A 144,179-nucleotide genomic window follows, 5' to 3' on the forward strand; every position below is an offset into this window, starting at 1 on the left:
ATAGTATTTTGCATCTACAACCCGTATGCTTGAATCTGGTACAGATGGACAGATCTGGCGCCGATCCCTGCATACAGCTAAGGGTTAAGTTACAGTGTTCTCAGTGTGTTAATATAGTTACAGTCGTGTGCTGACTCGCACGTGGTGGCAAGCATTTGAATTGTATGTGTGTGGTGAATCCTTTGGAGCCAGAACACTCCTCTTGGCTAGTCAGTTCATAGATTGCGAATCCACATATGGGCATCTATGCACAAAGTGACAGTGACAGTGGCGTAGCAATAGGGGGTGCAGCGGTAGCGACCGCATCGGGGCCCTTGGGCCAGAGGGGCCCCGAAGGGCCCTCCCTCAACTACAGTATTAGCTCTCTATTGGTCCTGTGCTCATAATAATCACTTCTATAGATACTTTGAATAATGGTAATCATTAACAAACTGTTTCCCATCCCCTTCTTGCACCTCTGACTCTGTAGTTGCCATTGGCAGGTTTTGGTGCACCGTATCAATTGCTATGTATAGAGTGCTTGGGGACCCCATTGTAAAACTTGCATCGGGGCCCACAGCTCCTTAGCTACGCCACTGGACAGTGAGGCAGAGTTTCTGACACTGAGTGATTGACCCAATCAAGGATCGGCCCTTGCGGTTCTTGACAATTGCATCCTCATATGAGGCACTGTGTAACGCTATATATGAGGGGAGGTCCCTACTGGAAATAAAGGTACCCTCCTCATTAAAAATACTATTAAAGTTTATAAAAAATGTCAACGGATTTGTGATCCGCTGCCTGCAGCTATATCTCCCAGGATGCCATTATGGTATAACAATTAACTTCCTGAATTGGAAACCATTCCAGAACCCTCCTTTTGGTGTAAATATGGTATAAAATATATGAATCAGCTGTTCCATGATGGTTCTTTTAAGGACTTCTCTACTTTGAGACAGGAGTTTAAACTTCCACGGCCCTCCCTTTTTATGTATTTTCAACTTCGACATGCTATACATGATCAAATGGGTTTGAAAAATGTCTTTCTACTTCCTAATCTGTTAGAATCCCTATTAGTATAGAAAGACAAATTGAAACAAATTTCTAAATATTATGATTATCTGCTATCGCAACGACAGAAGAACAATTATTCCTCATATAGATCTAAATGGCACCTTTCTGATGATCCTATTTTTGACTGAGGGCTCGTTTCCACTATCGCGAATCCGCATGCGTCCAACGCATGCGGATTCGCACATGTAATGCAAGTCGATGGGCCTGTTTCCACTGTAGCGTTGTTGAGGTGCGTTTTTTTCAGCGGTAAAAAAATGCACAAAAGAGCCGCAGAATTCGCCTGCGAGTGGAATGCATGAGAATCACATGAAATGTATTTAATAGGGAAATCGCATGCGGATTCCCCATGCGTTTTTTGCCGCGAATTCGCATGCGAATTCGCATAGGTACGAATGTAAATTCACACAGGCAGTGACATGGTTAAAATCGCATATACCCTCACCTATGCGAATTCGCAAGCGAATTCGTGGCACAAAATGCATGGGGAATCGCATCCGCATGCGATTTCATCAGCGGTGGAATCCAGGCGAATCTGCACCGCAATAGTGGAAACGAGTCCTTAGAGTGGGGAGAATTTCAGGAAACCTATCATAAAACAGTGGTTGCCTCACGTGACAGGGTCATACAAGAGAAATAGTTGCACCAGACTTATCTGTCTCCTGTTCATTTAGCCAAGATGAGAAACATACATAATGGGTTATGCTCTAAATGGCTCTAAACTGATGCGAACTTTCTACACTGTGTATGGTTTTGCCCCAAGTACAACAATACTGGAGGTCAGTTATTCATTTACTGTCCTCCAAACTTGGTCTGCCAGTGGTGTGCTCATATACCAAGCCTGCATGTTAGGTGTTCTGAGAGATATAGCATGTGGAAAATATAAAAAAATATTTAAAATTGTATTATTCTATGCCAGGAAAATGCTTACATCATGACAGGGGCGTAACTTGAAATCACTGGGCCCCCTGCGAAACTTTGAAAGGGGCCCCCTCCCCCCCTGAACACCACCACCCGCTTTCTGCACAGGTAAACTGGCAACTAATGTTATTCAATTGGCTAGTGCACACTTGAATGTGTTTTCCCCATGCATGGCATGCATTTTCTGCATGCCATGTATGTCTGTATACAGACACACATGGCATGCAGAAAATGCATACAGAAAACTGACACACCAGTTTGTTCCCAGGCTCAGCTTATTCAGAACAGAACTGGCTCTGCAGACTCCACCAGCATCACTACAGTACAGAGCACTTGGGGAGCAGTGGCGGCACCAGGGGGGCACTTTGGGGTGCTAAAGCACCCCCTAAAATTTTCTAAGCACACCTAAAGCACTCCCCAGCGTGAACTGACTTTCAGTTCACCGGCAGCAGCAGCCCGCATCTCCGGCAGCGGCAGAGCAGGGCTACGGTAAAATGGCGAAGTCTGCTCTGGAGACTTCCGAGTCTGCACTGCAGGGCTTCGGGCGCCATTTTCCAGGAAGCCCTGCTTTCAGTGCGGGAGTTTCAGTTGCTGCCTGCAGATGGTAGTGGGAGTTGCGCACCCGGACGGAGGTCGGGACAGGAGGTGTTCTGTAGGTGAGTAAATGTTTTTTTTATTTATTAGCAGGTGTATTTTCTGCGCAAGTCTGCCACATGATTGAAGTGTTTTCTGGTCAGGTCTGCCACATGATTGAAGTTTTTTCTGGTCAAATCTGCCACATGATTGAAGTGTTTTCGGGTCCGGTCTGCCACATGATTGAAGTGTTTTCTGGTCAAATCTGCCACATGATTGAAGTGTTTTCTGGTCAGGTCTGCCACATGATTGAAGTGTTTTCTGGTCAGGTCTGCCACATGATTGAAGTGTTTTCTGGTCAGGTCTGCTACATGATTGAACGTATTTTCTGGTCAAATCTGCCGACATGATTGAACATATTTTCTGGTCCAATCTGCCAACATGATTGAATGTATTTTCTGGTCCAATCTGCCGACATGATTGAATGTATTTTCTGGTCAAATCTGCCAACATAATTGAACATATTTTCTGGTCAAATCTGCCACACGGTTGAACTTATTTTTTGGACAAATCTGCCACATGATTGAACATATTTTCTGGGCAAATCTGCTCACATTACATGTATTTTCTTGAGAAAACCTGCACAATTATGTAAATTTTCTGGGGAAAGGGTCACCAAAACTTGTGCCCACTGTTTTTGCTTGCACTTTTAAAGGGAACCCTGTCACGGAAGAGCCATGAGAACTGATATTTAGGGCTTAGCAGGCAGCCAAGCCTGGGGTCTCTGTCTTCTTCATAGCCGTTAGCAGAACTTTCTTTTCATGAGACAAGTTGGCTCTCTGATAAGACCTGTTTGTGTAATTAACTTGATGAAAGAGTTCCTTCCTGGGCCAGTGACACCAAGGTGTGAAAGCTTTCCAGCAGTAATGCTGGGAATACACGGTTCGTTTTTGCCTTCGTTTAAACCTTCGTTTCGATTGTGCCTTTTGTCCTTTTCGATCCCGAAATAATCGGTCATACGGTTAATATCACCACCCACGGTTTCGTTTTTTTTTTTCGATTCTGATGGTTTCGTTTTTCCAATGATCGAAGGCTGCAAAGAAACGAAACGAAAATCCCTTTTTACAGGGACGGACAGCATAAACGAATATATAATCGATCTGAACAGCCATCAAGCCTACCAATGGCTCGATTAGATGGATAAAGAGAGATAATATCAAACATGTTCGATCACTAGTCGTTCGTTTTTGGGGTCTATTAATCGAAACTATAATGAGATTATGACTATTTTCACATACGTTTTCAACACTCGATTCGTTTACCGAACGAATCGAAGGTTTAAACGAAGGCAAAAACGAACCGTGTATTCCCAGCATAAGCTTCAAATGGCAAAGTGTTGCTGCCTTTTGAATAGACAGGATAAACTCAGCAGGAGACCAGACTGCTCGACTTCCTTGGAAGCAGAGAGAAAATAAATGCTGTATATGATATTTAGCCTGTTTAAGGATTACCGTGCCCAGGACGGTTATGGGAGTTATATCATTTAATTCATATACTGGTAGGTGAACAGAGGAGCCAGTAGAATAAAAGTACATAACATTTTTAAAAAATTGCTGGGAGGAAGTGGTGGACTTGCCTCAGTTAAAGCAGACACCAAGGACTGTGATTAAATAATTAAATACACATTTATTGAAGATACCCCAAGGATGCAACGCATTTTGCGGGCACAGCCCACTTTTTCAGGCCTCTGTGAGGCGCTCTGCTTGCTATAACAGAATTGCTGTTGTTTATCCCCTGTTTATTGCCTGAAGAAGTGGGCTGCGCCCACGAAACGCGTTGCATCCTTGGGGTATCTTCAATAAATGTGTATTTAATTATTTAATCACAGTCCTTGGTGTCTGCTTTAACTGAGGCAAGTCCACCACTTCCTCCCAGCAATTTTTAAAAACATTTTTATGTACTTTTATTCTACTGGTGCCTCTGTTCACCTACCAGTATATTCAAGTCCACCCCAGGTGGAGGGGTGATCTACCCTTTTTCTCCTATCTACGGAGAGTGACTTCTTAAAGAGAACCCGAGGTGTGTTTAAAGAATGTTATCTGCATACAGAGGCTGGATCTGCCTATACAGCCCAGCCTCTGTTGCTATCCCAAACCCCACTAAGGTCCCCCTGCACTCTGCAATCCCTCATAAATCACAGCCGTGCTGTGAGGCGGTGTTTACATCTGTAGTGTCAGTCTCAGCTGCTCCCCCGCCTCCTGCATAGCTCCGGTCCCTGCCCCCGTCCCTTCCCTCCAATCAGCAGGGAGGGAAGGGATGCAGGCGGGGACTGGAGTTCTGCAGGAGGCGGGGAGAGCAGCAGACTGACACTATAGAGATAAACACAGCCAGCTCTGACAAGCTGTTTGTCAGCAGCGTGGCTGTGATTTATGAGGGATTGCAGAGTGCAGGGGGACCTTAGGGGGTTTGGGATAGCAACAGAGGCTGGGCTGTATAGGCAGATCCAGCCTCTGTATGCAGATAATATTCTTCAAACCCACCTCGGGTTCTCTTTAATCCTGAGTGAGGACAGGTCTAATCTCCTCACCTGCCTATTGAGTGGTTACCTGAGCGGTAACCCATGTTTGTGCGTATTACCATCTCACCGTCTCAATAATTCAATCTGTCTTGACATACTACACCATATTAGGCTCTCAATTTCTCTTCAATCATTTAATTCATGGTGCTTTGAGGGACATTTTGATACCCTTGGGGGGCCAGGGATAAGCCATGACAAACTATTAAACCTCTCAGGAACTAAACATAATATGGTAGCCACGTCTGATGTCATATTCTGAAGAATATGAATCTGTCATCCGCACAAATATGGCATTTCCTGTTTTTGAATTACAGCGTTTTATAAGTTTAAGCCGCAATCTCTCTCCAATGACTTGAACTGTGATTGGTTTGTCAACCAGAGGGACGGGCTTGGTTCCACCCTAAAACTAGCTTCCATAAAAGCAGGATGCATACAAGGAGGGACAGTCCTCCCTTGTGCACCATATATCATGTCCCCTGATGACGGCACAGAGCCGAAACCTGGTAGGGAAAGGAGAGATGGGCTATCTCGATTCAACCACCTACAGGTCCTTCTCAAAAAATTAGCATATTGTGATGAAGTTCATTATTTTCTGTAATATATTGATAAACATTAGACTTTCATATATTTTAGATTCATTACACATAACGGAAGTAGTTCAAGCCTTTTATTGTTTTAATATTGATGATTTTGGCATACAGCTCATGAAAACCCCAAATTCCTATCTCAAAAAATTAGCATATAATGAAAAGGTTCTCTAAACGAGCTATTAACCTAATCATCTGAATCAACTAATGAACTCTAAACACCTGCAAAAGATTCCTGAGGCTTTTAAAAACTCCCAGCCTGGTTCATTACTCAAAACCGCAATCATGGGTAAGACTGCCTGCTGTCCAGAAGGCCATCATTGAAACCCTTAAGCAAGAAGGTAAGACACAGAAATACATTTCTGAACAAATAGGCTGTTCCCAGAGTGCTGTATCAAGGCACCTCAGTGGGAAGTCTGTGGGAAGGAAAAAGTGTGGCAGAAAACGCTGCACAACAAGAAGAGGTGACCGGACCCTGAGGAAGATTGTGGAGAAGGACCGATTCCAGACCTTGGGGGACCTGCAGAAGCAGTGGACTGAGTCTGGAGTAGAAACATCCAAAGCCACCGTGTGCAGGAAATGGGCTACAGGTGCCGCATTCCCCAGGTCAAGCCACTTTTGAACACAGAGAAGCACCACTGGACTGTTGCTCAGTGGTCCAAAGTACTTTTTTCGGATAAAAGCAACTTTTGCATGTCATTTGGAAATTAAGGTGCCAGAGTCTGGAGGAAGACTGGGGAGAGGGAAATGCCAAAATGTGTGAAGTCCAGTGTCAAGTACCCACAGTCAGTGATGGTCTGGGGTGCCATGTCAGCTGCTGGTGTTGGTCCACTGTGTTTTATCAAGGGCAGGGTCAATGCAGCTAGCTATCAGGAGATTTTGGAGCACTTCATGCTTCCATCTGCTGAAAAGCTTTATGGAGATGAAGATTTTATTTTTCAGCACGACCTGACACCTGCTCACAGTGCCAAAACCACTGGTAAATGGTTTACTGACCATGGTATTACTGTGCTCAATTGGCCTGCCAACTCTACTGACCTGAACCCCATAGAGAATCTGTGGGATATTGTGAAGAGAAAGTTGAGAGACACAAGACCCAACACTCTGGATGAGCTTAAGGCTGCTATCGAAGCATCCTGGGCCTCCATAACACCTGAGCAGTGCTACAGGCTGATTGCCTCCATGCCACGCCACTTTGAAGCAGTCATTTCTGCAAAAGGATTCCCGACCAAGTATTGAGTGCATAACTGAACATAATTATTTGAAAGTTGACTTTTTTTGTTTTAAAAACACTTTTCTTTTATTGGTCGGATGAAATATGCTAATATTTTGAGATAGGAATTTTGGGTTTTCATGAGCTGTATGCCAAAATCATCAATATTAAAACAATAAAAGGCTTGAACTAATTCAGTTGTGTGTAATGAATCTAAAATATATGAAAGTTCAATGTTTATCAGTACATTACAGAAAATAATGAACTTTATCACAATATGCTAATTTTTTGAGAAGGGCCTGTATATGTGATAAGGTGCACTTGATATTATTCAGTGCAGAGACCTTATAGGCGAATTTATGCAGTACGGGTCCAGTTTGCATGGACCCACAATGTAAGTGTATTTGTTTTAATGTATGCAGATTGTTGAAATAAAAGTGTAACCCCCTGTGGCAGCAACTCTATTAAGCCTGGCCTATTGTTTGTCCTTTGGTGGTGGACACTATACACCCATTTGAGCACTGGGTGACTGCAGGCTGTAGCGGCAGGAGTGGGTGACACATCAGCGCTGAGGATTGCATATATAATTTGGATTACTGTAACTCACAAGCTCCTTTCTAGTCTGTCTGCTGCCAAAATTCCAGCGGTTTCTGCGCACCGATTGCGACCACAGATTGCATGGTCTGTGTACTGAAACCGATTGGAGTCCATTGTGCGGTCCGGCCACTAGAGGGCGTGTGACAAACCCAAGTTGAGAATAATATTGAGGCTGCCATATTTATCTCCTTTTAAGCAATACCAGTTGCCTGGCTGCCGTGCTGGTCCTCTGCCTCTAATTCTTTCAACCATAGACCCTGAACAAGCATGCAGCAGGTCGGGGGTTTCTGACAATATTGTCAGAACTGACAAGATTAGCTGCATGCTGGTTTCTGACGTAATTCAGTTCGCTACTGCAGCCAAATACAGTGGGTTGCAAAAGTATTGAAGTTTTCCACATTTTGTCACATTACTGCCACAAACATGCATCGATTTTATTGGAATTCCACGTGAAAGACCAATACAAAGTGGTGTACAGGTGAGAAGAAGTGGATCGAAAATCATACATGATTCCAAACATTTTTTACAAATTAACAACTGCAAAGTGGGGTGTGCGTAATTATTCAGCACCCTGAGTCAATACTTTTTATAACCTCATTTTGCTACAATTACAGCTGCCAGTCTTTTAGGGTATGTCTCTACCAGCTTTGCACATCTAGACTGAAATCCTTGCCCATTCTTCTTTGCAAAACAGCTCCAGCTCAGTCAGATTAGATGGACAGCGTTTGTGAATAGCAGTTTTCAGATCTTGCCACAGATTCTCGATTGGATTTAGATCTGGACTTTGACTAGGCCATTCTAACACATAGATATGTTTTGTTTTAAACCATTCCATTGTTGCTCTGGTTTTATGTTTAGGGTCATTGTCCTGCTGGAAGGTGAACCTCCGTCCCAGTCTCAAGTCTTTTGCAGTCTCCAAGAGGTTTTCTTCCAAGTTTGCCCTGTATTTGGCTCCATCCATCTTCCCATCAACTCTCACCAGCTTCCCTGTCCCTGCTGAAGAGATGCACCCCCCGAGCATGATGCTGCCACCACCATACTTGACAGTGGGGATGGTGTGTTCAGAGTGATGTGCAGTGTTAGTTTTCGCCACACATAGTGTTTTGCATTTTGGCCCAAAAGTTCCATTTTGGTCTCATCTGACCAGAGCACCTTCTTCGACATGGTTGCTGTGTCCCCCACATGGCTTGTGGCAAACTGCAAATGGGACTTCTTATGCTTTCTGTTAACAATGCCTTTCTTCTTGCCACTCTTCCATAAAGGCCAACTTTGTACAGTGCATGACTAATAGTTGTCCTATGGACAGAGTCTCCCACCTGAGCTGTAGATCTCTGCAGCTCGTCCAGAGTCACCATGGGCCTCTTGACTGCATTTCTGATCAGCGCTCTCCTTGTTCGGCCTGTGAGTTTAGGTGGATGGCCTTGTCTTGGTAGGTTTACAGTTGTGCCATTTCTAAATGATTTTTCTTCCATTTCTAAATGATCGCTTGAACAGTGCTCCGTGGGATGTTCAAGGCTTTGGAAATCTTTTTGTAGCCTAAGCCTGCTTTAAATTTCTCAATAACTTGATCCCTGACCTGTCTTGTGTGTTCTTTGGACTTCACGGTGTTGTTGCTCCCAATATTCTCTTAGACAACCTCTGAGGCCCTCACAGAGCAACTGTATTTGTACTGACATTAGATTACACACAGGTGCACTCTATTTAGTCATTATCACTCATCAGGCAATGTCTATAGGCAACTGACTGCACTCAGATCAAAGGGGGGCGAATAATTATGCACACACCACTTTGCAGTTATTTATTTGTAAAAAATGTTTGGAATCATGTATGATTTTCGTTCCACTTCTCACATGTGCACCACTTTGTATTGGTCTTTCATGTGGAATTCCAATAAAATTGATGCATGTTTGTGGCAGTAATGTGACAAAATATGGAGAACTTCAAGGGGGCCGAATACTTTTGCAACCCACTGTAGATCAGCAGGGCTGCCAGGCAACTAGTATTGTTTAAAAGGAAATAAATATGGCAGCCTCCATATCACTCTCACCTCGGGTTCACTGTAAATTAGTTAGCTCCGCCCTCATCCGGTCATGGGCACGCCCATTTTTTTTGCTGTGGCTGCATCCCTTGCAGAGGCTATTGTTACGCCCCTGCATCACAATGGAAGCAGCCTTCTCTTCCAACTACAAACAATTGGATTAATGTGGTCAATGGGGTGTATTTGGCTACCTGGTATCACGTAGTGCCGTTTATAAAATCAATAGGATTGAAACTTCTATGCAATATTGTTGAATATCTCTATCTCTGTATATGATGTACTGTTTTGTTGGTATCTCAGGAAGTGCTGGAGGACATGGCTTTATGTTTTTTGTTTTTTGATTATTCTTTATTTGATTTCTCTTCTGTTTTATAAAATTCAATTAAAAAATCTCTTTAAAAAAATAAATCAAAATGCTGTAGAGGGAAATCAGGATGCAAAAATAAAAATTTGGATACCTCCACCAAAGAGATGATAGTTGCCATGGCTAGCATGCATGATTCATGAAAAAAAGCTAATAACTGGCTGCAGACTGAGCTGGAAAGGCGTGCGTGCCAAGCTTCTGCAACAGAGGAATTGTGTTTATTTCAGCGGAACACCTTCTAGCGAATTAACCAAAGGGCCTCCTATTTTTTGGGCGAAGGTTGTTCGGTCTTCGAATGTATCGATGCTGTCCACTATAAACTCCTTATTGATTCCTGTAAATTATGAGATTTAGGAAATAGATTACAGAATGCTAAACACATTAGAAACAACAAATTCATAACATAAAAGCAAGAAAAAAAAGTTTCTGTGCTCCAGAGGCCCCAAACCATGAGTGTGCAGAGGAAATGCTAGACTGGGAAGAGTCCTTTAGGGCCTGAGCCCACTAACGCAGTTGTGCGCAGTTGTGTTCGCTTTTCAGCATCTGTAACATTGCTGTGTTGCTGCAAAGTAGACACAATTGCGCACAACTGCGTTAGTGGGCTCAGGCCCTTACAGTTTGGTTTACTAATGCTACCCCCCCTCCCCCCCCCCCCCCCCCCCCATACACCATAGTGAAGATGTTGCAGAAGATCATTGGAAGTCCAAGATCTGCATACTGCAGTGCTTGAGGTTTTGGTGTGTTTGGCCGAAACTCTGAAACTGTTCCCTGCACTATAGAGCTCAACAGTTAAACAATATTAAAGGACCACTATCGCGAAAAAAGTAGGCAGTTAACAGGGTCGGACTGGGACCCTGGGGGCCTACCAGAGAAATTTCAACCTGGGGCCCACACATCCCATTACTGCGGTGAAAAAAGGAACATGACCATGCATCGGAAGGTGGGCGTGGTCATGATGTATCATAGACAGGGCCAAATGTACATGAACTTAGCAGCATTGTAATTCAGAGACACTGCTGCCCAGCAAAACTTTGCATAGAGTCCCCCTTTAATATAATGTCCCAGTTGCCATACATATGACATGAATTAGATTGTGAGCTCCTCTGAGGACAGTCAGTGACACGACTATGTCAATTAATCTAAGTCAATAAATCTAAGAATCTAAGGCCTCCTTTCCACAGACTGCTGATAGGCAGTGAAATGCCTCTCAAACTCTCTCAACTGCTTACTGCTGCCTGGTAACTGCTTGTTGCTGCATGATAACTGCTTACTTCTGCCTGGTAACTGCTTGCTGAGCACACAGCTCAACAGTTCGTGGAAAGGAGGCCTCAGTCAATCTAAAATTAATTACCTGGTGGGTGGCCTAATATCAATTACCTGGAGGGTGGGTGGCCTAATATCAATTACCTGGAGGGTGGGTGGCCTAATATCAATTACCAGGTGGGTGGGCTAATATCAATTACCTGGAGGGTGGGCTAATATCAATTACCTGGTGGGTGGGCTAATATCAATTACCTGGAGGGTAGGCTAATATCAATTACCTGGAGGGTGGGCTAATATCAATTACCAGGGGGGTGGGCTAATATCAATAACCCGGTGGGTGGGCTAATATCAATTAACCCGGTGGGTGGGCTAATATCAATTACCCGGAGGGTGGGCTAATATCAAGTACCTGGAGGGTGGGCTAATGTCAATTACCCGGAGGGTGGGCTAATATCAAGTACCTGGAGCGTGGTCTAATGTCAATTACCCGGAGGGTGGGCTAATGTCAATTACCTGGAGGGTGGGTGGGCTAATGTCAATTACCTGGAGGATGGGTGGGCTAATATCAATTACCTGGAGGGTGGGTGGCCTAATGTCAATTACCTGGAGGGTGGGCTAATATCAATTACCTGGAGGGTGGGCTAATATCAATTACCTGGAGGGTGGGCTAATATCAATTACCTGGAGGGTGGGCTAATATCAATTACCTGGAGGGTGGGCTAATATCAATAACCCGGTGGGTGAGCTAATATCAATAACCCGGTGGGTGGGCTAATATCAATTACCTGGAGGGTGGGCTAATATCAATTACCTGGAGGGTGGGCTAATATCAATTACCTGGAGGGTGGGCTAATGTCAATAACCCGGTGGGTGGGCTAATATCAATTACCTGGAGGGTGGGCTCACACAAGCCTAAGTAAGGCAGGGTGGGTGATCTAATAAGTGAGCTTACACTTTGAAACGTCTTATGTACATAGGCAAAAGAGGTTAGTATGTTAGTATTAGGCAGAGTAAAGAGGGAAGGTTAGTGTCAAGGTGGCCATTAACGATACAATTCTCCAGATGATCGACCATCTGATTCGATCGGAATATCGATCGGAAACAATCATTCAAGATCACTAACAGAAATAATGATGCTAACCAATTTGATCAGATCAATGAAATTGATCCAGAAAATGAATCTATTCCATTAATCTGATCAAATTGCATAGAAGCTTTCATTCCGCTAGTGGGACTGAACGATCATCTCCAAAAGATATTGAGATTAGGTGATCGTCTGGAGAATTGTATCGCTAATGATCATTAGCATAGGAGAGAAAAATAAATGCAATGCAGGTAGGTAATCCACACAAATAGATGTGTTAAATGGATAGGACTTACTGCAATTCAGTGACAATAACTGCACAAAATAATCATAAATAAAAAGTGCAAATGCTATAATCATACACCAGGAATACAATAAACTGCATAACCTGAAAGTGCAAACAATACATTGTTGTAAACTAAAAGAAAATACAAAAAGAGGGATGAATAGTGTGAGAATTCTCCAGACAGGAAAGAGTGGAGATAGGGAGTTGTGTAAACTACAACAGAGAGAAGAGCTGACAGCTATTTCAGGCTCAGCTCAGTGCTGGGACAGGAGAGTGTGTGCACGGAGGGGAGGGGGGAAGGGTAGTGTCTACAGCACTGACAGGCAGGAGGTAGCCAGAGGGTGAGATAAAAGAATACCTGCTGGCAATGGCATTCCGTGGAGGAGGCAGATCAGCTGGAGTAAAGACATGTCTGTGCTGGCTGATTCAAGTTAGCCGCCCTGTTGCAGCTTTCTCCTCACTGCTGTGCACGTGGGGGGCAGGGCCTCTTCCAGTAACCAGAGTGACTCTCGTCTCTGGCTGTATTCCCATCTCTGTCTGCTGTAGAGCGGAGGGGTGGAGCCACGCCCACTTGCTGTGTTTTCTCTGTTCAGCCGGAACTATAAACTAATTGCCGGCTGGAGACAGAGAGCGCAGGGAGGCGGAAGGTTAAAATAGTCCCTTTGCCTGCCTGCTTCTCTGCAACAATCTTCTGGGGGGTGATTTTACTTATGGAAATGGCCCAGCCAGGGCTGCATTAAAGAAGATATAAACACATGTAGCCAGAAAAGGCGCCCCATCTATGGGCCCCATAGTTATCCCTACGCCACTGGCCCTGGGGCCCACTGGAGATGTGGAGGCGGGGCCCACCGACCAAAACATCGGCACTTCGCTGGGTCAGTACGACGCTGGCAGTTAAAATCTGACAGAACTGACAGGTTTTGGGCCAGTCCATCTCCTCATGGGGGATTCTCAGGGTTTTCTTTGTTTTCAACAGCATTTCCTGAACAGCAGTTGCAAAGTCTGACAACATAGTGTGCAAGTGAGTAGGAGCGCTGGCTGGTATTTTACTATTTTGGCAGTTAAACTGCTGTTCAGTAAATGCCGTTGAAAACAAAAAAAAACCTGGGAATCCCCTATGAGGAGATGGACTGGCCCAAAAACTGTCAGATTTGAACTGCCTACTTTTTCACAATAGTGGTCCTTTAAGAAGGTGATAGATTTACTTTTAGTAAAGTAAAATAACCTATAGTCATCAAAATACTGTTTAGAGTTTAGAGAAGGACTGGTTCCAAGAGATTACTGTACTCTACCCTTAGGGCTTGTTTTCATATAGCAGGTTTGCCTTTCAGGCGCAATTATGGAAAAGTGATTGCAGGGACAGCAGTGCATAGAGGTTTCCACTCGGCGGTTCACCGCTGAATTGTCGCACATGGTTTGCTGCATTTCAGGGCAATTCAGCCCGCAATCCCTATTGAGATCACAAGCTCCACCCCCTCCCCGCTGGGAGTGACACGCAGCGCAGAGCTACGGAGCCCTGCACTGCATGGAAACGAGCCCTTACTGTTTGCTTTATGGTGAAATATTGTAAACTGTTGTATCACAGTGCACAGTGTAAAGCAAGGGAATAAGATGTATGTACTTGTTCTCTACCACACTCTTTAATGTCAGCCAGTGCTGCTTAGTAGGGCTCAATTAATGGTGACTGAACATCCCATTGCTTGTATACAATGAACAGAGGCGCCAAAAATATAAGATTAGACTAAATGAGCTTAAAAACCAACTTAAATGGCAAAATTGAAGGAGGAAGTGGTGGTCTTACCTCCCTCAAGCAGACACGACAACGACTGCGATTCAGACAAAACACATTTATTAGGAACTCCAAAAAGAAATGCAGCGCAGAGGCGCTTAACTTGAATCCTTGTGCAGATTGTTTGATACTCCTCCCTATATTGCCTGATGAAGCGGGGTTGAACCTGCGAAACGCGTTGCATTTCTTTTTGGAGTTCCTAATAAATGTGTTTGACTGTCTGAATCGCAGTCGTTGTCGTGTCTGCTTGAGGGAGGTAAGACCACCACTTCCTCCTTCAATTTTGCCATTTAAGTTGGTTTTTAAGCTCATTTAGTCTAATCTTAATACTTTTGGCGCCTCTGTTCATTGTATACAATTTTGAGTCCAACCTTGGTGGAGGGTTGCTACCCTTTATCCTGTCTACAGAGAGCGACTTCTTAATCCTGAGTGGGGTCAGGACAATCTCCCCACCTGCCTTTGCAGTGGTTGCCTGCTGGTGACCCTGACTTGTGAGTATCTAGCAATACAAACTTATTGCCACCTTGTCCAGTACGAATTACACTATTGGGGCTCTTGGTGTTCCCTGTTTTTATCCCATTGCTTAATCTGCAATGATCACAACAAACCACCAGGCACTCCAAAGAAGATTTCAGGTTGACCCCACCCCCAACCCCACCAACAAACCGTTCCGATCCCAATTGCAAGTGTGGGCTGTATAACTCCCACATAAAAAGTATGGCCAGTATAGCACCCTGTCCCCAGTCCACTAACCTATACACGTGGTCAGCATAATCCCCCATTCTCAACAGTGTCTCATTCAGGTATCCCCTCCCCATCTACAGGTGGGAAGCTTGTCTCCATTTAGCCAAAGAAGTTAATAAAAGTTGAGATGCTGGAAGAACCAACCTATTAACAACGCTCTAAAGTAATCTTTGTAGCTGGCATAAGTCATCTTGTTTCTTAGCGACGCACTAGCAGGACACCTGGAAAATAAAGAGACAGTTATAAATTATAGGCTATTAATACAAATCTACACAGAACCATTGTTTAAATATAATACAAACTTAAATAAAAATAATGAGCTAAAAAAAAAAATATGCAACAAGCAATACAAACATCAGGGGTGGATTTCAAACATGTACCATTCTAATTCATGCACCTGCAGCAGCATGTGTAACTAAGATGTATTGTTCAGGTAGGCCTTTATACCATAGGCACAGTAAGACTGAAGAGTGAGTGTGTCTTTGGATTGTACAGTGAATGATCAGCATAACAGCTTGAGATCTGTAGACATTTGCTTATTTGCATTACACTGACTTCCAAAGGAACAGAAGGAATCAATCCTATCCCCTCTGCTGTTTGCAATCTACATGTTGCCACTCGGTACACTTATCCAACGACATGGCCTGACGTACCACTGCTACGCCGATGACACACAGCTATACCTGTCCTTCAAACCTGGTGGAACAGACCCTACCCCAAAAATAAACTCTTGCTTAGCTGAGCTTCAGGCATGGATGAATGATAACTGGTTGAAACTGAATGCTGACAAAACTGAGGTCCTGTTTGTCCAAAGCCAGTGCTCGCCATCAAAACAGCTCTATCCTAAAGCAACACCAATCAGGATTGGGAATTCAGACATAAACAGCTCCAACCTTGTGCGCAGCCTTGGCGTACTAATCGATGGGGAATTGAGTTTCAGAAACCAAATTTCATCTGTAGTTAAATCTTCCTTCTTTCATCTGAAGAACATTGCAAAGATTAAACATCTGATTCCCCCAGAGGATCTTCCAACCCTAGTCCACGCCTTCATCACATCACGGCTGGACTACTGCAATGCCCTTTATGCTGGCCTCCCCAAAAAAGACTTGCGTCGCCTGCAATTAGTGCAGAATGCTGCTGCCAGATTGCTAACAAACCAGCCTCGCCACTGTCACATTACACCGATCCTTCGCTCACTGCACTGGCTACCAGTACAATGGAGAATACTCTTCAAGATTGGACTGCTGACATTCAAATCCCTGCACAATCTGGGCCCTGGATACATGAAGGACTTGCTGAAGCTGCACCACACCTCTCACAACCTCAGATCAGCAAGTTCTATAAACTTGGTCACTCCCAGAGTGCACCTCAAAAAATCTGGAGACAGAGCCTTCTGTCATGCTGCCCCTACTCTTTGGAACTCCCTACCACACCCAGTAAAGACAGCACCATCCCTGGAGCTATTCAAATCCAGACTGAAAAGCCACCTGTTTAGCCTGGCATTTCCAGATTTATAAAATTCTTCCTCTGTACCACGATGGTCGGAGCCATGCTTATGCGCTTTGAGTCCCAAGGGAGAAAAGCGCTTTACAAATGTTATTTGTTGTTGTTGTTGTAGATAATCTAAGCATAGAAAGATAGTTATTAGAATTGCCTAGTCAGATTATGTGTTAATGTGTTAATATGTTTAGTTTTCTTTGTTTTCCTATAGCAACCGAGACTCCCGAAACAGTGGGGGAGGGCCCAGAGGCTAAAAGGGCCCACTACACTTCCCCTTCTGCATACTAGAGCAGCAGAGCATTATATTTGCCTACTCCAGTGCGGCATTGGGTCACCCCTGTGTGACACTGCAGTCCCGTCTAACTTACTCCAATTACCTTGGGGAATAGTCACATCCGGGGTGTAACTAGCAATCACCGGGCCCCCCTGCAAAAATTTGGATGTTGTTCCCCGCCCCGCTCAGGGCTGTTTTCGGGGGCAGGAGGGGTCGCAGCATGTGGGGAAAGCTTGACCACAGAGGTCCAGTCTCTGAGTGCCTCATGCTACTTGCTGTTTAAACAGGTAGTAGCGTGCGACACTTAGAGATCGGAACCTCCAGCGGGTGGATGGAGGTATGTGTTCCTGCCGCTGCCCGTTACCACTGATAATTGCAGGAGGGGAGCGCACTGAGAGGAGAGCCCGAGGTAAGGGAGGGGGGTGCATTGTCCCCATCCCCGCTGACGTACGGCCACGCTTTCTCCTCATGCTGCGACCCCTCCTGCCCCCCAAAATGGCCCTGAGCGGGCCCCCTCACGGGTGCAGGGGCTGTATCCCCTATTGTTATGCCCCTGGTCACATCCGATGACTTGAAAGACTGTGAACCACCTGATGTTAAAAAGAGCGGTTGTTGGCTCACAGATAATAATGTGACATGCACCTGCCAATCCCGTCTTACTAGGCCACAGTTGCCATACAGGTCTCATTCACTGGAGACTTCTGGTGGCGATTTCACTGTGAGCTTAGTAAATGTTTAAGATTGGTTGGTGGGCCCATACATGATACAACCTTGATTGAATGTACAATCAGTAAAATAAAATGATTTTTAAAATTTTGCACTGGAAATCGATGGTAATGCTGTCACCACTGTCTGGATTAAATGGGAGTGGACAGACTCCACCTAACTACTCCTAAAAGAAAGAAAACTTTGCAAACTAGCTAGCAAATCAACAATTTAAAATAAGACAATTTGGTAGTGTGTCTCTTCTGAGGCAAAGTTCTAAGCAACGATAAGATAAGCAGAAACAAGGGCAAGACTGCAACTATTCAATCATTAGTTTTATTATAAAACTATACACACAAATATAATTTATAACCGACAGGTAAATATACCTGTCAGAACAGACTGGGGTTATAGAAATGAGTAAGAGATGAAAAATGGAAAGACAATGCCTATAATACAGTTTAACCACTTCACCACTGAGGGGTTTTACCCCTTGAGCACCAGAGCGATTTTCACCTTTCAGCGCTCCTTCCATTAATTTGTCTATAACTTTATCATTACTTATCACAATGAAATGAACTATATCTTGTTTTTTTCGCCACCAATTAGGCTTTCTTTAGGTGGGACATTATGACAAGAATTATTTTATTCTAAATGTGTTTAATGGGAAAATAGGAAAAAATGTGGGAAAAAATGTATTATTTTTCAGTTTTCGGCCTTTATAGTTTTTAAATAATACATGCTACTGTAATTAAAACCCATGAAATTTATTTGCCCATTTGTCCCGGTTATAAAACCATTCAAATTATGTCCCTATCACAATGTTTGGTGCCAATATTTTATTTGGAAATAAAGGTGCATTTTTTTCAGTTTTGCGTCCATCCCCAATTACAAGCCCATAGTTTATAAAGTAACAGTGTTATACCCTCTTGACATAAATATTTAAAAAGTTCAGTCCCTAAGGTAACTATTTATGTATTTCTTTTAATTGTATTTTTTTTTAATTGCAAAAAAAATAATAATTGCGGAGTGTGTTAGGTAATGAGTTAATTTTTAATGTATAGCTAATGTATTTGTATATGAAAAATGCTTTAGGGTGTAGTTTTACTATTTGGCCATAAGATGGCCACAGTGAGTTTTTGTTTATGCGACCTGCAAGCGTACAGGAAGTACGCTTGCAGGAAGTTCAGGGAGGCTGGGCAACTTTTTTTTCACAATGATCGCACTGCTTTTTGTAGAACCAGTTGATCATTGCGGGGGGGCTCAGATCAACGAACGGGAAAGGTTTTTCCCGTTCATCGATCTTCAGGCAAGCGGGCGGCGGCGTGCACAAGCGCGGGGTGCGTGAGGACGAGCGAGCGGGAGTGCGGACAGCGGCGGGAGTGGCGGGAGCGGCGTCAGGTACGGATTTCTCCGTCCTTTGGTGGCAACAGGGTGGAAAAAGGAACAGAGAAATCCGTACGGCTGGGGCTAAAGTGTTTAATGTATAGGTTATTGGAAGTCCATGTGGCAATTGAAAGTCCATGCGGCAATCTAAAGTCTTTGTCTGGAAAAAGTCCAAGATGGCCACTTGCCAGAGTCCACCTGGCCTGTCGGATGGTACTTGACAACAGATGATAAAACAAGGACACTGCACTCCTGTGTTCCCCATGGTTATACCCCTCTCTCAACAAGGAGGAGTGAGGGCGGGGATCACACACCTGTTGGAGCCTGAGATGAGCCAGCCCCTTTTCATTGAGATGTGTCTATGAGATGTGCTCTATCTCAAAAAATGTACATGTTATGGGTCTGTTTGGGTCTGTCAGGATTTATCAAATGCATATCCAAAATGCATATCTCTGCTTTGGACGGGCTTACCGTGAATTCGGAAACATCCAATCATGCGGTTTGATCAGAATCTCTGAAATTTCGATGGTCTGTGCCCCTTGGAAAGTCATATTTATGACAAAAGATTGATTTCATATTTGTGGGGTCAAGAAAGGTTTGCTAAATCAGGCAGAAGGCCAGCTGTGTGATAAAGATTGCTTTGAACTTTCTGCAGAATGGAAAGATGTTAGGACTGCTATTGAAGTAGGGAATGGAGGAGCCGCACTGTCTAAGGCAAGCTGCCTTAGGTGTGAAGTTTCTCTCTCTGCATGGCAAGAATGCCATTTGGTGGTCCTGGACTCTAGTAATATTTCAAGATTCTTGCTTTGGGAGAGGAAGTCATTTGAAGTCCCTAGTGATATCAGGGATATCTAACTTGGCCAAGGGTAATTAGCATGCGTACGTTAAAAAGGGGCGCTGGGAAAAAAGGGCGCGGGGTTTTAAACGATAAGCATGGATAACGTTTAAAAATGTATTGTACTGTATTTCGTTTAAAATTAATGTTTTATAAAGTTATAAATCATTAAATAATGTGCATTAAATCGGCAATTGTAAAAACGTTAATCTTTCGTTTAAATAGTAAATCATATAATAACGTTTAAAAAAAAAATTACTAAGTAACCCTCCCTGTACCTACCCCTAACCCCTAGACCCCCCTGTTGATGCCTAAACCTAAGACCCCCCTGTTGGTGCCTAAACCTAAGACCCCCTGTTGGTGCCTAAACCTAAGACCCCCCTGTTGGTGCCTAAACCTAAGACCCCCTGTTGGTGCCTAAACCTAAGACCCCCCTGTTGGTGCCTAAACCTAAGACCCCCTGTTGGTGCCTAAACCTAAGACCCCCCTGTTGGTGCCTAAACCTAAGACCCCCCTGTTGGTGCCTAAACCTAAGACCCCCCTGTTGGTGCCTAAACCTAAGACCCCCCTGGTGGTGCCTAAACCTAAGACCCCCCTGTGATAAGCATTAATAACGTTTCAAAAACATATTGTGCGGTTTTTTCGTTTAAAAATAATGTAAAAAAAAAAAATGTGTACTGTTTTTGTTTAAAAATAATGTTTGAAAAAAATATTGTACTGTTTTTCGTTTAAAAATAATATTAAAAAAATTATAAATCATTAAATAATGTGTAATCATGAGAAGCAGTAATAAAACATTAAGTCTCCGGGCGCCGCTTTTAAAACGTTATTTTTCTCCGGCGCCCTTTTTTCCTATCGGGCGCCCATTAAACGATATTTATTATGGGAGTGAATGGCGGCGCCCGATTTGTCCACTAGCCTCCTGCGCCCTTTTTTACTGTTACCAATTAGCATGAAGTTGCTAACATTTGACCAGGGAAAGGGGAAACTGTGTTAACCCCTGGTTTCCCTGCTCTTTTTAAAACGGGATTGTTTTGTTTTTCTGTCTGCTGTCACTTTTTAAAGGGAATCTGAAGTAAAAATAAACCTATGATGTAATGATTTTTATGTGTAGTACAGCTAAGAAATAAAACATTAGCAGCAGAGATATGAGTCTAAGAAGAGTTAAGAAATTCCAGCTGTTATCTATGCAAAAGAGCTTCACTGATCTCTCCTACTTTCAAAGTTGCAGAGAGCTCTGTCTTCTGAAGCTTATCATCTCAACTGTCTGTCAATGTATTTTTTTTTCTGCAGAGGAAAGTTCAAAAGGTCATTAGCCTGCTCTGTGAAATCATTTATAATGCTGAGTGTAATGCGTAAACTGCATATATTAGAGAATGATGCAATGTTATTAAAAAAAACCCTGATATAACTGAAAATAAAAATATGAGACTTTTCTTTGCTACTAATGTTTTATTAATGTACTACACAACCAATTCATTATATCATAATTGTTTCACTTCAGTGTAACTTTAATAGTGGCAAGTGGTTACAGGGAACATTTTATAAGGCTCTAACTACTTTATTTGGACTAATAAACAATGTTTATTTATTACACCTGTTCTTCCCTGCTGCCTACACGCCTCCGGTTCTGATGTGACATGCATCGTGAGCCGCAGGCATGTATGCAGCATGGAACATGTGGGTCAGGGGCGTAGCTTGGGGGGGGGCGGGGTAGGACACGTGCCCCCAGGCGCTGGGTCCCTAAGGGCGCCCAGGGGCAGTGCAGTATCTTTTAAGAAAAAAATCTCGTCTCTATGTTACTCGCAACTTCGCTCCCCGGTGACGTCACACGTCACCACCGCACCACGTGCACTATTGGAACGCACGCAGATCCAGCCAGCCAGAGCCATTCGCTGATGGTGAAGAGAGGAGCCGACAAGGCAGGAGGGGGCGGAGATGCAGTACAGTGGAGCCAGCAGCAGGGCTGGATTTATCATACTGAACCCAAGGCACGAGTTTATAGGCACCTGATTGGTGGAGAGGCGGCTCCCAATCCTCCCAGAGTACCTACCAAACAGAAGAGATAAGTTCGCCACGTGCTGACTTCCCGATAGGACAGATGCATGTTCAGCTGACTTCCCGATAGGACAGATGCGTGTTCAGCTACTACTCCTGCCCTCCAGCTCCCGTTTTTGGTTAGTAGATTTAGATTACAGATCACTGGCTTGTTAGCTGCTCAAGTGTCGACATCAGCAGTCAGTGTGTGACCAGCATGGCCGTTTGTAGGGCCGTGCCGCCCGTGCCAGCCCTGAGCGCTGTTTGGAGAGGGGCACTGTAATGGAGGGGGGAGCCGGAGCCACGGGGAGGGCAGCCCGACCTCTCCCTCCCTCTCCTCGGGCCGCCCTCCGTGCTCCCCCCTCCGATGCACAGTAAATAGCGCAGCAGGAAGCTCTTTCTGTACACAACTACGGTACTCGCCTTCCTGCGTTCCACTTGCTGCTGATCTCCTATCGGTATAGACGCTAATACAGACGCTGCTTCCGGCTAAACAGGAAGCAGCGTGTGTATCAGCGTCTATACCGATAGGAGATCAGCAGCGAGTGGAACGCAGGAAGGTGAGTAGTTGTGTACAGAGAGAGCTTCCTGCTGCGCTATTTACTGTGCATCGGAGGGGGGAGCACGGAGGGCGGCCCGGGGAGAGGGAGGGAGAGGTCGGGCTGCCCTCCTCGTGGCTCTGGCTCCCCCTCCATTATATGGGGGGGGGGGGGGGACACCTACCTAACCTATACTGGGGGATGCTGCCTATCTAACCTATACTGGGGGACACCTACCTAATCTAACCTATACTGGGGGACACCTACCTAATCTAACCTATACTGTGGGACAGCTACCTATCTAACCTATACTGGGGGCAGCTACCTATCTAACCTATACTAGGGGGCACCTACCTAATCTAACCTATGCTGGGGGGCAGCTACCTAATCTAACCTATACTGGGGGGGGGCACCTACCTATCTAACCTATACTGGGGGGCACCTACCTATCTAACCTATACTGGGGGGGCACCTACCTATCAAACCTATACTGGGGGCACCTACCTATCAAACCTATACTGGGGGCACTTACTTATCTAACCTGTATTGGGGGCACCTACCTACCTACCTAGCTAGCCTATACAGGTGGCAACTATACTGGCTACCTATATTGCAGGCACATACCTAACTAACCTATACTGGGGGCACCTACCTATCAAACCTATGCTGGGGGCAACTATTCTGGCTACCTATATTAGAAGCACCCACCTAGCTAACCTGTACTGGGGCACCTACCTATCTAACTTATACCGGCGGCACCTGCCTATATAACCTATACTGGGAGCAACTATACTGGCTACCTATACTGGAGGCACCTACCTGGCTAACCTATACTGGGGCAACTATACTGGCTCACCTATGCCTGGCTACCTATACTGGGGGGACCTATATCTGGCTACCTATACTGGGGTACCTATTCTTGGCTACCCATACTGGGGGGACCTATACTGAGTGCAACTAGACCTGGCTAACCTATACTGTGGGCACCCATACCTTGCTTCGGGGGAGGGGGGGGGGGCACGCAATTTTTACACCCTCGCCCTGGGTGCATTTTAGCCTAGAAACTGCACTGGTGGCCAGCGTGTAGCACAGTGCCCCAGCACCATCCTCCTGTACTCTGCACATTTCCCCAGCTTGCAGCCTGCATTCTGCTTTAGCCTCTGTATCCTTCTGTCTGTATAGGGTGCTGTCTGCTGGCTTGCAGCCTGTGTACTCTGTTCCCTGTGCCTGAGCTCCTGTGGGTCGGTAGATGCTGGTGGATGCAGGCAGGTTCATGCATAACAGTGCATTGTTTTGTAAAGGGTGTAAAGGCGTTAATATTCTGCTCTAAATGTGCCCATATACTTGATGACTTTGCCTGCTATCTGGAAAATTTGATCACTGTGATTCATTTTGCTAGAAATCAGTGTTGCAAATTATGTCCAATTTCCATCTTAAATCAATTGATTTGGTAAATTGAGCAGGACAGAAAATTTTGCTTGATCTGTGGTCGGGAGCGTTTCTCGAGCAGTGTTCGATTTGGCAATGACTGACGTAGAGTGTTGGCAGCAGAGCTAACTTCAACCTGTCCCGCTGCCATGCCTCCTCCCATGTCCAGCTGTTCTCCATGCCGCGGTGCTCCTCTTCCCTGTGTCTATGCTAGAGGTCAAACACTTGAGCTCTGGCAGCATACATGCGCCTCTAATGATTGGCCTACAGCTTTTGTCACATGACTCAGGAAGAAAAAACACAGAGGAGGAACGCCACTGCATGGAGAAAAGACATGGGAGGACGCACGCCAGCGGGACAGGTGAGGGCTCTGGTAACAACACCCTGGGGAGCACTAATCTGGTACCAACACCCTGGGGAGCACAAATTAGGGAGACCTGGACAGCCAGGCAGGAGGTGCTGGCTTTTCCACAAATCCACAGAAACAGTGTGTGGGCATCAGAGAGGGCTTTATCTGATGGTTGATCTGCTGGCCATCTGTACGTGTGTGGCTACTTTTATAATGAAGCCTACACAAATGTCATAGCCAATTAGCACTGTGTCAGTGGGATGCAACAAGTCCAGAAGTTTTTTTTTCTGTACGTTAGGTTAAAAGTAGGTTGTAACTGACTGACTAGGCCTGAGCTCAGAGGAGCACACACTCTAATCCTACCATACTCCTAGCCTAATGTCTTCCCATATTATTATGTATTTATATAGCACTGACCTCTCCTGCAGCACTTTACAGAGTACATAGTCATGTCACTGTCTTCAGAAGAGCTCACAATCTAATCCCTACCATATTCATAGTCTTATGTTCTTCCATATTATCATTATGTATTTATATAGCACTGACATCTTCTGCAGCACTTTACAGAGTACATAGTCACGTGACGTCACTGACTGTCCTCAGAGCAGCTCACAATCTAATCCTACCATAGTCCTAGTCTAATGTCCTATCATATTTTGGCTCCACCCATGGCCACGCCCACATACTATTGCATGGCCACGCCCCTATTTTGGTGCTGCTTTTCCTTTAAAGGGCGCATTAATAGTCTTTGTCCCCGGGCGCTGAAAGCCCTAGCTACGCCTCTGATGTGAGTGCAGGGAAGATCAGATGAGACCCAATTTAGTGCTGCAGCAGGTAAAGGTAATGTTCCAGTGTGCTATGTAGGGGTGTTCTGTTGCATGAGGGTGTGCTTTTGTTTGTGACCACACTTGAGGGAAGCTAGAGTAGCGTTATACATACTGACCACACATGGAAGGAGGGTTAACAATTAGAGATGCAGACTTGACACTATTTGCATTCACAGATATCTGATGTTGGATTGCAGGCTGTTAGTGGTTGCACTCATAATAACAAATCGATATGCTCCAGAGGAGCAGCAGCTTCACAGACACCTCGTTCGCGAACCTTCACGGAAGGTTCGCGAACCGCAATAGACTTCAATGGGGAGGCGAACTTTCAAAACTGGGAAAAATTATGGTGGCCACAAAAGTGATGGAAAAGATGTTTCAAGGGGTCTAACACCTGGAGGGGGGCATGGCAGAGTGGGATACATGCTCAAAGTCCCGGGGAAAAATCCAGATGTGACGCAAAGCAGCGTTTTAAGGGCAGAAATCACATTGAATGCTAAATTGCAGGCCTAAAGTGCTTTCAAACATCTTGCATGTGTATACATCAATCAGGGAGTGTAATTAGAGTTCTGCTTCACACTGACACACCAAACTTACTGTGTAACGCACCGCAAACAGCTGTTTGCGCAGTGACGGCCGTGCTGGACTGGTGCGCAACATGGCCAGAGTGCAGGCCGTGGCGGTTTTTCAGGCCATATGGTCGCCGGGCTGTGGTAGCTCAATATTAGAACAACAGTGACTGTCCAGTTGATCAAATTTGGTCTGACCGCAATGAAGCAATGACCTTATTATCTTTGGTGTGCTACCCCCACCCGAGACACTCATATAGCCGGCGGTCATTGCTTCATTGTGATACGCAAGCCCCTTCACCGCGACAAAGTAATAATCACGAAGGGGGTGGGCACATGTACATGCCTTTTGATTTTTTGTCGCAGCCGCCCGCAGTGCAGCCAGAAAAATTAAAGTAAGAATAGCGACCGGGTCTCGACCTGGATTTAAGGCCTGATTGGCCAATTTTTATTGCATGTACCACAGTGCAAAGTAGCACAACGTTTCGACCACATAGGTCTTTATCAAGGTAAGCACTTGATAAAGATCTATGTGGTCGAAACGTTGTGCTACTTTGCACTGTGGTACATGCAATAAAAATTGGCCAATCAGGCCTTAAATCCAGGTCGAGACCCGATCGTTATCCTTACTTGGACTTTGCTACACCTTTGGTGGATACGGGTGTGACTGGTCGACTCCCTGGTAAGAAACACTTATCTGGGTTGAAGTATTAAGGCATCATGCTCTGTTCCAGCCAGAAAAATTAGGCAGGCATGTACACGCACCAGAAAAACTAGTATAGTGGCCGCTGCTAGCAGCGGCCTTGAAAATTCAGGAATCCGCCTAGAGTCCTGGACCCTGTTGGTGGTGGCGGAGAAGGCAAGTGGCCTGCAGGCAGAGATGCTGTGTGTGGAGACTGATTTAGTCTTCGGTCGTGCAGTAGCCCTCCGGGATCCATGCCTCATTCATTTTGATAAAGGTCAGATACTGAACACTGTCGTGACTTAGGCGACTTCTCTTCTCAGTGACAATGGGCTTGATTCACAAAGCGGTGCTAACCCAGTTAGAGACTTTGGGCCTGATTCACAAAGCGGTGCTAACCCAGTTAGAGACTTTGGGCCTGATTCACAAAGCGGTGCTAACAGTTAGCACCCTGGTGAAAAGCCCTTTATCATGCCTAAACTCAGTTTAGGCATGATAAGTTTAGGTGTGATAAGTTTAGGTGTGATAAGTTTAGGCATGATAAGTTTAGGTGTGATAAGTTTAGGCATGATAAGTTTAGGTGTGATAAGTTTAGGCATGATAAGTTTAAGCGCCAACTGCGTTAGCACCGCAGTGCACAGCTGATCAAAAGTTTTACGCTAGCAAAGACTGGTGCACTTCGTATAAAGTTTAATGGCGCTGCTTTGCGTGCGGGACTTTGCAAGCGATCTAAACGTATCTAAACTTAGCATGCCTAAACTTATCACACCTAAACTTATCCTGCCTAAACTTATCACACCTAAACTGGCTTTTCACCAGAGTGGTGCAATGGTTATCATGCCTAAAGTCTCTAACTGTGTTAGCACTGCTTTGTGAATCGAGCCCTTTAGGCGTGATAACCATTGCACCACGCTGGTGAAAAGCCAGTTTAGGCGTGATAAGTTTAGGTGTGATAAGTTTAGGTGTGATAAGTTTAGGAGTGATAAGTTTAGATAAGTGTAGATAACGCGCAAAGTCCCGCACGCGAAGCAGCGCCATTAAACTCTATGCGACGTGCACCAGACTTTGCTAGCACAAAACTTTTAATCAGCTGTGCACTGCGGTGCTAACGCAGTTGGTGCTTAAACTTATCATGCCTAAACTTATCACACCTAAACTTATCATGCCTAAACTTATCACACCTATGCCTCCAGCTGCAGTGAAGGTCCTTTCTGACAGGACGCTTGCGGCAGGGCAAGAGAGAAGTTGGATGGCAAATTGGGACAGCTCTGGCCAAAGGTCAAGCCTGTGCAACCAGTAGTTCAAGGGTTCATCGTTGCTGCTCGCAGTGTCTACATCCACACTCAAGGCCAGGTAGTCGGCTACCTGCCGGTCCAGGCGTTGGTGGAGGGTGCATCCGGAAGGGCTATGGCGAGGCGTTGGACTAAAGAATGTCTGCATGTCCAACATCACCCTGAGATTGCTAGTGTCCTGTCCTTGCCTGCGTGGACTTGGGAGGAGGAGGTTTACTGCCAGTGGTACCTTGATTGCGTTGTGCTGTCACACAGTGCAGTTTCTAGGCTAAAATGCACCCAGGGCGAGGGTGTAAAAATTGCGCCCCCCCCCCCTTCGGAGCAAGGTATGGGTGCCCGCAGTATAGGTTAGCCAGGTCTAGTTGCACTCAGTATAGGTCCTCCCAGTATAGGTAGCCAAGAATAGGTACCCCAGTATAGGTAGCCAGGCATAGGTGAGCCAGTATAGTTGCCCCCGCTATAGGTTAGCCAGGTAGGTGCCTCCAGTATAGGTAGCCAGTATAGTTGCCCCTAGTATAGGTTAGATAGACAGGCGCCCCCGGTATAAGTTAGATAGGTAGGTGCCCCAGTACAGGTTAGCTAGGTGGGTGCCTCTAATATAGGTAGCCAGAATAGTTGCCCCCAGCATAGGTTAGATAGGTACGTGCCCCCAGTATAGATTATTTAGGTAAGTGTCTCCAATATAGGTAGCCAGTATAGTTGCCACCTGTTTAGGCTAGCTAGGTAGGTGCCCCCAATACAGGTTAGATAAGTGCCCCCAGTATAGGTTAGATAGGTAGCTGCCCCCCCCCAGTATAGGTTAGATAGGTAGCTGCCCCCCAGTATAGGTTAGATAGGTAGCTGCCCCTCAGTATAGGTTAGATAGGTAGGTGCCCCCCAGTATAGGTTAGATTAGGTAGCTGCCCCCCCAGTATAGGTTAGGTAGGTGCCCCCCAGTATAGGTTAGATTAGGTAGCTGCCCCCCAGTATAGGTTAGATAGGTAGCTGCCCCCCAGTGTAGGTTAGGTAGGTAGCTGCCCCCCAGTGTAGGTTAGATTAGGTAGGTGCCCCTCAGTATAGGTTAGATAGGTAGGTGACCCCCAGTGTATGTTAGATTAGGTAGGTGCCCCCCCAGTATAGGTTAGATAGGTAGCTGCCCCCCAGTGTAGGTTAGATAGGTAGCTGCCCCCCAGTGTAGGTTAGATAGGTAGCTGCCCCCCAGTGTAGGTTAGATTAGGTAGGTGCCCCCAGTGTAGGTTAGATTAGGTAGCTGCTTCCCAGCGTAGGTTAGATTAGGTAGGTGCCCCTCAGTATAGGTTAGATTAGGTAGGTGCCCCCCAGTATAGGTTAGATAGGTAGCTGCCCCCCAGCGTAGGTTAGATTAGGTAGCTGCCCCCCAGCGTAGGTTAGATCAGGTAGCTGCCCCCCAGCGTAGGTTAGATTAGGTAGATGCCCCCAGGATAGGTTACATAGGTAGCTGTCCCCCATAATGGAGGGGGGAGCCGGAGCCACGGGGAGGGCAGCCCTCCCTCTTCCTCCCTCTCCCGGGCCGCCCTCCGTGCTCCCCCTTCAGAAGTATAGTGAGCAGGCAGGAAGCGCTGTTTACAACTCACCTCCCTGCGTTCCAAGCACCGCTCTCTCGCCGCCAGTCTTTTTTCTGTATACATGCTGATACACACGCTGCTTCCGGCTAAACAGGAAGCAGCGTGTATAGGCATGTATACAGAGAGGAGACCGAGAGAGCAGCGCTTGGAGCCAGGGAGGTGAGTTGTAAACAGCGCTTCCTGCTTGCTCAGTCACTATACTTCTGAGAGGGGGAGCACGGAGGGCGGTCCGGGAGAGGGAGGGAGAGGGAGGGCTGCCCTCCCCCGCGGCTCCGGCTCCCCCCTCCATTAAAGCGCCCCCCTCCCAACAGCGACCCGGGCGGCGGCACGGCCCTAGAAACGGGCATGCTGTCACATCACCCTTAAACGCATTGTAAAGCATCATTGCCAGCTTGTTCTGCAAGTGCTGCATCCTTTCCGCCTTCTGTTAAGTTGGTAACAGGTCCGCCACTTTGTGCCTGTACCGAGGGTCTAGTAGCGTGGCCACCCAGTAGAGGTCATTCCCCTTGAGTTTTTTGATACGGGGGTCCCTCAACAGGCTGGACAACATGAAAGAGGCCATCTACACAAAGCTGGATGCAGACATACTCTCCATCTCATCTTGCTCTTCCTGAGTGACGTCACGCAAGTCCTCTTCCTCCCCCCAGCCACGAACAATACCACGGGAACGTGGAGCAGCAGAAGCCCCCTGTGACGGCTACTGCGTTGTTCTTCTTCTGCCGCCTCTTCCTCCTCCACAGAAACATCTTCCTCATCATCAATCGAGTCTGACTCCTCTCCTTCCCCACACGACTCCCCTTCTTCCTCCTCCTCCCCCCTCTGTGCTGCCGCAGGTGTTGAGGAAACATCTGGTTTGGATGAAAATTGCTCCCACGACTCCTCCTGCCGTAACTGTTCTCGTTCACGCTCCTCCACAGCTTTATCCACCACTCTACGCACGGCATGCTCCAGGAAGTAAGCGTAGGGGATCAAGTCACTGATGGTGCCTTCAGCGTGACTCACCAGTTTGGTCACCTCCTCAAAGGGCTGCATGATTCTGCATGCATTTCGCATCAGTGTCCAGTTGTTGGGCCACAACATCCCCATCTTCCCAGATTGTATCCTTCTACTGTAATTGTACAGGTACTGGGTGATGGCTTTCTCCGGGTCTAGCAGGCGAGAGAACATTATCAGGGTGGAATTCCAGTGAGTGGGGCTATCGCATATCAAACGTCTCACCGGCAAGTTGTTTCTCCGCTGAATGTCTGCAAAGCGTGCCATGGCCATGTAAGACCGCCTGAAGTGCCGACACAACTTTCTTGCCTGCTTCAGGACGTCCTCTAAGCCTGGGTACTTTGACACAAATCATTGCACGACCAGATTCAGCACATGTGCCATGCAGGGTACATGTGTCAGCTTTCCCAAATTCAACACGGAAATGAGATTGCTGCCGTTGTCACACACCACTTTGCCGAACTCCAGCTGGTGCGGGGTCAGCCATTGCTCCACCTGTTTGTTAAGAGCAGCCAGGAAAGCTGCTCCATTGTGACTCTCCGCTTTGAGGCAAGACATGTCTAAGATGGCGTGACACCGTCGTACCTGGCATGCAGCATAGGCCATGGGGTGCTGGGGCTGTGTAGCTGGAGAGGAGATTGCGGCACCAGCCAAGAAGGAGGAGGAGGATGACGACAGCGAAGAGGATGTACTGTAGCAGGCGGAGAGGAGGTGGCAGGAAGCCTGCCTGCAAGCCGTGGAGGTGTCACAAGTTAGTCCGCTGTGCAGCCACGTACTCCCTGCTTGCTGCCATCGCTCACCAGGTTGACCCAATGGGCTGTGTACGTAATGTAGCGGCCCTGCCCGTGCTTGGCAGACCAGGCATCAGTGGTCAGGTGGACCATTGACCAAATGCTCTTCGCAATAGATGCACGGTACAGTTTGGGTATGGCCTTTTGTGAAAAATAATTTCGGCCTGGTATCTTCCACTGCGGTGTCCCAATGGCCACAAATTTACGGAAAGCCTCTGACTCCACCAGCTTGTATGGTAATAGCTGGCGAGCTAATAGTTCTGCCACGCCAGCTGCCGGACGCCGGGCAAGAGGGTGACTGGCAGAAATTTGCTTCTTACGCTCAAATACTTCCTTCACCGACACCTGGCTACTGCTGTGGGCAGAGGAGAAGGAACCGCTCAAGGGCAGAGTCGGTGTGGAGGAGGGTGGCTGTGAAGGTGCAAGGGAGAAAGCGGCTGAAGAAGATGATGCACCTGAAGGAGGAAGAGGAGAAGGAGGGTGGCTTGTCTTTTGGGTGCTGCTTTTCCTCAGGTGTTCTTGCCATAGCTGATTGTGCCTTTTCTCCAGGTGCCTTCGTAAGGCACTTGTCCCTACGTGAGAGTTGGCCTTTCCATGGCTCAATTTTTGCTGGCAGAGACAACAGGTGGCTTTGCTCCGATCTGAGACACACATGTTAAAACATTTTCAACCCGCTGAGCCCCCCTGGGGTGATGGCGCTATGGTGGCATCAGCAGCTGACGTTGAAGGGCATGTTGGCTGGCTGGCCATAGCTGGCGATACATGGCACCGGACACTGCCCCCAGCTGCTTCTGAGGACGAGCTTACTCTGCTTCTTTCATGGACTCGTCTCCTCCTACTCCTCTCTGACTACCCCTCTGAACTGTCCCCCTGGTCATTTCCTCTATTGGGAACATACATGACATCCGTATAATCGTCATCATAATCCTCTTGCCCAGCTTCGCTTTCCTCAGACACCTCCACAACTGCACCAACTTCAGGTGGTTCATCATCCCCCTCCTCAAACGTTACGTCCATACTATCACCACCTAACTCAGACGTATGAGGTGGTGTACCTGCGCCCTCATCTTGTTGTTGCAGTAGTGGCTGTGAATAAGTGATTTTACCACCAAATAACTCCTGCAAAGTGTCAAATGCAGTGGATGTGGTGCTTGTACTAGCGCTGGTGGCTATGGGAGATGAGGTGTTCTGTGTTAAATAGTCAAGCACGTCCTGACAATCTTGGGAAGTGATGGCACGTGCCTTCTTCTGAGCACTGTACTTTGGGCCAGGGCCGCACGAAATCACATCTACACGACCTCGCACAGACCTGCCAGGTGGCCTTCCTCTGGGTCTGCCTCTACCTCTTCCTCTACCTGATTTGTCCATTTTGTCCATCTCGGGGGGATGCTAGGTATATGCAGTGAGGTGGGTTCACTGAATAGTAAAAGGTAGTTATATGCAGTGAGGTGGGTTCACTCAACACAAAAGGTAGTTAGATGCAGTGAGATGGGTTCACTCAACACAAAAGGTAGTTATATGCAGTGAGGTGGGTTCACTGAACAGTAAAAGGTAGTTATATGCAGTGAGGTGGGTTCACTGAACAGTAAAGGTAGTTATATGCAGTGAGGTGGGTTCACTCAACACAAAAGGTAGTTAGATGCAGTGAGGTGGGTTCACTCAACACAAAAGGTAGTTAGATGCAGTGAGGTGGGTTCACTGAACAGTAAAGGTAGTTGTATGCAGTGAGGTGGGTTCACTGAACAGTAAAGGTAGTTATATGCAGTGAGCTGAGTTCACTGAACAGTAAAGGTAGTTATATGCAGTGATCTGGGTTAACTCAACACAAAAGGTAGTTAGATGCAGTGAGGTGGGTTCACTCAACACAAAGGTAGGTACAGTATATGCAGTGATGAGGTTGGTTAAGTAAACACAACAGGTACTAGTAGGTATATGCAGTACTGGGTAGTACAATGTGCAGCTTCCTGTCACACACACAGGTAGTCACTGGATGTGCTGGGCTGCTGGGAGTGGCAGTGGCGTCCCTACCATAGGGCGGAGGGGGGCGTGGCGCACCGGGTGACAGACACCCAGGGGGGTGTCACCGGACCCCCCACAGCAGCACAGCAGGAGGGTGAAAGCAGCGCTAGAAGGAGGGGCTGTAGAGGCAGTGGTGGGGAGGGGGGAAATATCCCCCCCTCCCTCACCTGGGACCCCTCCTTCTGCCTCTCTCTTCAGCCATAGCTAACTGTCGGGAAGTGCAGGGGCGGCCGGAGGCGTGCTGAGAATTACTCACCTAATTTCCGCGTTCCAAGCAGGGAACGCAGCGACATGTCGTCACAAGTCTGTCTTCAACGCCGCCCACTGTGCTTCCTGATTAGCGGAAGCACAGTGGGCGGCATTGAAGGCGGAGATCTGTGACGACATGACGTTGCCACGCTTGGATCGCGGAAATGAGGTGAGTAAGTCTCAGCACGCCTCTGGCCGCCCCTGCACTTCCCGACAGTTAGCTATGGAGGGGGAGAGAGGCAGAAGGAGGGGTCCCAGGTCAGGGAGGGGGGGATATTTCCCCCCTCCCCACCGCTGCCCCCACTGCCCCTCCTTCTAGCACTGCTTTCACCCTCCAGGGGGCAACTAAACTAGCTATACTGGGGGCAACTATACTAGCTATACTTACTGGGGGCAACAGAGCCGGGACAAGGTCCTCCAGCACCCAAGGCTGAGACACCAAAGTGTGCCCCTCCATCCCTGCCACCCCAGCCGTCACACACTGATTGCTATTAGACTAAGAGGGCCACAGGGCCCACAACCTCCCCAACACCTTAATATCTAGTTATCTGGCTTGCAGTCACTGCCATGTATCCCCTTTTCTTATTTCTTTCTGCTTCAAACACAATTAGGAATGACGGCTGATTGAATTCTGTGCCCCCTCCTACACTGCGCCCTGAGGCTGGAGCCTCTCCAGCCTATGCCTCGGCCCTGCCCTGGGGGACAACTATACTGGCTGGGGGCAACTATACTAGCTATACTGGCGGGGGGAACTATACTGGCCGGGGGCAACTATACTAGCTATACTGGCTGGGGGCAACTACACTAGCTATACTGGCTGGGGGCAACTATACTAGCTATACTGGCTGGGGGCAACTATACTAGCTATACTGGCAGGGGCAACTATACTAGCTATACTTACTGGGGGCTACTATACTAGCTATACTTGCTGGGGGAAACTAAACTAGCTATACTTACTGGGGGCAACTAAACTAGCTATACTTACTGGGGGCAACTATACTGGCTGGGGGCAACTATACTAGCTATACTGGCTGGGGGCAACTATACTAGCTATACTTACTGGGGGCAACTATACTAGCTATACTGGCTGGGGGCAACTATACTAGCTATACTGGCTGGGGGAAATTATACTAGCTATACTGGGGGCAACTACACTAGCTATACTGGGGGCCACTATGCTAGCTATACTGGGGACCATTATACTACCTATACTGGGGCCCACTATAATTGCTATACCGGGGACCACTATACTACCTATACTGGGGGCCACAATACTACCTATACTGGGGGCCACTATAATGGGGGCCACTATACTAGCTGTACTGGAGACTACTATACTACCTACACTGGCTCCTGGCGCTACCTAAACTAGGGGGCACCTCTCACTACCTAAACTATCTAGGCCAGCCAGCCCAACATCACCACCAGCCAACCAGCCCAGATTCACTGGAAAAAAGGCCACAGCATCACCCCCAGTCAGGCCAGCATTTACTTCAACCAGCCAGGCACAGCCACAGCATCACCGCCAGCCAGCCCAGCCACAGCATCACCGCCAGCCAGCCCAGCCACAGCATCACCATCAGCCAGCCCAGCCACAGCATCACCACCAGCCAGCCCAGCCACAGCATCACCGCCAGCCAGCCCAGCCACAGCATCACCGCCAGTCAGGCCACAGCATCACCGCCAGTCAGGCCACAGCATCACTGCCAGCCAGGCCACAGCATCACTGCCAGGCCTTTCAGTCCACACATCATCCACAATCCAGCCAAAAACAGTATTGCCAGCCAGGCACAGCAGCCAGTAGAGGAGAATTCAGAAGCCAGGTGAGAGGTGTCTACCATATTAAGGGGGCATTCTGCCCATTTATGTGAAATGCTGTCTATTTATGTGCCTTATGACTGCTGAATTTGTCTTGTTGGTGGCCTCATGATTGCTGAATTTGTCTTGTTGGTGGCCTCATGATTGCAGAATTTGTCTTGTTGGGGGCCTCATGATTGCTGAATTTGTCTTGTTGGTGGCCTCATGATTTGTTGGGTGCCTCAAGATTTCTGAATTTGTCTTGTTGGGGGCCTCATGATTGCTGAATTTGACTTGTTGGGGGCCTTATGATTGCTAACTGTGAGACTATGGGAAAAACTGAATCATAATCATATGAGACAATAGCCTTAAACCTACTTTTTTAGCTTTTTAAAACAGAAAATTAAAACTGGGGGAGGGGGTTTCTAAAACAATACATTTTTCAGGAGTAGGATGGATGAAATTGTTTATCTTCACAGTTTATTTTCAACTTGGATTTTCCATAATGTTCACGTATGAGTTAAAATGTTTGTATTTAGTTTAAATTGCTGTTGGCGCTTTGCGATAGATAAGTGACTTTTGGGTTGCAGTTTGGGCACTCGACCTCCAAAAGGTTCGCCACCACTATCCTAATCTAATGTCCCACCATTGTTAAGTTCATGTAAATTTGTCTCCACCTGTGACCACACCCACATTTTGGTCCATGACCACACCCATTTTTCAGCGCAGCCGCACAATGTAGCCCCATTTGTCTTCCTGATGGGGGAGGGGGGGGGGTGTCTGTGGATAATGAGCACCGGGTGCCAAATACCCTAGGTACGCCACTGGGCAGTGGCACACACAGTATGAATTAGCAAGGCTGTGTATGCAACAAAAGTGTTAGATTGACATACAGAAAAAATTCAAAGAACAGGGATAGCTCTGAAAAGAGCTGTTGAGGGGTGCTATTAAAGCAATAATGATCAGCCAGGAGCAAGCTAACAAGCCAAGAGCCTAACTAATCTTTCCCTAGGAGAACAATTCTGCAGCAGCTCGCCCTAGTCTGTCTAATAGCAGGCAGACGAGTGAGTGTAATGGCCGGCGAGCCTGCCTTATATAAGGGGGGGTGGGGCTCCAGGGCTGAGTGTAGCCTGATTGGCTACAATGTGCCTGCTGACTGTGATGCAGAGGGTCAAAGTTGACCCTCATAGTGCATTATGGGGCGAATCAAACTTCTGGGAAAGTTCGCCTTCGCCGGCGAAGGCAAACCACCCTAAGTTCGCCTTGAACCGTTCGCTGGCGAACCGTTCGCTACATCTCTACTAGGCAGCGGGGTGGAGGGAGGAGGATTAGGTGGAGGAGGATTAGGTGGAGGGAGGATTAGGTAGCATTGGCATACATTACCTTGTCCCGACCGGCGATCGCTTCATCTCTTCATAGTTAGCTTGCAGGAGTCCTGCATCTAGCCAATCACGATGCGGAAACTGAACCCGCGTGGTAATTGGCTGGATGCAGGACTACAGCAAACTAACCGAAGAAGTGAAGGAGTGATCGCTGGCTGGAACAAGATAATGTATACCAATGCTACCTAATCCTCCCTCCACCCCGCTGCCTGGTGTCCTGCTGCCTCTCTCCCCAATCCCTGCTGAATAACATTTTAACATATAAAATGTTAATTACTGCAGCGCCATTTTTATACCGTTGCCGCTGTGCGCCATTTTTGCCTGTTCCGTGATTAGAGTGCCTTCTTAAAACAGAAGGAATTTGCATTAATTCAGCTTTAAGTGAACATCTGTGGTTACCCACAATGCACCACTACTGAATATGCAAATTATCTCTTTATGCCCCTGAAGCCAGGCTTACATCCAGAGCCGCTGGTATATAGCAAGCCTATAGCTGTAAATTTTACTGAGCCACACTAACCTCACATGCAGACAGCCTGTTTCCTTTTGGTCCTCCTCCTCAGTGCATGGCAGGGATTTATATGGCACTATAGGATAGGGCTTGGACCAGTACAACAGAGTAACCGAGAACCTCGGGGTGACCCAAAACCACAAGGAAATGCAGCTTTCTCAACTGCTACTTTCTCAAACCTTTGTCTGCCCAGTCTGGGATAAAGCTGGGTTTATGGGTTTTGTCAGAGTTGACTGATTTTTTTTCAGCACAGTGCTGATAAGCTTAGGGAAACCGCTTGGTAAGCTGAGAAATGAGTTAAAGTGGACCTTAAAGTGGATCCGAGGTGAACTTTTACTCATTGCATAATTGTGTTCCTTTCATATAGTTTATAGGGCATTCCTCAAGCCAAATACTTTTTTTGTTTTGTTTTAATACTCTAATTCCCTATAAACTAAATAAATCTCGCACACAGCTTTTCAAAGAGCCTTGGCACTGTAGCAAATGCTTATGGGAGATCAGTTTGGGCAGGAGGAGGAGGAGGTTACTAGCCATTAATTTCAGAGGCAGAGGGGAGGAGGGAGGAGGAGAGAGAGTGAATTCGTCACAGGCAGAGAGCTGGAGATGTTATCAGCTTTGCCTGTGTGTAATGTTTACAAACAACATGGCTGCTGTCATTGTATCACAGGAAGAAATAATCCATATTCAGTTAAAGCTGTTTGCAGCTAGATTTGCTGTGTAAACTATCTAAACTTTAGATAAGATATATAGACAAGTTACTTGTTATAGTTCGTTTTTTTATCTGGGATCTGCTTTAACTATAGAGAAATGCACCCTGTATGTATTTAGAGAGTTTAGCCTGTCTAATTCCCCCTCATCTGTGACTAATCACAAGTTAGTATCAGCTGGAACAAATAAATGTTTTTCTTTAAAGGCTATTTGCTGTTGTGGGGTAGTAATAATAATAATAATAATAATAATATATTGTTATTATGTTATTGTGTTGTTGTTTTAGAGCAGAGAGGAAGTTCTGAGTCCGCTTTAATTAACTAGGCTGCTTGTCAGCAGAAAGTAAACTTGTTTTCCAGCTCTAGCTGCTGTGATGTGTGTGTGAGATGGTGTTGTAATTGGAATATGATGCATTCAACATCGAATTTAATATTGAAAAGATGGCGAAGGCATCAGTGGCCTCAATTCAATAAGCTTTATCAAACTGTAATGAATGGTGTCAGCACACAGAGAGAATCTAATTATTGGTGATCTGCAGTATCACCAACAATACAGATATATACCCGATTATTGATTATCTGCAGAATCACCAATAATACAAGTATGACTAACCTCTGGACACCTGATAAAGTGTAAGTGTTTTGGTGCAACAGTAGGCTGTCTCCCGTGGGGCGGGAGACGCAGATAACAATGAGCATGGACCACCTGAGGAGCAGGAGGCGCCTGGCTGTGTGTGAACTATCTCCTAGGAGAGGGGATAGAGATAACCTGCGAGCCAGTGATTCCCTGCGATACTGGGAATCAGACTATACTGCAGCCAAAGGACTCCTAAGGGATAGAGCCCCTGACTGGACTGCCGAGAGGCCTCTCTGAGGAACAGGAGGTCTCTGCAGCTACCTGACACTTCGCGGGGTAGTGTCACAGGTAATACAGACAGACTGAACACTCAAGGTATGAGTGACAGCCGGAAGGGTCGGCCAGGCCAGGTCGGCAACACACGAGCAGATAAGGTACAGAGACAGAAGGCTGATTCGGTAACCAGGTACAGGCAGGGTTTGGCAACAGGTAGGCAGATATGCATAGGTACTGAATAAGAAAGCAGGAGAGAGGTTGAGAGAGCAATTGGTCGTAACAGATAAAGCGGAGGCCTAGTCTAGAGTGTGAGGTCCGTGGTCTCGACACCCAGGAACTAGTCTAAAGTATAACACAGCAATGACACAGTATTCCTAAGCTTGGGTGTGAGGTCCTTGATCACAACACCCTGGAACTGATCTAAAGTATAACACAGCAATGACACAGTATTCCTAAGCTTGGGTGTGAGGTCCTTGGTCACAACACCCTGGAACTGGTCTAAAGTATAACACAGCAATGACACAGTATTCCTAAGCTTGGGTGTGAGGTCCTTGGTCACAACACCCTGGAACTCGTCTAAAGTATAACACAGCAATGACACAAGCGTAATCTGGCTAAGTGTGAATTCCCAGGTCCACCTGGTTCTAACACACTGTGGGATCTGACTATGGTCTGAGTGCTCACACGTATGTATTTGCAACGGCAGACAACCAGCAACTGACAAGCAAGATCTATATATACTTGCAGTGCTGTGCAGCTCCGCCCGAGCCACTCAGCCAATCCAGAGTCCAGCTGGGATCAGCTGATCGGCCTGATCAGCTGATTCCCCTTCTGCTGGTATAAATGTCCTGTCGCCTGGCGTGCGCACGCGTAGCTCTCCATCTGTGTGCACTAGAAGGTCCAGCCAAGCCAGGCGCGTGTCACTGCGCGGAAACAACCGGTCTGAACGCGGAGATAACCGCCCTGTCACCAGACCACGCGGCGGCATCTCCGCTGTTCATTACACAAACACTTTATCAAACGTTTGATAATTTACCTCATGGGTAAAATCTAATTTTGAATTCACTAAGGTGTTATAGGTTTATTGAACGGTTTATGGATAAAACATTCAATAAATATATAACACCTTAGTTAATTCAAAACTAGATTTTACCCATGAGGTAAATTATCAAACGTTTGATAAAGTGTTTGATAAAGCTTAGTGAATTGGAGCCAAAGTGTGGCCACCTTTCATCTGAACTTCAGTTGTCTTACGATTTTGCTGAATAAAGCTATAGAATACATTGCCATAACAAGAGCTATATTCAGGAGAGATGCACATCATTGTTTACCACACTGTTTCGAGGAATTTACCAGAGAATGAAGACTAGGCTCTCTTCCTTGGAATAGTTGATCTCATAATTGACAAGATACACCGCATAACGACAATCGTCAAGTGGTAGGAGATTAACAAAGGCCATGTATGGGTCCGTCACTGTTTTGCCAATATCTTCCATCAGTATTTGGTTATCCACAAGGATCTCCGTTAGGTCAGAGCTCATACGGAACAAGATAACCTTCGTCGTTCTGAATGTTACATCCTTGTATGCTGTGAAGACCTCATTTTTGACTGTAATACCATCAACTACCTGGGAATAAAATGAAATTATTGCATTACTCCTTTGTTTACCTTTTTTCTTTATTATATTTTATAATATAAAGCAGGTGGGCTTGCAGGGTGCCTCATGCATGCTGTGTGGCAAAAATCGGGGCAAAGGTTTCAGAATGAAGTGGATTCATAAACTGAGATTCACTACAAGATCCCTTTACTAATGCTGGGAATACACAATGGCCTCAATTCTGGTAGGGTTATCAAACAAATTACCTCACGTGAGGTAATTTACCTCATGAGGTAATGACATTTAGCAATTCTGGTAGGTTTTAGTCATGTTTTACCTCATGAGGTAAATTATGAGGTAATCCATGAGGTAATTTACCAAAAATAGCTATTCTCATGGAAATTAGGGGGCATGTTAGCACATAATTTACCGATCAGTTTAAGGCCTGCCTGTACCTGGAGGTAAAGTCAATTTGCATGCATTTTGCAGTTTTTAGTGGATCCTATTGCTGTTTTAGTGTCGTTTCTATTCAGGTTGTGTAATAGAAAAGAATCGTGGAAATAAAACTCCAATTATTTTCATTTTTTTTAAACCTCTGCCTTGAGGACCATGGGCTTAAACCCCCCTAGTGACCAGGCCATTTTGTATAAAATTGGTCACTGCAGCTTTAAAGGAGTTGTCAGGCAAATTGTAATAAAATAAACGCTACTTACCGGAGGCTTCCTCCAGCCCCAAGCTCCCAGGACCTCTCTTGCCACAGATCTGCCCGCAGCCGTTTGCCGGAGCTCCGACCCGGTCCCCGGAGATGACGTCAGAGCGACCTGGAGGTCGCTCTGTACTGCGCCTGCGCGATCAGCGCTGTCAATCACTGCCACATGGGCCGGAGCGGACTGCGCAGGCGCAGTAGTTCTACGTCAATCGCGCAGGCGCGGTACAGAGCGACCTCCAGGTCGCTCTGATGTCATCGCTGGCGACCGGGCCGGAGCTCCGGCAAACGGCTGCGGGCAGAGCTGTGGCGAGGGAGGTCCTGGGAGCTTGGGGCTGGAGGAAGCCCCCGGTAAGTAGCGTTTATTTTATTAAAATTTGGTTGATAACTCCTTTAAGGCCAAGCTGCAGGGCCATACAACACAGCACATAAGTGACCCCCCTCCCCCCTTTTGTCCCCACCAACAGAGCTTTATGTTGGTGGGGTCTGATCGCCCCTGCAGTGTTTTTTTTTTATATATATATAAATATTTGGGGTTTTTTTTAAATTAAATTTGTGTATTTTTTTGATTATTTTTTTCCCTCTCTCCCTCCCACCCCCCAGGCAGCCAATAACGGCGATCGCCAAGCATAGGCTTTAGCCTATGAGAGCCGATCAATCTCTATTGCCCCAGGGGGACAGCCGTGTCACACGGCTGTCCCCAGTACAGCACTGCTGCAGATCGCAGCGCTGTACAATACAATTAAGCGACGGTTTCGCTGTTAGTCTCCTGAGCGGCGATCGCCGCTCGGAGACTGAAGGTGGAGCTTAGCTCCGCCCAACAAGCAGGAGATGAGCGCGCAGCCTGCGCGCGTTCTCCTGCAAATGCAAGCCCCAGGACTTTACGCCGTTAGGCGGTAGGCGGTCCTGGGGCTGCCGCTGCGGCTACACCCATCGGCGTGACGCGTTTGGCTAGTGGTTAATGAGGGATGTCTATAATTATACTTTTCATAGGTTGCTACATAATCAAATACACCTTCCTCCCTCAAAAAAAAATAAAAAAATCTAAACTTATGGAAAACAATTCCAAATCCTAACTTATGGTGTTATCCTATTCGAGTTTGGTCGAATTTGGATAGTAAACTATCCGAATTCACTCGAAGTTCGATATTCGAGTTAATCGAATATCCGATTCGACCTCGGATATCCGACGTCACTATCTGAGTCTGTGTTCGAGTAAAATATTCGAGGTGGCCTTAAATAGCTTTTAAAACTTGTATTGGAGGTCAATGATGCATGAAACCACCTTTTTTATGAACAAAAACATCAAGTGATTATGTGGTGATGTAGTAGTTATAAAAAAGGTATCAAAAATAGTAAATTAACTTCATGAAAAGTGTTTGCATGAGAAGGTGTGTCCAAAATGGTTGTAAGTTGGAATTCTTCATTTACGTCGTCTTCATCTTCTTCTTCTATATCTTCTTCTTCTTCTTCTATATCTTCTTCTTTTTCTTCTTCTTCTATATCTTCTTCTACTCGAATCTTCTTCATCTTCTACTTCTTGTATCTTCTTCAATTATCTGTTTCTTCGTCTATATCTTCTTCTTCTATATCTTCTTCTTCTTCTGTATCTTTTCTTCTTCTTCTATATCTTCTTCTTCTTCGCCTTCTTCTATATCTTCTTCTTCTTCGTCTTCTTCTTCTATATCTTCTTCTTCTTCTTCTATATCTTCTTCATCTTCTTCTTCTATATCTTCTTCTTCTTCTATATCTTCTTCCTTCTTCTTCTTCTTCTTCCTCTTCTTCTCTATCATTATATTATGTGTCTTGGTTTTCCTTTCTTTTGTAATATTTTTTTTTACTTCATTTGTGGAAATATTTTATTTTAATAACACCACAGTTATATTTGTGTTGATGGCATAATAGGTAGTGGCACATTGCAAGCCACAGCACCTTTTTCTGTGTACCCTGGCGGTGGTAAAACACAGACATCAGCAGGAGGAGGAAGTAGTTGCAGCTATTGTAGTGTGGTAATAGCTGGTAGGAGAGTGGGTGGCAGCAGAAAATAGTTCTTCTTCTGTTCTCCCTGGCAGTGGTATCAGCACACAGACAGCAGAAGCTCAATGCAGCTACAGGAGGAGGAGTAGTGTCTGTCAGGCAGTGTGATGTGACTGACATAATAGGCCCTGGTTCCTAGCGGTGGTACCAGGGCCGTAAATGAACATCATGAGGTTCCAGACAGCGGTCATGAAGCCCACATTGTGTCCAAAACACAATTGGGACAGCACAGTTTTCAACCCAGACACCTCTAAAATAATTTAAAAATTTTTTTCAAAATAATGCAGCTATTTTTGAGCGTAAATAGCTGGTGGCGCATGGGCAGCAGCACCTTGTAATGTGTTCCCTGGCAGTGGAGACACAGACAGCATGAGGAAATACAACAGCAGGCAGCGTGAGGAGGATGAGTGTGTGGCAATGGCAGCAGGCAGGCGGGCAGCGAGACATAGCTGGTGGTGCATGGGCAGCAGCACCTTGTAATGTGTTCCCTGGCAGTGGAGACACAGACAGCAGGAAGAAATACAACAGCAGGCAGCGTGAGGAGGATGAGTGTGGGGCAGACTGGCAGCAGGCAGCAGGCAGGAGGGCAGGCAGTGAGACATAATAGGCCCTGGTTCCTAGCGGTGGTACCAGGGCCGTAAATGAACACCATGAGGTTCCAGACAGCGGTCGTGAAGCCCACATTGTGTCCAATACACAATTGGGACAGCACAGTTTTCAACCCGGACACCTCTAAAATAATTTAATTTTTTTTTTTCAAAATAATGCAGCTATTTTTGCGCGTAAATAGCTGGTGGCGCATGGGCAGCAGCACCTTGTAATGTGTTCCCTGGCAGTGGAAACACAGATAGCAGGAGGAAATACAGCAGCAGGCAGCGTGAGGAGGATGAGTGTGTGGCAGTGGCAGCAGGCAGGAGGGCCGGCAGCGAGACATAATAGGCCCTGGTTCCTAGCGGTGGTACCAGGGCCGTAAATGAACACCATGAGGTTCCAGACAGCGGTCGTGAAGCCCACATTGTGTCCAATACACAATTGGGACAGCACAGTTTTCAATCCGGACACCTCTAAAATAATAACACAAAATTATTACATTTTTTTTTCAGAAATGCAGCTATTTTTGAGTGTAAATAGCTGGTGGCGCATGGGCAGCAGCACCTTGTAATGTGTTCCCTGGCAGTGGAAACATACAGACAGCAGAAAGAAATACAGCAGCAGGCAGCGTGAGGAGGATGAGTGTGTGGCCGACTGGCAGCAGGCAGGAGGGCAGGCAGCGAGACATAATAGGCCCTGGTTCCTAGCGGTGGTACCAGGGCCGTAAATGAACACCATCAGGTTCCAGACAGCGGTCGTGAAGCCCACATTGTGTCCAATACACAATTGGGACAGCACAGTTTTCAACCCGGACACCTCTAAAATAATAATACAAAATTATTACTTTTTTTTTCAGAAATGCAGCTATTTTTGAGCGTAAATAGCTGGTGGCGCATGGGCAGCAGCAACTTGTAATGTGCTCCCTGGCAGTGGAAACATACAGACAGCAGGAGGAAATACAGCAGCAGGCAACGTGAGGAGGATGAGTGTGTGGCAGACTGGCAGCAGGCAGCAGGCAGGAGGGCAGGCAGTGAGACATAATAGGCCCTGGTTCCTAGCGGTGGTACCAGGGCCGTAAATGAACACCATGAGGTTCCAGACAGCGGTCGTGAAGCCCACATTGTGTCCAATACACAATTGGGACAGCACAGTTTTCAACCCGGACACCTCTAAAATAATAACACAAAATTATTACATTTTTTTTTCAGAAATGCAGCTATTTTTGAGCGTAAATAGCTGGTGGCGCATGGGCAGCAGCAGCAGGTGTAATGTGTGTGTGTCACTTCATGTCCCCCTCTCGCCGACAACAGGGGCCAGGAATTCCCTTCCACCCAAGCCTGGTTCATTTTGAGAAACGTCAGTCTGTCCACAGACTTGTGAGACAGACGAGATTGCTTCTCAGTGACGACTCCACCGCCTGCACTGAAGAAACGCTCTACAGTACGCTGGAAGGGGGGCAGGAGAGCACTTCCAGGGCATACTGCGCAAGCTCCCTCCAGATCGGCAGGTGCTTGACCCAATACTCCATGGGATCAACAGGGGCAACGCTGTCAAGCCCGCTGAAGGACCCCATGTAGTCAGCCACCATGCGGGTCAAGCACTGTCTGTGACAGGAGAAGGATGCTGCTGCAGGCTCCTCCTCTCTAGTCCCTGGCAGCTCTACACTAATGTAGAGCTCGTTGGTCAGAGACAGCAGGTCTGTGGTGCGTGTGCGCTTGCTGCTGGTGGATGCAGGCACCTGCTGTTGCCTCTGTGCTGGCTGGACAGTGGTGGTGGATGGCTGAGGGAAGGCTTCCTCCAAGCGCTTAACACGGGACAGCTGCAAATCCCTCATTTGTTGCGCACGGTCTCCTCCTGCAGGCAGGAACTGGCTGAGCTTTTCCTTCAGACGTGGGTCCAGCATCATGCAGATCCAGATGTCCTCCCTCTGCTTCATCTGGATGACCCTTGGGTCCTTGCACAGGCACCTCAGCATGTGCGCTGCCATTGGGAAGAGTCTGGCCACGTCTGCTGGCACATCATCGGCAGCCCCAGAGCCGACAGTGCTGTCCTCCTCATCCTCTGCCTCCTCCACCTCATCCTCTCTCCACCTCCACACTAGTCCAGCTGCGCTCTGCTGCTCCCCCTCATCAGCAGCAAGGTCAGGGACCTCCACCAACTCCAAGCCCTCCTCCTCAGAGGTGGCCTGTGAAGCTGCCTGCAGCTCCTGCTGGTCCAAGGCTGCCGCTCCCTTTTCCAGCAGTGCATACAGGGCCCTGTCCAGCACACACACCAAGGGGACCCACTCGCACACCATTGCATGGTCCCTGCTTACCATGTTGGTGGCCTGCAGGAAGGGTGCCAGCACTGAGCACACCTGCTGCATGTGCCCCCAGTCCTCCATGGAGATGATGGATGGGAGGTTGGTGGCGGCACGCCCAGTTGCAGTGATGGCGGCAACTGTTGCTCGTCAACCAGACGCTCCAACATCGCCAGGGTGGAGTTCCAGCGAGTTGGAACATCGATCATGAGACAGTGCTGTGGCAGGTGCAGCTCCTTCTGCACCTCTTCCAGGCTCGCTACGGCTGCAGGCGAGTGCTGGAAATGACGCACAACCTTCCTTGCCACCTCAAGGAGTCGGTCCATCCCCTGGTAGGTCCGCAGGAACTTTTGGACTACCAGGTTCAGGACGTGCGCCAGGCAGGGGATGTGGGTCAGGTCTCCCCTGCTGATTGCAGCAACCAGGTTTGCCCCATTGTCGGACACCTCTCCGACTCTGAGGCCTCTGGGGGTCAGCCAATTCCTCTCCTGCTCTCAGAGTTTGGCCAGGACATGGTTCGCCGTCAGTTTGGTCTTCCCCAGGCTGACCAATTCCAGCAGCGCTTGGCAGTGGCGGGGCTTTACGCTGCTGCTGAGGCGGGGGGTTTGGGCTGGTGTACCGGAGGATGGAAGCAGATCAGAGGAACCTGCTGCAATTCTGCTGACCCTGCATGGTGGCACCACCCACTGCGTTGTTGCTGCTGCTGCTCTGACAGTGCCCGATGCTTCTCCCCCCCCCTCCTCACCCCCTTCCACCAAGCTGACCCAATGCGCGGTGAAGGACAGATAGCGGCCTGTCCCAAACCGGCTGCTCCACAAGTCCATGGTGACGTGGACCTGTTGACCCACCGCGTGATCCAGCCCTCTCCCGACATTGGCCATCACAGAGCGGTGAAGTGCAGGGATGGCCGTGCATGCAAAAAAATGTCGGCTGGAGATTGGCCAATCGGGGGCTGCACACATCAGGAGCGCACGCATGTCGCTCCCCTCCTGCACAAGGGAATAAGGCAGGAGTTGGGAGCACATGCCCATGCCAGCAAGCCGTTCAGCTGATGCACGCGACGGCTGCTGGGAGGCAGAACCCTGACCACCCCCTGGAAGGTGTCGCTGAGCAGGGTCTGGCAACGCCTTTTGCTGTAACTGGAATCACTGGAGGGAGCAGAGGAGGCCACTGAGGACTGGCTGCCAGAACAGGCCTCAGTGTCGGCGGCAGGAGTTGCAGAGGGAGGAGGAGCAGTGCGTTTCTGACGCACTCCTGCTGGTGCTGCTGGAGGAGGTGGAGGAGGACGGGTGGCTGCTGCCGACAGCTTCACAGTGGTGGCGGGTCTGCCACTGCCACTGCCAGCTTCCTTCAACTTCATGAACTCCTCATGCTCATGAAGGTGTTTCCCTGCCAGATGGTTCACCAGAGAGGTGGTGCCGTACGCAGAGGGCTCCTTCCCTCTGCTGAGCTGCTGGCGGCACTGGTTGCAGGTGGCATACTTGCACTCCACATATGGCATGGTGCAAAAATTCCAAATTGGGGAGGTGAAGTTGCCCCTTCGGCTGGAAGGTGCTGCTGCCGCTGGTCTCCCTGTGGTGGTTGGGGGGGGGGGGTTTCTTGGTGCGGCCGGTGGCACTGGCAGAACTCTCCGCCTCCGGATCAGCACGCTGTGTGGCCTGCATACCATGCCCACTTCTGATCCTGCCTATGTCTGCGATGCTGATCCTTCTAGCAAGGCCCGCAGACGCATCCTCCTCCTCAGAGCTGATGACATCCCCAGGATCTGCCACCCAGTCTCTGTCCTTCACCCTGTCATCATCATCCTCCCCCTCTGCAAACATGTCCTGCTGGGATGACCCCACAAACTCTCCTTCTGAATGCATGGGCTGATGGACACTCACCACTGTGCTTGGGGATAAGAAGGTGCTGAGTGACAGGGTGCTGGTGTCACCCGCTGGGGCTGGAGAACTGCACTCCTCCTCCTCCTCCCCAGGCAGTGCTGGGCGGCTGCTGCTGCTCTTGCGAACAGGAGTGGTGGCGGGGGTGGAGGACTCGGTTCCAGAGCTAATGGTGGCCTGCTCATCCACCATCAGTTCCACCACAGAGTCTGCTTCCTTCCCTTCAATAGGACGGCTACGACCTGGCGGTGGGAGGAACATCTGCGCCACACGCTGCTGCTGCTGCTGTGTCTCTGCAGCGTGACTCCCAGCTGTTGGGCGGCCAAGGCGTCCACGGCCAGTGGCTAATGGCGGAATAGCCACCGGTGCAGACACAGAACTGCGCATGGTGGTATTGGTGGCGCGGCTGCCACGACCTCCTCTCTTGACGCTGTCCTTGCTGCCCCTGCCCAAACCGCGGCTGCCAGTGCCAGACATCGTATATTTTTAATATTATACAAATGGAAAAAAAAGTTATGTATGTAAAGGTGGGTGGGACAAGTGGGGTACTTTAATGGGGTGGGACTGGTGGTGGTGGGTGTGTGAGGTGACGGACAGGTGTACTCTACAGCAGAGATCGGTGTAGCGCTAACGAGAGAGTGCGCAGTGCGCACACAAAGACCCTAGCTGACGCTGACCGACGGTGTCCCTCTACACAGACTACAGTACAGTACAATTCAGCGAATACACAATACAAGTAATATAAACAATAGGACGGGTGTAGCACTAACGAGAGGGTGCAGACAGCGCAGACGTGCACTGCGCACACAAAGACCCTAGGTAACGCGGTGACGGACGGTCCCTATACACAGACTAGAGTACACTACAGTACTAACTAAACAATAGAAGAATCTAGCTAAACAATAGAACACGTGTGACTAGATTACAGAGAGCAGATACAGGACAGGTATAGCAGTAAAGCTGGGCCTTGCTAACTACAAAATAGTACAATAATCTATCTAACACAGAAGTAGTACAGGAGTAGAGTAGGACAGGTGAGAGCACAGGTAACTAGAGACTAGAGCACAGAGCAGGGCAGGCTGCCTTGCCTAGGCACAGGGCCTAGCTGCTGCAGCAGCACCAGTGACAGTCTCCCTCCCTAGTCCCTAATCACACAAACTAAACTGCCTAAAATACAATCTATCTATCTACAATACAAAGCAATACAGGTGAATATTAGAGATGTCGCGAACCTCCAATTTTCGGTTCGCGAACTTCCGCGGAAGGTTCGGTTCGCGGAAAAGTTCGCGAACCGCAATAGACTTCAATGGGGAGGCGAACTTTGAAAAATAGAAAAAATTATGCTGGCCACAAAAGTGATGGAAAAGGTGTTTCAAGGGGTCTAACACCTGGAGGGGGGCATGGCGGAGTGGGATACATGCCAAAAGTCCCGGGGAAAAATCTGGATGTGACGCAAAGCAGCATTTTAAGGGCAGAAATCACATTGAATGCTAAATTGCAGGCCTAACGTGCTTTCAAACATCTTGCATGTGTATACATCAATCAGGGAGTGTAATTAGAGTACTGCTTCACACTGACACACCAAACTCACTGTGTAACGCACCGCAAACAGCTGTTTGTGTAGTGACGGCCATGCTGGACTACTGCGCAACATGGCGAGATTGCTCTTCCTCACTCAGTGATGTCAGGTAATGTGTGACTTCCTTCTCAACTTTCCATGGCATTGTTAAAAAGCTTACGTTTTGTTTTTAAATTACATTTTCTACTTGCTGTGTACTTGTTCAGTACCGCTACAATGAGAATCCTGTGGAGGCGGGCAAGTCTGCCATTGTGACCCCGGGTAATGGCCGGGGAATGAGGGGTTTGAATCCGGTGTGGAGCCTGAGCAACGGCTACCACTACACATCCAAGGAGGGCAGCGCGCAGGCATGCACGCCCGCCCGCCCCGAGGTAGTGACCAAAAAATAACAATACAGGAGGAGGACTTTCGAGGCCCTGCTGTGTATTTAAAATGAATGTACTTTAAATCCTTTAACGAGAACCAGTTATTGCGGGCAAAGATGACACCACATTCCTTTCACGAGAATCATATGGAGGCGGGCAAGTCTGCCATTTGTGACCCCGGGTAAAGGCCGGGGAATGAGGGATGGAATCCGGTGTGGAGCCTGAGAAACGACTACCACTACACATCCAAGGAGGGCAGCAGGCAGGCATGCACGCCCGCCCCGAGGTAGTGACCAAAAATAACAATACAGGAGGCGGACTTTCGAGGCCCTGCTGTGAATTTGAAATGAATTAACTTTAAATCCTTGAATCCGTTATGGAGGGCAAGTCTGCCATTGTCACCGCGGGGAATGAAGGTTGGATTCAGGCCCGAAGTGGGAGCCTGCTGAGACCCATGCTGTAGCTGCCCTGACCGTGCTTTGCAGACCAGGCATCTGTGGTCAGATGGACCCTTGAGCCAGCGGAAGACAAACCAAGTCGAAAGCATTTGCCAAGAATGTTTTACGGAGGGCAAGTTTTTTTGCCCTTTTTTTAAATTTTTTGAAAATGATAGATGGTTGTATTTTTAAATTGTTTGAAAGTTTAGATGGTTGTATTTTTAAATTGTTTAAAAGTTTAGATGGTTGTATTTTTAAATTGTTTGAAAGTTTAGATGGTTGTATTTTTAAATTGTTTGAAAGTTTAGATGGTTGTATTTTTAAATTGTTTAAAAGTGTATCCATTCTTCCTCCCCCCAGCCACGAACAATACCATGGGAACATGGAGCAGCAGAAGCCCCCTGTGACGGCTGCTGCGGTTGTTCTCCGCGGCTTGTCTTTTGAGGGGTGCTGCTTTTCCTCAGGTGTTCTTGCCATAGCTGTTTGTGCCTTCTCTCCAGGTGCCTTCGTAAAGCACTTGTCCCTACGTGACAGTTTGCCTTTCCACGGCTCAATTTTTGCTGGCAGAGACAACAGATGGCTTTGCTCCGATCTGAGACACACACGTTAAAAAATTTCCAAACCGCTGAGCCCCCCTGGGCTGATGGCGCTACGGTGGCATCAGCAGCTGAGGTTGAAGGGCATGTTGGCTGTCTGGCCATAGCGGGCGATACATGGCGCCGGACACTGCCCCCAGCTGTTTCTGAGGACGAGCTCCCTCTTGTATTGCGTTCCGGAGTTGGAGCCTGATCAACGTCTACCACCACACATCCAGGCAAGGAGGGAGGCAGGCAGGCATGCACGCCCGCCCAGAGGTAGTGACCAAAAATAACAATACAGGACTCAGGAGGACCTTTTGCGGCCCTAATTGAAATGAATTAGCTTTAAATCCTTTAACGGGAATCCGTTATGAAGGGAAAGTCTGCCATTGTCACCGCGGGGAATGAAGGTTGGATTCCGGCCCGAAGTGGGAGCCTGCTGAGACCCATGCTGTAGCTGCCCTGACCGTGCTTTGCAGACCAGGCATCTGTGGTCAGATGGACCCTTGAGCTAGCGGAAGACAAACCAAGTCGAAAGCATTTGCCAAGAATGTTTTACGGAGGGCAAGTTTTTTTGCCCTTTTTTTAAATTTTTTGAAAATGATAGATGGTTGTATTTTTAAATTGTTTGAAAGTTTAGATGGTTGTATTTTTAAATTGTTTGAAAGTTTAGATGGTTGTATTTTTAAATTGTTTAAAAGTGTATCCATTCAAGTGCAAGTTATGCACTGACTGCCAGGTATAATGTGCAGTCACAGATGCAGTGAAAGGTATGCAGTGACTGCAAACAGCCGTTTGTGTAATGACGGCCGTGCTGGACTGGTGCGCACCATGACGAGAGTGCAGGTGATGGTGGCTTTTCAGCCCATATGCTCGCCCGGCTGATGTAACTGAATGACAGAACAGTGACTGTCCAGCTGATCAAATTTGGTCTGACCACAATGAAGCAACGACCTTATTATCTTTTGTGTGCCACCCCCACCCGAGACACTCAAATAGCCGGCGGTCATTGCTTCATTGTGATGCGCAAGTCCCTTCACCGCGGCAAGGTAATGATCACAAAGGGGGATGGGCACATGTACACGCACCAGAAAAATAAGTGTAGCGGCCGCTGCTAGCAGCGACCTTAAAAATTCAGGAATCCGCCTAGAGTCCTGGACCCTGTTGGTAGTGGCGGAGAAGGCAGTCAAGCGGCCTACAGGCAGAGATGCTGTGTGTGGGGACTAACTTAGTCTTCGGTCGTGCAGTAGCCTTCCGTGATCCATTCCTCATTCATTTTGATAAAGGTCAGGTACTGAACACTGTCGTGACTTAGGCGACTTCTCTTCTCAGTAACTATGCCTCCAGCTGCACTGAAGGTCCTTTCTGACAGGACGCTTGCGGCAGGGCAAGAGAGAAGTTGTATGGCAAATTGGGACAGCTCTGGCCAAAGGTCAAGCCTGCACAACCAGTAGTCCAAGGGTTCATCGTCGCTTTTCGCAGAGTCTACATCCACACTCAAGGCCAGGTAGTCGGCTACCTGCCGGTCCAGGCGTTGGTGAAGGGTGGATCCGGAAGGACTATGGTGAGGAGTTGGACTAAAGAACGTCCGCATGTCCGACATCACCCTGAGATCGCTGGAGCGTCCTGTTCTTGCCTGTGTGGACTTGGGAGGAGGAGGGTTACTGCCAGTGGTACCTTGATTGCGTTGTGCAGCCACATCACCCTTAAATGCATTGTAAAGCATCATCGACAGCTTGTTCTGCAAGTGCTGCATCCTTTCCGCCTTTTGTTGAGTTGCTAAGAGGTCCGCCACTTTGTGCCTGTACCGAGGGTCTAGTAGCGTGGCCACCCAGTACAGGTCATTCATCTTGAGTTTTTTTATACGGGGGTTCCTCAACAGGATGGACAACATGAAAGAGGACATCTGCACAAAGCTGGATGCAGACGTACTCTCCATCTCCTCTTGCTCTTCCTCAGTGACGGGACGCAACTCCTCTTCCTCCCCCCAGCCACCAACAATACCACGGGAACGTGGAGCAGCAGAAGCCCCCTGTGATGGCTGCCGCGGTTGTTCTCCTTCCGCCGCCTCTTCCTCCTCCACAGAAACACCTTCCTCATCATCACCATCATCAGAGTCTGACTCCTCTCCTTCCCCACACGACTCTTCTTCCTCCTCCTCCCCCATCTGTGCTGCCGCCGGTGTTGTGGAAACATCGGGTTCGTGTGTAAATGGCTCCCACGACTCCTCCTGCCCTAACTCTTCTTGTTCACGCTCCTCCACACCTGTATCCACCACTCTACGCACGGCACGCTCCAGGAAGTAGGCGTAGGGGATCAAGTCGCTGATGGTGCCCTCATCACGACTCACCAGTTTGGTCACCTCCTCAAAGGGCTCCATGACCCTGCATGCATTTTGCATCAGTGTCCAGTTGTTGGGCCACAACATCCCCATCCTCCCAGATTGTGTCCTTGTACTGTAATGATAAAGGTACTGGGTGACAGCTTTCTCCTGGTCTAGCAGGCGAGAGAACATCAGCAGGGTGGAATTCCAGCGAGTCGGGCTATCGCAAATCAGACGTCTCACCGGCAAGTTGATTCTACGCTGAATCTCCGCAAAGCGTGCCATGGCCTTGTAAGAGCGCCTGAAATGCCCACACCACTTCCTGGCCTGCTTCAGGACGTCCTCTAAGCCTGGGTACTTGGACACAAATCTTTGCACGACCAGATTAAGCACATGTGCCATGCAGGGTATGTGTGTCAGCTTTCCCAAATTCAACGCAGCAATGAGATTGCTGCCGTTGTCACACACCACGTTGCCGATCTCAAGCTTGTGCGGGGTCAGCCATTGCTCCACCTGTTTGTTAAAAGCAGCTAGGAGAGCTGCTCCAGTGTGACTCTCCGCTTTCAGGCAAGACATGTCTAACACTGCATGACACCGTCGCACCTGGCATGCAGCATAGGCCCTGGGGTGCTGGGGCTGTGTAGCTGGAGAGGAGATGGTGACACCAGCCAAGGAGGAGGAGGAGAAGAATGACGACAGCGAAGCGGTGATAGCAGGTGGAGAGGAGGTGGCTGGAGGCCTGCCTGCAAGCCGTGGAGGTGTGACAAGTCGGTCCTCTGCGCAGCCACGTACTCCCTGCTTGCTGCCATCGGTCACCAGGTTGACCCAATGGGCTGTGTATGTAATGTAGTGGCCCTGCCCGTGCTTGGCAGACGAGGCATCCGTGGTCAGGTGGACCCTTGACCCAACGCTGTGTGCCAGAGATGACACCACTTGCCTCTCAACTGCACGGTACAGTTTGGGTATGGCCTTTTGTGAAAAATAATTGCGGCCTGGTATCTTCCACTGCGGTGTACCAATGGCCACAAACTTACGGAAAGCCTCAGACTCCACCAGCTTGTATGGTAATAGCTGGTGAGCTAATAGTTCCGCCACGCCAGCTGTCAGACGCCGGGCAAGAGGGTGACTGGCAGACATTTGCTTCTTCCGCTCAAATACTTCCTTCACGGACAGCTGGGTACTGCTGTGGGCAGAGGAGAAGGAACCGCTGAAGGGAAGAGGCAGTGTGGAGGAGGGTGGCTGTGAAGGTGCAAGGGAGAAAGTGGATGAAGATGATGCACCTGAAGGAGGAAGAGGAGAAGGAGGGTGACTTGTCTTTTGAGGGGTGCTGCTTTTCCTCCGGTGTTCTTGCCATAGCTGTTTGTGCCTTCTCTCCAGGTGCCTTCGTAAGGCACTTGTCCCTACGTGAGAGTTGGCCTTTCCACGGCTCAATTTTTGCTGGCAGAGACAACAGATGGCTTTGCTCCGATCTGAGACACACACGTTAAAAAATTTCCAAACCGCTGAGCCCCCCTGGGCTGATGGCGCTATGGTGGCATGAGCAGCTGACGTTGAAGGGCATGTTGGCTGTCTGGCCATAGCTGGCGATACATGGCGCCGGACACTGCCCCCAGCTGTTTCTGAGGACGAGCTCCCTCTGCTTCTATCATGGAGTCGTCTCCTCCTAGTCCTCTCTGAATCCTCCTCTGAACTGTCCCCCTGGTCATCTCCTCTACCGGGAACATATGTGGTCCATCATCCACATCCACACACGTTACGTCCATACTATCGGCACCTAACTCAGACGTAGGAGGTGGTGTACCTGCGCCTTCTTCTTGTTGTTGCAGTAGTGGCTGTGATTCGGTGATTTCACCACCACCACCACCACCACCACCACCAAATAACTCCTGCGAAGTGTCAAATGCAGTGGATGTGGTGCTTGTTGTAGCGCTGGTGGCTGCGGGAGATGAGGTGTTCTGTGTTAAATACTCAATCACCTCCTCACGATTTTGGGAAGTGATGGCACGTGCCTTCTTCTGAGCACTGTATTTTGGGGCAGGTCCGCACAAAATCACAGCAACACCACCTCGCACAGACCTGTCGGTGCCTGGTGGCCTTCCTCTGGGTCTGCCTCTACCTCTTCCTCTACCTGGTTTGTCCATTTTGTCCATCTCGGGGGGATGCTAGGTATATGCAGTGAGCTGGGTTTACTCAACACAACAGGTAGTTATGTGCACTCATGAGGTGGGTTAAGTAAATGCAACAGGTAGTAGGTATATGCAGTGAGCTGGGTTCACTCAACACAACAGGTAGTAGGTATATGCAGTGAGCTGGGTTCACTCAACACAACAGGTAGTAGGTATATGCAGTGAGCTGGGTTCACTCAACACAACAGGTAGTAGGTATATGCAGTGAGCTGGGTTCACTCAACACAACAGGTAGTAGGTATATGCAGTGAGCTGGGTTCACTCAACACTACAGGTAGTTATGTGCAGTGATGAGGTGGGTTAAGTAAACACAACAGGTAGTAGGTATATGCAGTGAGCTGGGTTCACTCAACACAAAGCTAGGTATATGCAGTGATGAGGTGGGTTAAGTAAACACAACAGGTACTGGGTATATGCAGTACTGGGTAGTACAATGTGCAGCTCCCTGTCACACACACAGGCAGTCAGTCACTGAATGTAGTCCACCAAACGAAGTTGCGATCACAATCCTGCCTCCCCAATATGAGCCTAGGATTTCCCTGTAAAAGAGCAGGTGATAGTGCAATACTGCCTTTTAAGAAGCACCACGTGAGTCACTTCAATAGTTTGTGTAAATAACGGCCTCCACCAGGACAATAGGAAAGCAAGGGGGATCTATACGCCCCCTCTGTGAGTCTCACTCACCAGATTGTTTCTTGGGTTTTATGCAAACAAGCCCTCCTTCCTGGGCAACAGCAGCAACAGTAAACAGTAAACTGTTGCTGCTGTTGCCCAGGAAGGAGGGCTTGTTTGCATAACTGTTGCTGCTGTTGCCCAGGAAGGAGGGCTTGTTTGCATAAAACCCAAGAAACAATCTGGTGAGTGAGACTCACAGAGGGGGCGTATAGATCCCCCTTGCTTTCCTATTGTCCTGGTGGAGGCCGTTATTTACACAAACTATTGAAGTGACTCACGTGGTGCTTCTTAAAAGGCAGTATTGCACTATCACCTGCTCTTTTACAGGGAAATCCTAGGCTCATATTGGGGAGGCAGGATTGTGATCGCAACTTCGTTTGGTGGACTGGATTTTGTTGGAGAGTGTGTGTACTCGGTTGAAGTCTGCGGATCCCCAATACAATAATTGGTGACATTGGTGCAAATTTATATATATATTTTTATATTACTGTGGAGCGCTGTCCTTTTCTCCTCTCCTGGGAGTGATCCTTGTTGTCAGTCACTGAATGTGCTGGGCTGCTGGCAGTGGCACACACACACTATCAATTAGCAAGGCTGTGCATGCAACAAAAGTGTCAGTTTGACACACAGTAAAAAAAAAAAGTACAGGATGAGCTCTGACAAGAGCTAGGGTGCTATAAAAGCAATAACAATCAGCCAGGAGCAAACTAAGCAGCCAAGAACCTAACTAATCTGTCCCTAGAAGAACAAGTCTGCAGCAGCTGTCCCTTTCCTCTCACTAGCAGACACACGAGTGAGTATAATGGCCGCCGGACCCTGCCTTATATAAGGGGGGGTGGGGCTCCAGGGCTTACTGTAGCCTGAATGGCTACAATGTGCCTGCTGACTGTGATGCAGAGGGTCAAAGTTGATCCTCATAGTGCATTATGGGGCAAATCGAACTTCCGGAAAAGTTCGCCTGGAGCAGGCGAACGCGAACCCCCAATGTTCGCCTGGAACCGTTCGCCGGCGAACCGTTCGCTACATCTCTAGTGAATATCAAGTGTTTTGAGCAATAAATGCACTTGCACAGACAAAAAGCACTGGAGCAGTCTCTCTCAGTACAATCAGTCAGTAAGTCGCAAGCAGGACGAATGAGGCAACATGGCGCCCGCTATTTATAGAGGGGGGCTTGGCCAGGCTCCCCCTCTGTGATTGGCTGCAGTCAGAGGGCTGGGAGCCCTCTGATTCGCTTGTGAGGACCCAAGGTGACGTCTGACGTGACGCTATCCGAGCTGATGACGCTATCCGAGCTCGGATAGCTATGATATCTCCGGATAGCTGATTGCTATCCGAGTGCCCTCGGATAGCACAGCCCGGATAGCTAATACTATTCGAGCTCGGTATTCGAGCTCGAATAGTAAAAAAAGAGCTAGGATATCCGAGTATCTCGGATATCCTAGCTCGGATGAGCATCACGGTGGAAGACAATTAAAGACTACTATTATTTATTTAATGCATACTTACCACTGAAATACCTAATGTTTTACCTCACTTTATGCATTTACCAGGTTAAGGTTAAACCAGACACACAGCCTAAAGGTGGCCACAATAGAGATGGCCCGAGCGGTTCGCAAACAAACTTATTCGCGGCAACATCGCGGGTTCGCGTCAGGCCGCGAACTTTATGCAAGTTCGATCCGCCCCCTATACTACATCATTGGGCTAAACTTTTACCCTCTACATCACAGTCAGCAGACACATGGCAGCCAATCAGGCTGCACTCCCTTCTGGAGCCTCCCCCCCCCCATAAAAGGCAGCAGCGTCGGCCATGTACTCATTCTGAGTTCTGCTGGGTTAGTGAGAGAAGGGAGAGAGGTTGCTGCAGAGATAGGGAATGCTTAGTTAGGTCTTGTTAGATTGCTCCTTGCTCATATTTGTTGCTGAAAAGTACCACCAAAACAGCTCTTTTAACCACTTGCCGACCGCCCACAGTCGATGGGCGGCGGCAAGGGCTGGGCCCAAACGACCGCAATACGCCCATCGGCAGCGGTGGGCGTGGTTATGCGTCGATCGCGTCATTCGTGACGCGATTAGCCGTGGGCGACAGGCTCCGCCCCCCCTCGCGCAGTAACCCGCCGGCCATTCGGAAGCGCCGGCGGGTTACTAGCTCCCAGATCGCCGCCATGGAATTGTATAATACGCTTTGTAATGTATACAAAGCGTATTATACAGGCTGCCTCCTGCCCTGGTGGTCCCAGTGATCGAGGGACCACCAGGGTAGGCTGCAGCCACCTAGGTAAGCACCCAAGAACACTGATCTGCCCCCCCTTCCATCTGATCGCCCACAGCACCCCTCAGACCCCCCCCTGCCCACCTCTCACACCCCTGTTTGCACCCAATCACGCCTCTTAATCACCCATCAATCACTCCCTGACACTATCTGACAACACTATTTTTAGGATTAGGTCCTAAACTGCCCCCTGGGGGCTCCTGATCACCACCCCACACTCTCAGATCCTCCCCAGACCCCCCCCCCCCGTGTACTGTATACATTTATCCTCCCCTGTAATCACCTGTCAATCACCTGTCATTCACCCATCAATCACCCATCAATCACCACCTGTCACTGCCACCTATCAGATCAGACCCTAACCTGCCTCTTACGGGCATCTGATCACCCTCCCACACCATCAGATCGCCTCCAAAGTGCATTGTTTACATCTGTTCTGCCATCTAATCACCCACTAATCAACCATCAATCACCCCCTGTCACCACCTGTCACTGCTACCAATCAGATCAGACCCCTATCTGCCCCTAGGGCACCCAATCACCCGCCCACACCCTCAGAATGACCTCAGACCCCCCAGACCTCCCCCCCTGTGTACTGTATACATCTATTCTCCCCTGTAATCACCTGTCAATCACCAGTCAATCACCCCGTCACCACCTGTCACTGCCTCCCATCAGATCAGACCCTAACCTGCCTCTTACGGGCATCTGTCTGATCACCCTCCCTCACCATCAGATTGCCAGCAGACCTACCCTAAGATCACCTCCAAAGTGCATTGTTTACATGCTGTTCTTGCATCTAATCACCCACTGATCACCCATCAATCACCCATCAATCACCCCCTGTCACCACCTGTCACTTCTACCAATCAGATCAAACCCCTATCTGCCCCTAGGGAACCCAATCACCCGCCCACACCCTCAGAATGACCTCTGACCCCCCCAGACCTCCCCCAACCTGTGTACTGTATACATAATTTCTCCCCTGTAATCACCTGTCAGTCACCCGTCAATCACCCCATCAATCACCCCATCACCACCTGTCACTGCCTCCCATCAGATCAGACCCTAACCTGCCTCTTACGGGCATCTGATCACCCTCCCACACCATCAGATCGCCCGCAGACCTACCCTCAGATCACCTCCAAAGTGCATTGTTTACATCTGTTCTGCCATCTAATCACCCACTGATCACCCATCAATCACCCCCGTCACCACCTGTTACTGCTACCCATCAGATTAGACCCCTATCTGCCCCTAGGGTACCCAATCACCCGCCCACACCCTCAGAACGCCCTCAGACCCCAGCCCTGATCACCTCGCCAGTGCATTGCTTGTATCTATTCCCCCCTCTAATCACACCTTGAGACACCCATCAATCACCTCCTGTCACCCCCTAGCACACCTACCCATCAGATCAGGCCCTAATTTGCCCCGCTCCTGATCACTCAGCCAAACCCTCAGATCCCCCTCAGACCCCCTTCCGATCACCTCCCCAGTGCATTGATTGCATCTATTTTCCCCTCTAACCACCCCCTGAGACACCCATCAATCACCTCCTGTCACCCCCCTAGCACTCCTATCCATCAGATCAGGCCCAATACAACCTGTCATCTAAGAGGCCACCCTGCTTATGACTGGTTCCACAAAATTCGCCCCCTTATAGACCACCTGTCATCAAAATTTGCAGATGCTTATACCCCTGAACAATCATTTTGAGAAATTTGGTTTCCAGACTACTCACGGTTTTGGGCCCCTAAAATGCCAGGGAAGTATCGGAACCCCACAAGTGACCCCATTTTAGAAAGAAGACACCCCAAGGTATTCCGTTAGGTGTATGACGAGTTCATAGAAGATTTTATTTTTTGTCACAAGTTAGCGGAAATTGATTTTTATTGTTTTTTTCTTCCACAAAGTGTCAATTTCCGCTAACTTGTGACAAAAAAAAAATCTTCTATGAACTCACCATACTCCTAACAGAATACCTTGGGGTGTCTTCTTTCTAAAATGGGGTCACTTGTGGGGTTCCTATACTGCCCTGGCATTTTAGGGGCCCTAAACCGTGAGGAGTAGTCTAGAAACCAAATGCCTCAAAATGACCTGTGAATAGGACGTTAGGCCTCTTAAGGCACCTAGGCTGCAAAAAAGTGTCACACGTGTGGTATTGCCGTACTCAGGAGACGTAGTATAATGTGTTTTGGGGTGTATTTTTACACATACCCATGCTGGGTGGGAGAAATCTCTCTGTAAATGGACAGAATTGTGTGTAAAAAAAAATCAAAAAATTCTCATTTACAGAGAGATTTCTCAAACCCAGCATGGGTATATGTACAAATACACCCCAAAACACATTATACTACTTCTCCTGAGTACGGCGGTACCACATGTGTGGCACTTTTTTGCACCCTAAGTGCACTAAGGGGCCCAAAGTCCAATGAGTACCTTTAGAATTTCACAGGTCATTTTGCGACATTTGGTTTCAAGACTACTCCTCACGGTTTAGGGCCCCTAAAATGCCAGGGCAGTATAGGAACCCCACAAATTACCCCATTTTAGAAAGAAGACACCCACAGGTATTCCGTTAGGAGTATGGTGAGTTCATAGAAGATTTTATTTTTTGTCACAAGTTAGCGGAAAATGACACTGTTACGTTAAACAGGAAGCAGAGACTGTTGACCGCCCCACTGCGATAGTGGACCACCCAAGCGCAGAGTCTAAGTGACCACGGGTCTTCACCCACAACCCCTTGAGGGGGAAGCAAGACCACAACCCCTTGAGGGGGAAGTGAAAACTTTGCTGCCTAGTGCCCACCAGGTTGCGCTTAGGTAAATCCCACAGTGGGTTGGAGAACAGATGGTACTGCGGTGTAGCGAGCAGTGAGTCAGATACAGGAGCTGAAGACAGGAACGTAGTCGGGGTCACAAGCCGGGGTCGGGGCAGGCAGATATCAATCAGAGTCGAGGTCACAAGCAGAGATCAGGTCAGGCTGAAGACAAACGTAATCGATAACGAGCTGAGGTCAGGGCAGGCGGCTATAAACGTAAGTCAGGAACAAGCTAAGGTCGGCAACAGGTAATCATAAATCAATACAAGGCTCCAGCGGCTACTGACACCAAGCTGATCAGAAGAAACAGCACCGGCTACCTCCAGCAGCTCACTTAAATAGTAATGTCAAAATTGGCACGAATGCCCGTACGCATGCGCGTGGTGCAACGGCTCCCAGGAACACGCCCAGCTATCATAGAAGACAATGCGCGATCGCGACCGCCGATGACAGGTATTGTAACATTGCCCCTCCCCCATGGGCAACCTCCGGGTGCCCTTTGGAGCCGGCTTACACGGAAATTTACACTGAAAATTCTTAATTAACCTAGGAGCATGAATTCCAGCAGCAGGTTCCCATGAATTCTCCTCCACCCCATATCCCTTCCATTTTACTAGATAGAACATTTGGCCAGATCTTTTTTTGGACTCTAAAATGGCCTCGACCTCAAACTCCTCACAACCATCCACCAAGACCGGTGGCGGAGGAGGAGACTGAGGATTGGAACAGGGACCCTGAAAATGTGATTTTAAACAAGATACATGAAAAACCGGATGAACCTTTAAAGTATCAGGTAACACTAGCTCAATAGCCACTGGGTTAACAACTCTTTTAACCAGATAAGGGCCAACAAATCTAGGTCCAAGCTTTCTTGATGGGATCCGCAGTTTCAAATTACATGTAAATAACCAAACAAGATCTCCTGGTTTAAACGAAGGGGATTCCCTCCTGGATTTGTCAGCAATCCCCTTAGTTCTAACCTGAGTCTGAGACAGGACATTAGAAATATTTTTGATATTATCCTTTAAAAATAATAATCTATCCTGAAGAGAAGGAACAGAGGATTTAGGAAACACATTGGGAAGAGAAACGGGGTGAAACCTATAATTAACAAACAAAAATGGAGATTGCTTAATTGCAGAGTGAGTGGAATTATTATATGCAAATTCAGCAGTAGACAGCAGGGATGACCAGTTTTCTTGTGAGGCAGAAGTAAAAAGAGGTACTGTTCCAGCGTCTGATTGGTTCTCTCCGTCTAGCCATTAGACTGAGGATGATAGCGAGAGGAGAGAGACACATGAATATCCAGACATCTGCATAATTCCTTCCACAAGTTTGATGTAAATTGCACCCCTCTATCTGATACAATATCATCTGGTACCCCATGTAACCTAATAATTTCCTTAATAAACACTTCAGCCGTTTCTAACGCAGTAGGAGTGCCTTTCATGGGAATAAAATGGCTCGTCTTAGTCTAACGATCTACCACTACCAGAATGGAGTTAAACCCCTGAGAGGAAGGTAGCTCTAAAATAAAATATAGTGAGATCATACCCCAGGGGCGGGAAGGAATAGGCAAGGGTTTGAGCAGACCCCAAGGTTTCTCCCTAGAGGAGTTAGAACGGGCACAAACAGAACAAGATAACACATATTGTTTACAATCTTGAAACATATTAGGCCACCAAAAATTTCTAAACAAAAGTTCATGGGTTTTAGTAATGCCAAAATGGCCAGAAAGTAAACTATCATGACAGTGGCCTAGCACAGCGATATTGGCCTGATCAGGTACAAAAATGTTGTCTTTATGCAAAAAAAAAAAAAACCTTCCTTACAAGTAAGACCTAGTTTTCTGCAAGACTTAATACTGCTAGAGGCTTCTTTGATGGTGTTTAACAGATCAGACCGTAATAACAGGGGTTTATATGAAAAGGGCGCCTGTAAAAAACGGGCGTCTGGTGGAGCCCATATATACCAACTTCGGCTACAAAAAAGGCGCCTGGTGTAGCCCATATAAAAACTTCGGCTACAAAAAAAAGGCGCCTGGTGTACCCCATATAAAAACTTCGGCTACAAAAAAAAGGTGCCTGGTGTAGCCCATATAAAAACTTTGGCTACAAAAAAAGGCACCTGGTGTAGCCCATATAAAAACTTCGGCTACAAAAAGGCACCTGGTGTAGCCCATATAAAAACTTCGGCTACAAAAAAAAGGGCGCCTGGTGTAGCCCATATAAAAACTTTGGCTACAAAAAAACTCCGGGATGTGTTAATTACTATTCCCCCTCCAGGCCGCCATGGATAGTGGAGGAATTAAATAATTCGGCTTCCAGCTCTTGTAGCCCATATAAAAACTTAGGCTACAAAAAAGGCGCCTGGTGTAGCCCATATAAAAACTTCGGCTACAAAAAAAAGGCAATAATATGGGCTACAAAGGTGCACCCTACTGTAGCCGAAAACCTTGTAGCCAAAAAATATGGGCTACAAAGGTGCACCCTACTGTAGCCGAAAACCTTGTAGCCGAAAAGATATGGGCTACAAAGGGGAGCCCGCTTGTAGCCTATATCAAAACTCGGGCGCCCTTTTCTACACCTTGTAGCCCATATTTCCAGAAATAACATTGATGTCTATGGCGGCGCCCTTTTCATACAGGCAGATCAGGCGCCCTTTTCAACCGATACCAATAACAGAAAGCAGTTAGAGGATAGAATAGTTTCAGGTTTGCTTTGCATAGTCTCTTCCGAATACATTCTGGATAAAGCATCAGCTTTAATATTTCTGGAGCCTGGCTGGTAAGTTATATGTAGGTCAAATCTGGAAAAGAACAAAGCCCATCAAGCTTGTCGTGGTTTGAGGCGTTTGGCAGAACGAAGATATTCTAGATTCTTATGATCGGTAAGAACTAGAACAGGATTATTGGCCCCTTCCAACAAATAACGCCACTCCTCCAGAGCTGCCTTGATGGACAGCAGTTCTCGATCAGCAACGTCATAGTTTTTTTCAGCGTGTAATAACTTGTGAGAAAAATAGGCGGCAGGATGTAATACAGCTTTTGGATCATTACGTTGAGACAAAATTGCCCCAATAGCATTTTCAGAGGCATCAACTTCTAACACAAAAGGCAAAGCAGGTTCAGGGTGAGTCAGAACTGGAGCAGAGATGAATTTATCTTTCAGTTTTGCAAAGTCTTCTTCAGCTTCCTGGTTCCACGAGAATGGTAAGTTGACTTTAGTAAGTTGGGTCAGCGGAGATACTATGGCAGAAAAGTTTTAATACATTTTCGATAGAAGTTTGCAAACCCTATGAACCTCTGAACTCCTTTACGGTCGATGGGAGTTGGCCAGTCCAAGATTGCAGATACTTTTTTAGGATCCATAGCCACCCCCTCAGCAGAAATGACAAGTCCCAAAAAATGTACAGATGTCTGTTCAAAAACACATTTCTCCAGTTTGGCATAGAGACCGTGAGTGCGTAGGTGTCATGATCGCTGCTGCAGCCGGTATTGCTGGAAGCAGTAGTGCTGCAGCTCAGGCAGTTCTGATCTCTTTCCATGCAAGCTGCATAGCCTTGTCTGCCTTTCCCTGCTGTCAGCTTGTGACTGATTATCATTCACCTGTGTGGGAATCTGCATGTCTGCTCCCATTGGATGACCTCAGTATAAAGATCTGCTTCCTGCAGGACTCCTCGGGTTTTCATAGCTTCAGTTTAAGCTAGTCTTGCTGTCGCTTCAGCCCCCGATCGTGGTTCTTGTTCTAAAAGATACTTTGCTGGTTTTGCATCATATATTGGTTCATTGCCCATATATATGCATACCAGCACGTTTATTATTTTCCTTGTATTCGTGTTACGTTGATACATCAGTGTCGCTGATGTATACGTACACGAACTGTTTATATCCTGTGTGCAGTTAGTCAGCTTTCCAGCACGTTTTGGTAGTTTGCGCGTATCGTGAGCACCCGTGCTGAGCTAGTATCCTGCTCCTGGTCCTGTTCGTGGATTGCGTTCATCTCTGCGAGGAGATAACGAATCCTTCTGAATCCTGTCCTGTTACCGTTTGTGGATTGCGTTCATCTCTGCGAAGAGATAACGAATCCTTCTGAATCCTGTTCTGTTACTGTTTGTGGATTGCGTTCATCTCTGCGAAGAGATAGCGAATCCTTCTGAGTCCTGTTCCCTGTATTACTCCAGTCCTAGTCAGCGTTCCTGCTTATGTCATATATCGGTTCATTGCCGATATATACATATGTTAGTCAGACGTTACAAATAGTTTCATTGATAGCTGTAATTGTAATACGCTAGGAAAACATACTTATTGTATATTTGTCTGTGTTACGTTCATCTATCTTGATCCTGCTATTTCCTGACTATCCTGTCCTGTCTTTGTGAGGCACGCCATCGCTGCAATCGCATTGGCTGCCTCATTCCAGTCTGTCTTGTTTTGGACGCTTGCTGTCGCTAAGTAGCCGCTAGCTAGCAAGCGTTCATTCTGTCTACCTGTCCTGATCTCCTCAGTTCTGGTTTATGCGCTCAGCGCTACCTTGCGCTGAGACGTTATCGCAAAAGTATTGTTTGTGGCTGTCGGATCTGCACCGGCTCTGTGCGCCACAATCTCCTTTTGGAGTCAGTCCTCCCCTCCACTATACTAGGGATAGCCTGTTTCCTTGTGCTAGTGTGTGTACCTCCTCCACGTCAGCTCATGCGTTGCATGCTGACTGTGGAGAATACACCACCAAGCCTTACATTATGAAAACCCCATTACCAATCCCCATTGTGGGGGGGATTCCCAGAAAGTATGACACTGTTAATTATGGTTCCTGTTCCTTTAAGAAATTTGAAGAACTTAACTCTGAAACAGAAAATGAGTTTTTCTCTGAATGTGCCAGGTTACTGGCCAATCCCGATCTCCAAGCGACTCCTGTTTCAACCTGGGCACTCCAACTAAGTTATATTCTGTTTAAAGGGGAATTATTCCAGTGGGCATTTGATGTTCTCAATCATTCCGATTTGAAAGAGAGACCGCTGGAATTTCTAGCGTTTGTGATCCATAACTGGTTGCGCATAGATCCATTGCCTTTTCCTCTTAATGAACTCCTGGCAGCAGGCCAATCAGCTTCTCCTTCAATTGCTTGCAAAAATGTTCAGCAAGCAGAAAGTGTTACTGATAATTTTCCTGCAGCCTTGAATAAATCACCAAAAACAGCAGGGTCTAAGGCAAAACGCAAACGTTCTAAGAAACGTGTCCGATCTGCAGAGTCGTTATCCTTAGCGACTGAGACCTATAATGAGATTCTGCCATTAACAGATAATGAAATGCAATTGTCTTTCAGGGGAGTTAAATGGACTTATGAAACTACTAATGAACTTTCCTCCCTGGCTAGGGAAAATAAAGATTTTTGTTTAAAAGAATTATCTGAGTATGATTATGAGGAGATATTACAGAGTATTGAACAAATCAACTTATTTGTGAAGCAAGGAAAGTTTGCATACACTACAGTTCAGCACTTGCTACAGGTATTGGAGATTCTTAGGAATAAGGAATCTGCCAATCACCTGCTAATTAACCCAATATATGTCCCTGCTACAATCATATCTGCAAACCATGATCTGCCTGTTAAGTATGCTTGGAATCCTCCATTTGAGAAAGGAGAGATGGAAGCTCTGGTCAATGAATGGAAGAATGATTCAAGTTCATTTTGTCAATTTTACAGTGCAAAAAGTGAATTAGTATTGAATGCATGCATTAAGTCTGCCTATAACCTAATAAAAACTGGTGTGTGTGGGTATGACTTTGTGGCTCCATTGATTGATGTGTGGGAACTGATTTTGGATGATTTTTATGTGACTCCGAATTCGCAAATTTGGCGTTCTGACCCGCCTGCTTCAGCACCTTTGGCTGATTCAGCAGGTGATTCGGAGCTCTTTTTGTGTGAAATTGAAGTTCCTGCAATTCCACCCTGTACCATGGATAACTCAGTGTTACTTACCAGTAAAACAGAAGCCACTGATACATTCTTAACCTTGCCCTGTGCAAATTTCTCAGCAGAGAATCCAGAGGTCCTGCTGACTTCCGAGTCCAGCCTAGCCAGTACTCATGAGTCTTTGTTCAGTGAAACAGACACCAGAAAAATCTTGCCTGCCTCTGCAAACACTTCTGCAGAAATTACCTGTGTTAATAAAGTTCAACTCCTGTCTGATCCAGCAGATACCAATAGATGCACTACATCAGTTTCCGAGTCCCAGCAATCCTGTCTAGAAACCTCAGAACCCCAGCATCTGAATTTTCCAATTTTACAAATGAATGGTGATTCAGATGCGCAAACATTGTGTCTTGATCTTCCTGTTTCTACACCTCGCTCTAGTTTCGTGAATAGCTCAGAGCATCTGCTATGTGAACCTGAAATCGCAGAATTATTACCTTGTTCAGAAAATGTTCCAGTAAAATTGCCCTGTACCATGAATTGTGCAGTAGATCTCTCCAATGAAACTCAGGTCACAGAATCATTATGCTGTCCAGCAGGTGCTTCCATGGTTTTGCCCTGCAATATGGACTGTTCAGTGATCCTGTCCAGTGAAGCTGTGGTCGCAGAGTCTTATGCTTCACCCAGTACTTTGGATACTTCAAACCCTCTAGCAGAGGAGTCTGAGGCACTGCTTACCTCAGTTGGTGTTGCAGTAATATTCACTTGTCTAGCAGCTGTTTTGGAATTACAGTCTGCTCTAATAAAACTTGATGAATTTCTGCCCAGCAAAGCAGAAGCCATTGAAATATTGTCCTCGTCAGCAAGTGTGTTAGATACCTTGCCCTGTACACAGTCTGATTTAACCAATGTTGTTGAGTCCCTCTCCAGTGTTGTAACAGCCGAGGAACTCCAGCCCTGTCCTCTGAATGTTTCAGAAGTCTTGCCCTGTAACATGGATAATTCTGATTCTCTGGTCAAAATAATAGAAATCTCAGAATTTCAGTCCGGTCTGATGAGTGTTCCCGAAACCCAGCCCTGTATCCTGAAAGATTCTGGTTCTCTGGCCGCTGTGGCAGAGGTTCCAGAGTCCCCTTCCTGTCCAGGGAATTCCTCAGTTTTGCCTAGTCCAGTGGGGGCTGCTGCAATACTGACTTGTTCTGCAGCGCCTCATGAGCTCCAATCCAGTGTATTAGATGAGTCTCTGTCCAGTCCAGAGGTAGTTGTGGAGTCCCTATCTGGTTCAGTGCATACATCAGAAGATTTGTCCTGTCTTGTTAGTGCCCCTGAATCTGATTTGTTACTGACTTTGCTGGAATCAGCGACATCTAAGTCTGATCCTGCATTCTCGTGTAAAAGTCCAGTAGTTGCGAAGTCTAGTCATGATGATTTTTTTTGGCCAGTCCTGGTTTTGGTCCTGTCTTGGCTGACCCTGAGGCTCACAGTTCCTTGACATGCCCAGAGGTTTCTCTTGTGCCAGTGTGCCCAGATGTTCTTTGTGTGCCAGAATGCCCAAGTGTGTCTAAGGTGTTAGCGTGCTCTGATGCTTCCTTAGTGGGAACATGTTCTGATGTTGCCAGTCTGCCTGCATGCCCAGGGATGGTTCTGGTCCCTGAAAGCCCTGATCTTGATGTTTGTCCTTGTGGCCCTGACTCGGGAATTGCCCTAGGTTCCATAGGGGTTCTTAATGGTTCTCCATGTGAGCCTAAGGGGCGTTCTGACCTATGGGGATCTCTTTGGAGCTTCAAGGTGTTCTGGGAGGTCTCTGAGAAAACTTCTCCTGGTGCCTTGGACTGGTTCAACAGTGGGTTTTGTGTTGGTAAAGACAGTCCCGGTGGGCATTGCAAAGGCTTTGGCGTTGTTGAACGGTTCCTGGAAGGCGGTGGGTATCACTCAGGGAGTTTCGGAGGGCTTTCTTCTGGAAATCATGGTTCTGATGGGTGTCACACTGGGGCTTGTAGTACTGATGGGCATGGTTCTGTAGGTTCTGGTTCTGATGGGTCCAGTCTTGTGGGGACTGATTCTGGAATTTGGTCTTGCCGGGCTGTCCCGGTCATCATGAATTATCAGTCAGACTGTTTTGTTGGGAATTTCAGTTTTGAAAAGCGTCTGGAATCCGCTTTTAAGGGCGGGGGTACTGTTATGATCGCTGCTGCAGCCGGTATTGCTGGAAGCAGTAGTGCTGCAGCTCAGGCAGTTCTGATCTCTTTCCATGCAAGCTGCATAGCCTTGTCTGCCTTTCCCTGCTGTCAGCTTGTGACTGATTATCATTCACCTGTGTGGGAATCTGCATGTCTGCTCCCATTGGATGACCTCAGTATAAAGATCTGCTTCCTGCAGGACTCCTCGGGTTTTCATAGCTTCAGTTTAAGCTAGTCTTGCTGTCGCTTCAGCCCCCGATCGTGGTTCTTGTTCTAAAAGATACTTTGCTGGTTTTGCATCATATATTGGTTCATTGCCCATATATATGCATACCAGCACGTTTATTATTTTCCTTGTATTCGTGTTACGTTGATACATCAGTGTCGCTGATGTATACGTACACGAACTGTTTATATCCTGTGTGCAGTTAGTCAGCTTTCCAGCACGTTTTGGTAGTTTGCGCGTATCGTGAGCACCCGTGCTGAGCTAGTATCCTGCTCCTGGTCCTGTTCGTGGATTGCGTTCATCTCTGCGAGGAGATAACGAATCCTTCTGAATCCTGTCCTGTTACCGTTTGTGGATTGCGTTCATCTCTGCGAAGAGATAACGAATCCTTCTGAATCCTGTTCTGTTACTGTTTGTGGATTGCGTTCATCTCTGCGAAGAGATAGCGAATCCTTCTGAGTCCTGTTCCCTGTATTACTCCAGTCCTAGTCAGCGTTCCTGCTTATGTCATATATCGGTTCATTGCCGATATATACATATGTTAGTCAGACGTTACAAATAGTTTCATTGATAGCTGTAATTGTAATACGCTAGGAAAACATACTTATTGTATATTTGTCTGTGTTACGTTCATCTATCTTGATCCTGCTATTTCCTGACTATCCTGTCCTGTCTTTGTGAGGCACGCCATCGCTGCAATCGCATTGGCTGCCTCATTCCAGTCTGTCTTGTTTTGGACGCTTGCTGTCGCTAAGTAGCCGCTAGCTAGCAAGCGTTCATTCTGTCTACCTGTCCTGATCTCCTCAGTTCTGGTTTATGCGCTCAGCGCTACCTTGCGCTGAGACGTTATCGCAAAAGTATTGTTTGTGGCTGTCGGATCTGCACCGGCTCTGTGCGCCACAATCTCCTTTTGGAGTCAGTCCTCCCCTCCACTATACTAGGGATAGCCTGTTTCCTTGTGCTAGTGTGTGTACCTCCTCCACGTCAGCTCATGCGTTGCATGCTGACTGTGGAGAATACACCACCAAGCCTTACAGTAGGCGAGCTAAAACACGTTTAACATGTAGTCTATGCTCGGAAATATCTTGGGAAAATATAAGAATGTCATCAAGATAAACAACAATAAATTGATATTCAAAATGACCGTATCTGGTTCGAAAAGCAGTTTTCCATTCGTCACCCTCTTGGATGCGGATCAGATTGTATGCTCCTCGAAGGTCTAATTTGGAGAAGATTCGAGCAGAACAGAGGCGTTGAAAAATCTCAGGAAAAAGTGGCAGAGGGTAACGGTTCTTGATGGTTATTTTATTGAGTTCTCTATAGTCTATGCAAGGACGGAGGGTGTGATCTTTCTTCTCTATAAAGAATATACCGGCACCAGCAAGAGAGGTGGACTGACGGGTGAACCCTTTTTGAAGATTTTCATCAATGTATGCTTTTAACGTGGCTTGCTCAGGCTCAGTTAAGGGGTAAATTTGTCCAAACGGGATTTTAGCTCCAGAAAGAAGATCAACTGGACAATCAAGGGCGTAGGGCCCGTGGTCGCAGCGGTCGCCTTGGCGACCGGGCCCGGCTCCTGAGGAGGCGGGGGAGGGGCCCGGGGGGCCCATCTCTGTTTGGAGGGCCATGCGCCCGTTCGCGCTGGTAGGAGGGAGCCGCAGCCGCGGGGAGGGCAGCCCGACCTCTTCCTCCCTTCCTCTCCCCGGGCCCCCCCCTCAGATGCAGAGTAAGCGGCTAACGGAAGCGCTATAGGCAGAACTCACCTCCCTGCGTTCCACTCGCCGCTGATCTCCTCTCTGGCTGGCTCTGCATAGATGTTGTTACACACGCAGCTTCCGGCTAAACAGGAAGCTGCGTGTGTAAGCATCTATGCAGAGCCAGCCAGAGAGGAGATCAGCGGCGATTGGAACCAGGGACGGAGGTGAGTTCTGCCTATAGCGCTTCCGTTAGCCGCTTACTCTGCATCTGAGGGGGGGCCCCGGGGAGAGGAAGGGAGGGAGAGGTCGGGCTGCCCTCCCCGCGGCTGCGGCCCCCCCCTCCATTATGGGGACAGGCAGCTACCTAATCTATCCTGGGGGGCAGCTACCTAATCTATCCTGGGGGGCACCTACCTAATCTAACCTATACTGGGGGGCACCTACCTAATCTATCCTGGGGGCAGCTACCTAATCTATCCTGGGGGGCACCTACCTAATCTAACCTAATCCTGGGGGGCAGCTACCTAATCTAACCTATACTGGGGGGCACCTACCTAATCTATCCTGGGGGCAGCTACCTAATCTATCCTGGGGGGCACCTACCTAATCTAACCTAATCCTGGGGGGCAGCTACCTAATCTAACCTATACTGGGGGGCACCTACCTAATCTATCCTGGGGGCAGCTACCTAATCTATCCTGTGGGGCACCTACCTAATCTAACCTATACTGGGGGGCACCTACCTAATCTATCCTGGGGGCAGCTACCCAATCTATCCTGGGGGGCACCTACCTAATCTAACCTAATCCTGGGGGGCAGCTACCTAATCTAACCTATACTGGGGGGCACCTACCTAATCTATCCTGGGGGCAGCTACCTAATCTATCCTGGGGGGCACCTACCTAATCTAACCTAATCCTGGGGGGCAGCTACCTAATCTAACCTATACTGGGGGGCACCTACCTAATCTATCCTGGGGGCAGCTACCTAATCTATCCTGGGGGGCAGCTACCTAATCTAACCTATACTGGGGGGCACCTACCTAATCTATCCTGGGGGCAGCTACCTAATCTATCCTGGGGGGCACCTACCTAATCTAACCTAATCCTGGGGGGCAGCTACCTAATCTAACCTATACTGGGGGGCACCTACCTAATCTATCCTGGGGGCAGCTACCTAATCTATCCTGTGGGGCACCTACCTAATCTAACCTATACTGGGGGGCACCTACCTAATCTATCCTGGGGGCAGCTACCTAATCTATCCTGGGGGGCACCTACCTAATCTAACCTAATCCTGGGGGGCAGCTACCTAATCTAACCTATACTGGGGGGCACCTACCTAATCTATCCTGGGGGCAGCTACCTAATCTATCCTGGGGGGCACCTACCTAATCTAACCTAATCCTGGGGGGCAGCTACCTAATCTAACCTATACTGGGGGGCACCTACCTAATCTATCCTGGGGGCAGCTACCTAATCTATCCTGGGGGGCAGCTACCTAATCTAACCTAATCCTGGGGGGCAGCTACCTAATCTATCCTGGGGGGCACCTACCTATTCTAACCTAATCCTGGGGGGCAGCTATCTAATCTATCCTGGGGGGCAGCTACCTAATCTATCCTGGGGGGAAGCTACCTAATCTATCCTGGGGGGCAGCTACCTCATCTAACCTATACTGGGGGGCACCTACCTAATCTATCCTGGGGGCAGCTACCTAATCTATCCTGGGGGGCAGCTACCTAATCTAACCTATACTGGGGGGCAGCTACCTAATCTAACCTATACTAGGGGGCACCGACCTAATCTAATTTATACTGGGGGCACCTACCTATCTAACCTATACTGGGGGCACTTACTTATCTAACCTGTATTGGGGGCACCTAGCTAGCCTATACAGGTGGCAACTAAACTGGCTACCTATATTGGAGGCACCTACCTAACTAACCTATACTGGGGGCACCTACCTATCTAACCTACGCTGGGGGCAACTATTCTGGCTACCTATATTAGAGGCACCCACCTAGCTAACCTGTACTGGGGGCACCTATCTATCTAACTTATACCGGCGGCGCCTGCCTATCTCACCTATACCGGGGGCAACTATACTGGCTTACCTATGCCTGACTACCTATACTGGGGGTACCTATAGCTGGCTATAGGGATTTTGATATGTGTGTGCATCCGTCGGGTGTTGTCGGGGGAGGGGGGGCTGTTGTTGCCGGGGGGGGGGCCCACATCCAGATTCCGCATCGGGGCCCAGAGGTTTGTAGCTACGCCACTGTGGACAATCATAAATTCTGTGAGGAGGTAACACATCAGCCCCCTTCTTATCGAACACATCAGCAAAGTCTCTATAAACTTCGGGAACAAACTCCAAAATCTCCTGTTTTAGACACATCACAGCAGAGGAAGGAGATAAACAAGCCTGCAAACAGTAGCGTGAGTGGAAGGAAATCTTGCCTGAAAGCCAGTTGATCATAGGATTGTGGGCTTGTAACCATGGCATACCCAGGATAACAGGATATAATGGATAAGTGATTAAGTCGAAGATGATATATTTAGAGAGGGAGGATGGAGTAGTGATCAAGGTAGGTAAAGTCTCTTGTGTAATAGGCCCATCTTTGATTTTTTGAACCGTCTGCCAAGCAGATGTTTAATGACTTGGTTTTAGTTCTCAGAGGGAGTTGTAATTGGTGAGCCAAGGTGGAATCAATAAAACAACTGCAAAATTTATTATTGCTTCAACTTCTAAGGTTTTTCTTGGCGCCTGCAACAACAGAGTAAGAGATACATGAGAACCAGAAGCTGGCAAAGGACACACTAGAACTGAGGACGAAGACTGTTCCTCACCTATAGGCCTGACAGGGCAGTTGCGGAGAAAATGACCAGAGGCCCCACAGTAAAGGCAGAGATTAGCCTGGCGTCTTCGTAGACGTTCTTCATTAGAGAGAGCAGGACGTGCCAGACCTATCTGCATAGGCTCAGGTTCATCAGCAGAGGCTGCAGCGGGAGTGGAGAGTTCAAGAGAGAGAGGACTGGAGGCCAAGTAAGAGCTATTTGGTCCCCATGTGGGTCGGACACCCCCAGCCCTTTTGGCTCTGCGTTCTGGATAACCAGAGACACCAGTTCGTTAAGAGTAGCTGGAATGCCAACTCGAGCTAGTTCATCTTTCAGTAGACCTGACAAACCGAGGCGGAATTGATGTGTAAGCGCAGCCTCGTTCCACTCGGTATAAACACTGTGTCCCTGGAAGTCAGCTACATAATCTTCGACTGGTCTTTTCCCTTGTACAAGATTACACAGAGCAGATTCAGCGGAAGCAGCTTGACGGGGATCATCATAGACCTCAGCTAGAGCCTTGAGCAAGGAGTCTGTATTGGCCAGATGAGGGCTTTGTTGGTCTCTCAGGCCTGTGGTTCATCTTGTAGCAGTGAGATGATAGTGCCCACCTTCACTGTTTCGTTGGAGAAGCTCCGTGGCTTAAGGGAAAAGTAAAGCAAGCATGCACTGCGGAACTGGCGGAACTTGCTATGGTCCCCAGAGAACATGTCAGATAGTGGAATCTTTGGTTCAGGAGCGATGGTAACAGGAGACAGAGCAGGTTGCAGCGGAGGACTGGCAGTTATAGCTTGAACTTGACTCTCAAGACGTGCATAACCTTGCTGAGCATCACTGACAGAGAGAGAAAGTTCCGACACCAACAGACAGAGATCCTCCATGGTGGTATTAGCAGGAGCCCCTCCAGTGGATATCTTTATGGCTGTTTCTTGCTGTTACGTTAAACAGGAAACTGAGACTGTTGACCGCCCCACTGCGTTAGTGGACCACCCAAGCGCAGAGTCTAAGTGACCACGGGTCTTCACTCACAACCCCTTGAGGGGGAAACAGGACCACAACCCCTTGAGGGGGAAGTGGAAACTTCACTGCCTAGTGCCCACCAGGTTGCGCTTTGGTAAATCCCACAGTGGGTTGGAGAACAGATGGTACTGCGGTGTAGCGAGCAGTGAATCAGATACAGGAGCTGAAGACAGCAACGTAGTCGGGGTCTCAAGCCGGGGCAGGCGGATATTAATCAGAGTCGAGGTCACAAGCAAAGATCAGGGCATGCTGAAGACAAAAGTAATCGATAACAAGCTGAGGTCAGGACAGGCGGCTATAAACGTAAGTCAGGAACAGGCTAAGGTCAGCAACAGGTAATCATAAATCAATACAAGGCTCCAGCGGCTACTGGCACCAAGCTGATCAGAAGAAACAGCGCTGGCCAGCTCCAGCAGCTCACTTAAATAGTAATTTCAAAATTGGCGCCGAAAGACGCTCCCTGCGTGTGCGCACGCCTGACGCGAACGCCCGTACGCATGCACGCGGCACAACGGCGCTAACTTGTGACAAAAAAATAAAATCTTCTATGAACTCACCATACTCCTAACAGAATACCTTGGGGTGTCTTCTTTCTAAAATGGGGTCATTTGTGGAGTTCCTATACTGCCCTGGCATTTTAGGGGCCATAAACCATGAGGAGTAGTCTTGAAACCAAATGTCTCAAAATGACCTGTGAAATCCTAAAGGTACTCATTGGACTTTGGGCCCCTTAGTGCAGTTAGGGTGCAAAAAAGTGCCACACATGTGGTATCGCCGTACTCGGGAGAAGTAGTACAATGTGTTTTGCAGTGTATTTTTACACATACCCATGCTGAGTGGGAGAAATATGTCTGTAAATAGACAATTGTGTGTAAAAAAAAAAAATCAAAAAATTGTCATTTACAGAGATATTTCTCCCAGCCAGCATGGGTATGTGTAAAAATACACCCAAAACACATTATACTACTTCTCCTGAGTACGGCAATACCACATGTGTGGCACTTTTTTGCAGCCTAACTGCGCTAAGGGGCCCAAAGTCCAATGAGCACCTTTAGGCTGTTTACAATTAGGCACCCCCCAAAATGCCAGGATAGTAAACACACCCCACAAATTACCCCATTTTGGAAAGTAGACACTTCAAGGTATTCAGAGAGGAGCATAGTGAGTCCGTGGCAGATTTCATTTTTTTTTTGCCGCAAGTTAGCAGAAATGGAAACTCTTTTTTTTTTTTTTGGTCACAAAGTGTCATTTTCCGCTAACTTGTGACAAAAAATAAAATCTTCTATGAACTCACCATGCCTCTCAGGGAATACTTTGGGATGTCTTCTTTCCAAAATGGGGTCATTTGGAGGTATTTATACTATCTTGGAATTTTAGCTAGCACCTCATAAAACATGACAGGTGCTCAGAAAACTCAGAGATGATTCAAAATGGGAAAATTCACTTTTGGCACCATAGTTTGTAAACGCTATAACTTTTACCCAAACCAAGACCCAGAGTTATAGAGTTACCTGCTATTTGAATTACATTGGTTTGTAACTGCATCGCCTGTGCACTGAATTGTTTTTTGTTTTTAGTGCTATTGGGATAAGTCCTTTAATAAATTTGTTATATATTTGTACTATGGCTTTGGTGGCTTGGTTATTAATCATGGTAGCCTAAGATTGATACTTTTTTTTATACGAGTAGCTTTTCGGTCCATGGCTTTGGCCCCGTTTATTGTGGGCAAATTGCTCTCAAATTGTTGCGTTACACAGTGAGTTTGGTGTGTCAGTGTGAAGCAGTGCACTACTTACACTACCTGCTGATCCATGTATACACACGCAAGATGTTTTCAAGCACTTTATGCCTCCAATTTAGCAATGCAATGTGATTTCTGCCCTTTAGAGATTATAACCCTGCTCTGCGTCAAATCTGTAATTTTCCCCGGTACTTTTGGCATGTATCCCACTCCGCCACGCCCCCTCCAGGTGTTTAGACCCCTTGACACATCTTTTCCATCACTTTTGGGGCCAGAAACAATGTTTGTAGTTTTTGAAGTTCGCCTGCCCATTGAAGTCTATTCCCCATTGAAGTCTATTGCGGTTCACCTGAGTTCGCTGGTTCACGAAAATTTTTGCCGGTTCGCAACATCTCTAGCCACTAACTGTCCAATTTTCAGTGAAAAATCGTTAGAGCATTCAGAAATTCTGATAGGGTTGGTTGTAAATAATCTCCGTTGATGGGCACAATTGGATTTGGATGTTGTCATTGGTTGTGATAGATAGGAAGCAAAGAATTGTTCGTTGATGGTGTGGTGAATGATTTTTCTTTCAATCAGAATTATCTGATAGCTCAAATGATTTTTCACTAGAAATTGGACCGTTAGTGGCTACCTTAAAGGGAACCTGAACTGAGTAAAATTATTTAAAATAAACACGTGATGTAGCTGCAAATGAATATTACATACTAACCTCCCCGTCAGTTCCTCTCAGAAGCTCACCATTTTCTTCTTCCAGTGATCCCTTCCAGTTCTGACAATATTTTGTCAGCACTGAATTATACCAGTTGCTGTCAGTTATATATCAGTTGCTGTCAGTTACAACTGAATGTGCAAGGTAATGTCCATGTTTCCCTATGGTTTAAGTGGTCAATCTTACAGTTTAATAGTGTGCTGACCAGGAAGCTGTTATGTGGTAATGGCCATTTTCAAGATGGAGGGCAGAGAATTTCATTGATCAGAGTGGACAAACATGATGTAGGAGAGTAGAAAGAGATTGAGGAGTAGACTACATAGGAGGTAAGTATGGTGTGTTTATGTTTATTTTGACTTTAAATTTTCAGTTCAGGTTCTCTTTAAGGTGTTCAGGGATGCCTTTTTTGTTCCCCATTGTGTTTGATGTAAATGGCAGAAAGAGGCATGGCAATAGTTCAGTTATACACTGACAAAACTACCAGAGCTATACAAATAATACCAGCAGATATTTCCAACAGTGTCCCAACCATTACCCAAGTGCACCCATATACCCCTTATGTCCCAATTATGGATTTCAGCCCTGTGTATTCATTATGTCCAACCTCATGTTTTACTTCTGCCTGACTCCCGATTCTTCCTATGTGGCCCTTTTGTCCCCCCATATTATTTATTATGCAAAAGTGCAGCCATTAAATTCCCTAACATTTTACCCCACCGGTCCTACTCCACACCCCGCCCCTCCCCAGTCTCAAAAGCATACCCCTTCCCTGCAGAGTAGCACAGGCAAGCAGATGTCATCATTTTCTGTTCTAATACGCTTTTCCCTGCTATTCCCACACTGTCCTTGTCATGTTCATCCTAGGTTAACCTCTTGAGGACCATGGGCTTAAACCCCCCTAAAGGCCAGGCTATTTTTGGCAAAAAAGGCCGCTGCAGATTTAAGGCCAAGCTGCAGGGCCACACAACACAGCACACAAGTGATTCCCCCCAGAGGCGTAGCTAGGGCTTTCAGCGCCTGGGGACAAAGACTATTAATGCGCCCTTTAAAGGAAAAGCCACACCATTAGGGACGTGGCCATGCAATAGTATGTGGGCGTGGCCATGGGTGGAGCCAAAATATGATAGGAAATTAGACTAGGACTATGGTAGGATTAGATTGTGAGCTGCTCTGAGGACAGTCAGTGACGTCACGTGACCAGTGGTGCTCAGCAGAGCTCGAATATTCGAGTAGCTCGAATATTCGAGCTCTTTTCCAGCTATTCGAGCTCGGTATTCGAGCTCCGAATAGCTGGAGCTATTCGAATGGGCTATCCGAGTACACTCGAATAGCCCATTCACTATTCGAGCTATTCGAGCAACCCGGCGCTATTCGAGCTCGGTACCGAGCTCGAATAGCGTCATAGCCCAGATTGATGTCCTTAGAGCCAATCAGAGGGCTCCCAGGCCCTCTGATGGCAGCCAATCACAGAGGGGGACCCTGGCCAGCCCCTACCCTATAAATAGCGGCCGCCATGTTCCGTTTCTCCATGCTTGCCTGAGACTTGTACAGAGAGAGAGTTGCTCCTTTGTGCTTTGGCTTAGCAAGTGCTCTATTGTGATCATTTACCTAGCGTTTTTGCTCACCTACACCTGCCATATACACCTATATTGTTGTTAGTTAGATAGACATTGTATTTTAGTTAGTAGCTTGTGTGTTACATTAGAGACAGGCAGCTGCTGCAAGCTTACAGGTTTAGGCCTCAGGGGGGCCTTGCCTCTGTGGGCAGCTGTCCTCTGTTTATTTCTCTCATCTATACCAGTATTTCTGCTGTCCTTTACTAATAGTATTGTAGTTATACTGTACTAGGAGTAGGACACTCACTGACTTTCACTGTTTATAGGCTACTAGCTAGCTCCTGCGTGTGTGCACTCACTCACTGTCTGTGTGTACACACACTCTATTTCCTTCTGATCGCTGATTGATTATTGTAATTAGTTAGTTCTACTTACTGTTACTAGTTACTCTTACTGTACTAGGAGTCTAGGACACTCAGTCACTGTCCATAGGCTACTAGCTCCTGCGTGCGGTCACTCACTGTCTGAGTGTACACACACCCACACTCCATTTCCTTCTGATCGCTGATTGATTATTGTAATTAGTTAGTTCTTCTTACTGTTACTACTTACTCTTACTGTACTAGGAGTCTAGGACACTCAGTCACTGTGTTCATAGGCTACTAGCTCCTGCGTGCGTGCACTCACTGTCTGAGTGTACACACACCCACACTCCATTTCCTTCTGATCGCTGATTGATTATTGTAATTAGTTAGTTCTACTTACTGTTACTACTTACTCTTACTGTACTAGGAGTCTAGGACACTCAGTCACTGTGTTCATAGGCTACTAGCTCCTGCGTGCGTGCACTCACTGTCTGAGTGTACACACACCCACACTCCATTTCCTTCTGATCGCTGATTGAATATTGTAATTAGTTAGTTCTACTTACTGTTACTACTTACTCTTACTGTACTAGGAGTCTAGGACACTCAGTCACTGTGTTCATAGGCTACTAGCTCCTGCGTGCGTGCACTCACTGTCTGAGTGTACACACACCCACACTCCATTTCCTTCTGATCGCTGATTGATTATTGTAATTAGTTAGTTCTACTTACTGTTACTACTTACTCTTACTGTACTAGGAGTCTAGGACACTCAGTCACTGTGTTGATAGGCTACTAGCTCCTGCGTGCGTGCACTCACTGTCTGAGTGTACACACACCCACACTCCATTTCCTTCTGATCGCTGATTGATTATTGTAATTAGTTAGTTCTTCTTACTGTTACTACTTACTCTTACTGTACTAGGAGTCTAGGACACTCAGTCACTGTGTTCATAGGCTACTAGCTCCTGCGTGCGTGCACTCACTGTCTGAGTGTACACACACCCACACTCCATTTCCTTCTGATCGCTGATTGATTATTGTAATTAGTTAGTTCTACTTACTGTTACTACTTACTCTTACTGTACTAGGAGTCTAGGACACTCAGTCACTGTGTTCATAGGCTACTAGCTCCTGCGTGCGTGCACTCACTGTCTGAGTGTACACACACCCACACTCCATTTCCTTCTGATCGCTGATTGATTATTGTAATTAGTTAGTTCTACTTACTGTTACTACTTACTCTTACTGTACTAGGAGTCTAGGACACTCAGTCACTGTGTTCATAGGCTACTAGCTCCTGCGTGCGTGCACTCACTGTCTGAGTGTACACACACCCACACTCCATTTCCTTCTGATCACTGATTGATTATTGTAATTAGTTAGTTCTACTTACTGTTACTACTTACTCTTACTGTACTAGGAGTCTAGGACACTCAGTCACTGTGTTCATAGGCTACTAGCTCCTGCGTGCGTGCACTCACTGTCTGAGTGTACACACACCCACACTCCATTTCCTTCTGATCGCTGATTGATTATTGTAATTAGTTAGTTCTACTTACTGTTACTACTTACTCTTACTGTACTAGGAGTCTAGGACACTCAGTCACTGTGTTCATAGGCTACTAGCTCCTGCGTGCGTGCACTCACTGTCTGAGTGTACACACACCCACACTCCATTTCCTTCTGATCGCTGATTGATTATTGTAATTAGTTAGTTCTACTTACTGTTACTACTTACTCTTACTGTACTAGGAGTCTAGGACACTCAGTCACTGTGTTGATAGGCTACTAGCTCCTGCGTGCGTGCACTCACTGTCTGAGTGTACACACACCCACACTCCATTTCCTTCTGATCGCTGATTGATTATTGTAATTAGTTAGTTCTTCTTACTGTTACTACTTACTCTTACTGTACTAGGAGTCTAGGACACTCAGTCACTGTGTTCATAGGCTACTAGCTCCTGCGTGCGTGCACTCACTGTCTGAGTGTACACACACCCACACTCCATTTCCTTCTGATCGCTGATTGATTATTGTAATTAGTTAGTTCTACTTACTGTTACTACTTACTCTTACTGTACTAGGAGTCTAGGACACTCAGTCACTGTGTTCATAGGCTACTAGCTCCTGCGTGCGTGCACTCACTGTCTGAGTGTACACACACCCACACTCCATTTCCTTCTGATCGCTGATTGATTATTGTAATTAGTTAGTTCTTCTTACTGTTACTACTTACTCTTACTGTACTAGGAGTCTAGGACACTCAGTCACTGTGTTCATAGGCTACTAGCTCCTGCGTGCGTGCACTCACTGTCTGAGTGTACACACACCCACACTCCATTTCCTTCTGATCGCTGATTGATTATTGTAATTAGTTAGTTCTACTTACTGTTACTACTTACTCTTACTGTACTAGGAGTCTAGGACACTCAGTCACTGTGTTCATAGGCTACTAGCTCCTGCGTGCGTGCACTCACTGTCTGAGTGTACACACACAACACACACTCTATTTCCTTCTGATCGCTGATTGATTATCGTAATTAGTTAGTTCTACTTACTGTTACTACTTACTCTTACTGTACTAGGAGTCTAGGGCACTCAGTCACTGTCCATAGGCTACTAGCTCCTGCGTGCGTGCACTCACTGTCTGAGTGTACACACACTAAATTTACTTGTGATTACTACTGATTATTGTAACTGCTAGTTGTACTTCCTGACTGTTACTACTTACTTACTGTACTAGGGGACACTCACTCAGTCACCTCACCAACCAACCCACTCCATTAAAGTACCCCACTTTTCAGCCGCCCTTTTAAAAAACTTTTCTCTATACGCCCAAAACATTGAAGATGTCTGGAAGTGGCAGCCAGCGCGGTTTGGGCAAGGGGAAGGGCAGCAAGGGAATCAGGAGGAGAGGGAGCAGCATTGTGGCAAGCCGCGGCCGCGGGCGCGCCACCATGCACAGTTCCGCAGCAGCAGCAGCAGCGTCAGTGGCTAACATTCCTCCCATAGCCACTGGCCGTGGACGCCTTGGGCGCCGCCCAGCAGGAGCATCTGCAACTCATGCTGCAGAGACACAGCAGCAGCAGCGTGTAGCACCTGCTCCCATTTTCCTCCAGCCGGGTCGGAAACGTCCCATTGAGGAAAAGGATGCAGACACTGTGGTGCAACTCATGACGGAGGATGAGCAGCCCGCCATCAGCTCTGCATCCGAGGCCTCCACCCTCACCACCACCACCACCACCACCCCTGTTCGCAGCAGCCGCCCAGCAGGGTCTGGGGAGGAGGCCAGTTCACCGTCACTCGCCGACCTGTCATTCAGCAGTCTTTTGACCCCAGGCATCATGAGTAAATTGTCTGCTGTTGTTGGCGATCTTGAGGAGGAGATGCTGATGGGCACTTTGGGGGATGAGGGATTGGACAGCAAGACTGTGGCGACAGTCAAGCAGCCCATCCATGCATCAGGAGAGGAGTTTGGGGGGTCCTCATCCCAGCAGGACATGTTTCAGGAGGGGGAGGATGATGATGACCCGGTGACAGACAGAGACTGGGTGCCACCACCTCCAGGGGATGTCGTCCTCAGCAGCTCTGAGGAGGAGGAGGAGGATGCTCTTGTGGGCCTTGCAAGGAGGCGCATCATTGCAAGCATTGGCAGCAGCAGTAGGCAGGTCCCACAGCCTGCTGGTGTCTCAGGCTCAGCAGCAGCAGCAGCAGCATCTGCCAGTACCACCACCAGCCGCACCCAAGCCCCCCAAGCCCCCCCCCCCCCAACCACCACAGGGAGACAGGCAGCAGCGCTTCCATGCCGTAGGGGGATGTTTAAGTCACCAATCTGGCGATATTTCACCATGCCCACTGTGTACAGCAAGTACGCCACTTGCAACCACTGTCAGCGGAAGTTGAGCAGAGGTGCAGACCCCTTAAAGTTCTGCACCAGCTCGCTCATCAACCACCTTGCGGCTAAACATTTCCACCAGCATGAGGAGTTCCAGAGGCTGAAGGCATCTGGTGCTGGCAGTGGCACCACACCCATCACTGCACAGCCTTCAGCAGCAGCAGCAGCAACAGCAGCCACCCGCCCTCCTGCTCCTCCAGCAGCACCAGCAGGAGTGCGGAAACGCACTGCTCCTCCCCCCTCTGCAACTCCTGCCGCCGACACTGAGGCCTGTTCTGGCAGCCAGTCCTCAGTGGCCTCCTCTGCTGTGTCTGCTGATTCCCGTGTCAGCAAAAGGCCACGCCAGAGCCTTTTGAGCGAGTCCTTCCAGGGGGTGGTTAGGGCTCTGCCTCCCAGCAGCCGTCGCGTGCGGCAGCTGAACGGCTTGCTGGCACGGGCCATGTGCTCCCAACTCCTGCCGTACACGCTCGTGCAGGAGGGGAGCGACATTCGTGCGCTGCTTGCTTGTGCAGCCCCAGACTGGCAGCTCCCCAGCAGACACTTCTTTGCCCGCAAGGCCATTCCTGCACTGCACCGCTTTGTGATGGCCAATGTGGAGCGAGGGCTGGAGCACGCGGTTGGTGAAAGGGTCCACGTCACCATGGACTCCTGGAGCAGCCGCTTCGGGACAGGCCGCTACCTGTCCTTCACTGTCCACTGGGTCAGCTTGGTGGAAGGGGGTGAGGATGGGAGAGCAGCAGCGGGCACAGCAGCAGCAGCAACACAGTGGGTGGTGCCACCCCGCAGGGTCAGGGGAACTGCAGCAGGTTCCTCCGATCCTCTGCCATCCTCCGGCACACCTGGCCAAACCCCCCGCCTCAGCAGCAGCGTGAAGGCCCGCCACTGCCAAGCGCTGCTGCACTTGGTCAGCCTTGGGAAGACCAAGCTGACGGCAACCCATGTGTTGGCCAAACTCCAGGAGCAGGAGAGGATTTGGCTGACCCCCAGAGGCCTCAGAGTCGGAGAGGTGGTGGCCGACAATGGGGCCAATCTGGTTGCCGCAATAGACAGGGGAAACCTGACCCACATCCCCTGTCTTGCCCACGTGCTGAACCTGGTGGTGCAGAAGTTCCTGCGCACCTACCAGGGGATGGGCGAACTGCTGGAAACGGCAAGGAATGTTGTGCGTCACTTCCGGCGCTCGGCTGCAGCCTGTGCGAGCCTGGAAGACGTGCAAAAGGAGCTGGATCTGCCACGCCATCGGCTGATCCTTGACGTTCCGACTCGCTGGAACTCCACCCTGGCGATGTTGGAGCGTCTGGTTGAACAGAGGCACGCTGTCAAACAGTACCTTGCCCTGGCCACTGTTTCCGCAGCTCAGAGAAGGGACAAGACCAGCAACATCCCGTCCATCGTCCCCGATGATGACTGGAGGCACATGCAGCAGGTGTGCTTTGTGCTGGCTCCCTTCCTGCAGGCCACAAACATGGTGAGCAGGGACCATGCTATGGTCTGCGAGTGGGTGCCCCTAGTTTCTCTGCTGAACAGGGCCCTCGATGCTTTGCTGGAACAGGGAGCGGCAGCCTTGGACCAGCAGGAGCGGCAACCAGCTGCGCAGTCCACCTCTGAGGGGGAGGAGGAGGAGGACTTGGTGGAGGTCCCTGACCTGGCTGCTGATGAGGGGGATCAGCACAGCGCAGCTGAGTTGGTGCGGGGGTGGAGAGAGGATGAGGCGGCAGAGGAGGAGGATGAGGACAGCACTGACGTCGATGTGCCAGCAGACGTGGCCCGCCTCTTCCCAATGGCAGCGCACATGCTGACGTGCCTGCGCAGGGACCCCAGGGTGATCCAGATGAAGCAGAGGGAGGAGATCTGGATCAGCATGATGTTGGACCCACGCCTCAAGGGGAAGTTGAGCCAGTTCCTGCCGCCTGCAGGAGGAGACCCAGCGCAACAAATAAGGAGCTTGCAGCAGGCCCTTGTTGAGCGCTTGGAGGAAGCCTTCCCCCAGCCTTCCACCCCCACTGTCCAGCAGCCAGCACAGAGGCAGCAGCAGGTGCCTGCATCCAGCAGCAGCAAGCGCCCCACAGACCTGCTGTCTCTCAGCCACGAGCTCTACAGGACTGTAGAGGCTCCGGCAGCAGTGACTAGAGAGGAGATGCATGCAGCAGCATCCTCCTCCGGTCACAGCCAGCGCCTGACCCGCATGGTGGCTGACTACATGGGGTCGTACAGCGGGCTTGACAGCGATGCCCCTGTTGATCCCATGGAGTATTGGGTCAAGCGCATGGAGATCTGGAGCGAGCTGGCGCAGTACGCCCTGGAAGTGCTGTCCTGCCCCCCTTCCAGCGTGCTGTCCGAGCGCTGCTTCAGTGCAGCTGGTGGCGTGGTCACCGAGAAACGCTCACGTCTGTCTCACAAGTCTGTGGACAGACTGACGTTTCTCAAGATGAACCAGGCGTGGGTGGAAGGCGAGTTCCTGGCCCCTGTTGTCGGCGAGAGGGGGACATGAACTGGCTGCCGGAACCATCGTTAATGTGCCTTACCACCCTTTACCACCTCCTGGCTCCTGCTCACTAAGCCAGCCTGGTTCACTTTGACTATTACGTCGCCTGCAGCCACACATTTTACACCTACAGTGGGCTGCTGTGTACTGCCCTTCTGCTGTCTGTCTGTGTTTCCCACTGCCAGGGTACACAGAATTACCTTCTTCTGCTGCCACTCTGCCACCAGCTATTACGTCAAACAATAGCTATATTGGTTGTAAAACCAAAAACCAAAAAACCATTAAAAAAAAAAAAAAGGTTTAATTTTTCTGAGGTGCCCGGGTTGAAAACTGTGTTGTCCCAGTTGTGTATTGGACACAATGTGGGCTGCACGACCGCTGTCTGGGACCTCCTGTTGTGTTTATTTACAGCCCTGGTATCACCGCTAGGTACCAGGGCTATTATGTCACGCTGCCTACCTGCTGCCACACTCACACTGCTCCTCCATACCTCCTCCTGCTGCTGCTGCTGCTGTCTGTTTGTGTTTCCCACTGCCAGGGTACACAGATGATTTACCTTCTGCTGCCACTCTGCCACCAGCTATTACGTCAAACAATAGCTGCTCGCCTACTCCTCCATTCCTCCTCCTGCTGCTGCTGTCTGTCTGTGTTTCCCACTGCCAGGGTACACAGAATTACCTTCTTCTGCTGCCACTCTGCCACCAGCTATTACGTCAAACAATAGCTATATTGGTTGCAAAACCAAAACCAAACAAACCATTAAAAAAAAAAAAAAGGTTTAATTTTTCTGAGGTGCCCGGGTTGAAAACTGTGTTGTCCCAGTTGTGTATTGGACACAATGTGGGCTGCACGACCGCTGTCTGGGACCTCCTGTTGTGTTTATTTACAGCCCTGGTATCACCGCTAGGTACCAGGGCTATTATGTCACGCTGCCTACCTGCTGCCACACTCACACTGCTCCTCCACACCTCCTCCTGCTGCTGCTGCTGCTGTCTGTCTGTGTTTCCCACTGCCAGGGTACACAGATGATTTACCTTCTGCTGCCACTCTGCCACCAGCTATTACGTCAAACAATAGCTGCTCGCCTACTCCTCCATTCCTCCTCCTGCTGCTGCTGTCTGTCTGTGTTTCCCACTGCCAGGGTACACAGAATTACCTTCTTCTGCTGCCACTCTGCCACCAGCTATTACGTCAAACAATAGCTATATTGGTTGTAAAACCAAAAACCAAAAAACCATTAAAAAAAAAAAAAAAGGTTTAATTTTTCTGAGGTGCCCGGGTTGAAAACTGTGTTGTCCCAGTTGTGTATTGGACACAATGTGGGCTGCACGACCGCTGTCTGGGACCTCCTGTTGTGTTTATTTACAGCCCTGGTATCACCGCTAGGTACCAGGGCTATTATGTCACGCTGCCTACCTGCTGCCACACTCACACTGCTCCTCCATACCTCCTCCTGCTGCTGCTGCTGCTGTCTGTCTGTGTTTCCCACTGCCAGGGTACACAGATGATTTACCTTCTGCTGCCACTCTGCCACCAGCTATTACGTCAAACAATAGCTGCTCGCCTACTCCTCCATTCCTCCTCCTGCTGCTGCTGTCTGTCTGTGTTTCCCACTGCCAGGGTACACAGAATTACCTTCTTCTGCTGCCACTCTGCCACCAGCTATTACGTCAAACAATAGCTATATTGGTTGCAAAACCAAAACCAAACAAACCATTAAAAAAAAAAAAAAAAGGTTTAATTTTTCTGAGGTGCCCGGGTTGAAAACTGTGTTGTCCCAGTTGTGTATTGGACACAATGTGGGCTGCATGACCGCTGTCTGGGACCTCCTGTTGTGTTTATTTACAGCCCTGGTATCACCGCTAGGTACCAGGGCTATTATGTCACGCTGCCTACCTGCTGCCACACTCACACTGCTCCTCCACACCTCCTCCTGCTGCTGCTGCTGCTGTCTGTCTGTGTTTCCCACTGCCAGGGTACACAGATGATTGACCTTCTGCTGCCACTCTGCCACCAGCTATTACGTCAAACAATAGCTGCTCGCCTACTCCTCCATTCCTCCTCCTGCTGCTGCTGTCTGTCTGTGTTTCCCACTGCCAGGGTACACAGAATTACCTTCTTCTGCTGCCACTCTGCCACCAGCTATTACGTCAAACAATAGCTATATTGGTTGTAAAACCAAAAACCAAAAAACCATTAAAAAAAAAAAAAGGTTTAATTTTTCTGAGGTGCCCGGGTTGAAAACTGTGTTGTCCCAGTTGTGTATTGGACACAATGTGGGCTGCACGACCGCTGTCTGGGACCTCCTGTTGTGTTTATTTACAGCCCTGGTATCACCGCTAGGTACCAGGGCTATTATGTCACGGCGAGCTGCCTGCCTCATTGACTGCCTGCTGCCACACGCTCATCCTCCTCCTCCTGCTGCTGAATTTACCTCCTGCTGTCTTTGTGTTTCCACTGCCAGGGAGCACATACAATGGCGCTTCCAACATGCGTGCGCCCACCAGCTATTTGTTACGCTCAAAAATAGCTGCATTTCTTTAAAAAAAAATTGAAAAGAGAAATACGTGAAGATGATGAAGAAGAAGATGAAAAAGAAGAAGAAGATAAAGAAGAAGAAGATAAAGAAGAAGAAGATGAAGAAGAAGATGAAAAAGAAGATGAAAAAGAAGATGAAAAAGAAGAAGAAGATGAAGAAGAAGAAGATGAAGAAGAAGAAGATGAAGAAGAAGAAGATGAAGAAGAAGAAGAAGAAGATGAAGAAGAAGAAGATGAAGAAGATGAAGATGAAGAAGATGAAGAAGAAGAAGAAGATGAAGAAGATGAAGATGATGAAGAAGAAGATGAAGATGAAGATGAAGAAGAAGATGAAGAAGATGAAGATGAAGAAGAAGAAGAAGAAGAAGATGATGAAGAAGAAGAAGAAGAAGAAGATGAAGAAGAAGAAGAAGAAGAAGAAGAAGAAGAAGATATAGAAGAAGAAGATCTAGAAGAAGAAGAAAGATAAAGAAGAAGAAGAACAAGTATATACAGTAACACTACTGAACAAAATTTAGGACACAACTTCTCTTTCCACATTTTTTTTTAAAGGAACATCCCCACATAATCACTTGCTGTTGTTACTTGGAAAAAAAGATGTTTCTTGCATCATTCACCCTCAAAACAAGTGTTGGAAGCTATTTAAGGCCAATTCGAATAGTCAGCTCGAATAGTGAGCTCGAATACCGACTCGAATAGTGAGCTCGAAGTCCGAGGTCGAATCGAATAGTAAAAATTATTCGACTCGAATATTCGACTGACCTCGAATAATTTACTATTCGAATTCGACCAAACTCGAATTTTAAAAAGGGGTATTTGAGCATCACTACACGTGACTATGTACTCTGTAAAGTGCTGCAGAAGATGTCCGTGCTATATAAATACATAATGATAATAAGGTAGGACATAAGACTATGACTATGGTAGGGATTAGATTGTGAGCTCTTCTGAAGACAGTTAGTGACATGACTATGCACTCTGTAAAGTGCTGCAGGAGAGGTCAGTGCTATATAAATACATAATAATATGGGAAGACATTAGGCTAGGAGTATGGTAGGATTAGAGTGTGTGCTCCTCTGAGCTCAGGCCTAGTGGGCAGCAAGCCTCGGGTCTGGCTCAGGCCTAGTCAGTCAGTTACAACCTACTTTTAACCTCACGTACAGAAAAAAAAAACTTCTGGACTTGTTGCATCCCACTGACACAGTGCTAATTGGCTATGACATTTGTGTAGGCTTCATTATAAAAGTGGCCACACACGTACAGATGGCCAGCAGATCAACCATCAGATAAAGCCCTCTCTGATGCCCACACACTGTTTCTGTGGATTTGTGGAAAAGCCAGCCCCTCGTGCCTGGCTGTCCAGGTCTCCCTAATTTGTGCTTCCCAGGGTGTTGGTACCAGAGCCCTCACCTGTCCCGCTGGCGTGCGTCCTCCCATGTCTTTTCTCCATGCAGTGGCGTTCCTCCTCTGTGTCTTTTCTTCCTGAGTCATGTGACAAAAGCTGGAGGCCAATCATTAGAGGCGCATGTATGCTGCCAGAGCTCAAGTGTTTGACCTCTAGCATAGACACAGGGAAGAGGAGCACCGCGGCATGGAGAACAGCTGGACATGGGAGGAGGCATGGCAGCGGGACAGGTTGGAGTTAGGTAGGTGTCCCCCAGTATAGGTTAGATTAGGTAGGTGTCCCCCAGTATAGGTTAGATTAGGTAGCTGCCCCCCAGTATAGTTTAGATAGGTAGCTGCCCCCCAGTATAGTTTAGATTAGGTAGGTGCCCTCCAGTAAAGGTTAGATTAGGTAGGTGCCCCCCAGTATAGGTTAGATAGGTAGCTGTCCCCAGTATAGGTTAGATAGGTAGCTGCCCCCCAGTATAGGTTAGATAGGTAGCTGCCCCCCAGTATAGGTTAGATTAGGTAGGTGTCCCCCTGTATAGGTTAGATTAGGTAGGTGTCCCCCTGTATAGGTTAGATTAGGTAGGTGTCCCCCAGTATAGGTTACATAGGCAGCATCCCCCAGTATAGGTTAGGTAGGTCCCCCCTCCCCATATAATGGAGGGGGGAGCCGGAGCCACGGGGAGGGCAGCCCGACCTCTCCCTCCCTCTCCCCTGGCCGCCCTCCGTGCTCCCCCCTCCGATGCACAGTAAATAGCGCAGCAGGAAGCTCTCTCTGTACACAACTACTCACCTTCCTGCGTTCCACTCCCTGCTGATCTCCTATCGGTATAGACGCTAATACACACGCTGCTTCCTATTTAGCCGGAAGCAGCGTCTGTATTAGCGTCTGTACCGATAGGAGATTAGCAGTGAGTGGAACGCAGGAAGGTAAGTAGTTGTGTACAGAAAGAGCTTCCTGCTGCGCTATTTACTGTGCATCGGAGGGGGGAGCACGGAGGGTGGCCCGGGGAGAGGGAGGGAGAGGTCGGGCTGCCCTCCCCGTGGCTCCGGCTCCCCCCTCCATTACAGCGCCCCCCTCCAAACAGCGCTCAGGGCGGCGGCACGGGTTGCACGGCCCTAAAAATGGCCATGCTGGCCACACACTGACTGCTGATGTCGACACTTGAGCAGCTAACAAGCCAGTGATCTGTAATCTAAATCTACTAACCAAAAACGGGAGCTGGAGGGCAGGAGTAGTAGCTGAACATGCATCTGTCCTATCGGGAAGTCAGCACGTGGCGAACTTATCTCTTCTGTTTGGTAGGTACTCTGGGAGGATTGGGAGCCGCCTCTCCACCAATCAGGTGCCTAGAAACTCGTGCCTTGGGTTTTGTATGATAAATCCAGCCCTGCTGCTGGTTCCACTGTACTGCATCTCCGCCCCCTCCTGCCTTGTCGGCTCCTCTCTTCACCATCAGCGAATGGCTCTGGCTGGCTGGATCTGCGTGCGTTCCAATAGTGCACGTGGTGCGGGGGTGACGTGTGACGTCACCTGGGGGCGAAGTTGCGAGTAACATAGAGACGAGATTTTTTACTTAAGAAAAAAGATACTGCACTGCCCCTGGGCCCCCTTAGGGACCCAGTGCCTGGGGGCACGTGTCCTACCCCGCCCCCCCCCCCAAGCTACGCCCCTGATTCCCCCCCCTCTTCTCCCTACCAACAGAGCTTTCTGTTGGTGGGGTCTGATTGCTCCCCGTGTTTATTTCTTTTTGACAATATTTTTCTTTTTTTTAATAATAAATATTACTATTTTTGTTTTTTCCCTCTCTCCTCGCAGCCAGCCAGTCATGGCGATCGGCTGTCATAGGCTTCTGCTTATGAGAGCCGATCGCTCTCTAGTGTCCCAGGGGGACAGCCGCGTCACACGGCTGTCCCCAGAACAGTGCTGCTACAGATCGCAGCACTGTACAATATAATTAGATGGCAGTTTTGTCATCTAACAGTCTTCTAAGCGCCGCTCGCCGCTCGAAGACCCACCAACAGGAGATGCGTGCACAGCCTGCGCGCGATCTCCTGCACTGCGAGGACCTTACGCCAATCAGCGTTAGGCGGTCCTGGGGCTGCTGCCACGGCCACGCCCATCGGTGTGACGTGGTCGACAAGCAGTTAATATATGTGGCATCACTTACCATGTGTATTTGGAGGGATCACACACACACTCCAGTACAGGTAATGGTATCCATTACTTGTGCTACATTGTATCGGCAGGGTGAGCACAGTGATGCAATCTCCCCATAACTAGGCCATGATCAATGGGTAGATCGTGATCGACAGGTTGCCAGTCCATGCTTAAACACAAGGTATATCCTCCAGTACATGCAACATCCCACCCTTTGTAACAAGTCACTGCAGCCAAACTAATGAAACCTCAGGGATGGTAAAGGATGTGTAAAGATTTACTACAGTATAATCTTGTTATAGTAAACTCTGATAAAGTAGAACTTTGGGTATAGTAAACTAAGTGTCCAGGTCTCAGCCAAGCACCATTATAAGTATATGGAAGTAAGGCCTGGTTTAGTAAACCCGGATATAATACAATGTCTGTTGTAGTAAACCTGTTTATTGGCCCCTGCAGTATTCTGTATCCGACTATAGTGAAAAGTGGGCAGTCGCATGCATCATAGGTCATTGGTTGGTGAGCGGGCTGGATTACCTCAGAAGCACTAGCTGGTGTGACATATGCTTCCTGTGTAGGGTGCTGTCTGTTTACTGAGGAGTTGCCCATTATCTGTGACTTGCTTGTGCATGGCTGCAACGCTGCAGTATCGTCTAGGCTGCACAGAAATGTAGACAGAGGAACACACTATAAGTACTGTGCTTGCACTAACTAGTGAGACCTATGCTTCCAGGGCAAGCTGTTGCATAATTTATTTCATGCAAATCCCAGCATATTGAGCACTGTGCATTTCGGTCTAGCTTAGACACTGTCTGTGCTCGCTTGCTGAAGCACTAAAAAGAAAAAAAATGACTTCTTGTAATGGTTAGTGACCTGACAGCTGCGGTGGATAGCAGTACCACCGCAGTTGCTTATGATTCTCTGCCTGCCAGTCTCCCCGCTCCTCGGGCGTCTAGCACGCCGAGGACGGGTATGAGGAGTACTCGTTTGTCGGCTGCGGTGGACGGGGGTCCACCGCGGCCATCACAGGATCCCTGCCTGCTCGGTTCTCCGCGTCCCAGGCGTCTAGTACGCCAGGGACACGTGTCTCTGCTGTGCTCAGGGGGACATTAGCGCATGCGCGCGCTCACCGTCAGAATCTTTATGCGGGGAGAAGGTGCGTCAGCTGACCTGCCAGTCTGCTGACGTCAGGAGTCCTTCGGCTGCTCGGATTGGCTGAATGGTGTGGGCGTGGCCGAGGGGTCTCCTCCGCTTCTTAAGCCTCTGGGAATCATTTGCAGACTGTCTGCAGTTGCGAATACATCGTGTGAGCGCTCAGACCTAGAGAGGTTCCTGTGGATGATAGATGTATATGCAGTGGTTGCAATATACATCTATCTATAATTAGCTAATATTACTATTGTATTTTTGTGTATGACTCTGGCTAGTTCTGACCTATCTAACTCTTAGTGATTCTGTACCTTTGCCTATCTGATCCTGTTGCCAACCCTGCCTGTTACCGTTATGCCTCTGCCTTCCGATTTTGTACCTCTGCCCATCTGATCCTGTTGCGACTCTGCCTGAAATACGTTCTGTCTCTGTCTTACGATTCTGTACCTGCTCTGTCTGTCTGTTGCTGAACCGATCTGTCTGACCTCTCTATACTCACCAGGGAGCCCTTGTCCCTGGTGAGGAGTGCTGTACTGATAGTGCCCACCAGCTCCTCTGGTGAGGTTTAGTTAACTCTATCAGTGATTACTGTTGCACCAATCACTACACTCTGTGCATTAAAGTGGTTACTTACCTGTTACACATCAGTACATATATACCAGTATTATTGGTGATTCTGCAGATCACCATATAATCCGGTATATATCTGATTATAGGTGATACTGCAGATCACTTCATAATCAGAAGTCTGTTCTTGCTGACACCAATCGTTACACTTCTAATTATTGATTGAATTAGGATAAAGTAGTATAGTATACTTTTTGTGCTTGAGAGTGACATTTTCTGGTTCAGTAAACTGTTTTGCCCAGTCCCTTGGAGCTTACTATAAAGGGATTCTACTGTACCTGCTGTTTGGACATTTCTAAATCATAAAAACTTATAGATGAGACTTCTGGGAAGGGACAGTAAGAAGGAAAGGTAACCCGTTTTTTTCTTTCAATTTAGGTTCACTTTAAGGGACAGGAGTCATACAGATGACTAGAAATTAGGTTATACTGTATGTTGTACAGCTGACTAGAGAGTGTTTGCAGAATATCAAATTATTGTAACTGGCAACTTTACAAAGACAAAGCATGTTTAAAAATAAGCTAAAAAATGTAATTCTTATTCAATGCCTTATCCAGCGACAATGAAATGTTAAGCGTAAGCAAGCGAGAAAACAGGGTATTTTCTAGGATAAATTGCTCCCAGGGGCGAAGGTGTCAAAATTGCGCCAACCCCTCGTGGGATCATGAATTTTATTTGCAATGTGGTATTTAGCCCCCCAGTATAGGAAACCATGCATAGGGGTCCCCAGCAACTGAACAGCCGGCAGTATATATACATACATCTCTCCAGCACCTCCCTAAGTGCTGGACCAATGGGGAGCGGAGCCAGAGTCAGCTGACCAGCCTGGTCAGCTGACTCACCCCTGGCTGCCATATATTCCCTGCCTCAGTGCGCGCGCGTCACTCTAAACCCAGAGGGACAATAAGTCCCAGCCACACCAGCGCCGTCCCCGCTGCCAGCCGCGGGAGCTGTCGCACTGCACGCGGCGGCCTCCCCGCGATCCCTGCTGTTCACGCGACATGCGGCGGTTCCTCCACGCCTGGACACACTGGACACGGAAGCAGCCGCCCTGTTCTCAGAGCAAGCAGCTGCTTTTCCGTGCTTCCTCACAGTACCCCCCCCCCCCCCCCCCCCCGAGGAGTGGACTCCGGACAACTCCTACCAGGTTTCTCGGGATGTAAGGCGTGAAACTCCTTCCTTAATTTGTCCACATGCATGCGACTCCCAGGTACCCATTGTCTTTCCTCAATGCCATACCCTTTCCAATGCACCAGATATTGTACTGAGTTCTGCACAATGCGTGAATCTAAAATTTTCTCTACCTCGTATTCAGGTCGTTCATCTACCATCACAGGAGGAGGAGGAGTGGGGCCCACATGGACTGCTGGTTTGAGCAGGAATACGTGAAAGGACCTTACCCCACGCATGCTGGCGGGAAGATCAACGGCATACGTAACGTTGTTGATCTTCTTAGCTACCGAAAATGGACCCACAAACCTGGGACCCAGTTTATCTGAGGGCTGTCTCAGGGTCAAGTGACGTGTGGACACCCAGACCAAGTCTCCTGGCTGGAACCTCCACTCTAACGAACGTCTCTTGTCAGCCTGACCCTTTTGACTCTGGAATGCCCTTTACAAATTACTCTTCACCGTCCCCAGAGGCGTAGCTAGGGTTTTCAGCGCCCGGGGACAAAGACTATTAATGCGCCCCCTAAGGTGAAGGGTCGTGACCAAATGTGGGCGTGGTTATGGGTGCTCCACATTTGGTCACGCCCCTTCAAATGTACATGGAGGTTAGCAGGCTCACGCTCACCCACCCTCCCTCAGTATGTACCTTCCAGCATGTTCCAAGACAAATTCAGCAATCATGAGCCCCCCCCCCATCAAGACAAATTCCGCAATCATGAGCAAACATGAGCCCCCCAACATGACCAACTCAGCAATCCTGAGGCCCCCAACAAAACAAATTTAGCAATCCTGAGGCCCCCAACAAGACAAATTCAGCAATCATGAGGCCCCTAACAAGACAAATTCAGCAATCATGAGGCCCCTAACAAGACAAATTCAGCGATCTTGAGGCCCCCAACAAATCATGAGGCCCCCAACAAGACAAATTCAGTAACCATGAGGCCCCCAACAAGACAAATTCAGCAGTCATGAGGCACATAAATAGACAGCATTTCACATAGATAGGCAGAATGCCTCCTTAATATGGTAGACACCTCTCACCTGGCAGCAGTTCCCAAAAATACACTCAATCTGACAGCAGTGCTTCTCCAAAAATAGGTAGCCCCAGGTCTATAGGTGTCCCCAGAATAGGTGGTCAGCAGTATAGATGTCCCCAGAACAGGTCGCCAGGGGTAGAGATGTCCACAGAACAGGTAGCCAGGGGTATATGTGCCCAGTATATGTAGGCAGGGGTATGTGTCCCCAGTATATGTAGCCAGAGGTATATGTGCCCAGTATATATAGTCAGGGGTATATGTGCCCAGTATATATAGCCAGGGGTATATGTGCCCAGTATATGTAGCCAGGGGTATATGTGCCCAGTATATGTAGTCAGGGTTATATGTGCCCAGTATATGTAGCCAGGGGTATAATATGTGCCTAGTATATATAGTCAGGGGTATATGTGCCCAGTATATGTAGCCAGGGGTATATATGCCCAGTATATGTAGCCAGGGGTATATGTGCCCAGTATATGTAGCCAGGGGTATATATGCTCAGTATATGTAGCCAGGGGTATATATGCCCAGTATATGTAGCCAGGGGTATATATGCCCAGTATATGTAGCCAGGGGTATATGTACCCAGTATATGTAGTTAGGGGTATATGTGCCCAATATATGTAGGCAGGGGTATATGTGCCCAGAGTAGGTAGCCAGGGGTATATGCCCAGTATATATAGTTAGGGGTATATGTGCCCAATATATGTAGGCAGGGGTATATGTGCCCAGAGTAGGTAGCCAGGGGTATATGTGCCCAGAGTAGGTAGCCAGGGGTATATGTGCCCAGTATATGTAGTTAGGGGTATATGTGCCCAATATATGTAGGCAGGGGTATATGTGCCCAGAGTAGGTAGCCAGGGGTATATGTGCACAGAGTAGGTAGCCAGGGGTATATGTGCCCAGAGTAGGTAGCCAGGGGTATATGCCCAGTATATGTAGTTAGGGGTATATGTGCCCAATATATGTAGGCAGGGGAATATGTGCCCAGAGTAGGTAGCCAGGGGTATATGTGCCCAGAGTAGGTAGCCAGGGGTATATGCCCAGTATATGTAGTTAGGGGTATATGTGCCCAATATATGTAGGCAGGGGTATATGTGCCCAGAGTAGGTAGCCAGGTGTATATGTGCCCAGAGTAGGTAGCCAGGGGTATATGTGCCCAGAGTAGGTAGCCAGGGGTATATGCCCAGTATATGTAGTTAGGGGTATATGTGCCCAATATACGTAGGCAGGGGTATATGTGCCCAGAGTAGGTAGCCAGGGGTATATGTGCCCAGAGTAGGTAGCCAGGGGTATATGTGCCCAGAGTAGGTAGGCAGGGGTATATGTGCCCAGTATATGTAGTTAGGGGTATATGTGCCCAATATATGTAGGCAGGGGTATATGTGCCCAGAGTAGGTAGCCAGGGGTATATGTGCCCAGAGTAGGTAGCCAGGGGTATATGTGCCAAGAGTAGGTAGCCAGGGGTATATGTGCCCAGAGTAGGTAGCCAGGGGTATATGCCCAGTATATGTAGTTAGGGGTATATGTGCCCAATATATGTAGGCAGGGGTATATGTGCCCAGAGTAGGTAGCCAGGGGTATATGTGCCCAGAGTAGGTAGCCAGGGGTATATGTGCCCAGAGTAGGTAGCCAGGGGTATATGCCCAGTATATGTAGCTAGGGGTATATGTGCCCAATATATGTAGGCAGGGGTATATGTGCCCAGAGTAGGTAGCCAGGGGTATATGTGCCCAGAGTAGGTAGCCAGGGGTATATGCACAGTATATGTAGTTAGGGGTATATGTGCCCAATATATGTAGGCAGGGGTATATGTGCCCAGAGTAGGTAGCCAGGGGTATATGTGCCCAGAGTAGGTAGCCAGGGGTATATGTGCCCAGAGTAGGTAGCCAGGGGTATATGCCCAGTATATGTAGTTAGGGGTATATGTGCCCAATATATGTAGGCAGGGGTATATGTGCCCAGAGTAGGTAGCCAGGGGTATATGTGCCCAGAGTAGGTAGCCAGGGGTATATGTGCCCAGAGTAGGTAGCCAGGGGTATATGCCCAGTATATGTAGTTAGGGGTATATGTGCCCAAAATATGTAGGCAGGGGTATATGTGCCCAGAGTAGGTAGCCAGGTCAGGTGTCCCCCTCCCCAGCAGGAGGGGAGCAGTGCAGAGAAGAGGAAGAGCTGCTCTCCCTCCCTCGCTCTCCCCTCCAATGTCCGGGTGGCTGGCAGAGGCGGGCGGAACTTACCTCCGTCTCGTCGCAGCGCCGGATGGATCTGCCACTACTCTGGTCTGGTCCAGACCAGAGCAGCGGCTGCGCACCCGAACTTCCGGCCGGCGCTGGAGCGAGACGGAGGTGAGTTCTGCCCGCCGCTGCCAGCCACCCGGACATTGGAGGGGACAGCGAGGGAGGGAGAGCACCTAAGGTGAGGGAAGGAGGGGGGAGATGGCCCCCCTTCCCCACCGTCCGCACAGCTCTCCCTCTTCTCTGCGCTGCTCCCCTCACCCCCCGCAAAACAAAAACAAAAAAACAAAAAAAAACCCGAAGCTCAGCTGGGCGCCCTTGGGGACCAGGCGCCCCGGGGCACTTGTCCTACCCCGACCCTCCCTAGCTCCACGCCTGACCGTCCCCCAGATGTCTTTAAACGCCCTCTGCCAGGCTTCCAGGGTTCGAAACGGAGAAGAGGCAACTGGCAAGGGGGAGAATTTGGGCGACCTCCCTGTCACAATCTGGAACGGAGAAAAACCAGAAGAAGAACTCTTCAAATTGTTCTGTGCGAATTCTGCGAAGGCCAGAAATTTTACCCAGTCATTCTGTGCCTCCGCAACGTAACATCTTAAGAACTGCTCTAAAGCCTGATTAATCCGTTCAGTCTGCCCATTGGTCTGTGGGTGGTAGCCTGACGAGAAAGACAGCTTCATGCCCATTTGGTGGCAAAATGCCCTCCAGAATCTAGAGATGAATTGGACTCCCCGATCAGACACTATGTTTTCCGGAATGCCATGCAGCCGGAAAATGTGGATGATAAATAGGTCGGCCATTTCCAAGGCCGAGGGGAGTCCTTTCAAGGGCACGAAATGGGCCATCTTGCTGAAGCGGTCGACTACCACCCAAATGACTGACATGCCTTCAGACCTGGGGAGCTCACCCACAAAATCCATGGACAAGTGGGTCCATGGTTCACTCGGGGCGGGCAAAGGCTGTAAGGTACCGACTGGTGCCAGCCGGGAGGGCTTACTTTTTGCACATGTTGCACATTCCCTAACAAATTCCTTGCAATCAACTGACAGCGAGGGCCACCAGGCGCACCTGGCTACAAGATCTTGTGTTCTGGCTGCTCCGGGATGTCCAGCATTTTTATGCGCATGGAACATCTCTAAGATCTGGAGACGGAAGGGCAGGGGAATGAACATAACCCCTTCAGGCTTCCCTTCCGGGATGTCCTGCTGGAAGGGGCTTAACGCCTCCTTCCAGTCTTCCCAAGTACCGGTTGCAGCCAGCGCCAATTTTTGCGGAACAATAGTCTCAGGGACGGAGGGCTGTGCTGTCTCTGGCTCAAAACACCTGGATAAAGCGTCTGCCTTAAGCTGGCCATACACTGGCCCGATTTGCCGCTGTTTCGACAGCAGATTCGATCACTGGGATCGAATCTGCTGCCAATCGTTCGCACTACACGCCGAATTTCGATCCATTCCGTCCGATCCCGTCGATCGCGCCGTGCGGAAAATAACCGTCGATCGCCCGCGGGTAAAGAGCGCATCGCTAGCAGCGTAATTATGAATCTGAACCTTGTAAAGAATAAAGACCATTGGGCCTGACGGGGACTTAATCTCTTGGCTCCCTCGATGTATTCTAAATTCTTGTGGTCCGTGAAAACTGTGTGTGTGCTCTGCTCCTTCTAGCCAGTGACGCCACTCTTCAAAGGCCAATTTAATGGCCAGGAGCTCTCTGTTGCCCATATCGTAGTTCCTCTCCGCCGTAGAGAACCTTTGAGAAAAGTAAGCACAGGGGTGTAGTCTTCCCTGTAAGCCTGACCGCTGAGACAGCACAGCCCCCACCCCGACCTCTGAGGCATCAACCTCAACATTGAAAGGATAAGAGGTGTCAACATGTCTCAGGATCGGTGTGGAACAAAACAATTCCTTCAAAGTAAAAAATGCATTCTGAGCCTCAGGAGACCAGTGGGTAGTATCTGCCCCCTTTCTTGTGAGACTGGTAAGGGGTGCAATAATCGTGGAATACCCTTTTATAAACCTCCTATAGTAATTTGCAAAACCCAGGAATCTCTGGAGGGCGCTCAGCCCCACAGGCTGTGGCCACTCCAGGACAGCTGTGACCTTAGCAGGGTCCATTGACAGACCTGAGGTAGAAATCACATACCCCAGAAATGTGACGGATGTCACCTCAAAAATACACTTTTCCAACTTGGCGTACAGCATATTTTGTCTCAGCTTGTTCAGCACAAATTTGACATGGATCCTGTGTTCAGAGAGGTTGTCAGAGTAAATCAGTATATCGTCGAGGTACACCAGAACAAATCTGCCTAACACCTCTCTGAATACCTCATTAATTAATTCTTGGAAGACGGCCGGCGCATTACACAACCCGAAGGGCATCACTAAGTACTCGTAATGCCCGTCGGGTGTGTTGAAGGCCGTCTTCCATTCATCGTCCTTTCTAATGCGGACCAGGTTGTATGCACCCCTTAGATCCAACTTCGAGAAGATTTTAGCTCTCGTGACCTGTGTGAATAAATCATCTATCAAAGGTAACGGATTGCGATTCTTCACCGTGATTTTATTCAGGCCTCGGTAATAAATACAGGGTCGCAGGCCTCCGTCTTTTTTTTTAACAAAAAAGAACCCTGCCCCAGCAGGCAACCGGGACGGGCGAATGAAGCCTTTGGCCAAATTCTCACGGATATATTCTTGCATGGCCAATTTTTCGGGCCCAGATAAATTGTACAAATGCCCCCCGGGGGGGGGGGGGGGGCATACAACCTGAACGGAGATTGATGGGACAATCGAAAAGGGCGATGTGGGGGTAACTTATCTGCTGCCTTGGGACAAAATACATCAGAATAATCTAAATACTGCTCAGGAACCCCCTCCACCAGTATCTTGGTTTGGCCCAAAGTCACCTTTCCTAAACATCGTTGAAAACAATGATCTGACCAGGAAATTAATTGCCCGGTCGCCCAATCGATGTGCGGAGAATGAAGGCGCAGCCATGGCATACCAAGTATAATGGTGGACGTAGACATGTGTAACACAAAAAACTGTAATCTCTCCCAATGTAAAACCCCCACCGTGATTCCTATCTCTGGTGTCTGGGACAGTGGATGATTCCTCTGCAGAGGAGAATCGTCCACTGCCGTAACCTGAATGAGTGGTTCTACCGCTGTGAGCGGAATACCCAAACTCTTAGCAAAATCAAAATTCATTAAATTAGCCACGGAGCCTGAATCAATGAAGGCTTCCGTGGCCTCGGTCTTATCCTCCCATGTGACCGTACAGGGAAAAAGCAACCGTTTTTCTTCTAGGGGTATGCATCGGGCGCCTAGGGTGTTACCCCTTACAACTCCTAGGCGGTAGCGTTTCCCGGCTTATTAGGGCAGTCTTGTACCCTATGCCCCCCTTCACCACAGTACAAACATAATTGTTCAGACATTCTCCGTCTTCTCTCCACTTGGGTCAACTTTGACTGACCGATCTGCATCGGCTCAGGTGGAGGCAAGACTGGAGAAGATGAGACAGAAGGAGATGGAGTTACTAGGGGTGCCGCGGGAGGCGCCGCGTAAGATGTCAACCTGACACGATGACTGCCCCTAGTCTGTCTCTGATGGCGTAGCCTACGGTCAATTCGAATGGCCGATGAGATGGCATCATCGACTGTTTTGGGCTCGGGCTGACTTAACATTAAGTCAGAGAACTCATCCGATAACCCAGACAGGAAGCAATCCAACAGGGCATAGGTGTCCCACCTGGCCGTAACTGACCACCTCCGAAATTCGGCCGCATACTCTTCGACTGGACCCTTGCCTTGCCGTAAAAGTTTGAGCTTCCGCTCAGAGGTCGTGGCAAGGTCCGGGTCGTCGTAAATTACTGCCATGGCTTTAAAGAATTCCTCTACCGAGGTCAGAGCTGTGTCTCCTGGGGGCAGGCTATAAGCCCAAGTCTGGGAGTCACCGGACAATAAGGTTTTGATAAACGTGACTCTCTGGGCTTCAGTACCAGAGGATCGGGGTCTCAATTCAAAATATGATAACACTCTACTCCTAAAATTGCGGAAGTCAGATCTGTGGCCTGAGAACCGTTCAGGGACGGGCATACGTATGTCCACGCTAGGAGGGGATCGCACCTCATCCACTGACGTCTGTAGGGTTTGTACAGACCCTGACAAAGCTTCAATCAATGCTTTGTGTTCACCCAGCACTCGATTGACATTATCCACCGAAGTGGCAAGTTCACCCAGAGGACCAGAGCGTGCGTCCATTTTGTTTTGGGTCTGCCGTTCTGTAACGATCGGTGTAACACAGAGAGAATCTGATTACCGGTGATCTGCAGTATCACTGGGAATACAGATATATACCAGATTATAGATGATCTGCAGTATCACCGATAATCCAATATACTAGCTAACCTCTGGACACCTGAGTAGAGTGTAATGTTTGGTGTAACAGTAATACTTAGAGGACAAGCCTCAAAGCAGTAAGGAGTACTGCACTGATTCCTTCCGAAGGCCAAGAGGAGGTGTCACTAATAGGACTAGGAACCGCCTCTAACAGCAAGATCGGTTCTCGAGGTCGGACTAGCCAGGTCGTACACACACAGACAGATAAAGTACAGATTCAGCAGGCAGCAGCGAAGTCTAAAGTACAGGCAGGGTTCGGCAACAGGGTATCAGAAATATCGAGGTACAAAATCAGAAGGCAGATGCAGAGTCTAAGGACGAGCCGGGATTCGGCAACAGAGTATCAGAAAGACAAAGTACAGGATCAGAGTTCAGGAGAATGGTCAGACAGGCAAAAGGTCATAACAGATAATCACAATCAAACTAGTACTTTAAACTATCAAAAATCTAGCTAAGTGTAGGATTACAGCCCCAGCTGGTCCCGGCACACTTTCGGATCTGACTCAGGTCTGCGTGCTACCACGTAATGATCGCAACACCAGACAACCAGCAACTGAACAGCCGGCAGTATATATACATACATCTCTCCAGCACCTCCCTAAGTGATGGACCAATGGGGAGCGGAGCCAGAGTCAGCTGACCAGCCTGGTCAGCTGACTCACCCCTGGCTGCCATCTATTACCTGCCTCAGTGCGCGCGCGCGTCATTTTAAACCCAGAGGGACAATGAGTCCCAGCCACACCAGCGCCGTCCCCGCTGCCAGCCGCGGGAGCCGTCGCACTGCACGTGGCGGCCTCTCCGCGATCCCTGCTGTTCACGCGGCATGCGGCAGTTCCTCCACGCCGCGCCGCCATGCTGGACACGGAAGCAGCCGCCCTGTTCTGAGAGCAAGCGGCTGCTTTTCCGTGCTTCCTCACACTCATCTTTATAGAAAGATTTTCTTGGTTTTATACATACAGAGGTAATGCTCCACCAATCAGATTGAGACAAGTAAAATCAGTGAATCAGTGAACCAATGAAAAAGAAGGAAATAAGTATGACAACATTTTAGCAAAGTGCATTAAACATTTAACTAAAGTTAACACCTTGCCAGGTATCTAACTCTCGAAGCAATGGACCGTGCCGCCCTAGCTAGAGTAGCGTGTGCCTAGAACAATGGTATGACCTCATGCCATTGTTCTAAATATCACACTCTCCTGCCTCGACTCATCTACAATCTAAAGTAAAATTTCTAAACATGTTTTTTTCTTATTAGCCGAATGGCCACTGAGAGGTTCTCCCTTACAGAAGACAGTGGGGGAACATTGATAAAATGATTATTTTGAAGTTAGTAAGCCAATAAAAGACGTCACTTATGTACGTTGGTAACAACAGATGAACAATTCATATTTTAAGTTTTGTTTCTGCCTGAACTTGGGCTTTTATGTTACCTGGAATTCCTAAACTTCTTAGATTTATATAAAGCAAGGAAGTGTTAAGGTGCCCAATAAGGATACGATCTTGATTGTACAATTTTATCAAATCTATGTAGTAGAAGGGTAAACTCAGGGTTTATACACTGAATGGATATTTTTGGTTGAGTTAGATAAAAAGGGCGCCATGAGGCTGTAATGTGAATTATGACTTTAGCGGTGCTCAGTGAGTAATATGGGCACCGACTAAAGATGGCGTTTGACAAAAGGCAAGACTTCTCAGACCATGATTGTAACGATCGGTGTCAGCACACAGAGAGAATCTGATTATTGGTGATCTGCAGAATCACCAAGAATACAGATGTATACCTGATTATTGATGATCTGCAGAATCACCAATAATACAGATATGACTAACCTCTGGACACCTATATAGTGTGAGTGTTTGGTGCAACAGTAATGACTTTGAGTAGGACCACCCGAGGAGCAGGCGGCCCTTGGCAGTATGAGGAATACCTCCCTCTGGGAAGTATGAAGACCTTCCAGCAGCCTGAGACTTCCAAGGGGATGGAGCCCCAGGCTGAATAGCAGGAAGGCCTTGTGGCTAACTGACCCCTGGAAGGTGGGGGTCCCAGGTAGCACTGAAGGCTAATCTCTCTAGAGAGAGAGTGATAGTTCGCGAGGTTAGGCAGGCTAGGTCAGCAACACACGGGCAGATAAAGTACAGAGACAGTAGACTGATTCAGTAACCGGGGACAGGCAGAGTTTGGCAACAGGAATGCTGAGGTACCGAATCAGAAAGCAAGAGCGAGGTCAACAGAGCAAATGGTCATAACAGATAACAAATAGATTCCTAGTCTGGGGTGTGAGGTCCGTAGTCTCAACACCCAGGAACTAGTCTAAGGTATAACACAGTATTGACACAGAGTTCCTAAGCTGGGGTGTGAGGTCCGTGGTCTCAACACCCTGGAACTGATCTAAAGTATAACACAGTAATGACACAGTAGTAATCTGGCTCAGTGTGAATCCCCAGGTCCTCCCGGTTCTAACACACTGTGGGATCTGACTATGGTCTGAGTGCTTTCACGTAAGTGTTCGCAATGGCAGACAACTTGAGACTGACCAGCAATAACTATATATAGAGCGGCGCTCCCTGGCGCCACAGAGCGCTGATCAACCAATAGCCGCCCGCTCTGAGATCAGCTGACCAACCTGGTCAGCTGATCCCTCTCCGTTTGTTATAAAGGTTCCGCCTCTCAGCGTGTGCACGCGTATTCCTCAATCTGTGTGCACTAGAAGGCCCAGCCACCTCAGATGCATGCCGCCGCGTGTAAACCGCTGAGCTGGATGCGGAACCAGCCGCCTCGCTGCCAGTCCACGCGGCGGCTTTTCCGCAATCTATTACAATGATAAACAAAATTCTCTGGTCTGAATGGTCAGGCATCGCGTTTGGAGGAAACCTGGCACCACTCATCGCCAGGCCAATATCATCCCTACAGTGAAGCATGGTGGGGGCATCATGCTGTGGGGATGTTTTTCAGTGGCAGAAACAGGATAAAGGGAAAGATGATTGCAGCAATATACAGAGAAGTCCTTGATGATAACCTGCTCCAGTGTGCTCTTGAATGGAAGAATGGAAAAACTAGCCAAGGATAGGTATGTCAAGCTGATGGCATCGTATTTTACCACTTAAGTACCAGTGGTCTCTGCCCCCTTATGGACCAGAGACCGCTGGTACAGAAATGGCGGAATCCCGACGAATCGCCACACATACCCGCCGCAATCGCCGCATGTTGGGAATCTAGGCCACCCACTCTGCTGTCTGTATGATGGCAGAGTTCCTGTGAGCCAGTTAGGAGTAGCTTTCATTGGCTCCTGACCCTGTCTTTCAATGTAAGCCAATGGGAGTTGCTTACAATGAAATCGGCTCCTGACCTGCTCACAGGGCTCTGTCATCATAGAGACAGGCAGAGCAAGTGAGATGCAACGGGACACGGTGGGGATTCAGCGGCGAGATCAGCCGGGAGTGACGAAAACGCTGGATGCACTCAGCGGCAGTGAGTTTAAATCTACGCCCTAGCAGCTAGATAGCCATCAAAACAGGGCGTAGATTTCAACTACGGTGGTCCTTTAGTAGTTAAAAAGACTTAAGGCTGTAATTGTGGCCAAAGGTGGATCGACAAAAGCTATGAATACTTATGTACATGTGATTTCTCCGTTTTTTTATTTTTAGTAAATTTGTAGCACATTTTTTTTCTCATTGTCATTATGGGCTGTTGTGTGTTGAATTCTGAGGGAAAAAAAGGAATTCAATCCATTTTTGGAATAAAGGCTGTAACAGAAACATGGAAAAAGTGAAAAACGAAATATGGAAAAAGTGATGCGCTATGAATACTTTCTGGATGCACTATATAGATATACAATGTATACATAGGTTTTTTTTGCATTTTTGGTGATTACTAGTGACTCCCTTAAAGGACTAGGGTCTCTTTTTCTATAGCATGCCACAAGTAACCTTAGGAAACGATCTGTTTGTATGTTGTGCATACCTTTTCAGCCACTATCAGAATGCTGAGGAGGACCCACAGCACAATCTGTAAAACAAAAGCAAATGATTAGTGATTAGTACTTTCTCCTAAGAACACAATCAACATAATTAGCGTATGCAGCAGTGTTATAAGACATCTCCAATACCTATTAACTGCATAGACACAACAACCTTACGTATAACAGTGCATAAGCATTAATATACAGACAGGAGGATCTGTACTAAAGGATATTGGAGTGTGGATCAGCAAGTCTGTCTCTTTACTGTGACTGTTCAATTCAATTCACTTTATTGTCGTTGTGTAACACAACGAAATTACTTTTACACTGTGACTGTATTGTGCATCCGCACAAATTGGGGTTGACTCAATGATATCCAATGGGAGGTTGGGTACATTTAAATGCAGGATCTGAGGCCGGGACTATAACTGCAATATTGGTGGAAGGTGACGGATCTGGAGAATTATTGCATTCATCTGGAACTGTGCGTGTGTCTAAAGGCTTGAAAAGGGTTGTCAAGAGCGCCGATTACAATTCTTGTGCCAGAGTTTAGTGGCAATAGCGCCATGAAGTTTTATTGTGTCAAACTATGTCCAACATAAGAGCCATACAGGAAAATGGCAATGTCGGACATGGTCTGACACATGAGTGAAAAGGGTTAAAACTGACCTGAAAGGATATGGATGCAGGGGCAAACCCAGGATTTTCAAGGGAGGGATTCCTGAAAGGTCTGCCTCAGCCACACACAATATAGTATAATAATATGGTAGGACATCATGCTGAGTACACATAATGCAATTTCCCGTCCGACTGACAGGATCTGACAAATATTTCCTAAATGTCCGATGTGCTCCCGATCGACAACGGGATCTATCAGGAGCAGTTTGGATACAGATAATGAGGACAGCCGACATTGCTAAGGAAGTAGCGTCAGACACTAGAGAGAGCAACATCCGCGGTGGAACGCAGGAAGGTATGTGTTCCTGCCCGCTGCCCACCGCCTGCACAGACACTGATGGATGCTTGAGGGGAGCGCGCAGAGGGGAGAGCCCGAGGTGAGGGAGGGGGGGGGGACCCCCATCCAAACCCCCCTCCTCCCGACGAGCGTCCATCGATTCATCTTCCTGCTGGCGGGTCAAGCGACTTTACATGACAGCATGAACAAGACTTCCAGTGTTCACGATACTTTGCGCAGTTGGGGATCTTAAAGATCTGATCCACCGTGACCGTCTTTTATCGCTGAGCGACGCTAAGTCGGTCACGTAATCTTGTGCCTGCACCCACGTTGCATAAATGACCGCTCGCCGCTCAAAAAAAAATAAAAAAAATAGCCGGTCATTAGAAAAATTGTTGCGAAAATCGCCAAGTGGGTAAACAGCACAGCTTCAGGCTCAGTCCCAGTGCAGACACACAACAAGTAGCCTGCACACACACAAAATGTTATGTGTATATATATATATATATATATATATATATACAGTGGCTTGCAAAAGTATTCGGCCCCCTTGAAGTTTTCCACATTTAGTTACATTACTGCCACAAACGTGAATCAATTTTATTGGAATTCCACGTGAAAGACCAATACAAAGTGGTGTACACGTGAGAAGTGGAATGAAAATCATACACAATTCCAAACATTTTTTACAAATAAATAACTGCAAAGTGGGGTGTCCTACGGACAGATTGCCCCACCTGAGCTGTAGATCTCTGCAGCTCGTCCAGAGTCACCATGGGCCTCTTGACTGCATTTCTGATCAGCACTCTCCTTGTTCGGCCTGTGAGTTTAGGTGGACGGCCTTGTCTTGGTAGGTTTACAGTTGTGCCATACTCCTTCCATTTCTGAATGATCGCTTGAACAGTGCTCCGAGAGATGTTCAAGGCTTTGGCAACCTTTTTGTAGCCTAAGCCTGCTTTAAATTTCTTAACAACTTTATCCCTGACATTTCTGGTGTGTTCTTTGGACTTCATGGTGTTGTTGCTCCCAATATTCTCTTAGACAACCTCTAAGGCCGTCACAGAGCAGCTGTATTTGTACTGACATTAGATTACACACAGGTGCACTCTATTTAGTCATTAGCACTCATCAGGCAATGTCTATGGGCAACTGACTGCACTCAGACCAAAGGGGGCTGAATAATTACGCACACCTCACTTTGCAGTTATTTATTTGTAAAAAAAATGTTTGGAATCATGTATGATTTTCGATCCACTTCTCACGTGTACACCACTTTGTATAGGTCTTTCACGTGGAATTACAATAAAATGGATTCATGTTTGTGGCAGTAATATAACAAAATGTTGAAAACTTCAAGGGAGCTGAATACTTTTGCAAGCCACTGTATATATATAGGATCTTCTAAAAAATTAGCATATTGTAATAAAGTTCATTATTTTCTGTAATGTACTGATAAACATTAGACTTTCATATATTTTAGATTCAAATACACACAACTGAAGTAGTTCAAGCCTTTTATTGTTTTAATATTAATGATTTTGGCATACAGCTCATGAAAACCCAAATTTCCTATCTCAAAAAATTTGCATATTTCATCCGACCAATAAAAGGAAAGTGTTTTTAAAACAAAAAAAGTCAACCTTTAAATAATTATGTTCAGTTATGCACTCAATACTTGGTCAGGAATCCTTTTGCAGAAATGACTGCTTCAATGCGGCGTGGCATGGAGGCAATCAGCCTGTGGCACTGCTCAGGTGTTATGGAGGCCCAGGATGCTTCAATAGCGGCCTTAAAGGGAAGGTTCAAGCAAAATAAAAAAATGAGTTTCACTTACCTGGGGCTTCTACCAGCCCCATGCAGCCATCCTGTGCCCTCGTAGTCACTTACTGCTGCTCCAGTCCCCCGCTAGCAGCTTGCCGACCTCGGAGGTCGGCGGGCCGCATTGCGTACATTTTTACGCATTCCCGCTAGTGCAGGAACATTAAAACATACATTTTTACGCGTTACTGGTTCAATGCGTACATTTTTACGCATTGAACCAGTAATGCGTAAAAATGTGTGTGTTAATGTTCCTGCACTAGCGGGAATGCGTAAAAATGTACGCAATGCATCCCGCCGACCTCCGAGGTCGGCAAGCTGCCAGCGGGGGACTGGAGCAGCAGTAAGTGACTATGAGGGCACAGGATGGCTGCATGGGGCTGGTAGAAGCCCCAGGTAAGTGAAACTCATTTTTTTTATTTTGCTTGGACATTCCCTTTAAGCTCATCCAGAGTGTTGGGTCTTGAATCTCTCAACTTTCTCTTTACAATATCCCACAGATTCTCTATGGGGTTCAGGTCAGGAGAGTTGGCAGGCCAATTGAGCACAGTAATACCATGGCCAGTAAACCATTTACCAGTGGTTTTGGCACTGTGAGCAGGTGCCAGGTCATGCTGAAAAATGAAATCTTCATCTCCATAAAGCTTTTCAGCAGATGGAAGCATGAAGTGCTCCAAAATCTCCTGATAGCTAGCTGCATTGACCCTGCCCTTGATAAAACACAGTGGATTAGCCCCAGAAAAGGAGTGGATCTTTGGATGTGGTTTGGATGGCTCGGAGCAGTGCGATTGCATTGCACGCTCGGTAATGGGAAACATACGGTAGCGGTGAGTTCCTCCCCTTTCCCTTCCCCGACCTTGTTCAAATGTTAATGTATCTATATAAAATGTCATTGTAACGGTGATGGGTTTAGTCTCTGAGGAAGTGAACGTTGTGCTTGCGAAACGGCTGTCAGGCCGCCATCTTTTGTAGCTGTATCTGTTATGGTGGGATGAAATAAAGCGGTTTGCTTTGCAACTCATTTGGTGCTCGGAATCTGTTTCCTTCTGTACGGTAATCTGATTATGGTTTGTCATCAATAATGGTAACATATAGATTTAAACTGCATTTTTCTAAATGCAACTGGATCCTTCCTTCAAGACATGTCTTTATCAAAAGCTACCAACTGATCAATCATTAGCATGCAGTACAGCTATACCAACCAGCATGAAACTATTGCCAACCGACACAATACCTGTTACAATACCTATAATTAGGTGGGTAAAGCAGGGGAAAAGATCAAAAGATGCAATTCACAAACAAGTAGCTATGACTGACATGCTTCTCCTTTGATGAGCTCTCCTCTAGATACAATTAAACTCCTGAATAATTGATTCAAAAGGTTCCATCCTCACATCTAAAATACCGCACAGAATTACTTTACCGACAGAAATCAGCTGGTCTAATCTCTGTCAGAAAAAGTGGGCGTGGTTACTCCTTGTTTGCCTTTGTGAATTGTGTAATTAGTGAATGTTTTAGACCAGGTCTAAAAACAGGTCTAAAACATTACACCAAATCATCAGTAGACTAAAAACCATCTGTAGACTAGTCTAAACTGCTTAGTGAATTGAGGCCATTGCAATACTGATGAAGTGTGCCAACCCTATGAACCGCATTGTTACACTCCAACACAACTCCAAATCAATATATTTGACTTAGCTCGTTCTTAAAGACCTCTAATTTTAAATATTGTTATCTGGGTGCCTCCTGTACAGCTTTGCTGTGGATCAAAGCCTTTTAAACTTTTGTAGATGGTCCTGTCTTCCCTTTCCTTCAAACCACACTACTGACCCCAACTTGCAGACTGACGTGCAACCAAAGGACCTAAACAAAAGAAAAAGATGTTCCGCTGCACCGTGGGTTGGGTATAAAGCAATCTTCAGTTTATTGACACATCAGTAGATACACAAATGGCTCACGCGTATCGGAGCTCACAGTGGCTCCTTAATCATAGCCAACATACACAGAAACACCACAAGTTTAAATAGTCAAAAAAAGCCGGCACACCCAGGGTGTGGCTATGGCTCTTAAAGAGACATATCTATGTGCATATAAAATGGCCGAATGGCCAGATATGAAAAATATTTAAAACAACCATGAATGTTATGATTAAGAATCAAGATAAATAGACAATTCGGCCGCAGTCAAGCGATTTAGGACGTGCCACCGGGCCTGTGCCTGTGCACTACTGACTGACCAGGAAGTGGCTACGGGGGGGCATTTTGGAGAGAGAGGAAGGAGGTGGAGGAGAACATGGAGAGCAGTGGGCATGAGGACTGGGATTTTTCCCTCCCCCAGTGGCTACCCTCCTGTCCCCTGCAGCACCCACAGGGACCTCCCATCCCAAAAGCAGCTCCTACAGTGACCTTTCCCATTGCCAGTGCCCACAGTGGCTTCTCCCAACACCCAGCATCCACTCCCTCCTCCAGTAACCACACTGACTTCTCCCAGCACCCACAGTGGCCTACCCTTCCCCCAGCACCCACACTGACCTCTACCTTCCTTAGCAGCAACTATGCCATTCATAGCAGCACACATAGTGACCTCCCACCCCCTGCACTAACAATGACCTCTACCTCCCAAGACCCACAGTGATCTCCCCCAAAGGACCCACAGTGACCTTTCTTTCCTCCAGCACCCATACTGACCTCTACTTTCCACAGCACCCACAGTTACTTCTCCCCCCAGCACCCACAGTGACCTACCCTTCCCCCATCAACCACACTGACCTCGACCTCCCCTAGCAGCAACTATGCCATTCATAGCAGTACCCACAGTGACCTCCCACCCCCTGCACCCACAGAACTCCCACCAATATTCAACACCCACATTACACTCAACCAGTAACCCCCACTATAGTAAGCACCCAGTACATGCACCCTGCACCCAATACTCACATCTGGCCTCAATATGGCACTTAGTACTTGCATCAAACAGCCACATGACACCTAATACCTGCACCCCTTCACCCTATAGCTGGCACCCAGTACTCACACCTACATGGCACAGTACTTGCACCCAGCTCTGACATGTCACTCACTACTCACACCTGCACACAGCCTCCACATGGCACTCACTCACATAACCAGTACTAGCACCCGATGTACCTGCACTCAGAACCCACGTGACACACAACACCCACCCAGAGCTCTTAATATACAAAAAGAAGGTGGCGCTACACAACTCCACTATATGAGCATACACCACAAAAAGAGACAATAGCAATAACGTCCACATCTACAGAGGGGTGAGATCATGGTAACTTCTTAGCTTCCTCTATCCTCCACCAGCACCCGGTGAACAGACACTCACCAGAAACAAAGACCTTCACTCAGGTCTAGTAGCGCTTTGGGACACTCCACCCAGAGCTAGCTCCCAGTGCAGGCATGGCACCAAGTATTTGCACCTATGTGATACCCAGTACCTGCACCCAACACCCACATGTTTCATCTGCAGTAGTTCCAGTTGCACTAAGCCTCCACTTGGTGCCCAGCACCCACACCAAGCACTCACATATGACATCCGGTACTTGCACCCAGAACTCAAAAGGGACTGAGTACCTGCAATCAACACCTACATGATGGTTGATACACACCCATACAGCCAGAATCCATATGACACCCTGTGCCAGCACCCGAACCCACATGGCACCCAGCATCTGCCTTTAGCACCCACATGACAACAAATATCACACTAGCCAGCACCCATCACCCATATGTCACCATGTACTCACTCCCAGTACCCACTTGGCACTCAGTATTTGCACCTAAGACCCACATACCCCCATAATCAACACCCACATGGCACAGTACTCACACGTCACCAAGTTCCAAAGTCATTATATGCACCTAGTACTCGTCCATGGCCAGCACCCAAATAGCACCCAGTACCCATCCTTGGTCCGAACCCATATGAGACACAGTACTCTCCCATGGCACACATCCAGACCACACATGGCACTCCCTACTCACTCATGTCCAACACTCACATGGCTCCCTGTACCAATTAGCACTCACATGGCACCCACTATTGTTTATCACCATCTGCTACTCATTCAGCACCCAATACTGCATAGCACCCACTGCAAATAAACACCCAATACAAACTGGACCTTAGTACCCAAAGCAGCTTGACACAGACTTTACGTTGGCATCTCGGCACCCACTGCAACTTACCACAAAGCGAACCTTTGCGTCTTACCATCCACTGCATCTGGGCACCCACTGCACCTTGGCACTTACTGCAGTTTTGCATCTACTAATGCTTAGCAACCACTGCATATTGGTAACCACTTCTTTGCCTGAAAAGAGGCTTGGGTGCTGATCAAGAGGGACAGAGGTCTCAGTAATGAAAGGTGAGTCTGTGCCTCTACAGTGGGCTCCACTGAGCCCACTCTAACCCACTAACAGTGGGCACCTATCACTGTTGATTTGAGGGTGGTAGCACCAAAAGAGCTGGAAGGAGACACACAGTCTGCTTGATACTGCTATAAAGGTGTGTGTGTGTGTGTGGGGGGGGGGGGGATAAGACTGCCTTATGCTTTATGGAGAGGGGGTATTACATACACAATTTAGCACGATTTATAGATTTCAAATTTGAGCACCACACCCTTGAGGATCCTCTGCATGAGGACCCCTTCCTGCAGCACCCACACTGACCTCTACATTTCCCATCAGCCACCCCTTCCCCTCATAGCTGGCACCCAGTACTCACACTCACATGACACTAAGTATCTGCACTCAGGCCTAAAATTGCACCCAGTACTCACACCTGCACACAGCTTTCACATGGCACCCACTATCTGCACCAAGTATCCACTTAACTCGTAACCGCACCCAAAGTACCTGCATTCAAAACCCATGTGATGCCCAAAGCCCACCCATAGCCAGCACCCAGTATAGGCATGGCGCCAAGTATTCACACCCATGTCACACCCGGTACCTGCACCCAGCACCCACGACATCCAGTACATGCACCCAGATCTTATATGGCACTAAGTTCTTGCAATCAACACCCGCATGACACTCGATACCCAACCATAGCCAGAACCCACATGACACTCAGTACTTACACCCAGAACCCACATGGCACCCATCATCTGCATTCAGCAGCATGACAATCAATACCCCCCTAGCCAGAAACGAGGAGGGGGGGGCATGCGGGGGAAGCCATTGCCAGGCCCCTTTTTTAAATTTGAGCACCCCCCACTTAAGGACCCTCTGCACGGCCCTGCTTCTGCCTTTCTGATGAGCAGCCATGGAATGATGCAGTTCCTCCTGCCTCTGTGCTGAGCATTTCTGGTGACAGGGGCCAAGCAGACATGCCACAGTGCAGATCCTCCTGCCTCTCTGATGAGCAGGGACATGCAGCCATGGCACAGTGCAGATCCTCTTGCCTCACTGATGAGCAGGGCCAAGCATACATGCCACAGTGCAGATCCTCCTGCCTCTCTGATGAGCAGGGACAAGCAGCCATGGCACAGTGCAGGTCGTCCTGCCTCTCTGATGAGCAGGGGCAAACAGCCATGGCACAGTGCAGATCCTCCTTCCTCTCTGATGACAGGGAACATGCAGCCATGCCACAACGCAGATCCTCCTGCCTCTCTGATGAGCAGGGACATGCAGCCATGGCACAGTGCAGATCCTCCTGCCTCTCTAATGAGCAGGGACATGCAGCCATGTCACAGTGCAGATGCTCCTGCCTCTCTGATGAGCAGGGACAAGCATCCATGTCACAGTGCAGATCTTTTTGCCTCTGATGAGCAGGGACAAGCAGCCATGGCACAGAGCAGATCCTCCTGCCTCTCTGATGAGCAGGGACATGCAGCCATGGCACAGTGCAGATCCTCCTGCCTCTCTAATGAGCAGAGACACGCAGCCATGTCACAGTGCAGATGCTCCTGCCACTCTGATGAGCAGGGACAAGCAGCCATGCCACAGCGCAGATCCTCCTGCCTCTCTGATGAGCAGGAACATGCAAACATGGCATAGTGCAGATCCTCCTGCATCTCTGATGAGCAGGGATGAGCAGCCAGGTCACAGTGCAGATCCTCCTGCCTTTCTGATGAGCAGGGACAAGCAGCCATGCCACAGTGCAGATCATCCTGCCTCTCTAATGAGCAGGGACATGCAGCCATGGCATGGCGCAGATCCTCTTTCCACTCTGATGAGCAGGGACAAGCAGCCATTCCACAGTGCAGATCCTCCTGCCTCTCTGATGAGCAGGGACAAGCAGCCAGGTCACAGTGCAGATCCTCCTGCCTTTCTGATGAGCAGGGACATGCAGCCAGGTCACAGTGCAGATCCTCCTGCCTCTCTGATGAGCAGGGACATGCAGCCAGGTCACAGTGCAGATCCTCCTGCCTTTCTGATGAGCAGGGACAAGCAGCCATGGCACAGTGCAGATTCTCCTGCCTCTCTGATGAGCAGGGACAAGCAGCCAGGTCACAGTGCAGATCCTCCTGCCTCTCTGCTGAGCAGGGACAAGCAGCCATGCCACAGTGCAGATCCTCCTGCCTCTCTGATGAGCAAGGACAAGCAGCCATGGCACTGTGCAGATCCTCCTGCTTCTGTGATGAGCAGAAACATGCAGCCATGCCATAGTGCAGATGCTCCTGCCACTCCGATGAGCAAGGACAAGCAGACATGGCACAGTGCAGATCCTCCTGCCTCTCTGATGAGCAGGGACAAGCAGCCATGCTACAGCGCAGATGCTCCTGCCACTCTGATGAGCAGGCACATGCAGCCATGGCATGGTGCAGATCCTGGCTCCTGCCTCTCTGATGAGCAGGGACATGCAGCCATGGCATGATGCAGCTCCTACTGCCTCTTTGATGAGCAGGGACATGCAGCCATGGCATGGTGCAGATACTTCTGCCTCTCTGATGAGCAGGGACAAGCAGCCATGCCACAGCGCAGATCCTCCTGCCTTTCTGATGAGCAGGGACAAGCAGCCATGTCACAGTGCAGATCCTCCTGCCTCTCTGATGAGCAGGAAATAAGCAGCCAATTCACAGTACAGATCATCCTGCCTCTTTGATGAGCAGAGACAAGCAGCCATGTCACAGTGCAGACCCTCCTGCATCTCTGATGAGCAGGAAACAAGCAGCCAATTCACAGTACAGATCCTCCTGCCTCTCTGATGAGCAGGGACAAGCAGCCATGGCACAGTGCAGATCCTCCTGCCTCTCTGATGAGCAGGAAACAAGCAGCCAATTCACAGTACAGATCCTCCTGCCTCTCTGATGAGCAGGAAACAAGCAGCCAATTCACAGTACAGATCCTCCTGCCTCTCTGATGAGCAGGGACAAGCAGCCAGGTCACAGTGCAGATCCTCCTGCCTTTCTGATGAGCAGGGACAAGCAATTAGGTCACAGTGCAGATCCTCCTTCCTCTCTGATGAGCAGGGACAAGCAGCCAGGTCACAGTGCAGATCCTCCTGCCTCTCTGATGAGCAGGAAACAAGCAGCCAATTCACAGTACAGATCCTCCTGCCTCTCTGATGAGCAGGGACAAGCAGCCATGCCACAGTGCAGATCCACCTGCCTCTCTGATGAGCAGGGACATGCAGCCATGGCACAGTGCAGATCCTCCTGCTTCTGTGATTAGCAGAAACATGCAGCCATGCCATAGTGCAGATGCTCCTGCCACTCTGATGAGCAAGGACAAGCACACATGGCACAGTGCAGATCCTCCTGCCTCTCTGATGAGCAGGGACATGCAGCCATGCTACAGTGCAGATGCTCCTGCCACTCTGATGAGCAAGGACAAGCAGCCATGCCACAGCGCAGATCCTCCTGCCTTTCTGATGAGCAGGCACATGCAGCCATGGCATGGTGCAGATCCTGGCTCCTGCCTCTCTGATGAGCAGGGACATGCAGCCATGGCATGATGCAGATCCTCCTGCCTCTTTGATGAGCAGGGACATGCAGCCATGGCATGGTGCAGATACTTCTGCCTCTCTGATGAGCAGGGACAAGCAGCCATGTCACAGTGCAGATCCTCCTGCCTCTCTGATGAGCAGGGACAAGCAGTCATGTCACAGTGCAGATCCTCCTGCCTCTCTGATGAGCAGGAAACAAGCAGCCAATTCACAGTACAGATCCTCCTGCCTCTCTGATGAGCAGGGACAAGCAGCCATGGCACAGTGCAGATCCTCCTGCCTCTCTGATGAGCAGGAAATAAGCAGCCAATTCACAGTACAGATCCTCCTGCCTCTCTGATGAGCAGGGACAAGCAGCCATTCCACAGTACAGATCCTCCTGCCTCTCTGATGAGCAGGGACAAGCAGCCATTCCACAGTACAGATCCTCCTGCCCCTCTGATGAGCAGGGACAAGCAGCCAAACCACAGTGCAGATCCTCCTGCCTCTCTGATGAGCAGGGACAAGCAGACATGCCACAGTGCAGATCCTCCTGCCTCTCTGATGAGCAAGGACAAGCAGCCATGCCATAGCGCAGATCTTCCTGTCTCTTTGATAACAGGGGACAAGCAGCCATGCAATAGTGCAGATCCTCCTGTTTCTCTGAAAAATGTGTGCATACTAATAATAATGATTATCTAATATTGGTCTCCTGCAGCAGCACTAATGTTTGCGCTTTAGGTTTGGTTCACATGGGCAACAGGGGGCATGTTGTTAAAGTGAAGCCCAAGCGCCTGTACCACAGTTTACTGTTGTTTGCGTAAATGCCACATTACGATCCCAGTTTTTTCCCCGTCGCATAAGCTAACCCTGGAAACAACATGCTGCTTACAGGGTCACTTACAGCCACATCTCCGTGTCCCCCTGCGGTGCTGAAAACCCTGGAAGATGTCAAATATGTTTTTTGTTTGCTTGCAAAAAAGCATTTGAGTCACGCGCCGGCAGATACTTGTAAATGGCAGCAGTTGCGCAGTTGGAACACCTGTTCTGCAGGCCTGTATTGGCTGCAGACACCTGAACCCCCAAGTCATTGGAAAAAAACCATCTCTTCAGAGGTGCAAAAACAAGTGATCTATCCCCCTCTGACAGGTAGTCGGGGTCATCACCCAGACCTTCCTGCTGCAGAAAGACAGTGAGACAGAATACAGTACATACCACTGCAGCCCCAGCTACACACACTCACCATCATGGCTGAGATGCTCACAGGTAGACAGGCAGACAGGCAGTAAGCTCCAACATGGATCAGAGGGAGGAGATATGGCCCTCAGTGCACGTGAAAGGAGGAGGGGCTTAGTGACAGCTGGACAAGTTTTAGAGGGGGATATTTATCAAGCGTGTCTGAGACAAAATTTAAGGAGGTTTGTACAAATCTGTGCTGAACCATCTCAGACTTCTTAAGAATCCACTAGATCAGTGTTTCTCAACATTTTATTGGTATGTATCCCTCTTAAAACCCTGCACTCGCCAAGTACCCCCTAACATAGTAAACATTATCACACGTACCCCTTGACAAATATATATTTAATCGTAGTACATGATAATTGGTTCTAAACAATTTCCAAGCATTTACTATTGCTTTTAATTAGCGAAAACACAAATTTGGTATTGTTTAAATGAAATGTATCTTTTTCTGAAACTCTTAATTTGTTACTCTTGGTTATGTATATCAAGCCCAAGTACCCCCCTGGAACCATCAAAAGTACCCTCTGGGGTACGCTTACCACATGTTGAGAACCTAGGTACTAGATAGTGCAGTTACCTTCTTATACTGTTCTACAATTGGAGGAGTTAGCACCCTGTTACACTTCATGCATTGTGTGTTGCGTTTTAAAGGACCAATCCAGCGAAAAAGTAAGCAGTTAAAGGGCTTGATTAACAAAGCGGTGCTAACTGTTAGCACGCTTGTGAAAAGCCCCTTAGCGCGCCTAAACATACTTTGTGCACGCTAATTAGTGCTCGTGCTCTAAGTTTCGCGTTTGCGCGCGAAACACGGCGCACCTGGTGCACCCAAAACCGCGCATTGAATGTGCCCTAAACTTCGCACGAGTGCGACGTTGTTTTGGGCGCATCGGTGCACCGTTTGTTTCGCGCACACCGGGCAGCACTAAACTTAGCGTGCAAACACAAAACTTAGCGCGCAAACTGATTTAGCTTGGTGCACGCTAACTACTTAGCACCCTAGTTAGCACGCCCAAAGTCTTTAGGCGTGCTAACTAGGTTAGCACCGCTTTGTGAATCAGGCTCAAAATCTGACAAAACCTATAGGTTTTGGACTAGTCCATCTATAGTACTCACGGGAGATTCTCAGGGGTACAGCGGAAGTAGCTAATCTAGCGTAACACAAACCTATGTTACCGTGCAACCTGTGTGTGGTTTGTAACTGCAAGTGTGACAGAATGATGGAATGTTATAAACAAAAAAGCTACATGGGCACCTGTCTTTTGGTCAGCTGGCCATAGAACAGGCGATTTAGTGGCTGATCGACCATCCGGTTCGATTATTATAATGGGAATCGGATCAAAATCAGTGCCGCCAAGTGCATGCCCTATCAACAATGCGACCAATTTTGAGCTGAAATTTTTCACATTAATTGTTTGGACATGCTGCAAGATGTAGGGCCAACTTGCTCGATTGGGTGCGCGGCGGCAAGCAACGAACGCGACAAAACCCCCAACGCTGTCCCCCTAAAGTGTAATGTCATCGTCCGCCCCCCTACCAGTGCCCAGTGCACAATACATTACCTGTCTGTGGCCACCACTTGTCGTCTGCTCCCCCACGTGGATGCCAGAGTAATGGGGTCGCGAGTGTGACGTCACACACATGTGCCCGCGTGCATGCTGGCAGCCTTGTGAAGCAAGGAGAGCGCTTGGAGACATCAGCGGACAAGCAGCGGACAGGTAATGTATCACTTGTACTGGGTGGGGGCGCACTGCACATTAGGAGGAACAGCGTCGAGCCGGCAGATTCAGCGTCACAAAGCCGATTCCAGATGAATTTCAGCATGAAATTGATCGGGAATCAGCCCGTGGTGTGTGGGCAGCCAACATATCTCTCTCTAATCAGATTCGATTAGAGTTTTGTCTCTAAACGTGGCCATACACTTATAGATTTGAAGCAGATTCAACCATCATCAGATAGATTTCTGGCAGATGCCTGTCAAGTCGAATCTGACAGGAAGCTATCTGATGTGTGGCACACACTAGGAACAGATTTCCAATAGATTTCAGAATGAAATCTATTGGAAATCTATCTAAATGTATTATTGGACCAGTAGATCCAATGCAACTCTATGGGCCAGCAGCAGATCGACCTAGATCTTCCATCCTGTCACATAGATCAAATCCACCGAAATCGATTAAAATCGGCCACAAATCGATCGATCGATAGATTTCAAAGAATCTATTTCTGATCGATCAATTCTATTGATCGATCGATGGCTGAAATCGACCAGTGTATGGGCCTCTTTAGTCAAATCTGCCCATTATAACTAGATGTATGGCTACCTTAAAGGGAACCAACCACCCTATCTTTCACTGGAATTTCTCCTGGCATAGAAGCTGCCATGTCCCCACCTCCCCTTCTTACTGTACTTATTTATACAAGTCAGAGATGCTATCTTGACACATTGGCCTCAATTCAGTAAGCTTATCTCCTGTCTTTAATAACGTTTCTAGAGTTATCACCATGGTGATGAGGCATGTAGTATTCAGGAAACATTTTTACCTCAGGCAAACCAATAAAGTTAACTCTTCTGTCTTTAAGTTAACTCTTCAATCCTTAAAATAACTCCAGAATTCTTAAGTTAAAGACAGTCTGTTAATTAACAGCGTGTGAAAATAACTACAGAGGAGGTTACTTAACTACAGAGGAGGCAACTTAAAGGAACAGTTAAGCCAACCTAAAAAAAAATTAGTTTTGCTCACCTGGGGCTTCTAACAGCCCCCTGCAGCTGTCCGATGCCCACGTAGACTCGCTCCGATGCTCCGGTTTTCGGTGACAGGAGCCGACAGGCCGGGAAAGCGAGTGATTTTTCACATTCCTGGCCACAATAGCAGTATAGAGGGCGCTATTGTGGCCAGGAACGCAAAGAATCACTTGCGTTCCCGGGCTGTCAGCTCCTGTTGCCGAAACCGGAAGTGGCTGCCGGTGGGGCCAGGAGGGGCATCGGACAGCTGCAGGGGGTTAGAAGCCCCAGGTGAGTAAAACTAATTTTTTTAGGTTGGCTTAAGTGTTCCTTTAAGTTGCCTCCTCTGTAGTTAAGTAACCTCCTCTGTAGTTATTTTCACACGCAGTACATTTTTTTAGGTTGGCTTAAGTGACTAACTTCAGAGGAGGTAACTTAAAGGAATTGTCCAAGCTAGAGAAAAAAAAGATCCACTTACCTGGGGCTTCCTCCACCCGTGGCAGCCGTCCTGTGCCCTCACCGCAGCTCCGGTGGCTCCCGGTCTTCTCCGCTGGGTCAGCCGACCTCGCCAGGTCGGGTTCCGGGTTGGCTTATTCTGCGTTCACCGCGTGGATCATGTGGTCTCCCCAACATCATCAGGGTGGTCAATGTACAAAGTGGAGACGGCACACAAATGGCTTCAGTAGCAAAACTGTATTAAAGCATGTAGAGGCATGTAGTGTGTGCCTCTACATGCTTTAATACAGTTTTGCTACTGAAGCCATTTGTGTGCCGTCTCCACTTTGTACATTGACTACGGCTGTGCAGGGGTGGTGTACCTGCAGGAGGTGGGCACCGGCACGGAGGTCTGTCTATCGGACCTGGAAAGGTGTGTGACGGGAGAACCTTTTGATCATCAGGGTGGTACTGTGCAGGCCTGCTGAAGTAGGCTAATAAAACTACTTTGAATGTAAAATAAAAGGTAAAATGGAAGTTTATTTTAATAATGAGACATATTGTTGGCATGCATTTTTCATGTGCTATTGAGATCATGATGTCCTGGGTACTAAAAATGGTGCTTGGTTCACTTTAAAGGGAACCTTAACTCTAAAGCCCCATACACACCCTCAACAGCCATCTTTTAGGCTGTCACAACTTTTCTTGTGAAACACCTAAAAAAAATCTCTTGCTATTGTTCAAGCAGCTGATAAGACTGATGCTGGATACACACCATGCGTTTCCGCGTTCGTTGCGTCCGTCGATATCGATACGCATCGATTCGATTATTTCCGACATGTCCGATTCACGTTTCGATGGATTGTTAGGTCGATTTGCCATACTTTACATGGCAATTGACCTAAAAATCATCGAAATGCGTTCGGAAATGCTTGGAAATAATCGAATCGACGAGTATCGACGGACGCATTCGGCGCGGAATCGCATGGTGTGTATTCAGCATGAGAAGTCAATTCAACATTTGGATTGACTTCTTATCAGTCTTATCAGCTGCTTGAACAATAGCAAGAGATTTTTTTTTAGGTGTTTCACAAGAAAAGTTGTGAGAGCCTAATGCTGGGCATACACGGCACTTGGCACTTTCTTTCCTTATCAATTGAGCCGCTGATGGGCTCGATTGATAATATCCGACAGGTCCGATGACCTGCCGGATAGATTCCCCGCTCGATCCCCGTGGGCGGACATTAGCGGGGAATCGAGTGGCTGATAAAGAGCGCCGGCGGGGATGATCGGAAATCGATCCGCACGTGCGGACGAGCGCAGCTGCGTCGGCATCGAGCCAGCGGCTCGATCCGGCGCATAATTGCATCCAGAAACGTGCCGTGTATGCCCGGCATAAAAGACCGCTGTTAAGACCGCTTAAAAAAATGAGTTTCATTTACCTGGGGCATCTACCAGCCCCCTGCAGCCATCCTGTGCCCTCGCAGTTACTCCCGGCTCCTCTGGTCCCCCGCCGGCAGCTAGTTTCAATTTTGCTGACTCGGAGTCGGCGGGCCGCCACGCTTACCTTTGCACACATTCCCGTTGGTGCAGGAAGCTATCGCAGACATTAACACGTACATCTTTACGCGTTGCATGTGCATTGCAATGTACGTGTTAATGTCCGCAATAGCTTCCTGCACCAACGGGAATGTGTGCAAAGGTACGCGTGGCGGCCCTCTGACTCCAAATCAGCAAAATTGAAACTAGCTGGAGGCATGAGTGACTGCGAGGATACCGGATGGCTGCACGGGGCTGGTAGATGCCCCAGGTAAGTGAAACTCATTTTTTTTTAGAGTTAAGGTTCTCTTTAACCCATCAGCTTAACTTAACATCTATGTGCCTTTGACCTCTTCTGTTATATGTATTTTGCCAACCTTTGTCCCTTACCCCCATTAAATGCATTGAGCGCCAACAGGCCCATAGAATTGTATGGGCAGTGAGTTGACGTGGAGAATTATTCTGTAACGCAACTGACCTCTGTGAACAGGGCCTTAATATTGTTGGCATGGATATAACAAAAATGTAATTCCCCCTTAAAATCAGTATGAGCACAGCTGTAAGGTCGCATTCACCGTGGCACGTTGCGGAGCTGCGTTATAAAGTCTTATAACGCAGCTTACCGCACTGCAATGCTAATCCTATGGGCCGTTCACAGTACGACGTTAAAGTTGCATTGAAAACATGTTGCGTTGGGGTAACTCGCTGCTTGCAGTGCGTTATCTCTTATCGCAGACACGTTGCGACTTTAACGTTGCATTGAACCGCAACGTCCCACTGTGAATATGCCCTAAAGGTCTGTGTGGATTTTAGCACCTCCAACAAAGGCATCTTCGATAATGCTGCCAGAGTTCTTTTCATATTACCATATTTGTAAAAGTTCTGATTACCTGAAATGATTATTGCATTTATAAAAGCCACAGAGAATATAGATAGGATTTCTACTGGACAGTTTTGTATCATTTCATGTGGAAAGCAGTAGGAAGAATAGGGCTGGGAGCACACAAGGCAGTGCAGAAAAATTAAGATGTTGGGGAGGTTGTGGGCCCTGTGGCACCTCTTAGTCTAACAGCAATCAGTGAGTGACAGCTGGGGTGGGAGGGATGGAGGGGCGCACTTTTGTGTCTCAGCCTTGGGTGCTGGAGGACCTTGTCCCATCTCTGGCTATGCGTCTCTATTGAGATACATTTCCTGTGTTTTACATGGGTTTTTGAAAATTATGCAGCAAGTTGTGCGTTTAAAAAAACACACAATGTAAAGCGCTCATACATACATTTGTACATGTGGTTTTCCACAATGCTAGCATTTCTGCCTCAATATATTGCTTATATTGTGCTGCCGCGAGAATTATAGGAACTTGCATGAGCAGAAATTTTCCGCCTACAATGTGAAAGTCATAAAAAGTCATTGGGTGATTCAGCTGGCCAGCTTCCGCATAGAACTGACATAACCGCTGAGAGGCTGATGTGACTAATACTAAGTCTACACGATACAACTCCATGTGCGATCGATCGAATTCGATTGGATCGATTAAATCCGATATGTCCGATCGGGACTCGATCGATAGTGTGGTCGATTTTGCATTGATAACAATGCAAAATCGATCACACTATCGATCGAGTCCTGATCGGACATGTCGGATTTAATCAATCTAATCGAATTCAATCCAACCGCATTCGATCGATCGCATGTGGAATTGTATTGTGTAGATGAGGCTTAACATCTTTCTGTTGAGGAATTATACTGTTATTAGACCGTGTTGCAATAAGAGGTTAGCATTATGTCTTATGATAGCTATATTTTTGTTATATAATGTGGATCAAACCTAATTTTGTGGGAACCTGTGTGAATACAATGGAATGTAGATGGACAACTATCTTGTACTCTCCTTTGAACACGTACAAGCTACTGCTGTAATTATCTCAGTATTGCTATTCCAGTTGTAAAGGACGTCTTGTAAACCCACCACAGGTGTATTAATTGATTTACTATGTGAACTGATACTCTGTTGTTAAAACCGGAATTGTCTGAACACATTCCTAAGCTATTACTTGTTTTTTCACATTTTCTGTTACTGTAGCATTGGTGTGGTGCTAGCTTATTCAGTACCTAAACCTCATCACATTTCTTGTAAGGCAGAAGTTAATGGTCTCACTTTAGAGTGTCACACACCATGGGCTTGATTCACTAAGATAAACAGCATGCCTTATCAGAGTTAACATGCCTTATCAAAGTTAACACGCCTAATCAGAGTAGCGTAGTGAGCGCTACAAACGTATGCCTGCTAATTGGCAATGACCAGAGTTCGTAGCGCTCGCCATGCTACTCTGAGTCGTTAAGTTATCACTTCTGCTCTGTAGTCAGGGCCGGATTTACCATTAGGCACTGTAGGCATGTGCCTACAGGCGCCGGGATGTTGGAAAAGCGGCTCAATCCCCTCCTTTAGTGCCTCCCTCCTTCCTTATGCATAGTCTCGAGTTGATTGTAAATGAGGTTACTCATTCAGCCCTCGGCATTCTACTGATGAGATCTCCCTTCAGTAGGGGGCACCTCTAGCTACTTAATACTGAGGGTACCTCTGGCTACCTAATGCTGACCCTCCTGGCGGTCTATTAAAAATCACCGGGGGGCAGCGCAGCAGTGTTTTTAAAAAAATGTTGTTTTAAATCATGTAGCGAGCCCAGGGCAGCGGCATCCCCCCACCCGCTTCGATCAGGAAATCCGATTCATTTCAGGATTTCCTGGAGGGCTTCCCCCGTCGCCATGGCAACGGGCGGGATGACGTCGTGACGTCATTGGGAGTCCCGATCCACCCCTCAGCTGATAAGCCAGGCTGCGCAAGGGGTCTGAGGGGGGGGTAGCGGCGAATCGACGTGGAGCGGTGGCGATCGGTATGCACACGCAGCTAGCACTTTCCTAGCTGCGTGTGCATAGCAAAAAAAAAAATTAATGCAAATCAGCCCAGCAGGGCCTGAGAAATCCTCCTGTGCGGCTTACCCCGAACTACGTTGAGGTTACCGCCAGGAAGGCTAAGGGACACCTGTAGCTACCTATGACGGGCAAGGGAAGTAAGACAGAAGTGACAGCTGGGACAGTCAGCACACTTGCAGTGCAGTTCAGTGGGGGTGTGTAGATTCATGGAGGGCAAAGTGTAAGGTGCCAGGACATCTGTGCCTGTAGGCTCCTATGATCTAAATCCGGGCCTTTCTGCCCCTACCTAACTCTAACCCCCCTAACTCTAATAACCCCCTTCTGATGCCTAACCCTAACCATGAAATTAAGACTATAGGAGGAAATTTGGGTGCCGGAAAAAATAGTGGGCGCTGGGGCCAGTCGCTATTCAAACTGCATTTACAAATAGCAGGCTCTTGCTATTTGTGCCCTCTATTTGTAGCCGCAGTTTGCATAGCGGGCGGCCCTGGTGCTCGCCCTTTAATCAAACCCATCTGGAACACAAATCTCCCCCTATATATAATTTGTATGGGTGCCTATCTGGACCGGATTTACAACTCAGGAGCCTGTAGGCAGAGTTGTTCTGGTGCCCTAAGCTCTACCCCTCAACACAGGCCACACCCCCAAGAAAAATATTCTGAATTAGAACCCCTGCCTTATGTCACTAATTGTCCTTAGAATCTTACATTGTAATCACTATCTCATGTTATCCTTAGGGACATAAAAAAAAGTTTAGGGTGTAAGCTCCTGAGGGTAGTGCTATGAGACAGGAATTAGATTGTAAGCTCCTGAGGTCAGTGCTATGAAAAAGGGATTAGAAGATTGTAAGCTGCTGAGGGCAGTTAGTAGCATCAGTCAGGGAGAACTCAATATTCCTGGAAGCCTAGTGGTCGAATGCTCCCCTCCCTCCGATAGACACATATGGCCCCAGGCTCCGCTCCTCCCTCTGAAGGACACAAAGATACTGCACACAATTAGGACACAGAAACAACACATATCAGGTATTCTTACACAAGTTAGATATTTAAAGAGTCCCAGAGACAAAATAGGGCAGCATTTATACTTACCTGTAGATTCATTACCTGTGGGCTCCCTCGCCGCCCTCTGGAACAGTCAGATCCTCCGCTGGCTGGACCAGTCTCTTTCTCCAGTTGTCCCCAGTTGTGCCATACTGCGCATGTGCAGAATGCTCTTGGCAAAGGGGTGCGAGCATGGCATGGCACCACTGGGGACGACTGGAGAAACAGACCAGGCTGGCCAGCAGAGTATGATGGTGTCAGCATTTGAGAAAAAAGACAGAAGTTGCCGCTGCAACCAATTCGGTTTAATAGACGACTAAAGTGCAACAGCAAAATTGTAACAGTGCAAGCTTGTGCAGCAGTTGGTAGCGCTTCTACAGAGGCTTAGCGTGGGTATGCGGACATCCTGGATTAATATCTAGGTGTCTGACCTAATTTCCGTAAACGTCATCGCCTTCTGACTTGTAGTTCCGCCTCAAAGGCTCGATTCACAAAGCGGTGCTAACCTAGTCAGCATGCCTAAAGGCTTTGGGTGTACTAACTAGGGTGCTTAGTAGTTTGCACGGCAAAGCGGTTACTGTTCGCGTGCTATTTTAGCGCGCGTAAAGTGTTACGCGCACTACTTCGCGTGCAAAATCAGCTGCCTCGCGTGCAAAGTATGCTAATCACACTACTTCGCATGCGAAGCAGCTGATTTTGCATGCGAAGTAGTGCACGCAGGGCAGCCATCAGGGGGGGACAACTGACACTGCAGTGAGGGGCCCAGGGCTTCTTGGGGCCCTGCCCCCCCCCAAAGCACTTGAAGGGCGGCATGTGCTGGCTGCGGGCCTGTGGCTCACTAACCAGCACACCGCTTTACAGCACTGAGAGAAGAGAGACATCAGCGCTTGAACGTGGGGAGCAGATGAGTGAGCCCACTACATCAGACTTTCTTTACTGGGCACCACCTATATCAGGCTACAGGCTACCTATACTGGGCCACCACCTATACCTGGCTACCTATACTGGACCTGGAACCACCTATACCTAGCTACCTATCCGGGGGCACCACCTATACCTGGCTACCTATACTGGGGCACCACCTATACTTGGCTACCTTTACTGAGGGTACCACCTGTACCTGGCTACCTATACTGAGGCACCACCTATACTTGGCTACCTATACTGAGGGCACCACCTGTACCTGGCTACCTATGCTGGGGCACCACCTATACTTGGCTACTTATACTGGGGTGCCTATAGCTTGCTACCTATACTGGGGGCACCTGTACCTGGCTAACCTATACTGGTGCACCACCCATACCAGGCTACCTATACTGTGGGCAACTATACCAGGCTACCTATACCGGGGCACCACCTATAGTTGAATACCTATACTGGGGGCACCGGTATCTTGCTGGCCTATACTTAGGCACCAACTATACCAGGCTACCTATACTGGGGGCATCTACACCAGGCTACATTTACTGGGGCAGCACCTATAGCTAGATACTTATACTGGAGGAACATTTACCTGGCTACCTATACTGGGGGGCACCTATACCTGGCTAGGGCTGGGGGACAAGCTGAGACAGAAAGGGACAAGAGGAAATACAGGGGGATAAAAGAAGCACAGGGGGAACAGAGGCGAACAAAAGAGGTACAGGGAGGAAAGAGATAAGATGGGAACATGAGGTCACACAGAGGGACACAAAAGAGGCACAAACTGAGGTGAGACAGAGGAGGAAAAAAGAGGCACAGGAAAAAAAAGAGGGGGACAAAAGAGAACAGATAAAGAATAAGAACAGACCTACAAGTCTCTATCTCATTTGTTAACCAGGGACTACCTGTATTTTGCTAGTATTTGGCTCCACCCACAACATGCCATGGTCATGCCCACTTTTTGCAGCATCATGCTGTGCATGCCGATTTCTTTGGTGTCAGAGCCATGCACATTTTTTGCCGCAGCGCAATTTGCGCATGGACATGGGGGTGGGGCGGCTAGTGGGCGGGCACAGCAACCAGTGGGTGGGCCCATTGAGGGGGGCCCAGGCCTGATGATGTATGAGGGGCCCCAAAATTTCTGATGGCTGCCCTGAGTGCACGTAAAAACTTTATGCGCACTAAACTTTAGGCGTGCAAACTCTTACGTGCGCATCAGCGCGCAAATAGGAAGTTTGCACATGATAAGCGGCTTTTCACTGGCGTGCTAACAGTTATCACGCTTTTGTGAATCAAGCCCTAGGTGTCCTTTGGAACACATATCCGTTCGAATAGTTTACTCATACTAAACTATGCTTATACACATATGGATTACGCCTGTAAAGCATCTTGTTATACGCCTGTGACTGTTGCTAACAGGCATTACTATTATAGATAACATGGCACATAAACAGTGAATCCAAAGAGTAAATGTGCGCCACCAAGTGGCAAACAGACTAACTATGCCCAGCAAGTGTATGCCTAAAAACACAAATACTGTGTGGAAGTAGGACCTAGGTCGACAAGTGTGGATAAATTGGAGCATCCACCTCTATCCATGGAGCATACAAAGTGTGGGCATATATGTGAGAAAGGAGGCCATGGGAACCACAACCAGAGGGCAATTCTATAGTGAAAATACAAATGTAAAAAATGTACAAATGTACAAAGAGGAGTACACTAAGTTGGGCCAGGCTGTAAAGAGCCAGACTGGGCCAAATCACCACAATAATAGCAGCACCAAGATATTAATCGGGAAAGGTTACAGTATGATAGTGGCCCGGGAGGACGGTGAGGGAGCCACAGGTAAGTATCAATGCTGCCCTTTATTTTGTCTCAGATTTCTTTTAAAAAGTTACTGAACCTAGCAGGCTAAGTGCAGCAACTGCATGCCTAGGGACAGCCTGCAAAGGTTCGAGAAGTCAAAATGACGGTTTGCAGAAACACCTAAATATAAGCAGCTGAAGCCCCTACTACAGTGTACACTGCGACTGAATGTATTTCAGATTGGGGGACATGGGCATAACAATAACCCTATAACCCCTGCCATTGCAGGGGGGGGAGGGGGGGGCAGAGTCTTTTGGGGCCACTCCTCCTCCCTCTCCCCAACCGCAAGTGCAGCCAATTAGCAGAAAAAACCCCAATTCACTCACAAAAATCGTCCCTGCCACCTCCTCCCGCCTTGCAGAGTTCTATTATTTTTGCAGGGAGGCCTATTAGGTCTAGTTACGCCCTTGCTTGGGGACATTCCTTCACTGCTATAAATAAATGTATCTTAGCACAAAGGTTCTCACACAAGCCCCAAGCTCCGCTCCATCCTCCCTGTGATGCAGTCAGATATATGCAGATGGATAGGACAGAAGAGGTTTTGAGGCCCCCTGCAAATGTTCACCGTGTGCCACTTTGCTCCGCCCTCCTTACGATGCAGTCAGATTTATGCAAGCAGCGGCACTCACCCTCTGTTCTGCTAGCATCAGGCCTGTTCTCAGAGCCAGATTAAGGCTAAATGAGGCCCTAAGCAAAGTAACTGATTTGCCCCCCCCCCCATCATGTCGTAATAGAATCAGAAGATGCAGCTGCACAGCAGCAACATGCCGCACACACCAGGGCAGTCGAGCTACTGGTTGCTATGGGAAACAGCCCGCTTTCCTCTGTGGGTGCACGATGCAGGGAAAAGCAGCGGCAAAATGCAGAGTGAGAGATGAATGGCTGGGACATTTGCACTCAGGGGCTGGGGCAACCCTGTGAAGAGGGCGCCAGATATCACAGCAGCAGCACTTTCCCCCTTCATCTCCAACCTGGCAATAGCAGAAAGCTCTGGACACCGCCAAACCGGAAGCCGTTCCCCAGACAGAATTACATAACCACCCCCACCACTGAACAACCGATTTCCTCCCAAACTAGACAGCCACCATGCAGCTTCCATCCCAGTGAATACGATAGTCCAGCAGAGAAGGCAGCCACAGCGGGAGAGAATGACAGCACCAGATGACTCACATTCACCTATTGCGATCCAAGCAATAGAGGTCCCGTCATCCGGAGCCCATCTGTCTCCTCTAGAGTGCTGCCGCTCTGTTACTACTACTATTACTACTTCCTGTCTGATCTGAGAATCAGGAAGTTCAGAGCGAGCGGCTGCACTGTAGAAGAGACAGATGGGTTTCAGATGACGGGATTTCTATCGCTTGGATCATGGATAGGTAAGTGAGCGTTTGCTATCTGCTGCTATCATTCTTGCTGCAGCTGTGGTTCTCTGTGGGAAGGGAGGGAGGAGTGGGCAGGGGCAGAGTGCACAGTAGCAGGAGGGGGACCTGGGAGGAGAGCTTGGCATTTATATCGCGCTTTTCTCCTGGCGGACTCAAAGCGCCAGAGCTGCAGCCACTAGGACACGCCCTATAGGCAGTAGCAGTGTTAGAGAGACTTGCCTAAGGTCTCCTACTGAATAGGTGCTGGCTTACTGAACAGGCAGAGCCGAGATTCGAACCCTGGTCTCCTGTGTCAGAGGCAGAGCCTTTAAAGGGACTCCGAGCAGTGCCTGTGGGTATGCCTTTTTAGCATACCCACAACTAATTAATTACATCCTCACACCTACCAGCATGATGTTTGTAATTATATCCCCCCTGGGTTCCTTATATTTCATTGCATTGTGCTGAATCGAGCTGCCGACTTTGGAGAAAAGTCGTCCTGTGTAATACAATGTAACTATGGAAAGAGGCATATCATTTTGAAGCTCTCTTTCTCCTCTTTCCAATGATAAATAAACTGCCACCCTACGCCTTTTAGTTTTCAAAGTTAGTTTTAGCGATCGAAATTGCAGTGGCCGCGATGTCAATTGAAAAAAGCGAAAACTAAAAGGCATAGGACGGCGGTTTATATATCATTGGAAAGAGGAGAAAGAGAGCTTTAAAATGATATGCATCTTTCCATAGTTACTGCACTGCTCAGAGTCCCTTTAACCATTATACCATCCAGCCACCACTGACAGGATGGCAAGGGCTGCTTTATGTGCTGATGGGGCCCCTTTGACTCTGAATGGGGGCCCCAAGCGACTGCTTTTGTTGCCTGGTCGGTAATCCGGCCCTGCCTGTTCTGCACTTCTCTAGAAGCATTTTTTTGCATTGTAAGGTGGGTCATAAGGTCATCAAGTGAGGACGCTAAAGACACAATACAGGAGAAAGCCACTGGCATAGTGCAGAGCAGAGCCGCTGCTAGGCCGGAATGTGAGTGTCGCTGCTTGCATACATCAGACTGCATCGGAGGAAGGGAAGAAAGCGACACATTACCGTATATGGTTCGTGGAGATTATTCTTACAGATAAAAAGTTTTTATGAACGTGCTGATTTTTTGAACTTTATGTTTTGGGTTTTTTTGTATTTAACATTTTTTATTTTATTTCTCAGCAAAAGAACAATAATACACATTCCACATTGCAATTCTTCATAACATCATTCACAGGAATCCATCAAGTTAACTGTAATAACAGAAAGTAATCCTATATAGTATCGAAGAGAAAATTTGCCTCATAACATAACCAAGTGGAAATGTTACCCATAAATCTTGTGAATACTAGTCTGCAAGGGAACCCCACCATCCATATATTGAGCCCACAGGGGTTATATAGCGTTGCCTTGATATAAGAACAATGAGGGTCCCCATCAGACTATTTCCCTGAATGGTAAAAAGGAAATAGAATGAAGAGTAAGTGAAAGGGATAGACAAGGGAAAGAAGGAAAAAGAAAAGGGAAGTAGAGGAAAGAAAGAAAGAAGAGATAACCTGTCAGCCTGCTATACCTCAGGGTCTTCCCTAATCTTGGATTGGAAGAAGGAGCATACAATTTACAGGTTGCTAATTACAGATTAGTATCCCCCACACCTTTTGAAATATATGTACCTTATCTTGTATAACAGCTGTAAGATGTTCAAATTTATAAATATACTTCAATCTATTTAGCACTTCAGATACATTTGGAGGAGAGAAATCTTCCAATGTTTTGAGACGACACATCTTGCAGCAGTTAAAAAGTGATTACGGTAATCAAACGTTGGTTATGAGATTTCAATTTAGGTATTGGTTTAGCAAGCAGGCAAGTCCAGGGATCCTTTGGAACTTCAATATCTGTGTAGCGCTTAAAGAGACACTGAAGCGAAAAAAAAAATATGATATAATCAGTGGCGTCCCTACCATGGGGCGGCCAGGAGCGCTCCGCTCCGGGTGTCAGCTCCAGGGGGGGTGTCATCAAGGCCTCCCCAGAAGCCTTGATGACACAGGAGGGGAAGCAGCGCTGAAGGAGGGGTGGCAGCGTCGGTGGGGAGGGGGGAAATACCCCCCCACATCTCCCTCACCTGGGTCCCCTCCTTCGGCGCTTCCCCTCCAAGGGCAGAACGGGCACTGACAGGGCGGCTGATAGCCGCCCTCAGTTTACCCGAGCAGGGCTACGGGAAGATGGCCGCCGAAGCCCGCACTGGAGACAAAAATAGACGGCAAGATGGCCGCCGACGCCATCTTGCCGTCTATTTTTGTCTCCAGTGCGGGCTTCGGTGGCCATCTTCCCGTAGCCCTGCACTGATGACGCAGCAGGAGACGGCGCGGGACATTCAAGAGGAGCTGCGGAGGCTGCCTGGGATTCGGAAGAGAGGTTTCATCTGCAGGTAAGTGAATGGGTTTTTTTTCTTTTACAGGTGCACCAACCGGCCACCCACCGCTGCTGCCCACCTACCCACCGCTTTTGCCCACCACCTACCCACCACTGCTGCCCACCTACCCACCAGGCTACCCACCGCTGCTGCCCACCTACCCACCGCTGCTGCCCACCTACCCACCACTGCTGCCCACCTACCCACCAGGCTACCCACCGCTGCTGCCCACCTACCCACCAGGCTACCCACCGCTGCTGCCCACCTACCCACCACTGCTGCCCACCTACCCACCACTGCTGCCCACCTACCCAGCAGGCTACCCAGCAGGCTACCCACCACTGCTGCCCACCTACCCACCACTGCTGCCCACCTACCCACCACTTCTGCCCACCTACCCACCAGGCTACCCAGCAGGCTGCCCATCTACCCACCACTGCTGCCTACCTACCCACCAGGCTACCCAGCAGGCTACCCACCACTGCTGCCCACCTACCCACCACTGCTGCCCACCTACCCACCACTGCTGCCCACCTATCCACCACTGCTGCCCACCTACCCACCACTGCTGCCCACCTACCCACCAGGCTACCCACCACTGCTGCCCACCTACCCACCAGGCTACCCAGCAGGCTGCCCACCTACCCACCAGGCTACCCACCACTGCTGCCCACCTACCCACCGCTGCTGCCCACCTACCCACCGCTGCTGCCCACCTACCCACCACTGCTGCCCTCCTACCCACCAGGCTACCCAGCAGGCTGCCCATCTACCCACCAGGCTACCCACCACTGCTGCCCACCTACCCACCACTGCTACCCACCTACGCACCACTGCTGCCCACCTACCCACCACTGCTGCCCACCTACCCACCACTGCTGCCCACCTACCCACCAGGCTACCCAGCAGGCTGCCCACCTACCCACCAGGCTACCCAGCAGGCTGCCCACCTACCCACCACTGCTGCCCACCTACCCACCACTGCTACCCAGCAGGCTGCCCACCTACCCACCAGGCAACCCAGCAGGCTGCCCACCTACCCACCACTGCTGCCCACCTACCCACCACTGCTACCCAGCAGGCTGCCCACCTACCCACCACTGCTACCCAGCAGGCTGCCCACCTACCCACCACTGCTGCCCCCCTATCCACCATGCTACCCACCTACCCACCACTGCAGCCCACCTACCCACCAGGCTACTCAGCAGGCTGCCCACCTACCCACCACTGCTGCCCCCCTACCCACCACTGCTACCCAGCAGGCTGCCCACCTACCCACTAGGCAATCAGGCTGCTCACCCTTAACCACCTACCCACCAGGCTATCAGCTTGCCAACACTCAAATCTGCTACCGATATTGTGTATTTTGTGGTCAGATCTGCTACCGACATTGTGTATTTTGTGGTCAGGTTAACTGCCGACATTGTGTATTTTGTGGTCAGTTTAACTACCGTCATTGTGTATTTTGTGGTCAGTTTAACTACCGTCATTGTGTATTTTGTGGTCAGTTTAACTACCGTCATTGTGTATTTTGTGGTCAGTTTAACTACCGTCATTGTGTATTTTGTGGTCAGTTTAACTACCGATATTGTGTATTTTGTGGTGAAATCTGGTGCTGACATTGTGTATGTTCTGGTCAAATCTACCGCAAGATTGAATGATTTTTTTCTGGTCAAATCTGCCGACATGATTGAATGTATTTTCTTGTGAAATCTGCTCACATAACGTGTAATGTCTGGTGAAATGTTCTCGCATTACGTGTATTTTATGTTGAAAGCTTCTGACATTTTGTGTATTTTCTGGAGAAAAGCTGCGCAATGATGTGAATTTTCTGGAGAAAGGTTGACTAAAACTTGGGTGCACTTTTAAATTAGCTCCGCCCCATCCGGTCATAGCCACGCCCATTTTTTCGCCGCGGCGCGCTTCACGCGCCGCAGGTGGTGGACCGTGGGTGGGGGGGTGTCTTTCAATACCTAGCACCGGGTGTCAAATGCCCTAGGTACGCCACTGGATATAATGAATTGGTTGTGTACTATGAATAATTACTAGAAGATTAGCAGCAAAGAAAATATTCTCATATTTTTATTTTCAGGTATATAGTGTTTTTTCTAACATTGCATCATTCTTTAATATGTGCAGATTACACAACACTCTGCATTCAAAATGATTCTTTCAGAGCAGTCTGTGAACTAATGACCTCTCCTCTGGTGGAGGAAAAGTAAACAGTTCAATAACAGTTGAGATAATAAAAGTCAGAAAACAGCCCTCTCCACGACTTTGGAAGTCGGAGAGCTTAATGGCTTTTTTGCATAGAGATAACAACTGGAGTTTCTTAACTCTTCCTGTACTGGAAACAATTAGACCGATGTATCTGATCTTAATGTTTTATTTCTTAGTTGTACTACACATACAAATCATAATATTATAATTTTTTTCGCTTCAGTGTCTCTTTAAATGTATACACTGCTCACCAAGGTCATGCCGACTATATGATCTGCTAATATATCCCTGACTAGATTGATGCTAACAAGCAGACTGATTATAGCTGTGAATATACTAGTCACTAGACGAAGGACTCAAGGGGGGGATTGCAGAAACTTTCCTTTATGCAGGATTTGAGGGTTTGGGACAGTGTATGCTCATCTAATAACTTGATATATTCTATCCCAGGCCCTTTGACGCCCCTTTTCGATAATTTTTCCTTTCCTCCAGGTGTCGGGGCTCAGGAATTCTTGGGTTATAATAGACGAGATTGGCCGCAATTACGAGGGATCCTAGGATCCCAAATCAATGATGAATCTGTAGATGGTAGAGTGGGGGAAGAAGCTTGGGTTTCAACTTCAAGCTGGTTTGAGATTATACAGCTTTGTGATTATATCTCCGATATTGTACCCCGTAGAGTAGTGTCTAGGAAATTAACTAGATTAGAGGAGGTGTATGTATGTGGATCCCTCCCTGAACCCCCCCCCCCCCTTAGAGAAGCCCCATTCATTTATTCATAGTATAATGCATATTATAAATCATATAATTCTAATTCATACTATAACTCATATTATAATGGATTAGAAGCCAGACGAAGGGTTAGAGATCCCTTTTTTCTTTTCTTTTTTCTATTTCTTTTCTCCTTTTATCTTCTTTTTTTCCCTTTTTCTTTTTTTTAGCTCTTCTCTTCTTTTACTTATATCTAGTATGTATACACCAATACTGAGTCATTTGATAGCAATATTTTTGAGAGCGAAGATTTTTAGGTTAGACCTTATGTTGAGGTGGGGAATTAAGTAAACTGGTCTGTTGGAGATCAACCATTTATGATTGTAGACATTACAGAGAGAATTTTTACTATGGTCTGTATAAATGTGAATATTGCAGTTGAATGTAATCAATAATGACAATTTTCTCTTACTAATAAAAATTAATATATCAAAAAAGAAATAGGTACTAGAGATTTCTAGTGGGGGATGATCCTAGTATACCAGACACAGGTGTAATGATCCGCGCTGCTGTCTGCATAGGCAGACAGCTGTTTGACCATTCTTTAGGTCTGGGTGCTGCAGGTCTCTGGAAAAGATGTAAGTTTCAGAGTTGCTCTGCTGGTGAGGAATTTGCATACACTTGTCATACAAATTGCTTAGCTGCTTCCTTTGATGGCTTGCAGTATAAATACCTTTTGCTCCCAGAATTCCCTGCTGGTCATGATGGTTTGTTCCTGCTAACTTGCCTGGAGTCTCAGCCCTCTGCTCATTGTTGGCTAGTATTGCTAGCTTAGAGTAGATACCCTTTGGGAGTGCTCCTTGCATTCCTGTTTAGTGCAGTCAGGATTGTGTGTATTTGTACTGCCTATTCTGTTGTGTCTTGTTCTTGCGATTGCGCTGTCGCCAGCGGTTGGCGGTAGCGAATCGTTCTGTCTTTCATTTGCAATTGTCTTGTCGCCAGCAGCGGTCGACAGGTAATCGTTTTGTCTGTTGGGATCGCATTCGCCCTATCGGTAGTGGCAGTGATTCCTTCTGTACTCTGTCTGGGAGTGTAGGCCAGAGCTGCGGTTGCTACTTGTTACGCCTTCTGTCTGTCTTGTCTGGAACGAACGCTTGCTGTGGGCTCGGTGAGGTAACCTTTTAGCAAGCGTTCACGTTCTCTATTCATTTTCGTGTTACATCGGTTATTTAGGGTTGGCGCGTTTTGTCTCTGTTGCGCTTTTCGTGCGGAGACCCCGCCATTAGCGTGTTTTGTCGCTGTTGCGCTTTTCGTGCGGCAACTGGGCTTAGCGAGTTCGTTTGTTATTTTCCTTGGCGTTCTGATCATTGTTGTTTGCTGTGTCTTTCTCGCTACACTTGTGCTCTGTCTCTACTCGGTCTTGTGTCACTGTTGGCAATTGCCACTCTTGCGATTGCGTTCCCACTTGGTTTCCGCTGTTGTGTGTTCACCGTCGCCGGGTGGCGACTAGATTGGTGGACACACATACATTCTGTCTCTGTGCTCATTCTCTTCCACTGGGGGCTATCTTGCCCTGTATTGCTTCCCCTCGTACAATTTCCATCTGGCATCTGTGGCAGTACAGAGGCTTTGTTCCTCTGCACTCCACAGCTCCATCTGCCGGTGGGAATTCCCCTCTACAGGTGCATTGTACCAAAGCTGGGTTCTGTCGTTTTTATATGCTTGTGGAGGACTTCCGCAGTGTCAGCGTACATCTTGTGCGCTGACCACAGAGATAATTCCACAATCGTTACAGTATGACCAGCCAAACCGAAATTCCCAGTGTAGAGGGAATTTCCAATTTGTACGTTTTTGTTGAATATGGTTCTTATACCTTTAAGAGCTTTAAAAGACTAGATTCTGAAACCAAAGAGGACTTCCTTTCTGAATGTGTAAGATTTTTTCTGAATCCTACCTTTCAAACTACTGATCCGTCCACATCGGCTCTCCAATTAGCTTATACGCTATTGCAAGGAGATCTGTTTGTGTGGGCTTATGAGATTTTGAAAAACAATTCCTGGAATGATAATCCTTATCAGTTTCTTACATTGATTTTTTCCCACTGGTTTAAACTGCCTTGTTTACCACTCATTCTTGATTAGTATGTAACTGCTAATCAGTCAGCTGTTCTATCCATTCCATGCAAAACCATTCAGTATAATAAAGGAGTAAGGAAATCTATGCATGGTCCTGATCTCAACCCGTATGAGTGTTACCTTGATACGGGGTTGTTTGAGCATCCATTTGCTCTGTGGGAGATTGGGGCTTTGATTGAGGAGTTCGAGATTGATTGGAAGGCGTTTTGCGATTTTTACATCGCAAAAAGCGAAGTGATTCTTAATGCTTGTGTTAATTCTGTGTACAGTTTGATTGACTCTGATGAGTGTGACGAATGTTTTGTGGATCCGGTGATTTGTGTGTGGCAGACGATTTTAGATGAATTGCACACACACCAACCAATTGATTCCAATAAAGTGACACCATTATCAGATGATTGTTCCTGCCTTTCTGGAGTAAAGCGAGTGAGTTTAGACACTGTGCGATCTGATGCCTGTTTCTCAGATGTGCCTACAGATTGTGAACGGCGTGAGTGTGTCAGTTTTGTCAAAGAGATGTGGGATCCCGTGTCGTTTAAAAACAGATCTTTTTCTCCCAGTGATTCTTTAAGATCTTCCATCTATGATCCTGCTATGGGAAAAATTCCTAAACCATGCAGCCTCAAGAGTAATGTTAATATGATTAATAAAGTTCCTCATGTTGTTGTCACAACCTCTTCTGCAAATAAATCTGTGTGTCACTCTGTTCACACCTGTAAAGGCACATTGCCAGATGACAGTTGTTCCAGTGTTTCTGTCTTGAACACTTTGCAGTCCGCTCCACATATTGCGGAGGCTTGCTCTCTGGAAGTATCAGTGTACAAATGTATCAGCACACCGATATATTGTAGTTCACGCTCTTTTATTGAGCCATGCTTTCCACAAAGATAAAACCGACAATTGTTTCGAGGGCCGCACAGGGTCCCCCTTCTTCAAGGCGTGTGGTTACAAACACATTCAAATTTAACAAACTTATATACCAACCTAATCCCTAATCACCACACCCATAGTGCAATCAAGCAATGATGTCATCTCCATTGTTTACACATCAAAACATGCCTCAATATTGGTCTTATCGCTCAATCAGTATACTTATCAAAGTGATGATACTGTATCATCATTTTGATAAGTATACTGATTGAGCGATAAGACCAATATTGAGGCATGTTTTGATGTGTAAACAATGGAGATGACATCATTGCTTGATTGCACTATGGGTGTGGTGATTAGGGATTAGGTTGGTATATAAGTTTGTTAAATTTGAATGTGTTTGTAACCACACGCCTTGAAGAAGGGGGACCCTGTGCGGCCCTCGAAACAATTGTCGGTTTTATCTTTGTGGAAAGCATGGCTCAATAAAAGAGCGTGAACTACAATATATCGGTGTGCTGATACATTTGTACACTGATTTACTGGAGACACAGCCTATGTCTCAGTATCAAGCACCCGGCTCATCATGATGGTGTGCCCTTCAGGATCTATTCCTTTGCTGGAAGCATCAGTTTCACAACCTAAAGCGATCTTGGATTCGCAAATTTTGCTTTCTGACTCCTCGGATTCGACATTGTTAGCCGAGTCTAAGGGTGAGACAGCGCTTTGGTTTTGCGAATCTGATACTGAGGAATTTTTACTCTGCACCATGAATGAAACTATGATGTCCACTCGCATTGACATTTGTGAGTCCCTTTCTTGCTCTGAGGAAAGTAATGACTTTCCACCCTGTACGCTGGATGAGTCAATTTTGCCTTGCAATAAATCTTCTGCAAGAAGCCGAGAGGCACCTCTAGGTATTGCAGCTAATTTCATCTGTTGTTCTGCCATTTCAGAATTGCAGTCTGGTTTGACTGCTACGAAGGATTCTGCATGCAGTGAAACTAGACCTAGGGAGTCAGTGTTGGTTTCACTAGATATTCCTGTGCATCCTGTTCTTGAAGATGAAATTTAGTCCCAGCGTATGGTAAAACCATCCCTGGGACATCTGCCCTGTTCGCAGAAGATATTTGATGTTCGGCCCTGTAACATGGATAGTTCAGAATCTTTGTCAGAAAACTTGGGAAATGATGCTCCTGAAGTTCTGGAGGTCTCCAAGTTTGTAATTTGGAATTCCCACCGGCAGATGGAGCTGTGGAGTGCAGAGGAATAAACCCTCTACGCTGCCACAGATGCCAGATGGAAATTGTACGAAGAGAAGCAACACAGGGCAAGATAGCCCCTAAAGAGAGAGAGCACAGAGACAGAATCAATGTGTGTCCACCAAACTAGTCACCACCCAGCGACGGTGAACACACAACAGCAGAAACGAAGTGGGAACGCAATAGCAAGAATGGCGATTGCCAAATAGTGACACCAGACTGAGCAGGACAGAGCACGAGAGTAGCAAAGGCACAGCAAACAACAATCAGAGGATAAGGAAAATAACAAACGCTAGCTAAACGCGAACACCGCACTCATTCGCAACAGCGAACTGGTTTTCTGCACGATCACCGCGTGTTAGGTGCCCAGTGATAAGCGTGCCACCCTAACTAGCCACAAGTAACACAAATGAGCACAAACAGACAAGACAGACAAATGAGGTAGCCAGTAGCAACCGCTGCTCCAGCTTACACTCCAGGAACACAGATCAGACGGATCCACAGCCGCTACCGCTAGAGGCTAGTGCGATACAAACAAGACAGACAGATGAGGTAGCCAGTAGCAGCCGCTGCTCCAGCTTACACTCCAGGAACACAGATCAGAAGGGTCACCAGCCGCTACCGCTAGAGGCTAGTGCGATCCAAACAAGACAGACAGATGAGGTAGCCAGTAGCAACCGCTGCTCCAGCTTACACTCCAGGAACACAGATCAGACAGATCCACAGCCGCTACCGCTAGAGGCTAGTGCGATACAAACAAGACAGACAGATGAGGTAGCCAGTAGCAACCGCTGCTCCAGCTTACACTCCAGGAACTCAGATCAGAAGGATCCACAGCCGCTACTGCTAGAGGCTAGTGCGATCCAAACAAGACAGACAGATGAGGTAGCCAGTAGCAACCGCTGCTCCAGCTTACACTCCAGGAACTCAGATCAGAAGGATCCACAGCCGCTACTGCTAGAGGCTAGTGCGATCCAAACAAGAAAGAGCGATTCGCTATCAACCGCCGCTGGCGACAGCGCAATTGCAACAGACAAGACAGGACAGAATAGGCAGTACAAATTATACACAAACTGACTGCACTAAATAGGAATGCAAGGAGCACTCCCCAGGAATTAACTATACTAAGATAGCAGTGGCTGACACTCCAGGTGAGTCCAGCAGGAACAAACCTCTATGAGCAGCAAAGGATTCTGGGATCACATGGTATTTATACTGCAAGCCTTCAAAGGAGGCAGCTAGGCCGTTTGCATGACAAGTGTATGCAAATTGCTCAGCAGCAGAGCAGGTCTGAAACTTGCAAAGCACAGGCAGGTCTCTTTTCCAGAGACCTGCAGCCCTCAGACTTAAGGAATGGTCAAACAGCTGTCTGTCTGTGCAGACCGTTGAGCGGATCATTACAGAGTTCCTCCCAAAGGGGGCAGAACTTTTAGGAGATGCCTCCTGCCCCGCAGGGTCGTCTGAGGTATTGCCCACTTTAGTGGGCATTGCTGTTATGCTGACTACTTTTGCAGCTCTTGTGGAGCTTCAGTCATGCGTAGTCAATGATAAGTTCTGCTTGGATACAATTACAGTCACAGAGACCTCTAACTCTGAGTTCAAGTCTTCTTTTGAAAGTCCAGTACTTGTAACCACTACTCGTGATGATTCTCTGCCCGGTCCTGGTTTTGGTCTTGTCGTGACGGACTCTGAGGTTGGCAGTTCCTTGACGTGTCCTGAGGTTTCTCTTGTGCTGGTGTACCCCGATGCGCTCTGTGAGCCAGAATGCCTAAGTGTGTCTAGGTTGCCAGCATGCTCAGATGCTTCCTCGATGGAGACATGTTCTGATATTGCCTGCCTGCCTGCATGCCCAGAAGTGGTCCCAGAAAGCCCTGATCTTGATGATTGTCCTGGTCCTGAATCCGGAATTGTCATAAGTTCCATAGGGGTTCTTGATAGTTCTCCATGCGAGCCTGGTGAGCATTCTGGCCTCTTGGGATCTCTGCGGAGCTTCAAAGTGTTCTGGGAGATTCTGGCAGAAAATTTTCTTTGTACCCTGGATGGGATCAACAGTGGCTTCTCTGTTGTAAGCAGGGCCGGCCCTAGACTTTTTGCCGCCTGAGGCAAACTTTGAGAAAAATTATTGCTGTCGCCCTCCCCCCCCTCCCCCCCCCCCCCGGGCAGGACGGGGGTATTGGGCCTAGCGGCGGGTCCCCTGATCTGCGCTCCCCTCCAGCCTTAAATAGATCAGAAGCAGCCGCTACTCGTAAGAGGCACGGGTGGGGAGGACTCACCTCTTCCTCGTTCGATCCAGCGTGCGCTCCACTGACGTCAGTTCCTGCAACGCCGCGGCCGTCCACTTACAATACAGTGGCGGCGTTGCAGGAAGTGACGTCAGTGGAGCGCACGCTGAATCGAGCGAGGAAGAGGTGAGTCCTCCCCGCCCGTGCCTCTTATGAGTAGCGGCTGCTTCTGATCTATTTAAGGCTGGAGGGGAGCACAGATCGGGGGACCCAGGCGAGGGAGGGTGGTCCGACCCCCCTCCCCGCCGCTAGGCCCAATAACCCCGTCCTGCCCGTTACCCCTCCAGCTCAGCGGCCGGCTCCCCGCACCCACCGACGGGCGGATGCCGCCCCTAGAAATGTGCCGCCTGAGGCAAAAGTTTCACCCCACCTCATGAGCGGGCCAGCCCTGGTTGTAAGGGACACTTCGAACAGGTATTGTGGCAGGTTTGGTATTTTTGGACGTTCCCTGAAAGGTGGTGGGTATTGCTCGGAGGGTGTTGATGGGTTCTTCTCTGGCATTCACAGTTCTGTTGGGTGTTACGCTGAGACTTGTAGTACTGATGGGCATGTTTCGGTGGCTTCTGCTTCCGACGAGGTCGGTTTCGGGAGGACTGACTCTGGAATTGGGCCTTGTCGGGTTGTCCTGACCTTCATGAGTTTTCAGTCAGATTTTTTTGGAAATGTCAGTTTTGAGGGACGTCTGGAAGCCCTCCCTGGAGGGGGGAGGGGGTACTGTAATGATCCGCACTGCTGTCTGCATAGGCAGACAGCTGTTTGACCATTCTTTAGGTCTGAGTGCTGCAGGTCTCTGGAAAAGAGACCTGTCTTCATTGCTTAGCTGCTTCCTTTGATGGCTTGCAGTATAAATACCTTTTGCTCCCAGAATTCCCTGCTGGTCATGATGGCTTGTTCCTGCTAACTTGCCTGGAGTCTCAGCCCTCTGCTCATTGTTGGCTATTATTGCTAGCTTAGAGTAGATACCCTTTGGGAGTGCTCCTTGCATTCCTGTTTAGTGCAGTCAGGATTGTGTGTATTTGTACTGCCTATTCTGTCGTGTCTTGTTCTTGCGATTGCGCTTGCGCTGTCGCCAGCGGTTGGCGGTAGCGAATCGTTCTGTCTTTCTTTTGCGATTGTCTTGTCGCCAGCGGCGGTTGACAGGAAATCGTTCTGTCTGTTGGGATCGCATTCGCCCTATCGGTAGTTGTGGTGGTTCCTTCTGTACTCTGTCTGGGAGTGTAGGCCAGAGCTGCAGTTGCTACTGGTTACGCCTTCTGTCTGTCTTGTCTGGAACGAACACTTGCTGTGGGCTCGGTGAGGTACCCGTTTAGCAAGCGTTCGCGCTCTCTATTCATTTTCGTGTTACATTGGTTAGTTAGGGTTGGCGCGTTTTGTCTCTGTTGCGCTTTTCGTGTGGAGACGGCGCCATTAGCATGTTTTGTCGCTGTTTCGCTTTTCGTGCGGCGACCGCGCTTAGCGAGTTCGTTTGTTATTTTCCTTGGCGTTCTGATCATTGT

General features: G+C 48.1%; 1 protein-coding gene across 2 annotated transcripts; it reads right to left on the reverse strand.

The window, feature by feature from the left end:
- Nucleotides 1-10,117: 10,117 nt before the first annotated feature.
- LOC137531902 (cofilin-2-like) lies at nt 10,118-113,078 on the reverse strand. 2 transcript variants are annotated; one of them, XM_068251915.1, is made up of 5 exons: nt 113,016-113,078; nt 106,031-106,075; nt 39,749-40,023; nt 15,232-15,308; nt 10,118-10,255 (listed from the first exon to the last, which is right to left on the reverse strand). In XM_068251915.1, exons 3-5 carry the CDS (start codon nt 39,934-39,936, stop codon nt 10,140-10,142), a joined length of 381 nt encoding a protein of 126 aa, XP_068108016.1. In that variant the 5' UTR covers nt 39,937-40,023; nt 106,031-106,075; nt 113,016-113,078; the 3' UTR covers nt 10,118-10,139. The 2 variants fall into 2 exon arrangements, with proteins under 2 accessions (XP_068108016.1, XP_068108014.1); XM_068251913.1 differs by lacking the exons at nt 106,031-106,075; nt 113,016-113,078 and adding an exon at nt 55,659-55,724.
- Between the last annotated feature and the right edge of the window lie 31,101 nt (nt 113,079-144,179).

This window comes from Hyperolius riggenbachi, chromosome 9 (assembly GCF_040937935.1).
Source record: "Hyperolius riggenbachi isolate aHypRig1 chromosome 9, aHypRig1.pri, whole genome shotgun sequence".
Lineage (NCBI taxonomy): Eukaryota > Metazoa > Chordata > Amphibia > Anura > Hyperoliidae > Hyperolius > Hyperolius riggenbachi.

Coding starts and splice junctions, on each gene's coding strand:
- LOC137531902 (XM_068251915.1), bottom strand. CDS start 39,936: ATGAGCTCTGACCTAACGGAGATCCTTGTGGATAACCAAATACTGATG. Junction 15,309..39,748: donor AGCCTAGTCTTCATTCTCTG/GTAAATTCCTCG, acceptor TTTATTTTCCAG/GTGTCCTGCTAGTGCGTCGC. Junction 10,256..15,231: donor CTTTAGAGCGTTGTTAATAG/GTTGGTTCTTCC, acceptor CATAATTTACAG/GAATCAATAAGGAGTTTATA.